A 129,403-nucleotide genomic window follows, 5' to 3' on the forward strand; every position below is an offset into this window, starting at 1 on the left:
TACCACTGATTACATGGCATACTCTGCTTTTGGTATTGGCTTATTAAACCTTGTCTTTTGTTTTGCCTTCTTTTGTTTCTATCGCAGAGGTCAGAATTTCGCATGTTGTAGAAGATGCCAACAACTAAAAAAGTAAAGTATCGTAAGTATTGTTTGTTGTTAGTATCGTATTAAAAGGTTTCTGCCCTAAGATAGTTCGACTGTGTTATAGTTCTGTTTTCTTATTTCAAAATATGCCTTTTTCTGAAGCAAAACCATAACATTAAACTTAATAAGTTATCTTTTTATTATCTTCAAAAGATTGTACATTGATATCTACAGAGGTGATTGTTCTTTTATCTTGAATATTGTATAAATTTGTACAATACGATTTGGAATTTATTTGTACACCAGGTACTGCTGGTAGCACCTTTAGTTGATCCTAAAACTCGTAAACGACTTATTTTTAATATATGCATGTGGGCAGTGCGGAATCAATGTTTATTCAAGGAATGCCGTTTCTTCTTCGAAATTTACTTGAGAGTCGTGTTAGTTTGTTTACATTAACAATCTTTTTGGTTTGGATTTTTCCATACAATCTTGTAACTTTAATTTAATATTGTTCTGTAAAATCATTCTTTGTAAATTTTACTTTGCTCACGTTGTTTTATTTGGACCAGTTGTGGTGTGTACGTTAGTTGAAATTTCAGAAAACCAAATCAAAAGTCGCACCTTTTCATGTTCTGGAAAATAGATCTTCCCGTGTTGTCACCCCTGTGGCGTGCTTTGCGCATGATCAGTAATTTTGACATTTTTGATGAATGATCGACAGCTATGCTTTAAGTCCTTTAAAAAACGGGTGTGCAAGATTTATTGTTCAGAATTGTAGTGATTGTGAGAGAGAATTGTAGTAGTCAGTTAGTAAACTGTTAAAATAAAAACAGGGTGAAGAAGAATAAGCTTATGGTTGATTGTTGAAGTTCGTAGAACCTAATCCCCCTAAATGTGCTTCAACAAAGTGGTGGTCGAACCTGGTTGATCTTTCGGTGGGGCGTTCCGTTGTGGACGACCGAAGCTTAGAAGTCACCCAAGACTCAGGTACCACGGAGAAAGGTATTCCTTTTCCACATCAAATTTGCTTTGTGAGCGTGGCCAAGTTCCGTATGTGGTTCTTGTCTTCCCATTACGTGGCCAAGTAACTTGCCGAGGACCAAAATGATGAGGACAAACTTGCCAAAGACCTGCGCAAGTGGTCGACACACATTGTAAATTTGAGTCCTTTAATTGTGTGCCAGTTCTTCCCTATTTTAAGTATTCCAAAGCCTGAAGCCTTTATCAGCGGACCCTGCGAATTACACCTTTTTCACTAGTTTAGTTTCTTCTTGGAAAGCAAAGACCCTGCCATTTGTTTATTTTTTTTAGCAAAAATAATGTTTAAAAACAAGTATGCAACTCACGCTTTAAAATTTCTAATTTGCATTTATCGTTAGGAAAGTCCATACACAGTTGACAGCTGGACAGAAGGTAAGAGCTTTTATTCCATCGCTATTGAAGATTACATTTTTGTTTTATTGGGAATTATTGTGTCTAATCCTTCACAGGGACCGCATGGTGTTACTTGGCCTTGAATTTTTAAGGGAACAGCTAACCATCAGGGACAAGTCCAGGATGGCCATGCTGGTAATTGTCAATCTCAGTCAGCAGCTGGTCAGCGGTAGGGGGATAGAAGACAGCGTGAGAAAATCACCAAAAAATAAGACGAGGCTTCCTTTTTCTTTCATTTTCATAAATAATGTATTATATAAAAATACATTCCATTTGTTTATCATTAGTGTTAACCTATTCCTTTGCTTTTTTTCCGTTGTGACTGCTCGTTAGCTTAGCTTTTGTGGTGTGCTTTTTTGTTTTTTACTCTTGCTGTATCTCTTTGTCTCTTCTGGGCATAGATTGTTGTTGTTGTTGTTTATTGAAATGTTTTGTTCTTTTTAACATATTCGAAACAGATTCAAGATAAGAAAGTGAAAAATAAAAGAAATGCTGAAAAGATAAAAAGGAAGTAAAGTAATGGACAGTGAAGAGTCCAGAGATGAACAAAGCACAAAAAAAGAAGGGAGCGTCAGTGAAGTGAAGTAGGCATTTCCCGTACAGTTCAAAAGTCGGTTTTAACACCCAAAGAAAGGAAAAACCGGGTTTACCCCAGGAAGCCGCCTCGACGGTCCTATTCCACGCGATTCAAGACTCCCTGTTGCAATTTTTGGAAAATGGCAACGCTGTGCCGGCTTATCTGGTTCTTTGGGCAAAGGGCGCCGCAAAAACTCAATTTATCAGAACATTGGTCGCGCAAAGTGTCCTGGCAATGCCGATCTTCGTTCGGAATCTGGAAGAATTAGACTGCCCCCCAACGCGAGTGCTCAGGCCAACTGAAGACCCGGCGACGGTCGACAAAGCAAAAATCTACGCCTGCTGGCTGATCACACACGACTGAGTTGAGAAGACTGACTAATATAAGAACTCTCACCATTGTAAATATCTACCTTTTAGGCTATCTTTCGTTCTTAAGTTGTTGTTTTTTTGTGTGTGTGTATTTGCAGTTAAAGAGTCGGAAGCATGTCTTTTCAAGCTCTCAAGAATTGTTATTTGATGTATTTAATATTTAATGTTGTACAGTTTTATTTTAATTGATTTTTAAAGTTTTTAACATTGTTATATTTCCATTATTGTTTTTTTTTTTCTCGTTTCCTTTTTAATACTTTTCTGAGGGCCGCATGTTCATCAGTTTTATTACTGTCAAGTGTTACCCTCATAAAAAGTCTCACTTAGTTACTTACTTAAATTTGGTAAGATTGGTATATTGGTCGCCAGGAAAAAATACAAGTACAAGGAAGACGAAGGGTGGTACCCGGCCGGGAAATCGAAGAAGATTGCACTGCCCCGTTGGTACAACCACCCTGGCAAGGCCTGCCACTGTAAACTAACGAACGCTGCCACAAGCGCCAAAAACGTAGGTGATGTGTATTTTATGTAATTATACCGAGGACTTAGAAAAAAATTTTGCATAGAAAACAAATTACGAATGAAAATACATGGCACTTGCTCTAAACTATTCAAATGGTAGAAAAGATTTAATTTAAAAAATACAAAAAAAGAAAGCGATAGCATAATTATTGTAATGTGGGCCCGTCAGAGAACGGAACAGCGCAGGATAAGATTCTCAACTAGAAGAATAGAGTAATTTTTTAAAACTTGGAACAAGGCGGGTTGTCGCCAGCATTTCTGCGTATAATCCCAGTAATGACTTTTGCTTCTATCACTTAAAATCAGAAGGGAATATTGTAGTTGATCTCAACAAAGTTATCATTGCATGTGACCTTGAACGTTTTTCAACGATACCAGCTGGGTATCACGATGACAGAAGTGGGCAGCCAGAGTGCCGCGTGGCGGTTCACTTTTTTCGGAGACCGTTTTTATAACTGTCACTAAATATTACAACGAGACAGTTATGAAAATGAAGATTAATTATAATCCATTCGCGGCAGGATTTAGAAAGAAAAGGTAAGTCACTTATTATTCAGTGAGGTTAACAGCTTGAACTAGTTATTAACTAGTTAACAGCTTAACTAGGTTTGCAAAGCCTTGTACTGTTAAAATCGTAGCAAATACAAGAGTTTAGATAGATCCAGAAATTAATATTTTGCAAAGTGGGTAAGGTGGACACGTAAATAAGATTTAAAAAAATAGTAGAATGTTAAAAATCAAACTAGCTCCCAGTTTGCATTAAGTGTTTATTTTTGCACTACTTCTCGCACATGTTTATCAGATCAAGAAGTTCAAATGCATGAAGATTGTAGAGAAGTATGAAGTAGTAAAAGAATGGGGATAATCTAATAGCCGTTGCAAGCAGAATTTCCAAAGCCATGCTTGAAAAAAAGCATGGCTAGGGTGTTAGTTAACTTGTAACTTATGATTTTAAAATTCGCCAGAGAAACACCAGCAGGTGCATGAACAATTGCAGAGTTTTCATGCCTTAGTTAGTAGTATTTTAATTCTTGTTCTAATTTTTAATCTTAGTTAGCGTACCGCATAGGTTTTATCTTTTTATTATATTTTAGATTTTAATGTATTTTAAGGTTTAACATTTATTTTCTCAGAGGACCCTCCTGAAAACCACCCCTAGGTGATTGGAGGCCTCCTTTTAAATTATTATTATTATTATTATTATTATTATTATCATTATCATTATCATTATCATTATCATTATCATTATCATTATCATTATTATTATTATTATTATTGTTATGTTCCTTACGTAATGTTTGCTTAAAGTCCTTAGTCTTAGTTTATTATTATTATTATTATTATTATTATTATTATTATTATTATTATTATTATTATTAGAGACCACCAAAATGGAACTATAAAAAATATAATGGAATCAGGCTTCCAATTTCAAAGCTTGGCAGATATAAACACAGATACAGAACATATCAAGATGGCTTTCAGTGACGATATACACTACGTGTTACGCACAATGTTAAAAACAGATATATATTAAACAGCAAATCTTTTACAGAACAGGGAGAACTGATCTTGTTATTGACATTTCCTCTGTTATCAAAAGAAGTACACTGAAGTGATAGATACAGAATGCTATGTAGTTTCAGCTGAACCCATTATCTGAATTATGTTCTCGTAAGCTTTGAAGGGAAATATGAACACCATCTTATTTATCATTTTATCTTGTGCACCTAATAGAGAACAAGGAGTTAATTTAAAACAATTAACAATATGCAACTTAAAAAAGATAGTTACTTTTAAAAAACTGGCTTACTCAAATACATTAATATGCTTACATAAGCAGCAAGAGGTATTAAATTATTTTGCAAGTAAAGACATTTTTTTTAGATGCTCCGTATCGTGTTAGTAGTGACATGCACAAATGTATTGTCAGAGTGAAAGAAAATCTGACCGTTAGATATGACACTAGCTATATATGCAAGACTGCTGAATTTTATAGCCAAGCAATGTGACGACTTGCAATTATATTTACATAAAAACTGCAACATGGCAGGAGGAAATGGAAATTGCCGAAACAATGAGATTCAAATAAAGCATTTGTTATTTTAAAGTAGCACACAAAAGACATTTAGAAAAACCGCCAGAGAGTTTGTCTGCAAAAATGTATTTTCTGCTTTTAACTTAAGTTTAAATTTATTGAATTTTTTTTTGTTCTTTTTTACAGATAGAACTTGAAAGGTAAAGACAAGAAAACGAAAAATTAAAAGAAAAGCTGAAAAACAGGAATAAAAGAAAAGTTAAGCAAGTAAAGAGATGGAGAGTGAAGAATCCTGAGATGAACAAAGCACAAAATAGAAGGGAGTGTCAAAATAGAAAAGAGAAGAAGAATGCTGAAAAGCAAGCAAGGGAGAGTATGGGGGAGCTCTTGAACGAATTTGTCTAAGATCTCTCTGCAAAGCAACCTCCAACAACACAGCAACTTCCAGCACAGCAATTGCTACATTACGCTTTAAATGTTCCGCACATCATTGTCAATTAGGTTTGCAAACGTCATCCCAATAATCTTTCTCACCCTCCTTATAACACTAGGGTCTACCAACTCAATTACATTTTGTTACAGCTTATTAAGCAGATTCCCTTTGCTACCTTTTGGTTTCACTTATTTGTCAATGAAATCTTGGCCCGTCATGGAGCTTCTCGCGTCTTACTGTCAGACAGAGGAACCGGTTTCCTCTCCAAGCTGATCGCATCGGTGTGTCACCTGGTTAACACAGAAAAAGTAAATACAACTGCTTTTCATCCACAATGCAACCACTTTTGATACACTGTTTCTCCCAAATGAGTCGCCCCAAGCAAATAATACTTTTACTTTTCAGACACAAGATCCACGGCATTCACGTTGACGAGCCTGGCCTACTGTATAGTCTCTGAAAGAAGGCCACCGTTAAAGCCATCAAGACCATAGCCTATAAAACACTCCCTGACATACCGTCAGTGTACAAGCGCTGGCCACGGATCCTCTTAGTAACTAAGGGTAGCGACAAAGTCCCCTTTTTTCAAACAACTTCTTCCCCAGGAAGGTTTCTTGGCCCACCGGACAGTACAAGACCTAGCTGACTATGAGTGTCCACCCGCCATAAAACTACTGGGGCAATGATGCCCACGACGTAACCGCAACGGCGTTCAGCTCATGGCTTTGGGGGCGATATAGGACATTCCTGACGCCTTGTCTGTTGCACCCCTTGCAATCTGCCCCTTCGTCTAACGCGACTGAAGAAGAGGAATCCTGGGACTAAGGAAGAGGACTCCTGAAACTTACGAAGAGGATTCGTGGACTTATATCCATTAGGATTGACCACTGGTATTTTCCAATTTATGTGTAGTTGTATTATTAATATCTGGGCAAGTAGGCTCCAGTGATACACCTTGGTCAGGGCTCGTATTAGCCACGCACGTCTACTTAGTTGATTTTTGCTGAGTAATGAACTAAGATTTTTACTGTGATTTCATCAAGTGAATTTTCTCGTACCGATTTCACCTATTATAAATTGTATGTGATTACTATATTTTAATTTTCTTGTGGTGTTAAACCAGGAGGTTTAAACTTAGGAGGGGAATGTCACAATGGAACTTTCCCAATGTGATATGTTTTACAAGATCTAATGGTTAATATTAAGATAATAAGAAGCTCTAAGTTGCACAATTTATTGTTGATTTAGCCTTGACTTTGCATGCAAGATTCATGATAACTTAATTTACCTTCCTTGTGGGAATTTGAAAATCAGTTCTGCTCATCTGCAATCTACTAGAAGTTGCAAACTAAGCAAAAAACTTAGCAATAAGCTCTGTTGTTTGCACAGCAAAGCACTAGAATATAGATTGAGCACATACTATAAGGAAAATCTTTCATAGGCCATTGTAAATGGACAATCATCAATAGTATTATACAAATTAGGATGAAAATGAACTTCTCATTGACCTTTAAAGCAGTTTTTGTTGTTTTTCGCTTAGTGTCAGACAGTTAATTATATTCAGACTTCTGTAAAATGCAAGGTTCGCATATTACAAGTAACACTGTTATTTACCTTTATCTTAAGCAATATCCTGAAACTTATTTTGAACGGAAGATGCAATTGATAAATTAGATGTACATTGTTTATTTTCAATTGTTGAAATCCTTATTTGAACTTGCAGTTCACCTGTAATTAATTGCACACTGTAAGCATTTAAAAGTAGCCCTGTTCTGTACAACATTTGAGTTATTTACAGCTGTCAAGAGTTGTTTAGTCCAGATGTAATAAAGAGACAAGAGAAGTTCCTAAACCTTTGAGTGTCTTACTGTTGCTGAAACGCTGTCTGATTGACAAGAAGGTAAAGACCCTGTACCTCTGGCATACATGTAGCAACGAGTGCTGTGTATCGAGCCTGTGCTCTACCTAGCTTCCCCCGCCGGGGGGGCGAAGAGAGTGTGAACAAGGAAGGGGAGAGGGAGGCAGCCGGGCGGGGGCCGCGGCCAGAGGGGACGGGCCCCACAGCAGGCCGGAGGACGAGGCGCCCACAACAGAAGGAACGGAAGACGACGACGAGAGCCTGCACGGCAGGGAGACAGAGCGCGCAGGACCGCACCGGCCGCGCCACGGAGGCGGAGGAGGAATGAAGGAGGAAAAGACTCGAGCTGTGAAATGTAAAGAAGTTTACTCTAAAATAAAGAGGGTTGCTGTGTTCTAGAAGAGGTTCAGTGCTTACTGCCATTTCCTCACTTTCTGGGACGTAAGAAACTAGACCCTGTACCTCTTATCCGGTGAGGAGCAGGCGTTTACCGAGCCCTGTCCGTGCTGTGCCGGCAGCAAGACTGGTTTCCTAAACAAATCCGTCTCGCACCCACGCAAAGTATTCAACCCGTCGAGTTTCAAAAACTTGGCAAGCTCGCTAATGCTGGTAAAGTGCCCTACAGCCCTTAATCGTATCGTTTAAGTTCTATTTTTAAAAAGTGTGTTTGACTGTAAGGGGACTTGGTATGGAGGAGGAAAGAAATGCAAGAAAACAAAATTAGAAGATCAGAGCACTTGAAGAAGAAAGAGTAAAAACTAAGAAGAAGAAGCAAATAGACAGAGGATTAGAAAATCTGACCATTAGATATGACACTAAATACGCAAGACGGCTAAATTTTATAGCCAAGCAATGTGAAGACTCGCAAAACTGCAACATGGCGGGAGGAAATGGAAATGGAATTTGCCAAAACAATGTAATTCAAAAAAATGACTGTTAATTGTTTTTTTTAGTAGGACACAAATGCTTCACCAAACTGTATAGCTTTTGGCAAACGTTTATTGGAAGTCTGGAAAAAGCTATACAGATTTGGTGAGAAAAAGCAAAAATTAAGCTATTAAATTTCTTGTGTTAACTTATTTCAACTTTTTGTTCTTTTTAACAGATAGAACTCGAACCTTCAAGACCAGAAAACGAAAAGTAAAAAGAAAAGTTGAAAAGAGGGAACAAAAGAAAAGTAAGGCAAGTAAAGAGATGGACAGCGAGGAATCCAGAGGTGAACAAAGCACAAAATAGAAGGGCGAGTGTAAAAATAGAAAAGAGAAAGAGAATGCTGAAAAGCAAGCAAGGGAGAGCATGAGGGGGCCGTTGAACGAATTTGTCTAAGACCTCCTGGCAGAGCAACCTCTAACAACACAGCAACTTCAAGCAAACAAAGCAATTGCTTCATTACGCTTACCTTTGCTATCTTAATTTTAAGATAGCTTTCCTGCAGAAACGAATATTACAAACAAACGAATTAGTTCTTTGATAGCTATCCAAACATATTTAAACATATTTATCCATATTCATACATATTTATTCATCACTCACGTGTGGCTACTAGTTAGTCTATTATTTTTATCGCTGTTTATCCATTTCGCTGTAACTTTCAATTTTATCATGTTATTCTCGGGTATTTATATTTTTCTCGGCAGAATCGTTCCGATTTATATTATTGCATTCGAAACTTGTGTTTACTACAATTGTTCATACATTGTATGAGGCCGCAGACAACACCACTTTTGCTCGCACTTACAAACCGTACAAGTACGGTTGTACAAGGTCAATAAAAATAATGAACATTTCCTTCGTTCTTAAAACTGCTTTTACAGATCAGGTAGGAAGTAGACATCATCCTTCAATGTTCAATCACTTGTATGTGGTGCTGGAGAAGGTTGCACTAGTCTGTGACATAGTGCAATATATAAACTGTTTGGAATTTACGACGTGAAATAATAATAATAATCTAATTTCTATAGCGAGGATATGAATTGAAGCTGCAGTTACCTCTCCACCTTAAATTGAAGAAAAATACGTTAACAGTGTTCTTGAAGATGTACATGGAAATACCAGTCGGTGCAACACCTGCAGACGCCCGTTGCTTACCTTTCCGATTCAGGATGCAGAACAAGGTGGGCAACAGGATGACCACGGCGTCGGTGAGTCACCTCACTAACATTTCTTCGTACTTTCAAGCTTTTGCCCACTCCCCCTATCGCTGGTGCCCACAATGTCGCCGTACACACAGCCTCACGACAATTTGCCTTCCACAGCCTTTCTTCAACAAGGACACCGTGACAATTATAATTTCACTCGCAAACGGCGACCTTACCTTCGCCTCTCAACCCGTGTCACACATGGATGTTTTATTTGTTATTACGTATTTTGTTTTCGACGAGGAGTATTCGTGGCCTTTTCTCTGGGCATCTCTTCGGTCTCTCGACCTGCCCGCTACGCTCAGAGAACTCCCAGACAACATGGACGCGGTTTTCATGTTGTCTTGGATGTTTGAACACGGGATGACCTACACCGCAGAACGTTTTATTACCTGGCTCAGTTCAACCACTCCCAGGCTCCAGGCTTTTACTTTCTCCGACATTCCGCTTTCATACCCCGCTTTCCGCGGTATGGTCAATGTCTTCAACTACTATTTCTCCAGACCTCTCGCCGACCCAACATAGGAAACGTCAAGTGGTCTGATGACGAACTTTAAACTTCCAGATAACCACTTCCACAACAAGGACTGATAACGATGGCTGAACACTACTTTTAGATCTATATTCATCTATTTACTTATAACTGTATTTTGACTTCTGTTGTAATTTGGTACCCTGCCTTTCTTGTTTTGATGGCCGCCGGGAGGCGCCATTCTAAAGGGGGGAATAATATGTTGTTCAATATTTTGGAAAATTTTAAAAGGTTTTATGGGAAAATATTAATATTATTAATGTTGATTCATACGACCGGATTTCGTAAACAGGAAATATTATTTTTAGTGCGATCTATTATGAAACTATAAATCAGGACAAACAACTAGAAACTTGGAAATAACTTCCTAAGCTGTATTTACGTTACTTCCATTCACTAGATTAAGAATATTTCCTAAGAGTAATCTCAGCTGTCATAGTTTCTGATGAGGCAATTTCTTGCAATGATAAGTTTGTTTTTCAGTGTAAAACGCTCGCACGTTTTGGTTCAGATTCACATAATAATGAGTTTCCTCACAACTCATTATTACCTAGTTTTCTGACTCACTCCTAAAACCTTAAGAATCCTTTGTTCCCTTCTCGAAGACAAAAGCTTAGTATTCCTATACTTTTGAGAACGGAAACTTAACTTTCTTTACGCGTACACTTAGTTCAGTGGAATAACTTTCCTCTTGTTCGATTACTATTCTCTTTTTAGCCGTTCTTGACATTAAGTTATTCCTTAAAATACACATTTTTGCTTGAGTAAACAAATCGGACTAGGTTTACGATCCGTTTGTTTTTGCCGGTCTGAACAAGTGAGGTTACTCAATTTATCCATAACAAAGAAGTTTGCTTTTGTCTTTTAATTGAGTTTATTGACTTTTAGCTTAAATAGAGCACGCATTACACAGTAGCTAGACTTCACTTGTAATTCTACGAGCACTCTAGAATTATTAAAACCGCTTTGCCGAGAAGCTCCGTCTCTCTTCATTGCTGTATCCAAATCTGCTTCGCAACATAGCCAAGCAATGTGATGACTTGCAATACTGCAACATGGCAGGAGGAAATCGAAATAAAATTTGCTGAAACAATGCAATTCAAAAAAGCGTCTGTTATTTTGAGGTAAGGACACCCCAAATGCTTCACCAAACTGCATAGTGACAAACTTTCATTTAAAGTATGGGAAAAGCTATACAGATATGATGAGAAAAAGCAGAAAGCTATTGAAATTCTAGTTGTTCTAACGTTCAAGACCAGAAAACGAAAAGTTAAAAAACAGCTGAAAAGAGGGAATCAAAGAAAAGAAAAGCAAGTAAAGAGATGGACAGTTAAGAATCCAGAGATGAACAAAGCACAAAATGAAGGGAGCGTCAAAATAGAAAATAGAAGAAGAATGCTGAGAGTATGAGGGAGCTCTTGAACGAATTTGTACAAGATCTCCCAGTAGAGCAACCTCCAACAACACAGCAACTTCCAGCACAGCAATTGCTTCATGATGCTTTTAATGTTCCGCACATCTCTATGAGGTTTGCAAACGTAATCCCAGTAATCTTTCTCACCCTTCTCATAACACTAGGGTCTACCAACTCAATTACATTTTGTTACACCTTATTAGGCAGATACCCTTTGCTACCTTTTGGTTTCACTGCCGGGTGAAAGCTTTGATGGCATGATAACCGCACTTGGTCTCTGCCCAGAGCACATTACAGTGTCTGTGCCTCTTGCCTCTGCCCTCTAATATCCGTTTTGTACCTTGGGCTTCCTTAACGGCTAACACCACAATGGCGTACTTTAATCATGTAACACTATCTGTTCCCTCACCAGCAGTTTTAAACCAATCAATTTTGGACAGTCTTGACGCGACCTTCAATGCATTGGATGGTCAGCTCACACAGTCCATACAAGACACCATGGGCAATGAATTGAATTGGCCACCACGACTACCACTGATTATGTGGCATACTCTGCTTTTGGAAAAGGCTTACTAAACCTTTTCTTTTGTTTTGCCTTCTTTTGTTTCTATCGCAGAGGTCAGAATATCACACGTTGTAGAAGATGCCAACGACCAATCACTGGGGTTCAGGTTCCGCTTGCAGGGGACGGCGAAGAACTGTGTGAGCTGTAAACCTACGTTCCACCTCGTCTCCATCTCTGGTTACTTTCTAGCATACGTTGACTCCCCTCATCGCTGGTGTCCTCACCACAAGTACTACCATAACTATCTTGGAATCTGTCTTCACTAGCCGCAGTTTTGTGTAAAGACCATTTCTATCATCTTGGGTGTGTAAAGACCATTTCTATCATCTTGGCCTTCACCGACGATGACTCGGATTTTGATTGGCCACTCCAAGACCCCCTGTAGGTCCTTTTTGTAACTGTTTACTTTCAATTCGACAAAACTTATGTCTGGCAGTATTTTAAACGTATGCTGCACGCTTTATTGGAACAGGAACACGTCCCCTACAGGACTTTCATCGAACTTCTCCACGAACTAATGAATTATTGCTGTCTAACACTCGCTAAGCATTATGTTATGTGGCTGCAGGCGACAATTTTTTCCCGTCGCCCATTACCATTCTTCACGGTTTTGGACAAAACACTACCTGAACTCGACGAACTTTTACTGAGTATTTAGAGGGGGGGGGGCTGACTAGTGACTTAAAGTGGGGGGGCTTAAGAGACTCTTCTCTTATTAATTCTTTATTTTTTCTGTAAGCCCAGGCCCCGGCTCCGCCGTCCCTGCTGATTATATATATTTTCTTTCAAGCCACAGGCAGGTGCGATCTATAAAATTTTAAAATTGTATATTCAATGATGTTGCAGGGAAAATTTAATCGCTGGAAACCAAGTCCCGAAGAGATCCAAGAGGCACGAAAAAGACATCTTCAGGAATACTGTATGACGCATTCATTTAACAAGAGACCAACAAAAGAAGATCGTCAGTACATTGCTGTTGATGATGAAAACAAGATTATTTATTGCGCACTTCAAAAGGTGGCCTCTAAGACGTGGATTGAGGTGTTGGAACGTCTTGGTGGAATGGAATTTAATCCTTGGCGCTGGGAAGTATTCCCACGATTTGGTGAATACTCAGAAAAAGAAAAGTCTTTGCGGCTTAAAACGTATTTTAAGTTTTTTTTTCGTTCGTGAGCCATTACAGCGCATACTTTCAGCCTACAAAGACAGAATTGTAAGACATTACAATGATTCTGGGAAACTATTCTCAAGAACCTGTACTCTATATAGGCGACTCTACTATCGAAATAACCAACTCGCTGAAGATTCTTGGTGTTCAAATTGACAATAAGTTGTCCTTTAAGGAACACATACATGTATCAGCTGTTTTAAAAAAGGTCTACGCTAGAATTGGAGCTCTTAGACGACTGAAGAAATTAGTCCCTGATTATGCTGCAGTTCTCCTCTACAAGGCGTACATCCTGCCCCACCTAGAAATGAGCAATTTGATTGGTTACTAAGTCACAGAAACCTTATACATTAGTCATTGTAAGTTATAGTGTGTTTTACAGTTCACCTAAAGGAAAGACTGAAAGTGTGTAAAGCTGATGACAAAAAATGGCATTTGTCGCTTTTTTGTTAGTCGCATGGACGGCTTGGGTGGATTACCAAGCTTTTTTTAAATTTCAATTTTCAAAATATTGGTGCTTTTATTTTGTTTTTTTTCTTAAAGAGAAATTCACCTTGGTTGTATGAGCAGTCAGTCTATATATCAATCAGTGAATTTGTCCCCCCACCCTTCTTTTTGACTGCTGCACATCTTTTGAAGCCGCATATATTGAATGTATATTGTCTTCTCTTTCACTGTTTCGTGCTTAGTTCTGAAATTTCTTTGTTTGCCGATTTTAGGCGTATGCTCCCCATCCCAGAATCATTCTGTATCACTAGTCTGAATCCAGAAGCAGTGGTACAGTTGTTCACTGGAGTTTTCTCCAGTGGACGCTACAAGAAGGTACACGTACAAGAAAGATGAAGGGTGGTTCCCGGCAGGGAAATCAAAGAAGATCGCACTGCCACGTTGGTAAAGCCACCCTGACAAAGCCTGCCTGGGGACTTATTTGCTGAAAAAGGCATTGCCTTTAGGCACTGTAAACTAAGGAACGCTGCCACAAGTGCCGAAAACGTAAGTAATGTGTATTTTATATATACCGAGTACTTAGAATTTTTTTGCATAGAAAACAAATTACGAATGAAAATACATGGCACTTGCTCTAAACTATTCAAAGGTAGAAGAGATTTAAATTAAAAAATACAAAGATTACGATGATAGCATAATTATTGTAATGTGGACCCGCCAGAGAACAGAACAGCGCAGGATAGGATTCTCAACTAAAAGATTAGAGTAATTTTTTAAAACTTGGAAAGTGGCCGGTTGTTGCCAGCATTTCTGCGTATAATCACAGTAATGACTTTTGCTTCTATCACTTAAAATCACAAGGGAATAATTGTAGTTGATCTCGACAAAATTATAAACGATTTTCAAAGATACCAGCTGGGTATAATTATAACGAAAGTGGGCAGCCAGAGTGCCGCGTGGCGGTTCACATTTCCAGAAACGCAGTTTGTAACTGTTACAAAATATTACAGCGAGACAGTTATTAAAATGAAGATTGATAATAACCCATTCGCGGCAGGGTTTAGAAAGAAAAGGTAAGTCACTTATTATTCAGTGAGGTTAACAGCTTAACTAGTAAACAGCTTGAACTAGTTATTAACTAGTTAACAGCTTAACTAGGTTCGCAAAGCCTTGTAGTGTTAAAATCGTAGCAAATACAATAGTTTAGACAGATCCAGAAATTAATGTTTTGCAAAGTGGGTACATCTGTCACCCGGCGAGTCTCCTTGTTGATCTGTAGGTATATATATTGGTTATTAATACCATTCTCTCTATTTGTGATAAACGCATTTTGGTTAAAATTGATTGACGGCTGCTGGTCGCGGCTGGGTTCGCGTATATTTGCAAAATGACAATATGTCGGCTGAAACGATTGTCCATCTTTACCGCTGATTTCCACGGTGTTGTTTAGCTCTGTATCGCCATTGTCTTCAGCAGTAAACACTATTTCAAAATAATTGGGACTTTTTCATTATAATTGGGACTAAAAGCTGTTATTGATTATTGGCTGTTATTGGCTATTAGAGCCAATCAGAAATGGCCAAATCCAAAGATGCAAGACTCCACTAATGTTATTCAGTATGAGGTCTGTTATAACCAATGAGATGCTTGTTATTCAATAACAGAATAACGAAAGATAACAGGGATCGTATCACTGACTAATGTTAGTCAAATAGACCAGTAATATTTCAGAGTCAAAAATAGCTAGGCTCATTTGATAGTTTAGATGTCAAATGTAACAAATACCCTTAAAGGCAAAACGTGATCTTTCTTGTAACAATTAGCATTTGTTCACGTCTCTTAGCGTTCTTGTTCGATCGCTCGCTGCATGCTCCAAATTCGCAATCAAAACGATAAAAGCTCTTGCTGATCCTGCAAAGAATACGTTGTTAATATTATTGAACAGTTCATTCTTCACTTACAGTTTTGACTCAAATCACTGAAACAGAACATTCATCGTTTCAGTTTCAAAGTATTAGATAAAACCGATTGGATTTCTTGCTCGAAAATGCTCTCAGTCGAGCTTTATGTTCTAAGTGGTTGATTCATAAAAATAAAAACGTCTAAAACGAAACATATAAGTTGTTTCATGTCAGTAGATACGTTAACATTTAGCTGGCCGAGTTCTGTTTTGGAATAAAAGGTCATTGTTAGTTGCGTGCAATGGAAGAGAAGCTTGACTTCAATGTCAAAAATTTTACGCAAGTTCATCCAATCTGCTTCATGTTACCGACTCGATAAAACATCAATGTCCACATATTCTCTTGCAACCTAATATAATTTCTAAACATAAGAATATATCGCATAGAAATGATGACAATTAATTTTGATTTGCAGTCGGTCGCTTTTGTCTTTATGTAGGCCATTTTGCAAAAGATGTCATGGCAATGTTCGCCGCCTGACAAAGTGATTGTTTCGCGGACCGGACGGCAGATAAGAAGGGAAATAGCTGCCTTTATCTAACGAAATTTTTCGAAAAAAGTTTCATGCAAGTGATTAAAGTACTGCCAAATTTAAAACATTATCCAAAGGCTAATTTCAAGAGCGGCAAGATTTTGGCAAGACCGACGGTTGATTCGGTTTTACCTTTTCTTTGTTATCGACAAATTGCCAAACATCCCTAAACACGCTTAAACTGTAACCGGCAATGTGTCAAAATATTACGACAAAAATGCATAAAGACCGACAGATCACGAATATATTTCATTCCTCCTGTAATCTTTCCAATTTCCCCACCGTATAAATAGTTCATTTAATGTAAGATATTCCGTGCCTGTCTTGGCTGGTTTGCACCCTTTGCGTTGGTTTAACGATATCCGATATGCACATCAGAATGTTCCCGCGCAAACGATGAATGCTCTAATATCCCGCCAAGCCATCTTTTCAACTCAAGTTTCTTGTCTTTCCAGTTCTGTCTTTTATTTCAGTTGGAACAATACAATATTTCACATTCGGCGTTCGTTTTCAAGCACTACATAAATTGCAGTTTAATCCAGTTTAATGACGGCACCGATTTTCTCTCTGTACACTGTTTATCAATAAGCATGTTAGTGTGTACTAACCTCTGCTATTTTCGCCGGCTACTTCGAATCCCTGAAATCCTGCCAGCATCGTACTGTTTTTTGGTAAGTTCCGCTCGTGTAAATTGTCACATTTTACAAACCACTCAAACCCTGCCTTCACCATCGAGAAAAGAATTGGACGACAGTCTCTCTTATAACAGTCGATTCACTGGCCATGGCCGTCCACATTGTTCGTGTCTATGTCCCAGATTCGGTCAACAGAAATTATTTGAAAACATTAATTAGCGTTTTCGAAGTATTGTTCTATATTCCTAGGCGGCAATATGTAGTAGTTCTTCTTTTCATGATAATCATGAAAGCTTCTCGTTTGACTCGACGCGCTGTCAGTGATCTTGGCATCCCCCAAATATAGAAGTTTACACGACATCGCAGGGGGTACTCCAGTGCACGTGTTAATGACGTTAATTTACAACTACTAATAATACTATATTTTCAGCGGAAGATCTGAAGTAGTAAAGAGGTCAGCTTCGAGCCAAGTTAAACTTTATTTGAAAACCTTTTAGTTGCGTCAACAGTTTGTTATGCACAAGCTCTTCAATGACCTTTTCAAACACAATTTGCTTGGAATGAAGCAAGTATTATGTAAAAAAAATTAAAGCACCATTTTAAAAGTTCTCTACAAGTAGTAAAATTTAGGCTTTCTTCATCAATTGGGGGTGTCAACTGCAACTCTAAGTTTGTCCTGGGAATCTGAAGATTTTGCCAGGAATCAGTAGAGTTGGGAAATTTTCTGGGAGGCACTAAGTAAGCTTAAATTTTGAAAAGTTTGAGATTTCTTGAAATTCGGGACGATATTCCAAATTTTCGGTAGGACCTTTATTTTCACATGGTTCTAGTCAAACAGCATTTGTTAGAGCTGTCATCCCCCCTTTCCTACATTAGGCTGTTGTTGATTTTCAACTGACTTTGGTGCTGTCGAATAAAACTTTTAATCGCTCATTTTGAATACCAATTATATTTGTTATGATAAAGGCATTTGATTGTTTTTCTTTTTTTCTTTTGACGAGGAGCTTTGGCGTTATTTGGCCGCTTTCTTTTGTCTCCAAATATCACCTGTCAATGAAAAAGAACAAACATTTTATAATTTTATAATTTATAAACTAGTAACATACGTGTTCCTCATTCATTTAATTCAGCTACACACTTTCGCGTCGTAATTATTCTTGTTCCATCCTTGGGGTCACACATTTCATTTTATTCAAAATTGCTCTACTTTATTCGGATGGGAATAATTCCTTTTGTAAACAAGACTGCATTCTAATAAAACCGTAACTGATACGATAATATGCCAGTTCCTTTGTTCTTCGGTTCCCTGGTATCGCATCAAAAATCTAAGTATTTGCCAAAGAAAAACGAATTAATACCACAGGAATTGCAAAATGGCATGATGTACTAAATCGGGCTGTGTAGTGTCTGTACTCTCAGAGGTTGGCATTTCATGGAGGTGGGGGACCCCGGGTAGGTGAGGTAACCCGCCCAGCCGTTGTCGAAAATAAGCTCGCGTTTAATACATGCAATCTTATCAGCCCGGGATGACCTTTTCTCGGGGTTAGCACGTAAACAGACAAAATGGCTTCGTTTATTTCTTTCTCTCATTCCTTTCAGTGGTTTCGTAGACTCAGTTACTGAACTTCGAAGCTAAATTCGTTTCTGCGAAAATCGAAGGTCGTACAATGACATTTTTTCGTAAAGTGCAAGCCAGGTCGGTCTCGAGATATTTATAAATTCCACTGAAAATGCATATCGCATTTCGTTTTGTAATCTTATTTGCCCAGACAAATATTTGAAATGTTGCAAGATGTCGAGAACAATGTTTGTCTCGAAACTTGTCCGAGACAATTTGAATCTTGGTTTTTAGGGTCGCACCTGGAGACACAAAATTTACCTGTCACTTCACTGTGTTAATTTCGCAGCAAAAATAATATTCAAAAGGGAGAGGAGAACGGGTCGCAGTGAATCAAATCAAAGCAAATTTTTCATTCTACCTTGTTCGAAACGATGTCGAAGCTCATAAAAGAAAGCGCGCCGCCGTTAGCGGGAAATTATGAGCAAATTGCTATATATCATGATTCGGACTGCGGCTACAGAACAGTTGCTCTGGCCTATGCCGATCTTTCCTTTCATTTGGATTATCATGGTGAGGGCTCTTTTCCCAAATAACGGAAATATTCAGTCGAAAACTGCTAGAATTCGTATTCATCAGACTGGACAGTGAAATGTGTAGCGAACAATTCTTAAGGATCACTGAACTGATTGACACCTTTATCACAAGAAAAACAATTTTTGTTTGTTGTTCGTAAAAAGTCCTGCTTTGAGGCAGGACGACGGCTCTTGTCTCCGTGGACAAGTTTTTGTCCGCGTAGGGACAAGAAGGTCTGAAAGGAAACTGACAATTTTTTTAGTTATCAAAATAAACTTGTCCCGATTTTGTCCCAAGTGCGGCCCGGGCCTTAAACAGGCCCTTAATGTTCGTGTGGGTTTTGCGTGAACCTTAGATTCTACAAGCTTCCTTTAAGCTGATTGGCGTGATCCCTTGTTACTAAGCCACCGTGATAGTCTTTCGGGCAGCATGAACCGACCATTTCATAGCCTGCGTTACGTTGCAGACGAACAAAGCCCCGGACTATACCAGAAGTACATCATGTACTTCCGACTATACCGGGGTTTGTTCGTCTCCAACGCAGGCTATCCTTTTCAAAGCCTTTCCCAAAAGGCTTTGAAATGTGGCAGCATTTAAGTTCTATTATTATACATTAGAATTACTTTGAAACATGTGATTGGTCGAGAGCATTCAGTCAATATACAGTAGCATGTGAACTTGACAAACTTTCAAAAATATGGCTGAGCGATTCAACTCCGTTTGCGAAGAGGAATTGAAAAAGTTTTCATCGAGAATAAAGATTCTTAAAACACCAAGAGAACAACAAGAACAAGTGTAAAAATTCTGAATGATTATTTGAGGGAGAAGAACCTGGAGAAACCACAAGATAAAACCGCTTTGGCCAATGTTCTGACAAAGTTTTATTCCGGCGCTAGAAAAAGTGATGGCAAATTGTTTGAAAACGTATAATAAAACAATTATTGAATTCGGTTTTCGCGTGATATCGTGAATAATCAAAACCTTGTGTCTGTGTAATCTGGCGAAGCCTTCGAAGCATCGGCTTCGGCAGATAACACAGACCTCGGTTTTGATAATTCACGATATCATGCTCAACCTCATCCAATAATTGCTTATTATAGAAACTCTGAAAATTTGTTTGGTCGTATTAAGAAAACATATTCATAAACGTGACTTTCGAGATGCTCCTGGTTTTGAATGGCACCGCGATGGGCACTACGCGTGGAACACACTTCGCTCCAACATTGTCAAAATTACCGTTGACAGTCCCACCCTTATTTTGCGTGAACAAACGCGCGAATTCCGCAAAAACAGGGTGCTCAGATATAAAAAGGTGCTTTTCGAAGCCACATCTTCGAGAACAACCATTAAGGATATAGAGTTCAATGTTATTATTAAATGCAACGTGTGCAAAAAAGTATGGAAAGAAAGTAAGAGATTAGAGGCAAATGACTACGATTCTGCAACAACATACTGAAATGTATTGTTGACAGGTTTTTCCGGAAGAGTTTTGACAGCTTATTACTCTACTTTCAAAGTGGACACGCAAAAAGCCTTCGACATTTGACAAACATGTAGGAAAATATCTGAGAAGCACTATCCTGACTGTTGTCAAATTCAAATCAGTTTTGTTACGATAACACGTGCAATGCATTAAACGCTATCGAAAGTAATCAGTTATGAACTGAACACGAAATCATGAAAGGCGAATCAACGACAGCTATAAAATTCCATTCAAAAGATAAGCTTTCTCTTACTCTCTTGGTTGCCTCATTTACAACGTGATTAGAGCTTGAACCCTTTCAGCAATGAATACAGAAGGAACAGCACAGCACAGTTCTCCGTCCAGTTTATTAGATCTTTTGCCAAATGCGTCATCATCTGCAGCACTGACTACATATAGCATCACATCAACCCCGCACGCCAATGCTCCTTTCGCTGTCTCGGGACGGTCAACTCACAATTCAGCCGATGCAATGGCCACCAGCAACCCCAATGAACTATCCTAGTGTTCAAATTCCTGAGTGCCATTTAACAGCCAGTTGGGATTTCCTCTTCAGTACATGTTTAATCCCTAAACCATGGTCCGGCTAAAAATACGTTCGATGTCGGCTCTGCCTTTCCTTGTGGGCCTGTTGTACAACAGCCTTATTCTGACTATTCTAGCCGATTTATACTTTTGGCGCCGAAACCAGTGGATATGCATGGTTTAGTACTATTAATCTGTAGTCCCCCAAAATAAATATATCACGCATATGTCATGTCTTAACCTGAATCGCGCCTTGCCACAAAAATTTAGCTTGTTGTTATACGGAAATACGTGAAATAACCTGTAACAGTACGGTTGACGCTATGTATAAATACAAGCTTGTAACTATCAATTCTAAAACTCCCTGAAGAAGTCCGTGACAGTCGGACAAAACGCGTCGGAGTATTACATGTAAAAGAAGTTTTACAACAAGTTCGCAGTGCTGCTCACTAGTTTAGCCTTTTAAAAATTCCAATTATAATCACATCTTATTTCTTTCAATCCTTTTTGCAGGACTACAACATAAAAACAGTTAAAAAGGACAACTGGTTTCAATTGGATTTGCTGTGGCGTATTCCGGCTGTGAAACCTTTTACATAGGACAAGTGGAGGTCAAAGGGCCAAATACTGTCAGTGTTAATTTTTTAATTAAAAAAAATGATTTTTATTACTGGCCACAAAGCTTGGACAGACAAGACGTTGAACTGAAATTTATAGTCTGCCCGAAAGTAAATGTACAATATTTAAAAAGAAAATACAAGGTCCAGGAAGAAGAAAAAAATTTCAAAGCTTTCACAGGATTTTCAAAAAAAAAAAAAAAAAAAAAAAAGTTTTAATTAACTTTTGAAGATTGACATTATGTTACATGTCTTTTGACCATTTTCTTTTCTGAACCTTGTAGACCTTGTAGAGATACTTCTCGGTCTACTTAGATCGCTTCAGCTAGAGATTACAAATCCAGCAACTAGTTAAGTATATTCGCCCAGATGGGAACACTTTTGGCGGGATATTGTATTATTATTGTATTATTAATGTACAAGCTAATTGTGTTTGAAAAGGTTAACCAACTTTTGATGCAACTAAAAGGTCTACTTCAGATCTTCCGCTGAAAATATAGTATTATTAGTAGTTGTAAATTAACGTCATTAACACGTGCACTGGAGTACCCCCTGCGATGTCGTGTAAACTTCTATATGAACTGGCGCGTCGAGTCAAACGAGAAGCTTTTAGTACCCAGCCCTGAGTCGACCAATTTCATGATTATCATGAAAAGAAGAACTACTACATATTGCCGCCTAGGAATATAGAACAATACTTCGAAAACGCTAATTAATGTTTTCAAATAATTTCTGTTGACCGAATCTGGGACATAGACACGAACAATGTGGACGGCCATGGCCAGTGAATCGACTGTTATAAGAGAGACTGTAGTCCAATTCTTTTCTCGATGGTGAAGGCAGGGTTTGAGTGGTTTGTAAAATGTGACAATTTACACGAGCGGAACTTACCAAAAAACAGTACGATGCTGGCAGGATTTCAGGGATTCGAAGTAGCCGGCGAAAATAGCAGAGGTTAGTACACACTAACATGCTTATTGATAAACAGTGTACAGAGAGAAAATCGGTGCCGTCATTAAACTGGATTAAACTGCAATTTATGTAGTGCTTGAAAACGAACGCCGAATGTGAAATATTGTATTGTTCCAACTGAAATAAAAGACAGAACTGGAAAGACAAGAAACTTGAGTTGAAAAGATGGCTTGGCGGGATATTAGAGCATTCATCGTTTGCGCGGGAACATTCTGATGTGCATATCGGATATCGTTAAACCAACGCAAAGGGTGCAAACCAGCCAAGACAGGCACGGAATATCTTACATTAAATGAACTATTTATACGGTGGGGAAATTGGAAAGATTACAGGAGGAATGAAATATATTCGTGATCTGTCGGTCTTTATGCATTTTTGTCGTAATATTTTGACACATTGCCGGTTACAGTTTAAGCGTGTTTAGGGATGTTTGGCAATTTGTCGATAACAAAGAAAAGGTAAAACCGAATCAACCGTCGGTCTTGCCAAAATCTTGCCGCTCTTGAAATTAGCCTTTGGATAATGTTTTAAATTTGGCAGTACTTTAATCTCTTGCATGAAACTTTTTTCGAAAAATTTCGTTAGATAAATGCAGCTATTTCCCTTCTTATCTGCCGTCCGGTCCGCGAAACAATCACTTTGTCAGGCGGCGAACATTGCCATGACATCTTTTGCAAAATGGCCTACATAAAGACAAAAGCGACCGACTGCAAATCAAAATTAATTGTCATCATTTCTATGCGATATATTCTTATGTTTAGAAATTATATTAGGTTGCAAGAGAATATGTGGACATTGATGTTTTATCGAGTCAGTAACATGAAGCAGATTGGATGAACTTGCGTAAAATTTTTGACATTGAGGTCAAGCTTCTCTTCCATTGCACGCAACTAACAATGACCTTTTATTCCAAAACAGAACTCGGCCAGCTAAATGTTAACGTATCTACTGACATGAAACAACTTATATGTTTCGTTTTAGACGTTTTTATTTTTATGAATCAACCACTTAGAACATAAAGCTCGACTGAGAGCATTTTCGAGCAAGAAATCCAATCGGTTTTATCTAATACTTTGAAACTGAAACGATGAATGTTCTGTTCCAGTGATTTGAGTCAAAACTGTAAGTGAAGAATGAACTGTTCAATAATATTAACAACGTATTCTTTGCAGGATCAGCAAGAGCTTTTATCGTTTTGATTGCGAATTTGGAGCATGCAGCGAGCGATCGAACAAGAACGCTAAGAGACGTGAACAAATGCTAATTGTCACAAGAAAGATCACGTTTTGCCTTTAAGGGTATTTGTTACATTTGACATCTAAACTATCAAATGAGCCTAGCTATTTTTGACTCTGAAATATTACTGGTCTATTTGACTAACATTAGTCAGTGATACGATCCCTGTTATCTTTCGTTATTCTGTTATTGAATAACAAGCATCTCATTGGTTATAACAGACCTCATACTGAATAACATTAGTGGAGTCTTGCATCTTTGGATTTGGCCATTTCTGATTGGCTCTAATAGCCAATAACAGCCAATAATCAATAACAGCTTTTAGTCCCAATTATAATGAAAAAGTCCCAATTATTTTGAAATAGTGTTAGTAGCAAATACAAGAGTTTAGATAGATCCAGAAATTAATGTTTTGCAAAGTGGGTAAATCTGTTTTTAGCATAAAAGAGTCATTGATTAACACTTGACTTTTGAAGAAAATGTGACCTAAATAATTATCATTGAAGGAAAAAGGGATTGAGATTTTCTCAGTTTAAGACATTTATGCAATCGAGTAAGTTGGTGTTTTCCTCTTTTTAGGTCAAGAAGGAAATTACGGCCAGTGTTGCGAAAAGCCGGCGAAGGGATAGATTCATTTCTGTAAGACATCACAAAAGAATATGGCACCGCCGCACATGAGCAGCAAGAAGAAGAAAGAAAAAAGGATGAAATATTGAACCACGTCCTTGACATGATGGAAGAATATTCAATGTGAACATGTCAGTAAGTACTTGTGCGTTATTTAACGGGATTTCGTTCAATATTGATATCCTGATTTATCATGACTTTTCTTTTTTTCTTCGGTATTTTTCTCGTTTTTATTCCTAATTTTAAATAGTTGTTTTTGAAAATTGTTTTCGTTTTTATTTGTAACTGGTAATAGTTTTCATTGAATTTTTTTCTCTTTTTTATTCTTTACTGTAAATAGTTTTTATCGAATTTTAAATCTCTTTTTTTTTCTCAACTGTTTTATTTCTTATCTAATCACCAGTCACACCTGCCCTGACTGCCACCGCCAGCAACCCCCAATTGTATTACAGATACAGAGGAGGAGGTGCAGAGTGCAGACATATAAACCAGCTTCTTTCCTGAAAAAGATTAGTTGCTACCTTGCAACTTTTTTTCAAGTAGACAAGAGACTCTGTTATTGCTCAAGAAGACCCACTCAAGAAGAACTTTGTGTTTCCAACCGGATGTGATGACCCCAAACCAACTTTTTACTCTCAAGGAACTCCTGGATGGCACCTTATCCTTTACATGGACTGACGACAAACACTTTATGGTACTTTCATTGTGTAGTTATTTTCGTTTAGATGAACAATAATTTATGTTTAAGGTGTCCCTTCAAATTGAAAACGCATTCTGTTACGTAGAATATCGTTATTTTTACTTTGTTTACTTAATGCACGATGCCAGCTTGCGTGCTTTATCCGGATTTTTTGGGGACTGGTTGGCATTCCTTTTTGCGTTGGCCGTACTAAGTAATCCTCGACTACCCATCATAACCATAAGTGATTCTTACGGGTTTTTTGTCATATGAACCAACATCACCTCTGCAGGTACCTGATTTATACATGATTTTTTACTTGAATATTCCTAAATTCATTTTTTTAAAGTTAAAAAATGAATTTTCATTTTCATTAGAGGAAATAAATATACATTTAATTATTAACTAAATTTGTCGCTTATGGTTAAGATATTGAAGTTGTTACACCCACTTAATACAACAATAAAAATTAAAGTTCAATAAATTACTTCACTTTCCTCGTGCAACTGACTGTTCCATTTTACCCAAATATGGCATGAAATCATAAGTTCTGATGAAATGTTACCGGTTATTGCTTATAATAGCTAGTTTACAGGAAATATCAGATTTAAACCTAGCACTCGAATCATTGGAAGAATTACATTGTGGCAAATACATATGGTTAAACGCATTTGTTTTCATGAAAAGTTCAGATCCTTCTTTCAAATTCATAGTTATGGCTCCACTTTCCGGATTCCACATCCCATGCAACAAAAGCTTTGATGGCATGATAACCGGACTTGGTCGCTGCCCAGAGCACATTACAGTGTCTGTGCCTCTTGCCTCTGCTTCTAAAATCCGTTTAGTACCTTGGGCTTCCTTAACGGCTAACACCACAATGGTGTACGTTAATCATGTAACACTATCTGTTCCCTCACCGGCGGTTTTAAACCAATCGATTTTGGACAGTCTCGAGGCGACCTTCAACACACTGAATGGTCAGCTCACATAGTCCATACAAGACACCATGGGCAATAAATTGAATTGGCCACCACGACTACCACTGATTACATGGCATACTCTGCTTTTGGTATTGGCGTATAAAACCTTGTCTTTTGTTTTGCCCTCTTTTGTTTCTATTGCAGAGGTCAGAATTTCAAACGTTGTAGAAGATGCCAACGACCAATCACTGGGGTTCAGGTTCCACTTGCAGGGGACGGTGGAGAACCGTGTGAGCTGTAAACCTACATCCCACCTTGTCTCTATCTCTGGTTACTTTCAAACGTACGTTGACTCCCCTCATCGCTGGTGTCCTCACCACAAGTACTACCTTAACTATCTCGGAATCTGTCTTCCCCAGCCGCAGTTTTGTGTTAATACCATTTCTATCATCTTGGCCAACGACGACCAAGGTTTTGATTGGCCACTCCAAGACCCCCTGGAGGTCCTTTTTGTTACTGTTTACTTTCAATTCGACGAAACTTATGTCTGGCAGTATTTCAAACGTATGCTGTACGCTTTATTGGAACAGGAACGCATCCCCTACAGGACTTTCATCGAACTTCTCCACGAACTAATGAATCATTGCTGTCTAACACTTGTTAAGCATTATGTTATGTGGCTGCCGGCGACAATTTTTTCCCGTCACCCGTTACCATTCTTCGCAGTTTTGGACAAAACACTACCTGAACTTGACGAACTTTTTACTGACAACCACACTTGTCACACCTACCCCGCGGCACCTGACGAACATGACATTATAAATACACTTAGAGACACTTCTATTTTTGACAATTTACTATTCACTTTCTTTTCTCTTATGTTGTAATTTCACAAACCAGTTTTCTTGTTTTGATGGCCGCTGGGAGGAGCCATGCATTCTATAGGGGGGAATGATATGTTGGGCAATATTTTGGGAAATTTTAAAGGTTTCATGGGGAAATTTTAATATTAACTATGTGTCGGTTTCTTCAATATTTTGGGGACATTTTATTAGCTTTGGGATATTTAAGATGAAACTTTTGGTAATTCTATATTAGGGTATTTTGGGAACTATTCATCTTAGGTAAACAACGGCAAACCGCGCAGCTAGCCGACACAAGCTATCAAAGAACTAATACTAAATTTTACGGCCAATCAATTGACTTAATACTCATCAACTTAAATTGCAAATCACATCTTTAGGCTTAACATCAAATGAGATCTGCCTTGGCAGTTTGTACTATGAGTTAGTGTGAAGTACCGTCAAAGTTTTTCCTACAATAAAGAAGATTTGCTGAGTTCCAAAGAAGTTTCATGGTTTCTCCTGTGTTGTTGTCCACTAAGATGGAGGAACAAGTTCTCTGTACCTCTGTTATATGTAACGAGTGCCGGCAGTCTAGCCAGTTGCTCCCAAGTTGTTCTCCCCATACTGCACCAAGATATATTAATAAATAACAGAGTCACTCTGTCATTCATCCGTCGAGAGTTTCCAAGTGCAAGCAAATAAGCACATGATAGCCATAAAACTTATTGCTACATGGCACTCCCACGACCATCACATTTGACACACTGTTTCTCCCAGATGAGCCGCCTATTATACTTTCCAGACACAAAACATCCACCTAATTCCTGTTGAAACATAACTTTACCGACCTGGATCAGCTGGACTGATGAACCAAGAATAGAAGATGATGATGATTACGTTGTGATGATGATTATGTTGTGAGTCAAGCAATGAAAGAGACATGTTTTCTTCAAGAGAAATTGATCTATGTGTAACTCGGGGAAATTTAATTCTGAGTCAAAAAAAAAAAAACGGAAAAGTGGACTAATTGTATTGGCATGTGATTTTTTTGTTAACCTTTGCTGTCATGCAGTGTAGAAAGGAGCCAATATTCCCATTAAATGTTTTTGTGTACAATAGTTTTTTGATGGAATTTGCTCCCATCAACATCATTTCCATGCCTCCGCTATCTGCTATGCGACATAACTATTATATCTTTTCGTACTTAATGTATATGCATTTAGCAATTTTACTTTATTTTTATTGATATTTAATTCATATTTTATGGACATACAAAAGGAGTTTAACTAAAAGATCTGTGCGACACTGCACAGGAAAGAAAGAAAAAAGATGAGATATTGAACGACGTCCTAGATATGATAGAAGAGTATTCAATGTGAGCATGTCAGTAAGTGAGTAAAAATCTAGAGAACATGCATGTTTTTTAAATAATTAAAATTAAACGATCGTTGTGAAGTGGAAATGAGCTACAGAAATTGGGCTAATGCCAGGAGAAAGGAATGGTTGCCCCGAAGAAGGTCCCTTTGTCATAATGAGGGAACTTCCTCTTGGAAAGCTGGCTGCTTTAAGCCATAGAAAAACTTTGAGTTAGAATGTCCCCTTCGGAATTCCAATGGTGGGAAAACTTTGCTAAAGAAGAGGAAGAGGGAGTAAAGCTATGGAGTTCTTATAGCCATGAGGATTATCGTGTTGCTGGGCGAACATTTGATCTTTTCGAGATAAAATATTCTGAACCCGACCAGGAGAAAGAAGAGGTCGGAGAGGAATATTGGAAACGGGAAAGGGAACTCGAACGTTTGATAGGGAAGAAAAATAATCATGTAAAGGTGAGCGGTCTTTTTTTCTTACAATAAAAACTTACTTTTGGACAAAACATTTAATTGTCGGAATGAATTCCGAGCAGGTAGAGATCTAAACGATGTTCTCACAATTAAGTATATACCTATCGTAACATTTTGCGTATCACGGTGGGCACAAAGTGACCCAAAAACGCTCACCTTCATTCATCTTTTTGTTTTTGATACTGGCTGCATGAAATTTTGCATAATTATAGAACTCATCATTCTGAAAAATTGCATGTTTTTGTTTTTCCAATTTCGAATTTTTGGGCGGGAAAATGACGTCACAAAGTTGATGCCAATTTTTTGTTAATTAATGTGGAACATTTTATGATAGTTTCTGAAAGAACCTGTCGCAAAGATCCTAAAATTGAAAAAAATCTTCATTATTTTACAGGCTCACTGAGCAAAAGAAAAGGAACAAAGAAAGGGAAAAGGACGGCAGGGACACCTCCTGATGGTATTTAGTGTATTCTTATTTGCATCACAAAATTATCTTCTTATAGTTTTGCTTATGCGTGAACTGTCAATATTTCATGTTATTATTCCACTATCGCGCCATTTTGCCATATAAGGGCAAAAGAACGTGCAAATATGCCACGTTATTGCACAGTTAAACAGGGCAAAAAGACGGTCGGACAAACTTGCGGAATACTGGCCCGCATACTCCAATTGCTGGTCATTTTTTTTTTTCTTTCTAACAGAAATTGACCTTGAAATGTCACAAGAGAACCCCAGCAGCCCTGGTACGTAAAGGAACTTTTAAGAATCACTAAATGTATATTACTAAACTATTATTTTGATATCGAGGTATACATTATTTCTCTTATTTTTACCTGTTTAAGATTATGAGCATGATATTTTTGTGGCATTGTGTAGTTTCATAAATTATCCATACCTCCTGCACGGAAGGGGTTTTTCCTAAGACCCACCACCCCCTCAGATCAATAACATTCACAAAAATTAAGAGACGTTTATGGCATAATGTATTCTGCAGGAACATTGATGCACTACAGATAGTCTCTGATGCATGCTTTGATGCATACTGAAAATGTCTATGTTAAGGCCAGTAATGTGAGTTTGAAATAATAAATCTTCCCACATGACACATAAAACAGAGCATACGCTCTGTGGGAGGCAGCGAAGTTTATTAAATAGCAAGTCCCCATTGAAATTCAAGCAATTACAAGAGCCAGACTCTTTGTTTCCATGACAGGGATGCTATTGCAAGTTAGTGTTCCTAACTAAAGCTGGCTGCTTATACAATGGACTGGAGCTGATCTGTAATTGATTTCTCACGCTCAAATACGCTGAGGTGACGTTACGATCATAGCTTGTGACTAGCGACTTCACAGAATAAATTGTGTTAATGAAAGACCTTTGGTACGTTTTCTGCGTCCAAAAACTGCCACGTCACATATATATACCTTTTTTTTTGAAGTAGTTGAATGTTAGCCTTGATAGAATTGACCTCCTCACGGATACATCTTAGCCAAAAACCTTTCTTTGTGAGTCAAGCAATGAAAGAGACATGTTTTCTTCAAGAGAAATTGATCTGTGTGTAACTCGGGGAAATTTAATTCTGAGTCAAAAAAAAAAACGGAAAAGTGGACTAATTGTATTGGCATGTGAATTTTTTTTTGTTAACCTTTGCTGTCATGCAGTGTAGAAAGGAGCCAATATTCACATTAAATGTTTTTGTGTACAATAGTTTTTTGATGGAATTTGCTCCCATCAACTTCGTTTTCATGCCTCCGCTATCTGCTATGCAACATAACTATTATATCTTTTCGTACTTAATGTATATGCATTTAGCAATTTTACTTTATTTTTATTGATATTTAATTCATATTTTATGGACATACAAAAGGAGTTTAACTAAAAGATCTGTGCGACACTGCACAGGAAGGAAAGAAAAAAGATGAGATATTGAACGACGTCCTAGATATGATAGAAGAGTATTCAATGTGAGCATGTCAGTAAGTGATTAAAAAACTAGAGAACATGCATGTTATTTAAATAATTAAAATTAAACGATTGTGGTGAAGTGGAAATGAGCTACAGAAATTGGGCTAACACCGGGAGAAAGGAATGGTTGCCCGAAGAAGGTCCCTTTGTCATAATGAGGGAACTTCCTCTTGGAAAGCTGGCTGCTTTAAAGCCTGATCTAAAAAAATGTCCAACCGTGGAAACTATCAAAGTAGCCATAGAAAAACTTTGAGTTAGAATGTCCCCTTCGGAATTCCAATGGTGGGAAAACTTTGCTAAAGAAGAGGAAGAGAGAGTGAAACTATGGAGTTCTTATAGCCATGAGGATTATCGTGTTGCTGGGAGAACATTCAATCTTTTCGAGATAAAATATTCTGAACCCGACCAGGAAAAAGAAGAGGTCGGAGAGGAATATAATGGAAATGGGAAAGGGAACTTGAACGTTTGATAGAGAAGAAAAATAATCATGTAAAGGTGAGCGGTCTTTTTTTCTTACAATAAAAACTTACTTTTGGACAAAACATTTAATTGTCGAAATGAATTCCGAGCATGTAGAGAGCTAAACGATGTTCTCACAATTAAGTATATACCTATCGTAACATTTTGCGTATCACGGTGGGCACAAAGTGACCCTAAAACGCTCACCTTCATTCATCTTTTTGTTTTTGATACTGGCTGCATGAAATTTTGCATAATTATAGAACTCGTCATTCTGAAAAATCGCATGTTTTTGTTTTTCCAATTTCGAATTTTTGGGCAGGTTGACTTCACAAAGTTGACACTAATTTTTTGTTAATTAATGTGGAACATTTTATGACAGTTTCTGAAAGAACTTGTCGCAAAGATCCTAAAATTGAAAAAAATTCTTCATTATTTTACAGGCTCACTGAGCAAAAGAAAAGAAACAAAGAAAGGGAAAAGGACAGCAGGGACACCTCCTGATGGTATTTAGTGTATTCTTATTTGCATCACAATCTTCTTATAGTTTTGCTTATGCGTGAACTGTCAATATTTCATGTTATTATTCCACTATTGCGCCATTTTGCCATATAAGGGCAAAAGAACGTGCAAATATGCCACGTTATTGCACAGTAAAACAGGGCAAAAGACGGTCGGACAAACTTGCGGAATACTGGCCCGCATACTCCAATTGCTGGTCATTTTTCTTTTTCTTTCTAACAGAAATTGACCTTGAAATGTCACAAGAGAACCCCAGCAGCCCTGGTACGTAAAGGAACTTTTAAGAATCACTAAATGTATATTACTTAACTATTATTTTGATATTGAGGTATACATTATTTCTCTTATTTTTACCTGTTTAAGATTATGAGCATGATATTTTTGTGGCATTGTGTAGTTTCATAAATTATCCATACCTCCTGCACGGAAGGGATTTTTCCTAAGACCCACCACCCCCTCAGATCAATAACATTCACAAAAATTAAGAGACGTTTATGGCATAATGTATTCTGCAGGAACAATGATGCACTACAGATAGTCTCTGATGCATGCTTTGATGCATACTGAAAATGTCTATGTTAAGGCCAGTAATGTGAGTTTGAAATAATAAATCTTCCCACATGACACATAAAACAGAGCATACGCTCTGTGGGAGGCAGCGAAGTTTATTAAATAGCAAGTCCCCATTGAAATTCAAGCAATTACAAGAGCCAGACTCTTTGTTTCCATGACAGGGATGCTATTGCAAGTTAGTGTTCCTAACTAAAGCTGGCTGCTTATACAATGGACTGGAGCTGATCTGTAATTGATTTCTCACGCTCAAATACGCTGAGGTGACGTTACGATCATAGCTTGTGACTAGCGACTTCACAGAATAAATTGTGTTAATGAAAGACCTTTGGTACGTTTTCTGCGTCCAAAAACTGCCACGTCACATATATATACCTTTTTTTTTGAAGTACTTGAATGTTAGCCTTGATAGAATTGACCTCCTCACGGATACATCTTAGCCAAAAACCTTTCTTTGTGAGTCAAGCAATGAAAGAGACATGTTTTCTTCAAGAGAAATTGATCTGTGTGTAACTCGGGGAAATTTAATTCTGAGTCAAAAAAAAAAAAACGGAAAAGTGGACTAATTGTATTGGCATGTGAATTTTTTTTTGTTAACCTTTGCTGTCATGCAGTGTAGAAAGGAGCCAATATTCACATTAAATGTTTTTGTGTACAATAGTTTTTTGATGGAATTTGCTCCCATCAACTTCGTTTTCATGCCTCCGCTATCTGCTATGCAACATAACTATTATATCTTTTCGTACTTAATGTATATGCATTTAGCAATTTTACTTTATTTTTATTGATATTTAATTCATATTTTATGGACATACAAAAGGAGTTTAACTAAAAGATCTGTGCGACACTGCACAGGAAGGAAAGAAAAAAGATGAGATATTGAACGACGTCCTAGATATGATAGAAGAGTATTCAATGTGAGCATGTCAGTAAGTGATTAAAAAACTAGAGAACATGCATGTTATTTAAATAATTAAAATTAAACGATTGTGGTGAAGTGGAAATGAGCTACAGAAATTGGGCTAACACCGGGAGAAAGGAATGGTTGCCCGAAGAAGGTCCCTTTGTCATAATGAGGGAACTTCCTCTTGGAAAGCTGGCTGCTTTAAAGCCTGATCTAAAAAAATGTCCAACCGTGGAAACTATCAAAGTAGCCATAGAAAAACTTTGAGTTAGAATGTCCCCTTCGGAATTCCAATGGTGGGAAAACTTTGCTAAAGAAGAGGAAGAGGGAGTGAAACTATGGAGTTCTTATAGCCATGAGGATTATCATGTTGCTGGGCGAACATTCAATCTTTTCGAGATAAAATATTCTGAACCCGACCAGGAGAAAGAAGAGGTCGGAGAGGAATATTGGAAACGGGAAAGGGAACTCGAACGTTTGATAGAGAAGAAAAATAATCATGTACATGTAAAGGTGAGCGGTCTTTTTTTCTTACAATAAAAACTTACTTTTGGACAAAACATTTAATTGTCGGAATGAATTCCGAATCGTAACATTTTGCGTATCACGGTGGGCACAAAGTGACCCAAAAACGCTCACCTTCATTCATCTTTTTGTTTTTGATACTGGCTGCATGAAATTTTGCATAATTATAGAACTCGTCATTCTGAAAAATCGCATGTTTTTGTTTTTCGAATTTCAAATTTTTGGGCAGGAAAATGACGTCACAAAGTTGACGCCAATTTTTTGTTTCTGAAAGAACTTGTCGCAAAGATCCTAAAATTGAAAAAAATTCTTCATTATTTTACAGGCTCACTGAGCAAAAGAAAAGGAACAAAGAAAGGGAAAAGGACAGCAGGGACACCTCCTGATGGTATTTAGTGTATTCTTATTTGCATCACAAAATTATCTTCTTATAGTTTTGCTTATGCGTGAACTGTCAATATTTCATGTTATTATTCCACTATTGCGCCATTTTGCCATATAAGGGCAAAAGAACGTGCAAATATGCCACGTTATTGCACAGTAAAACACGGCAAAAAGACGGTCGGACAAACTTGCGGAATACTGGCCCGCATACTCCAATTGCTGGTCATTTTTCTTTTTCTTTCTAACAGAAATTGACCTTGAAATGTCACAAGAGAACCCCAGCAGGTACGTAAAGGAACTTTTAAGAATCACTAAATGTATATTACTAAACTATTATTTTGATATCAAGGTATACATTATTTCTCTTATTTTTACCTGTTTAAGATTATGAGCATGATATTTTTGTGGCATTGTGTAGTTTCATAAATTATCCATACCTCCTGCATGAAAGGGATTCTTCCTAAGACCCACCACCCCCTCCGATCAATAACATTCACAAAAATTAAGAGACGTTTATGGCATAATGTATTCTGCAGGAACATTGATGCACTACAGATAGTCTCTGATGCATGCTTTGATGCACTCTGATTATACTGAAAATGTCTATGTTAAGGCCAGTAATGTGAGTTTGAAATAATAAATCTCCCCACATGACACATAAAAAAGAGCATACGCTCTGTGGGAGGCTGCGAAGTTTATTAAATAGCAAGTCCCCATTGCATTGAAATTCAAGCAATTACAAGAGCCAGACTCTTTGTTTCCATGACAGGGATGCTATTGCAACTTAGTGTTCCTAACTAAAGCTGGCTGCTTATACAATGGACTGGAGCTGTCCTGTAATTGATTTCTCACGCTCAAATACGCTAAGCTGACGTTACGATCATAGCTTGTGACTAGCGACTTCACAGAATAAATTGTGTTAATGAAAGACCTTTGGTACGTTTTCTGCTTCCAAAAACTGCCACGTCACATATATATACCTTATTTTTTTGAAGTACTTGAATGTTAGCCTTGATAGAATTGACCTCCTCACGGATACATCTTAGCCAAAAACCTTTCTTTGTGAGTCAAGCAATGAAAGAGACATGTTTCCTTCAAGAGAAATTGATCTGTGTGTAACTCGGGGAAATTTAATTCTGAGTCAAAAAAAAAAAACGGAAAAGTGGACTAATTGTATTGGCATGTGAATTTTTTTTTTGTTAACCTTTGCTGTCATGCAGTGTAGAAAGGAGCCAATATTCCCATTAAATGTTTTTGTGTACAATAGTTTTTTGATGGAATTTGCTCCCATCAACATCGTTTCCATGCCTCCGCTATCTGCTATGCGACATAACTATTATATCTTTTCGTACTTAATGTATATGCATTTAGCAATTTTACTTTATTTTTATTGATATTTAATTCATATTTTATGGACATACAAAAGGAGTTTAACTAAAAGATCTGTGTGACACTGCACAGGAAGGAAAGAAAAAAGATGAGATATTGAATGACGTCCTAGATATGATAGAAGAGTATTCAATGTGAGCATGTCAGTAAGTGAGTAAAAAACTACAGAACATGCATGTTATTTAAATATAAGCGTAATTTTCTCCTTTACTGTAAATAGTTCTATCTCTTGTTGCGGAAGAGCCCCCAAGTTTACTTCAGACATTGTTAATATTTGTGTGGGTTTACTGTGCAGATTGGTATCAAGTTTCTCTTACTGGTGGAATTTGCTTTGAAATTAAATATGTCATTGGTATAATTCAGCATAATTATCATTTATCACAATTATTTTTATCTGTAGGACCTTACTTAGATAGCTCTTTTAACCTTTATATCTGTTAAAATATTTTTAAACTACAACTTTTTTAATGTGTTTTTTATCTTGTTTTTAAGAAGGAGAAAGCCACTAAATATCAGTCTAGTATATTTGGCTAAAAAGTTATTATTTTGGATTTTATTTATGGTTCTATTTGCCCGAGATAAAATTTTCAGTTATAACATTGCTTGTTTTTTGTTTTGTTTTTGTTTTTTTCAGGCATAACAGTTTAGGCAGTTAAGCCTATGAAATAAAGCCCAACAATAATATTGCATTAAAACAACTTTTTGTCTTACTTACAACTGTATGTGATTTATCCTTATCCAGAGATGAGCAGAGAAAGCAACAGAGTAAAAAGCATAGACTGAGAGAAGTGAAGATGGTGGGATGCATGCTGTATGCGATGCAGTTTAGGCTTACAGCCTCAGGAATAATCAAGCACACATGTTTGATGTACACACATGTACAGAGGGTGCTGTCCACTCCCTTCTCATAACCTGTGGTCATGCTCTTTCGCTCAGTTTTGATGTTGACATACATCACCATAATCCTGGCCTAGCCAGAGAACCACCTGGATTTTTTAAAGACTTTACTGGACATGCTTGACCAACTAGCCTGTTGTCATCACTTACATGAATTTCTCGATTTCAATAATCTGTTGTACAGATTGTTACCCCCAACTTCAGAGTGGTCCTATAAACAACATGAAGGGCAACAGCAACAAGGAAATAAACCATTGCAGCTGCCAGAATACACCCATGTTCAATGGTATTCCATTAGTTTTACACTGGCTGCTCCAAGACAACAATTCTTTGCAACTCACTAAGCAACCAAAAACCTGCAATTCAATAATTGAAGACTGATAACAAGACAATTTTCGCCACATTAGTTGTACGCAAATTGTCATTGATAAGACTTTTTTTGATGGACTTTCACTGCATGCCAAATAACATTACACCTTGACCAAAACAAACCTTTCCGCATCATTCTTAAGCGTAAAAGTTATTTCTGCCTATTTCTTTTGTTAATACTCCAGTTAATTAAACCAAAATCATTGACTGACTTTGTATTTCAATGCTTAAGTGCAAACACAATTTGTGTTGATTGCATAAATAAAGGGGAACTCCAGTTTATAAGTAATTTATTCTTGCTTAGCTGATGGCTATAAATATTTTGTTCTTTCACAGCCATTTTGACTGTATTGATATATTGATTAATCCAGAAAAATAAAGTTAATGTATATTTTAAAGTTCAGTATTAATATTACTTTATAATGTTTTTACACAATAGCATTCTATTTTACAGAATATCATTATTTCTATTTTGTGTATTTAATGCATGATGCTAACTTTTATGCTTTATCTGGATTTTTTGCAGACTGGTTGGCCTTCCATTTTCCGTTTGCCGGACTAAGTAATCCTCGACTACCCATTATAACCATAAGCGATTCCTACGGGTTTTTTTGTCATATGCTCCAGCATCGTCGCTGCATGTACCTTAGAAGGGAACAAACTCTCCCATTTCTAAACACCCCTAATGAGCTCGCACACGACCTTTCTTTTCCAGCAGTCTCTTAATTTTGTTTTAATTCTTTTTTACCTTGTTTGTCGCCAGGAGACGACCCTTAAAAAAGAGGGGAATAATAACAAAAATACATTTTTTTTGTACTTAACCAATGAGAGGTGTACTTGCTCAAAACTACTTAAAAATCAACCTGATTTCTCTTTCTAACTGTTGATTGACCAATCACAATAGACTTTTAAGTGCCAAATAGTTCACTTGGGATGAACCCATCTTTTGGCCAATAGGAAAAAGATTAGTCATTTTCTATTTTTATAAACAAACAAGTTTATTGTCTTGATAGTATTGTTTTGTAAAGTCAATCATTACTTGACTTTACATGGCATTCCTACTTATTTTATTCTATATCGTTTTACTATTTCATTTCTGTTTCTTGTGATGTGTTTTGGAGAACCAGTTTGTACCCTGCAACAGTTCAAAACGAGCAGAATGTGTTCAAATGTTCTTTCTAAAGGATACATTGGTTCCCAGCAACGTGGCTATGCAAGTGGAGAGATGCCCATATTCGGTTAGGGGTAACATCTGCTGTACATGCACGCAAAGGTATGACAACTACGTCACAACGATTTATGGATGCCAAACTTTGGTTCGAAGAGTTGGTCACGAATCTTGCAAACAGGATGCCAGATGTTGATCGACTCGAGCTTCCTGCGTGCCTGACTATACGAAAATTCTCGCCATGTACCGTGAATCGCTCACAGACAAGGGAACCAGACCCCTATCAATTACCCATTTTCGACGGATGTGGAAGCGAGACTTTCGACGTGTTTTCATACCAAATGTAGTGTAGTTTATCGAGTTAGAATTTCGCTTACTTGAATTAAAGTAGTATGAGAATTGAAAATTGTTGCACGCTAAGAAACCGATCGCCTTGAATCCACCTGCAAAAAGTTCACTTCATTTCGTTACATTCCTTGCAGACTAACCGATTCAGTAAGTGTGGTGTGTGTCTACTGATAAATGAACATATACGGTCAACGCGAAATAAAGAAAAGAGATATATCTGGACCGAGAGGAAGCATGGACCAACAGGCGTATGTTGCATCTTGTTTGACAAAAAATTATGAGTAGTAATTTGTGAGCATGAGATGCAGTGGAAAACAACATCATTGACCTCCAATTAATAAGTTCTAACTTCTAATATATATTTCGACTCTATCTACAAAAACTTTACCGACCTGGATCAGCTGGACTGATGAACCAAGAATAGAAGGAACTGATGAACCAAGTATAGAAGATGATGATGATTATGTTGTGAGTCAAGCAATGAAAGAAACATGTTTTCTTCAAGAGAAATTGATCTGTGTGTAACTCGGGGAAATTTAATTCTGAGTCAAAAAAAAAAACCCGGAAAAGTGGACTAATTGTATTGGCATGTGAATTTTGTTTGTTAACCTTTGCTGTCATGCAGTGTAGAAAGGAGCCAATATTCACATTAAATGTTTTTGTGTACAATAGTTTTTTGATGGAATTTGCTCCCATCAACATCGTTTCCATGCCTCCGCTATCTGCTATGCGACATAACTTTTATATCTTTTCGTACTTAATGTATATGCATTTAGCAATTTTACTTTATTTTTATTCATATTTAATTCATATTTCATGGACATACAAAAGGAGTTTAACTAAAAGATCTGTGCGACACTGCACAGGAAGGAAAGAAAAAAGATGAGATATTGAACGACGTCCTAGATATGATAGAAGAGTATTCAATGTGAGCATGTCAGTAAGTGAGTAAAAATCTAGAGAACATGCATGTTATTAAAATAATTAAAATTAAACGATCGTGGTGAAGTGGAAATGAGCTACAGACATTGGGCTAACGCCAGGAGAAAGGAATGGTTGCCCGAAGAAGGTCCCTTTGTCATAATGAGGGAACTTCCTCTTGGAAAGCCGGCTGCTTTAAAGCCTGATCTAAAAAAATGTCCAACCGTGGAAACTATCAAAGTAGCCATAGAAAAACTTTGAGTTAGAATGTCCCCTTCGGAATTCGAATGGTGGGAAAACTTTGCTAAAGAAGAGGAAGAGGGAGTGAAACTATGGAGTTCTTATAGCCATGAGGATTATCGTGTTGCTGGGCGAACATTTGATCTTTTCGAGATAAAATATTCTGAACCCGACCAGGAGAAAGAAGAGGTCGGAGAGGAATATTGGAAACGGGAAAGGGAACTTGAACGTTTGATAGAGAAGAAAAATAATCATGTACATGTTAAGGTGAGCGGTCTTTTTTTTCTTACAATAAAAACTTACTTTTGGACAAAACATTTAATTGTCGGAATGAATTCCGAATCGTAACATTTTGCGTATCACGGTGGGCACAAAGTGACCCAAAAACGCTCACCTATATTCATCTTTTTGTTTTTGATACTGGCTGCATGAAATTTTGCATAATTATAGAACTCGTCATTCTGAAAAATCGCATGTTTTTGTTTTTCGAATTTCGAATTTTTGGGCGAGAAAATGACGTCACAAAGTTGACGCCAATTTTTTGTTAATTAATGTGGAACATTTTATGACAGTTTCTGAAAGAACTTGTCGCAAAGATCCTAAAATTGAAAAAAATTCTTCATTATTTTACAGGCTCACTGAGCAAAAGAAAAGGAACAAAGAAAGGGAAAAGGACGGCAGGGACACCTCCTGATGGTATTTAGTGTATTCTTATTTGCATCACAAAATTATCTTCTTATAGTTTTGCTTATGCGTGAACTGTCAATATTTCATGTTATTATTCCACTATTGCGCCATTTTGCCATATAAGGGCAAAAGAACGTGCAAATATGCCACGTTATTGCACAGTAAAACACGGCAAAAAGACGGTCGGACAAACTTGCGGAATACTGGCCCGCATACTCCAATTGCTGGTCATTTTTCTTTTTCTTTCTAACAGAAATTGACCTTGAAATGTCACAAGAGAACCCCAGCAGCCCTGGTACGTAAAGGAACTTTTAAGAATCACTAAATGTATATTTCTAAACTATTATTTTGATATCGAGGTATACATTATTTCTCTTATTTTTACCTGTTTAAGATTATGAGCATGATATTTTTGTGGCATTGTGTAGTTTCATAAATTATCCATACCTCCTGCATGGAAGGGATTTTTCCTAAGACCCACCACCCCCTCAGATCAATAACATTCACAAAAATTAAGAGACGTTTATGGCATAATGTATTCTGCAGGAACATTGATGCACTACAGATAGTCTCTGATGCATGCTTTGATGCATACTGAAAATGTCTATGTTAAGGCCAGTAATGTGAGTTTGAAATAACAAATCTCCCCACATGACACAAAAAAAAGAGCATACGCTCTGTGGGAGGCAGCGAAGTTTATTAAATAGCAAGTCCCCATTGCACTGAAATTCAAGCAATTACAAGAGCCAGACTCTTTGTTTCCATGACAGGGATGCTATTGCAACTTAGTGTTCCTAACACTGGCTGCTTATACAATGGACTGGAGCTGTTCTGTAATTGATTTCTCACGCTCAAATACGCTAAGCTGACGTTACGATCATAGCTTGTGACTAGCGACTTCACAGAATAAATTGTGTTAATAAAAGACCTTTGGTACGTTTTCTGCTTCCAAAAACTGCCACGTCACATATATATACCTTATTTTTTTGAAGTACTTGAATGTTAGCCTTGATAGAATTGACCTCCTCACGGATACATCGTAGCCAAAAACCTTTCTTTGTGAGTCAAGCAATGAAAGAGACATGTTTTCTTCAAGAGAAATTGATCTGTGTGTAACTCGGGGAAATTTAATTCTGAGTCAAAAAAAAAACGGAAAAGTGGACTAATTGTATTGGCATGTGAATTTTTTTTTTTGTTAACCTTTGCTGTCATGCAGTGTAGAAAGGAGCCAATATTCACATTAAATGTTTTTGTGTACAATAGTTTTTTGATGGAATTTGATCCCATCAACATCGTTTCCATGCCTCCGCCATCTGCTATGCGACATAACTATTATATCTTTTTGTACTTAATGTATATGCATTTAGCAATTTTACTTTATTTTTATTCATATTTAATTCATATTTTATGGACATACAAAAGGAGTTTAACTAAAAGATCTGTGCGACACTGCACAGGAAGGAAAAGAAAAAAAGATGAGATATTGAACGACGTCCTAGATATGATAGAAGAGTATTCAATGTGAGCATGTCAGTAAGTGAGTAAAAATCTAGAGAACATGCATGTTTTTTAAATAATTAAAATTAAACGATCATTGTGAAGTGGAAATGAGATACAGAAATTGGGCTAATGCCAGGAGAAAGGAATGGTTGCCTGAAGAAGGTCCCTTTGTCATAATGAGGGAACTTCCTCTTGGAAAGCCGGCTGCTTTAAAGCCTGATCTAAAAAATGTCCAACCGTGGAAACTATCAAAGTAGCCATAGAAAAACTTTGAGTTAGAATGTCCCCTTCGGAATTCCAATGGTGGGAAAACTTTGCTAAAGAAGAGGAAGAGAGAGTGAAACTATGGAGTTCTTATAGCCATGAGGATTATCGTGTTGCTGGGAGAACATTCAATCTTTTCGAGATAAAATATTCTGAACCCGACCAGGAAAAAGAAGAGGTCGGAGAGGAATATTGGAAATGGGAAAGGGAACTTGAACGTTTGATAGAGAAGAAAAATAATCATGTAAAGGTGAGCGGTCTTTTTTTCTTACAATAAAAACTTACTTTTGGACAAAACATTTAATTGTCAAAATGAATTCCGAGCATGTAGAGAGCTAAACGATGTTCTCACAATTAAGTATATACCTATCGTAACATTTTGCGTATCACGGTGGGCACAAAGTGACCCAAAAACGCTCACCTTCATTCATCTGTTTGTTTTTGATACTGGCTGCATGAAATTTTGCATAATTATAGAACTCGTCATTCTGAAAAATCGCATGTTTTTGTTTTTCCAATTTCGAATTTTTGGGCAGGTTGACTTCACAAAGTTGACACTAATTTTTTGTTAATTAATGTGGAACATTTTATGACAGTTTCTGAAAGAACTTGTCGCAAAAATCCTAAAATTGAAAAAAATTCTTCATTATTTTACAGGCTCACTGAGCAAAAGAAAAGAAACAAAGAAAGGGAAAAGGACAGCAGGGACACCTCCTGATGGTATTTAGTGTATTCTTATTTGCATCACAAAATTATCTTCTTATAGTTTTGCTTATGCGTGAACTGTCAATATTTCATGTTATTATTCCACTATTGCGCCATTTTGCCATATAAGGGCAAAAGAACGTGCAAATATGCCACGTTATTGCACAGTAAAACACGGCAAAAAGACGGTCGGACAAACTTGCGGAATACTGGCCCGCATACTCCAATTGCTGGTCATTTTTCTTTTTCTTTCTAACAGAAATTGACCTTGAAATGTCACAAGAGAACCCCAGCAGCCCTGGTACGTAAAGGAACTTTTAAGAATCACTAAATGTATATTTCTAAACTATTATTTTGATATCGAGGTATACATTATTTCTCTTATTTTTACCTGTTTAAGATTATGAGCATGATATTTTTGTGGCATTGTGTAGTTTCATAAATTATCCATACCTCCTGCATGGAAGGGATTTTTCCTAAGACCCACCACCCCCTCAGATCAATAACATTCACAAAAATTAAGAGACGTTTATGGCATAATGTATTCTGCAGGAACATTGATGCACTACAGATAGTCTCTGATGCATGCTTTGATGCATACTGAAAATGTCTATGTTAAGGCCAGTAATGTGAGTTTGAAATAACAAATCTCCCCACATGACACAAAAAAAAGAGCATACGCTCTGTGGGAGGCAGCGAAGTTTATTAAATAGCAAGTCCCCATTGCACTGAAATTCAAGCAATTACAAGAGCCAGACTCTTTGTTTCCATGACAGGGATGCTATTGCAACTTAGTGTTCCTAACACTGGCTGCTTATACAATGGACTGGAGCTGTTCTGTAATTGATTTCTCACGCTCAAATACGCTAAGCTGACGTTACGATCATAGCTTGTGACTAGCGACTTCACAGAATAAATTGTGTTAATAAAAGACCTTTGGTACGTTTTCTGCTTCCAAAAACTGCCACGTCACATATATATACCTTATTTTTTTGAAGTACTTGAATGTTAGCCTTGATAGAATTGACCTCCTCACGGATACATCGTAGCCAAAAACCTTTCTTTGTGAGTCAAGCAATGAAAGAGACATGTTTTCTTCAAGAGAAATTGATCTGTGTGTAACTCGGGGAAATTTAATTCTGAGTCAAAAAAAAAACGGAAAAGTGGACTAATTGTATTGGCATGTGAATTTTTTTTTTTTGTTAACCTTTGCTGTCATGCAGTGTAGAAAGGAGCCAATATTCACATTAAATGTTTTTGTGTACAATAGTTTTTTGATGGAATTTGATCCCATCAACATCGTTTCCATGCCTCCGCCATCTGCTATGCGACATAACTATTATATCTTTTTGTACTTAATGTATATGCATTTAGCAATTTTACTTTATTTTTATTCATATTTAATTCATATTTTATGGACATACAAAAGGAGTTTAACTAAAAGATCTGTGCGACACTGCACAGGAAGGAAAGAAAAAAGATGAGATATTGAACGACGTCCTAGATATGATAGAAGAGTATTCAATGTGAGCATGTCAGTAAGTGAGTAAAAATCTAGAGAACATGCATGTTTTTTAAATAATTAAAATTAAACGATCATTGTGAAGTGGAAATGAGATACAGAAATTGGGCTAATGCCAGGAGAAAGGAATGGTTGCCTGAAGAAGGTCCCTTTGTCATAATGAGGGAACTTCCTCTTGGAAAGCCGGCTGCTTTAAAGCCTGATCTAAAAAATGTCCAACCGTGGAAACTATCAAAGTAGCCATAGAAAAACTTTGAGTTAGAATGTCCCCTTCGGAATTCCAATGGTGGGAAAACTTTGCTAAAGAAGAGGAAGAGAGAGTGAAACTATGGAGTTCTTATAGCCATGAGGATTATCGTGTTGCTGGGAGAACATTCAATCTTTTTCGAGATAAAATATTCTGAACCCGACCAGGAAAAAGAAGAGGTCGGAGAGGAATATTGGAAATGGGAAAGGGAACTTGAACGTTTGATAGAGAAGAAAAATAATCATGTAAAGGTGAGCGGTCTTTTTTTCTTACAATAAAAACTTACTTTTGGACAAAACATTTAATTGTCAAAATGAATTCCGAGCATGTAGAGAGCTAAACGATGTTCTCACAATTAAGTATATACCTATCGTAACATTTTGCGTATCACGGTGGGCACAAAGTGACCCAAAAACGCTCACCTTCATTCATCTGTTTGTTTTTGATACTGGCTGCATGAAATTTTGCATAATTATAGAACTCGTCATTCTGAAAAATCGCATGTTTTTGTTTTTCCAATTTCGAATTTTTGGGCAGGTTGACTTCACAAAGTTGACACTAATTTTTTGTTAATTAATGTGGAACATTTTATGACAGTTTCTGAAAGAACTTGTCGCAAAAATCCTAAAATTGAAAAAAATTCTTCATTATTTTACAGGCTCACTGAGCAAAAGAAAAGAAACAAAGAAAGGGAAAAGGACAGCAGGGACACCTCCTGATGGTATTTAGTGTATTCTTATTTGCATCACAAAATTATCTTCTTATAGTTTTGCTTATGCGTGAACTGTCAATATTTCATGTTATTATTCCACTATTGCGCCATTTTGCCATATAAGGGCAAAAGAACGTGCAAATATGCCACGTTATTGCACAGTAAAACAGGGCAAAAAGACGGTCGGACAAACTTGCGGAATACTGGCCCGCATACTCCAATTGCTGGTCATTTTTCTTTTTCTTTCTAACAGAAATTGACCTTGAAATGTCACAAGAGAACCCCAGCAGCCCTGGTACGTAAAGGAACTTTTAAGAATCACTAAATGTATATTACTTAACTATTATTTTGATATTGAGGTATACATTATTTCTCTTATTTTTACCTGTTTAAGATTATGAGCATGATATTTTTGTGGCATTGTGTAGTTTCATAAATTATCCATACCTCCTGCACGGAAGGGATTTTTCCTAAGACCCACCACCCCCTCAGATCAATAACATTCACAAAAATTAAGAGACGTTTATGGCATAATGTATTCTGCAGGAACAATGATGCACTACAGATAGTCTCTGATGCATGCTTTGATGCATACTGAAAATGTCTATGTTAAGGCCAGTAATGTGAGTTTGAAATAATAAATCTCCCCACATGACACATAAAAAAGAGCATACGCTCTGTGGGAGGCAGCGAAGTTTATTAAATAGCAAGTCCCCATTGCATTGAAATTCAAGCAATTACAAGAGCCAGACTCTTTGTTTCCATGACAGGGATGCTATTGCAACTTAGTGTTCCTAACTCAAGCTGGCTGCTTATACAATGGACTGGAGCTGATCTGTAATTGATTTCTCACGCTCAAATACGCTAAGCTGACGTTACGATCATACTGTAGCTTGTGACTAGCGACTTCACAGAATAAATTGTGTTAACTGAAGACCTTTGGTATGTTTTCTGCTTTCAAAAACTGCCACGTCACATAAACCTTATTTTTTTGAAGTACTTGAATGTTAGCCTTGATAGAATTGACCTCCTCACGGATACATCGTAGCCAAAAACCTTTCTTTGTGAGTCAAGCAATGAAAGAGACATGTTTTCTTCAAGAGAAATTGATCTGTGTGTAACTCGGGGAAATTTAATTCTGAGTCAAAAAAAAAAACGGAAAAGTGGACTAATTGTATTGGCATGTGAATTTATTTTCTGTTAACCTTTGCTGTCATGCAGTGTAGAAAGGAGCCAATATTCACATTAAATGTTTTTGTGTACAATAGTTTTTTGATGGAATTTGCTCCCATCAACATCGTTTCCATGCCTCCGCCATCTGCTATGCGACATAACTATTATATCTTTTTGTACTTAATGTATATACATTTAGCAATTTTACTTTATTTTTATTCATATTTAATTCATATTTTATAGACATACAAAAGTAGTTTAACTAAAAGATCTGTGCGACACTGCACAGGAAGAAAAATAAAAAAGATGAGATATTGAACGACGTCCTAGATATGATAGAAGAGTATTCAATGTGAGCATGTCAGTAAGTGAGTAAAAAACTAGAGAACATGCATGTTATTAAAATAATTAAATTAAACGATTGTGGTGAAGTGGAAATGAGCTACAGACATTGGGCTAACGCCAGGAGAAAGGAGTGGTTGCCCGAAGAAGGTCCCTTTGTCATAATGAGGGAACTTCCTCTTGGAAAGCCGACTGCTTTAAAGCCTGATCTAAAAAAATGTCCAACCGTGGAAACTATCAAAGTAGCCATAGAAAAACTTTGAGTTAGAATGTCCCCTTCGGAATTCGAATGGTGGGAAAACTTTGCTAAAGAAGAGGAAGAGGGAGTGAAACTATGGAGTTCTTATAGCCATGAGGATTATCATGTTGCTGGGCGAACATTCAATCTTTTCGAGATAAAATATTCTGAACCCGACCAGGAGAAAGAAGAGGTTGGAGAGGAATATTGGAAACGGGAAAGGGAACTCGAACGTTTGATAGAGAAGAAAAATAATCATGTACATGTAAAGGTGAGTGGTCTTTTTTTTCTTACAATAAAAACTTACTTTTGGACAAAACATTTAATTGTCGGAATGAATTCCGAATCGTATCATTTTGCGTATCACGGTGGGCACAAAGTGACCCAAAAACGCTCACCTTCATTCATCTTTTTGTTTTTGATACTGGCTGCATGAAATTTTGCATAATTATAGAACTCGTCATTCTAAAAAATCGCATGTTTTTGTTTTTCGAATTTCGAATTTTTGGGCGGGAAAATGACGTCACAAAGTTGACGCCAATTTTTTGTTAATTAATGTGGAACATTTTATGACAGTTTCTGAAAGAACTTGTCGCAAAGATCCTAAAATTGAAAAAAAAATTCTTCATTATTTTACAGGCTCACTGAGCAAAAGAAAAGGAACAAAGAAGGGACACCTCCTGATGGTATTTAGTGTATTCTTATTTGCATCACAAAATTATCTTCTTATAGTTTTGCTTATGCGTGAACTGTCAATATTTCATGTTATTATTCCACTATTGCGCCATTTTGCCATATAAGGGCAAAAGAACGTGCAAATATGCCACGTTATTGCACAGTAAAACAGGGCAAAAAGACGGTCGGACAAACTTGCGGAATACTGGCCCGCATATTCCAATTGCTGGTCATTTTTCTTTTTCTTTCTAACAGAAATTGACCTTGAAATGTCACAAGAGAACCCCAGCAGCCCTGGTACGTAAAGGAACTTTTAAGAATCACTAAATGTATATTACTAAACTATTATTTTGATATTGAGGTATACATTATTTCTCTTATTTTTACCTGTTTAAGATTATGAGCATGATATTTTTTTTTGGCATTGTGTAGTTTCATAAATTATCCATACCTCCTGCACGGAAGGGATTTTTCCTAAGACCCACCACCCCCTCAGATCAATAACATTCACAAAAATTAAGAGACGTTTATGGCATAATGTATTCTGCAGGAACAATGATGCACTACAGATAGTCTCTGATGCATACTGAAAGTGTCTATGTTAAGGCCAGTAATGTGAGTTTGAAATAATAAATCTCCCCACATGACACATAAAAAAGAGCATACGCTCTGTGGGAGGCTGCGAAGTTTATTAAATAGCAAGTCCCCATTGCATTGAAATACAAGCAATTACAAGAGCCAGACTCTTTGTTTCCATGACAGGGATGCTATTGCAAGTTAGTGTTCCAAACTAAAGCTGGCTGCTTATACAATGGACTAGAGCTGTTCTGTAATTGATTTCTCACGCTCAAATACACTAAGCTGACGTTACGATCATAGCTTGTGACTAGCAACTTCACAGAATAAATTGTGTTAACTGAAGACCTTTGGTACGTTTTCTGCTTCCAAAAACTGCCACTTCACATATACCTTATTTTTTTGAAGTACTTGAATGTTAGCCTTGATAGAATTGACCTCTTCACGGATACATCTTAGCCAAAAACCTTTCTTTTAAGTCAAACCATCAATGTATGTTTTTTAATTTAAGTGATTTTGAGGCAACCTGTTTTCAAGTGGAGGTTAATTTTTTACAAAAAAAGGACAAATAAGTTGGTGAATGCAAAATTTAGGTACCTCTAAGTCCTCCAGTATTTTAATTTTTCCAGTTAAAATGATCAAAGTTAACAAAGTTATTTTTAGCCTTTTGTTGTAATTGTCTATTGTTTGTATGTACATATTTTTAGCACATTTACTACATTTTCACATGAATTTTTTCAGCACCTAACTTGAAAATGACCATTGAATGGTTGAAATGTTGTTCTCTACTACCGTTAACATTTATAGCAAAATTAAACTGATTTATTATACTGAAAACAGGTAAATTGACAAGTATGTTTTTACGTATTTCAAAATATTCTACATTTAATTGCCAAACTCAACTCATAAGAAATTGGATCAAAAGTGGATTGTGCATTCTAGAATAAGTAGCTTAACAATTTTGATATTTGCATCTCAGAAATTTGTTTTCATATTTGATAAAAGGGAATTGCATAGCAATAACTTAACAATCTACTTATTTTCAAATGCAAAACACAGCTTTTGTTGGGCCTTTTTGTAGCCAAAATGTCACAAAAGAAAACACTAGTTTATTAATTTAAACCACGATTTAATTTTTTAAATCGAAAGCCATGAAGTTAACTGCGAAAAAAAACCCTTGGAACTCTTAACAAAACCAGGAAATGTCGTGCAGTCAGGCAATTTGCTCAAATGCCATTCCCCCAAACCCTCCCATATGCAAGTCAAATGTCCAGTGTGTACACAGGGTGGGGGATGTCAAAGTTTTGATTGAATGGTACATTACTGACCAACATGTTGCGTGGCCTCACCCTTCAAACCAATTATGTCAAAAAAATTTGGCAACAAAATATGAAAACTTTACACAGGATTTGTGCAAATATAACTACTCTAAAAATTAAATTTTTGAAAACTCAATCTGAATTGTCTAAATAATTGTTTTTAATCTTAGGTCAACAGAGTTTACGTTTCAGTAAAAAGTTATTTATGCAGATTTGTCTCTATTTGCTTTTATAATGCTTCTTTTGTTGGCGCCTTATTCTTTCACAAGAAACACGAGTTGCTTTCAGCCAAATCATTTTATACGTTTTGATCTCCCGAAGCAAAAGAACAAGTTCCCATCAAAGTCATAAAACAGGCAGTTAAAACATAAACCTCAAACTCACCATGATTTCCTCGAATTGAATTTTCCATCCAAGCACTTTGTGTGTGAAAATCCAGTTCCTGGGAAGCAGATACCGGGAGCGGATATACATCTTAGCTGTTGTAAAACCGAAAAAGAAGACAACATGAAGTCAAGCCAACAAGATTTAAATATTCATGTAGCATTCAGACCTTACACAAATTGAATTTGCGAGTAACATCACAAGCTGAAAGAAAGCGTGCAAAGTACCTAAGTATCAGTAACGCAATTATATGAACCTTTTTATCAAAAAGAAACCAACCTTACCTCATCACAACCAAGTTAGTGGATAAACAGCCGTCTAAACACCAATTTGAACTTATATCTGGCCGGGTAAGCTTCTATTTTGTGGTCGTTTGCTTTCGCGCGCAGAGCCGTGTTCATTTATTCGCGAAGCATCGTTTCTTTCAGAAATTTTGACGCTTGAGGCAAGCCTACGATGAAAACAAAACGAAACATTTACATCCAAAACCAAGAAATAAGTACAGAAAGAAGAAAAGATTCTTTTTTTAGAAGAATTTACAGCGAAAGCTTACCTTTTCCAGAGCACAGCAAGCGACCAAATGACCAAACGAAAGTGACGCGCCGAGTGCTTTGTGTAACACAACACAAAGAAGGCCGCCAATTAAAATTTTCATCCAATCAGAAGGCGTCCTCTGAAACAGCGCGGAAATGAAATCAGCAAAAAGGTAAACAATGCGAATTCTTCAAACGAAATCGTGGGATAAAAATGCGATATTCCTAATAACCAGAATTGTCAGAATTAAGATCTTTGAAAAGGATAATAGATCCGAATTTCTGAGCTGTCCCAAATAAATGGATGTTGTTTAAGGTTTTTGTTATTTGTTTTGCTTAGTTTCGAAATTATTTCAGCTGCCTTTGGTATGGGCTTTTGAAACAAAAGAAAAAAGAAAGAACTACGGATGTATTTGCACAGTTATTTGAACGTTACATCTGTTACTTTTCTTCTTTCCTGCCTGAAATTACGGAACTACTTTTCAAAATCTTTATAATTCCTCTTGCAAATCGCGCGCACGAAATACAACGCGGTGTCCAAAGAGGTAGTTTCTTTTGCATTCCCAGCGGTTATCGCGAATAGGATGTGCATGCAATGGCGTAGAAATCTAGGCTAAATTGAGGTGGAAAAATGGAAGGGGGGGTAATGGTTTTGAATTCATTACCTCTGTTTGACCAACTGCAAGATTCAAAGATAAATCAGTCATAACTTCCGGGCTGAAGGTCGAGCGTCAACCGGCGTCAAGGGTTAATTTAGAGGGTCGAGGTCACTATGTCGAGAGTTCTGGTTAAAACGACGAAGGACTCTTATTTTTTCCAAGAACTGCAGTATTTTTAACTTCTAGAGAAGACAAGAACTATTTATCTTGAGCCTGTTCAAAGTTTTTTTGTTGTCTTTATTAGGCGGCCATGTTTAATAAGCGGTAGCTTTTGACACCATTGTTTCTCTTCAGGGCAAGAATCTGACGAATCTGTTCTTTTCGATGGTGAATTTGCCGCAAAGGTTCCGCTCATTTTTCGGCTTGCCTTTATACATTGACTTGTGCGTTTCTGCACTGAAATGCCGGATTATTTCCAGTACAGTCAGTTTGTTAAAGTAAACTTGGAAAGTTAACAAAAGACCCTTGTCTTCGAATTCCATGGTTTCTGTTTATACAGTACACATGGTTTTGCGTGGCAAAGCGCGATATACGAGGAACGAGATGCAAGCGCAGGGCCGAGAACGGGTAACATGGCCAAACGGTAATCAAAAAATAGAATTGTTTTTGACAACTTGATAGTTTAGCGAGCCTCCCTTATTCCACATAAATGAAGCAGTTTCCCGCGCGTTTTATTCATGACCCACATTTGCCAACCAATCAGCGCATGGTCGCCTACCTGTCAAGTGGACCAGTCAACAAGCCGAACACGCCTACTAATCGTGTCCTCGGCGGCTTTTTCTCCATGGCTAGAGCTCGCCCCGGGGGGGCTACTCAAAAAAGTTTTATACGGGGAGGCTCCGCCCCAAGTTCTAACCCCTTACCCTTTTATATACCATTTTTCACAGAAATTGTACCCCTTTCGTATATGAAAGGTACCCCTTTCATATACCTAAGAGACATGGCGTGGACTTGAAATAGGACGTTTTCTTGTCATTTTTATGTAGCGCTTAATAAATTAAAATAATACAACCATAAATTGCGTCCGTTCGAAATATTTTAATTAAAGGCCCTTTTAAATAGCCAAATGACAGATTTACATACCCTTTCGAAAACTTAACCTCGTGAAATCCCTACCCTTTTATATACCTGAAGCCTGAAAAAGGTACCCCTTTCGGGCGGAGACTCCCCGTATAGGCCATTATAGGGAGTACCCTCCCCGGGGAGCTCGCCAGAGAGGTAAACCGGCATTTTCTCGTAAACAAGTATCGTGACCTATCATTTTTCTCTTGGTTTGAATTGAACAATTAAATAAAGACGGGATGCCAGTGTAGAATACAAAAAAAATCGTTGGAAACGTAAATTAAGGTTATTCGGCTCAAAAATGGTTCTCAACGCAGATTTTTTATCAAATTTTGTTGTTTAAAGGGGGATCCCCATATTCGTTTAGGAGCAGGGCTCATAATTCCTTTAAGTTATCAGCTTTCAGTGTATTTTTCTAACATATAAATTGATCTCACGAGCATTCTGCGTGTTTTGGAGATGGTAAATTTAGGATGAGTGGGAGGCCAGTGCAGTAAGGAAAGAATTTCATCGCTGCACTCGAAATACAACACAAAAAACTGATAGTTCACCGTACTCGTTTACGAGAAAACTACGATTTATCTTTTTCGTCAGCTTAGCCGCATAGAGAAGAAGCGGTCATTCGTCCCAACGAGGTTGGCACAATTAATTAATGCTAAGCAATGACCTTAAGCAAGCAATCATCAAGGTGCTGCTATATATACTTCTAAACGAGTATGCGCTCGAAGACTATAGACAAGGTGCAGGTACTATTTGAGAAGAATGTCCTAAACCAGTACCGTATTTATTCGATTACGCGCCCTGTACGCTTATTAAATTAATTTATTTTATTTACGCTTATTATTTGAGTTGGGCGCTTATTCGAGGCTGGGCACTTAATCGAATAAATACGGTACTTGACTTGTACTAAAACAGGACGACAATGCTGGTACACTTCTTCTCACAACTGCACGCGCATTTAGGAGGGTGACGGTGGTAAAGGGTATTTTCGTGATCTGTGATCGGCATCTTTTTTTCCCGTGAATCGTGATTTCTATAGTAGCTGTGAACCGTGATTTTCCAAAATTATTTTTCGCAAAATGAGAAATAGATGTTTATTTCGCCGTGAACCGTGATTATGTTTTTTTGCTATTTTCGACATCCGTTGTTACGTAATGGAAACAAAAATAAAATTGCGTGATGTGACAGGAGAGTGGATTTTGAGAGCACCGCTCTCGAATCAGCGAAAACGAATGACGCAGTGGTCAGCCTTTTACTTTACACACACGATATCGTAATCATGTGCCCTCATGCAACACAAATTAATCATCTTCAAGATTTTCCAAGAATGTTGCAACAAAGCCTCCCTTTCATGACTTCAGCCGACCAAGATATGATGAGAAACTGGGAGAGCGTTAGAGAACGCACCATCCAATAACAAACCACCAAGTATAAAGCTGGAACTCTTCCTAATTATGTATCAGACTGCTACCCATCAAGGATAACGGTTAGAATTCGAAGAACAACGAGGGCGAGAGAAGAAAAGGCGCGTCTACATCGAGGGACCCAGGAGACAATCAGCAATACGATGACGATGACGACTCATCCGACAGCGATTCTGTTGATTTTGTAGTAAAGGAAGATGGTGCTGTTTATCATACATAGAACTCAGAACTTGGTTTCCTTTTTGAAGCGCACAGAATGCGAGGCAGACAAATAGACAAATAGTAAAAATCTCAAATAAGGCAAAATGTAACGGTATACTACCTTTTTTTTCGTGAAGCGTGAATGCCATTATTATTTTTCGTGAATTGTGAAAGGGCCTATACTCCCCCCCCCCCTCCCTTCACCACCCTCATTAAGCTCCAATGGGCTAAAAGTAATTTTAAAATAGAGGGAATGCCAGACGTCACGGTGTTTTCCAATCATTTATTTTTCTCAGACAGAAGTAAACGTGGTTGTGCATCACTATCTTTAACTTTCTTGCATATTAGCCATTTTTCCTTCTTTTTTTGGTTGATGATTTAAACGAAAAAAAAAAGAGAAAAGGAAGAACTTCTGAAATAGTAGTTATTGCAAGCGATAAATTTCCATACAAATACTTATATTCAGTTAGTTTTGCTCTCTAGTATATCCCTTTTGCGAGCCTAATCACGTATACATGCTCCAAATAAAAACTCAGAGAAATAATTTGTTCTGATTCTGGAAGGAAATGTCCTTCTTCGCTTTGACTAAGTAATTAATACAACACAAGTTCAATGCATTCACTAAATGTTACGGCAGACGTTGAATTATAGAGATTCCTCAGCCAACTACCGCCTGTTAAACGTTCTTCAATATTACGAAACTGAAAAATAACACAAACAGAGAAACTAGGTGAGTAATTTTAGTTACCATAGGGTTGAGAAAATATTCCTAAGTAAATAGGGCAGCAAAAAACCGAACCCGAAATCAACAGCGAATATGCAACAAGGTGTAGCCGAATTGACAATCGCTCATAGACTTTCATAGAAAACGATGGTGAGTATTATATTTGTTTTATAAAGTATACCAAAAATTTGTATATTTAAAGCCAAAAGTAATGAATAGTTTTCTTTTTTAAAAGCAACGTACGAGCAATAGTGTCAGCCAATAGAGAACAATTCGAGAAGCGATCAGTTTTAAGGATTTCCAATAGAACACAGGCGACAGTCTACTAACACGATTAAAAAATAACAAAAATAACTATCGAATGAAATTAAGTTGAACATTTTTGTGGAAGTGCCAAAGTTCCAAGCTCAAGTCAAGGCACAATGTGCTGTCGTTCAACTAACTTCCTTTCATCTTGCAGATATAGTTAAATTTCGTATCGCACGGGAAGTCATTCCAGTATCCAGTTATAGCACTATACATGGCGCACTTCTCAGGCCGATTTCCATTGCCGCCATTGTTGGGTTCACCGCGGGACCAGTTGACATATTCAACGTTGCTCCTGTTGGGATTAGAAGATGGGCGATCATTTAATCATTACACAGAATAAACACCTGGGCCCGGTTACTCAAAGCAAGATCTATAATTCAGTAGCGAGAATCTTGATTACAGTTTTAATTTATAACTTTTCAGTGACTTTTCAGTGAGGTATTTCCTAAAAATAACACGCAAACTGTGGTGATGAACATTACGGACACAGGCATTTTTAGAAAAAATAGACCTTTTACTTGACGTTTCGTATGTGTCAAAAGTTGATTTCTAGCTTCTGAAGATGTATTTTGAAACATGCGAAACGTCAAGTAAAAGGTCTATTTTTTTCTAACAGTGCGTTTGTCCGTAATGTTCATCACCGCCGTTTGCGTGTTATTTTTAGTAAAACTACGATGGCCAAAGAAAAAGAGTATTGAGGTATTTCCTGTCCTTACGTTTGGACGTCGACTAATCTCAAAATTCACAAAATAATCACAAACACTTTTACACAAGAGAAATTTAAACTTTTATAAACTTTTAGTGTTATCAGTTTTTTTAAAACGCGGCCTAGACGTCCACTCTCCAAGCACTTTTTCATCTGGGATTCCTAAGTTGGCGGGAACCGGGAGTAAACGAGCAAAATTTCCCAACATTTCGTTATATTTCGCAATAGACATAGAGAGCGCGCAACCTCGCGCAACATAAACAAAGTGGGACGGTCTGAAAGGGGTTTAACTGATGGCTGAAAATGGACTGAAAGTTACCATAGATGCGTCTAGATTCTCTGAGATTCCATTTGCTGTTTGCTTAGAAAAATTGTGATAAATACGTTAGGTTAAGAATGATACACTTTCAAATTTCCCAGACAAAGGGAGGCCGCTTTCTACCCCCCTACATCTGCCCTATAGTTTTCTATATCCTACCCGTCTGTCCACTGCCAGTCTTGTTTCTTCTCGAGCCCAATCCACACCGAGTTGCCTCCTGAAATACTTCTGATAAAATTGTGCTCCTCTGCACTGTTAATACTGACAAGATTTGATTCCTCTTCCTTGCATAATTCCTGCGCTTCCGCCCACGTCACGCGTTTTTTGGCGACAAGAAAATAACAGTATGGAACTCGGTTTACAAAGAACGACCGCCAGTTTGGATAGCAGCCAGTGATTGGGGCTGAAAGAATAACAAGTGTAGAAAGCATTATATTAACAAGTAGGTAAGCAAGCAAGCAAGAGAGCAGACAGACAGGTAGGTAGGTAGGCAAGCAGGTACACAGTAGGTAGGCAGGCAGACAGGCAGGCAGGTAGGTACTGATAGAAAAAGTAGGTATACAGGCTCCCAACACTTTTGTCTCGAATGACAGGCAGGTAGGTAGGTAGGTAGGTAGGTAGGTAGGTAGGTAGGTAGGTAGGTAGGTAGGTAGGTAGGTAGGTAGGTAGGTAGGCAGACAGGCAGGTAGGTAGGTAGGTAGGTATGTAGCTAGGTAGACAGTCAGGCAGGCAGGCAGGCAGGTAGGTAGGTAGATAGGTAGGTAGGCAGGCAAGTAGGTAGGCAGGCGGGCGGGAAGGTAGATAGGTAGGCATCTAGGTCAGGCGGGCAGGTAGGTAGGTAGGTAAGCAGGCAGGCAGGCAGGCAGGCAGGCAGGCAGGTAGGTAGGTAGGTAGGTAGGTAGGTAGGTGGGTAGGTAGGTAGGTAGGTAAGTAGGCAGCGTAACAGATAAAACAACAAACGCAAAAAGCAGAAATTTAACTTACACCGTGTTGGTTTTGGGTACTCGCTGGCACATAGGTAGTTATTCTGCCAGAGGTTGCGACGGCCGAAAGCGTTGTTTTGCCATCGTAAACATTGCAAATCTTTAATGGGTCCGTTTGTCGACCATTTAAAGCTGTAAAACAAATAGCAGAAACAAAAGGAATCACAAATTTCTTGCAAGTGTGGTTTGTGCTTTCTCCATAGTTGCGCCCATGATACATAGTGCCTTTAAATACAATTAACTGCGATATAGTTGCGCACAAGATGTGTAAGAGGCGAAACAACTGTTCTACCCCAGAAACTGAATCAAAAGCTACCTTGCTCTCAAAACATCAACTTATCGGGCAACTGATCAACGCATATTTGGGCAGCGTCTATGTTGAATGAATTAACCGATCACCAACTGAAAATTGCGCTAAAACATAAGAAAATGCCCCAAATAATTCTTTCAAATAGTTGGGGATTTTTCTTTGCTGTTTTCAACCAAATTGATACCGTGAAGGGAAGAGGAAGCGGTTTTCTCGGTAAAAAAAACTTATCATCCAATTTTGACAACTACCTTATTACATGAAATTTTTGCGACACGTTAATTTCGCGATTTTGAGGTGCGCCTATTTCGCGACACTTAAATTTCGCGATTTTGCGAAAATTTTGTATTTTGAATCACTTAAATTTCGCGTTTTTGAGAAAGACACAATTTACATTTCCTTGCATGGCAATATTATTTAACATTTCGTTGAATTAAACGCAAACGCAACGGGGACTAAATGTCAACAGCAACAACAGAGCAGTTCTCACAACGTCCACAAGCAGTTCATGCTTGCTGACGTGAATTATTGTTCTTGAGTCAATTGACCACAACATCCATTTACATTGAAAATTAAATTCCTTCCTTCAGTGGTACTTAACTAATTCTTCTTGATTATTGACATAATGTGTGTAACTTAATTTTCGCACCATGTTATTTTCGCGACACTAATTGTTCGCGTCACTTCAATTTCGCGATTTTTTTTTTGAATCGCGAAATTCGCAAAATTAACGTGTCGCGAAAATTTCATGTAATAAGGTAATTAAAGTAGAGTAGTGTTGCTGCTGGTGTCCTCGAACACGACGTTATCCCTTGCCCCAGGTTCTCTCCCAGTCCTGGTATTTCCTGCTCTTCCCAGTATATACTTACACGTAAGGCGCGTTTTGGACACACAAGTAATTGTCATTCCAGCCACTCGGTTGATACCGTCCGCTTTGCTGCGTGATCTTTGTGCAGCGCATGCCAGGGATGAGCCCACGGTCAGACCAACGGATATTTATATCCCTCTTGTTACTTGGCCAGCAGAGACGCGCGCGGGCCCACGACCTGTACTGGTACCTCTCGTATATCAAGATGCACTGTTGTCGTATGGGAGTAAAACTTATGAACATAAACTTGAAATCGTAGGGCCATGATGGAAATTCTGGGAAATTAAAGTACAAAAGTGACGGTTAAGAAAGATGCAGCGGCCACTGTGTCGTAATTATGCGCTCGTTTTTCGATTTGGAAACGTAACTTGAGGTGATTTAAGGAGCAGTGTGTTTTTTAAAAGGCATGTTTATTGGCAGTTGAACAGAGAACAAAAGGGCTAAATTAATACATAGGCACGTAATGCGTACAAAGGAGACAGCGTAAATGTGCCACCAAAAACTAAGTGGGCTCCTTGTATAAGCATGTGATAGATAAATTATTGAATTGTAAGTATTTATGTAATATATTAAGAACTTCTCTATTAAGAACTTCTATATTAAGAAAATCTGTACAAAGAAATGTATGTCAAGAGAATTGATATTGAGTTGAAGGTTGACGAAGCAACTTCTATGTACCCTAACTGGACTTCATGCAACGAAGGCTAATAAAAAAGTAAAAAGGTTGAGGGTCTGGATTATTGAAGAGGATAAGCTGGCCTACGTGACGTACACTAACTTTACCTGTAAGGTAATTATAAAAAGTAAGGTAAATTCAACATCACTAAGAATTTGCGTGACACCTAAATAACCCCTGCTGTAAATTAACGTAACTTTCACCAAAAAGAGACGATCGTTACCTGGACAACGCTTTGTGTTACACGTCTCAGATTCGTAATAGTTCCCCTTGCATCCAGCACCGCCATATTTGGGCACAGGATCGTCACATGATCGCGTCCGAATTCGATGTCCCCCTCCACACTTCTGGGAACATGCAGCCCATGAGGACCAACTGGACCAGCCGCCATCTAAAGTGACAGAAACGGACAACAACAAAGTCAGTAACTTCCACTTGGCGCTAAAATGAGCAACGATACCGTAGAATTCCGGTTATAAGCCCTGGGCTTATACAACCTCGTAAGGGGTTTTGGGTGGGCTTATAAGCGGAGGGGCTTATATTCGGGAGGGCTTATAACGGGAATGAAAAAAACGTTTCGAACAGAGCCACGGGAGTGCTGATCGAAATACGTTTTTAAGTTAAAAACGCATAATAAAGCAACATTTAGCCTTGTTCAGTTCTGTCATCTGGCAGAGGGGGGATTACATCCGGGAGAGCTTATAATCGGATGTATTTTTTTGTTTCCAGGTAGATGGGCCTATAACCGGTAGGGCTTATAAGCGGGGGGGGGGGGGACTTATAACCGGAATTTTACGGTATGTCAGTGCGGAAACCAGTTACCCTTCCAAGAACGTGCCAACGTATAAACGTAAACTTTTAAAACGGATCACTTGAAACAATCATTGGACCAGTAGTGAACGTAGCAGCTCTCGTAAGCATGTAGTTCTACTACTGGTCCTCTAGTGTAACAGTTGCTATTGGTTTTGAGACTTGGGATATTTTGCTTCTGTTGTTTTTTCTATTGTTCTTTCGATAGACTGTTCATATCCCTCTATTGTTTCGTATTTTATCGATCGATGAGCGCGGGGGAAAGAACAGCGAGAGAACTGGACGCCAGCGTAAAACAGGAGATGCGAGGGGGTGGGGGTCGCTTGCTCGCTTGTGGCTCTCTTAAATGTACTAAAAGTTAAAAATCTACTATAAACAATAATCCTATATAAAATCTACTTAAAACCTAATTAAAAATCGAAGTGTAAGTTAAAAATTTTAAAGCTTAGCTACAATGTTATTCCAAAAATTACTACTAATTTTTACCTATCTTTTCGTACTTCGATGTTCCGCACAGGAAATACCCTCTGGTGTTCCTTCGTGTTTTCCTTATTTCCAAACATTGTTTTCCATGTAACTGCCCCGATACCGACCAACTCAGTTTAAGCAAACTATCACGTGGTACACAAAGGTAACTATTTTTCCAGAGCGCGGCAGTGCTTTCATAAGGCATGCGGGTATTTGTGCAATTCTGTCCAATGATTGGCCCGTTGCGTGACCACGTGATGGTCAGCTTCTTCAATGCAGGCTCGTAGCATAGGTATTTTGTTCCCCACTCTGAGTCACGTGGCTGGTCTATGGTAACACAGCTAAGAGTTGCAGACGAGGTGGGTCTCAGAGAAAAGTGATCTGGAAAAACTGGAATTTCTGCAAAGACAAAATGATAGGGTTCTTAAGTCCTTCAATTCTAAGCTTTTGTCACGCAGAAGTGCGTTCGTCACGCATTCTTATGGGAAGGTAAGATAAAAATCTCATTTCTCCTTAGTTGTCAATGTCACTTTAAGTATCATGGTCAGGAGAAATCCATCGTAAAAAAAAATATGGCAGCTGTACATTTTTACCACAATAACTTGTAAACCTAACACAGCTAATAGGAACATAAAAAGGCCATATTTTCCCGAAATATGCAACTGAATGGTATTCAGAGCGCATAGTAAGATGGCATATGGGTTTATAACCTGATCATGAACGAGACCAGCGTTGAATCAGAAAACCAATCTCTGAAGATTGTATTCATTTTACATCAATATAGTGATTGCTTTAGACATCTTCAGAACATGTTACAAACTCAGAGCAAAATAGAAAAATGGATTTTGAATGATCCGGTTGGTTATGGAGTCATCGCCTATTGACCGTGAGCGTCGTGCAATTTCGTACCTGGACACGAGTACATGAGATTCATCTAAAAAGAAAAAAAGAAAAAAAACACTGTCAGAAAACATACTATAAACAAGAGAACTATTTTCGCTAGTCAAGGGTGTCCCTTTTGCCTTTTAAAAGTTACTTTTATGATTCACTAACAGGCACTTTTACCAGTTGGCGCCAACTTACATAAGTGACCTTATATCAGTCAGGCAGCCGACCAAATATGGCCTTCGATCTCAAAAAAGCGTGGTGTTGGACTACCCCGGGGACAAATTGCTAAAAACATTGGGTGACTGATCATTTAGTGCGGCAGCACCAAAAGTTATGGAACAAACTACATCCTGACATCAGAAACATTAACAGCATTACGTCATTCAAATGAGCAATCAAGACCCTTAGCTTCTCTTTAAACAGTCTTTTTAGAGCAGTTTTCAATTGAGTGTCGTAAAACCAAAACCAAAGTAATTACTCTGGCCAATCACAAAGGACACAGACAATCCAGTGAACCAATCAAAAGTCGAAGAAATTACATGTAGCCGGCACGAAGCGCGGGAAAACGTGCGCGAGCGAGTCACGATTGGTTTTGGTTTTAGTTCTGATTGGCTGAGAAAATGGCGGAAATTTTTAATCCAATCAGTAAGCGTAGCAATGCAAAACCAAAGCAAACGCAAATTAACTTTCGACACTCAAGTGAAAACCGCTCTAATTTCAACATTTTAATCACATGATACATTAACACCATCACGTCATTCAAACGAGCAACAAAGACCCTTCTCTTTAAACAGTCTTTTAATTAACTAACTATTTATAGTGTATACGTTTTGACACTGGTATTTTGGAATGTGTCCTTGTAAATTGACTGATATTACAAGGTAGAATTAGATAGATTTTTTTATATTTTTGCATTTTTTGTTTTTCGTATACTTGTAATGCGCGATTGAAAACCTTGTTTTAAACTAGTTGATAATAGCGCAATATAAGTCATTAAATTATTATTTTAAATTATAATGAAATTGAAAAGCGGCAAAAATATCGATAAAGTAAAAAATATTCAAAGTCTTCAAATTACGAGCTTGTTTCAAAAACAATAACAATTAATGTCTGCAAAGCCAAATTGGAGAAACCAATGGGCTCCTGGAGTCTTCAGTCTGGTACCAACAGATCTTTGTTAACTGCTTATTTCTGTTTACAAATGGCAGGCGCGTTGGCCTAATTGCTAATGCTTGGATTTCTTCACTCTCATGGTGCCTTTTTCCATACATAGTTCTTTTCTCTCAAAGATTAAACAACGGTGTCCATCGGATAAATTGCTGTCCTGTGGGTTAATGTTATCAAAACTAATTGCCCCCATCCACTGGACATTCAATTATTTATTTTGGGTCAGATGTGAAGATAGATACCCATTGCGAAAACCTTGCCTAGTTCCTTTGTAACTTTCTCCCAGACGTATGCGACCACGTTGTATTACCTATAAAACGAATTGACCGTGCGAAGTATGGAAGCCTAAAACTAAGTTAGCGAAAAACCTGCACAAACGAGACAAACCTGTTTTATGTCTGACTCGCTCGGTTTAAGGCTACCAAACCACTTAATCTTGGGGTCACGTGACACTATGGTGGGTTTTCCATTTTTGGAGAAATGGTAGCGTCCATAATGCATAAGGGACTTGTAGTCGTACGGTATACCAAAACTGTGAAAGGCCCAGTGGCTTTGCTTCTTGAATATTCTATGATTAGCTGTGAAGTAAACAGAATAATGACATTAGGTCTCTTAATAATTAAGCAGGCAAGTTTATTACGCATAGCTTCTCCCATCACGGCTCAAAAAAAGCTAGCGAAAAAGAGACAACCTCTTTCCCAGGGAACGCCCTGGGAACGAGCTTGAAATACAGGCTACAAACCGCTACATATGACGTAACATTAGTAAATCGACATAATTCTTTCTCTTTCTTAAGCAATCAAAGCGATTGCCGATTTGAAGAAAGCATACCACTGATTTAACGTGAGGTTTCCAGGAAAGCAAGATGAAGTAGACCTTTGTTTTTCACAACTCGATATCAATTTAAGATTTGCAGTTTATTTCCATTGTTTTAAATAATGTTTACGTCACTTGACACTCTCCGCAGCATGCATCGCACGATCCTGTTAGTCCAGTCCCTGAAATCTCTCTTCCTCGCATCTTTTATAGGAGCTGAACCCAAGCGCGCGAAGAGAGAGTCCAGGATAACTTGCATGCGCATGCGCCAGTTCCCCCCCCCCCCCCAAAAAAAAAAAAAAAAATTGGGGGAAAAACCATATTTGGCAGCCCTTTTGAAAACGCGCGCGCACAAATGCGACCGGAATAACTTTAAAAAGCCTAACTTTGCAGTCCGTGTCTGCTAAAAGCTAACGGCCAAAACAAAAAAAAATCGCTATCCGTCAACTATTCCAGTATTTTGTAATCGTTTATTGAATTGGTTTTGGATGCAATTGAGCACATTTTTTTCTTGCATTTATTCACGCGCTCGGTCGCGTAGTTGAATTCGTCATTTGAGCGAGCCAATTTTAACCTAGCGCGACCCAAGCAAGTGAGGCCACACTCCTCGCTTCTGATTGGTTCGTTCTGAGCACGCGCATGCAAGTTATCCTCGACTCTCTCTTCGCACGCCTGGGTTCAACCCCTACATAAGGCCGGTGGATGAGAGAGTTCAGGGACTGGACTAACGATCCTGTTAGATACAAGACCTACCATCTTAATGTTGTGGAAAGTGGAACCTGGGGAGAGGGAGCTCGGGTACGCTTCGACCACCTGCCCCCACCCCACCCCACTGGTACATTGGTACATAAAGATCGAAACAACATCAACCATAAGTGAAAGAGAGTCAGGTTGACAGTATAAACGTTACCATAGTTACCTGAATCAACGTTTTGCCACAAGATGTCGACGTATTGATCTCTGTCTGGTCTGTTCTGCTCGTGTCCAAATCCCAGGAGATGGCCGAGCTCGTGCGTTGCTATAGAAACATGGCCACAGTTAATACCAAGAGAAAGTTGCGAGGGCCTGTGCCACAATGCACCAATGTTGGAATTACAGCTGTGAAGAGAATGAAGAGTGAGATTTGTAATTCTTATGCTACGAACAAAAAACATTGATATCAGAAGAGCATAACGCGACAAAAACTTTACAACAAATAAATTAGAACGCAAACTAAAAGCTAGAGAAATGCAGGTAGCACTAACTGCAGGAATAGCCATGAAACCTAACTTGTGAGGCGCGGTGGCCTAATGGTTAGCGCACTCGCCCCCGAGTCGAACGGCCCGGGTTCGAGGCCTGGCCGGGGCGCTGCGTTGTGTTCTTGGGCAAGACACTTTACTCTCACAGTGCCTCTCTTGACCCAGGTGTATAAATGGGTACCGGCGAATTTACTGCTGGGGGTAACCCTGTGATGGACTAGCATCCCATCCAGGGGGAGTAGCAATACTCCTAGTCGCTGCTACGGAAACCGAGATAAGCTCCGGCCTGTATGGGACACTAGGCTCGAAGCAGACATTACATTACCATTACCTAACTTGTGATATTTAAGACAGTCATTGTTTAAACCTAATTGGCCAACAGTATCACAACTTAAATTTGATTGGTCAGAGAGGGCTCTAGCTCTACTCATCTTTAAACAAATCATAGAGCTCATGAAGTGCATGCTAAGCCCAAAAACATAAAGTTGATTTTCGCTGGTTCATTCAAGTATATTTGAGCGAAGCCTTACCAACCAGAAGGCCCAACCAACGAGGAAAAAAAAAATAAATAAAAGGATTTTAATAAAGTCTACTCGCCACCGTGTTATATCCTTTATCTATCTTCTTCTGATAAAAGGTCCTTGCTGTAGAGCTTGTTTTGTATTTGATCGTAACATTATGTCCAGAGATTTTTGAAGTTCATTTTGACGAGATAAAACTATCTAACCGTGATAACAAAATTAAGCTAACAATAGTAACCTTAAGGTATGTTGGGAGTTTAATACACTCACCCACTGGCACCATGATAGATGATCGCATAACGAAACTCAGTTGTCCGTTTCACGAACTTCACGCACGTATTGGTTTCCCAGATTTCCATCGCCTCGCGTAGCGCCGCGATGTGTTTTGTGCGGTTGACTGTAGAAAAGAAAATTGAAAGTATTAACCCTTTGAACATAAACTTCTTAACTTTGTTTCTAAATCCTAAGATCTTAAGATAAGAACCTAGCTCATTGCATTGTCTAGCAATCCATTTATCCTAAAAAAATTAACTGATGCAAAGTTAGCCATGTTATTTTGGGCCCCGTTGTTTGACCTGTTTACATGATTCCGGAATGACTTTCATTCTGGAACGAAACTCGTTCCGGAATGAAGTTCGTTCTGTATTTACATGACAGAGTGTCGCAGAGTCGACCGGTTCAACCAAAGGTATTTTCACGTGCGCGGTGTTCGCGCGAGATCAAAACAAGGTGGCGCATGTTTCGCGCGAGATCAAAACAAGATGGCGCATGATTCGCGCAAACATGTTTTTGTGCCCATTAATGGCCGTATAAGCAATTTTAACGAGTAATTTGACCGTAGAGTTGTTTCTTTGGGCTAAACAGTAAATGCTATTACGTTTTTTCGCTCTGGATTCAAACTGTGGAGTCCGTATGCGGTTTCATGATTTGCGATTTCATCTCGGAACGAATTTCGTTCTGTGTTTATGTTGTGGTTTAAATTTATCTTTGGTTTAAATTTTTTAAAACCAGTTTGATATTATTTTCCATTGTCTCGTGTTCACTGTCATAAGCTGAAACAAAGGGAAATAAAAATCAAACTGGTTTGAAAAATTTTAAACCAAAGATAAATTTAAACCACAACATTTACATGACACCAGATCTTGGCTAGAATTAAATGTCATTCCAGAACGAAACTTTAATTCCGGAATGAAAACCGGAATGAACTCACTCCGGAATGACTTGACTTTTGTCTCGGTATCATAATCATGTAAACAGATACAGAGAAATGTATGGGGATGGAATGAACTCGTTCCGGAATGAAAGTCATTCCGGAATCATGTAAACAGGCCATAAGATTATATCCAGGATTAACGTGAATTTTGATGTCAGTTTCATATCTTTTCTGGGAGGTTTTCTGTTTATATTTTCTGTCCTCCAGTTTTGACGCATCGTCGGACACCCAGGGGCAGTTAGTGGGGGCGACGGGCAGCTTATCGGGACGACGGGATTTTCGGGCGAAAAGCTGCCCGTCGCCCCCACTAACTGCCCCTGGGTCTCCGAGGATGGTTTTGACGTCGACGTTGACTAATCTCAGACTCCATAAAACATCATTTTCTCTTGAAAACATGTAATGAAAAACACCTTTGCTTTGGTTTTGTATTTCTGCGCTAAGTGATTGGCTCAAAATCTCGCGCCACTTTCTCATCCGATCAGAGGTAAAATTAAATGAATTAAAACTAATCGTGGCCCGCTCGCACACGTTTCCCACTCTTTGTGCTGGCTTCATGTATTTGCTACGTTGTACGAGCTATGATTGGTTCACTGGGTTTTCTGTAATTTTATTATGAAGTTTACTGATATACATGCCTATACTGTCATGAAGAACATATGGCACAACTCCTCCAGGCCACAGCCTGTTCTTCAAACGCAGGGCATTGGAGAATTCACCGCTGGCCGCATTGGACTGTAGAGGTGGAAGACGAATGTCGCTTTCAATAATGGCGACGTCTTCAGCATTTGGATCTGACGAGATAATAATATTAAAAAATAATAAAAAGAAACTTGCAGTGGCACTTCCACCGAGTGGCTCTTCGTCCACTGTTCCCGATCGAATTGGAATTTAGCAGTGTTGGTTTTTGTGGAGGGAGGAAAACCGGAGAACCCGGAGAAAAACCCTCGGAGCAAGGACGAGAACCAAACTCAACCAACATATCACGCCCGGAAGAGAACGAGAAAGATTTAATCGACAGTTCATGCATTTCTATGATATTTGGCCTAAGAAATAATAGAAAAAGAACACAACAAGAGAATATACCAGGGGCCGAAATCAAGTGATTCACGATGGAGTGTTCTTCAAATGTTTTTATTCAACTGCATCTGCGAATGAACAACAAGTTTTCCTTACCAAATTTTCTGTGGTACGTTTTATTCGATCGTGTTAAAAAAAATCCTTTCGTCAGGTTTTCTTTGAAGCTGCAATATTCTTTGTCCAGCTAAATATCCCAAAAGCATGCTAGAAGATGTTTTGCTACTTGGCAAGTTTTCTAAAGAAATCCCACGGCTCGAAAACTAATACAACGAGGTTTTTTTTACCTACTCGCGTGTGTAATTAGCTAGAGCTGTCGGAAATTTCATTGGCTCTGGCATATGTACAGGCCCGCAAATGATCCCGGCCCGCAAATGATCCCGGAACCGCAAATGATCCCAAATCGGACCGCAAATGATCCCAGTACCGGAAATGATACGTGTAAATGATACAACAAAATATTTGGAATGGCATGGACTTTATGAATAGTCTATGGATGTATATTTATAAAAGATAAGCACCTCATGCAAAAACGCAACGATAAAAAGCGGTGAAAATACCACGCGAAATAACAAAATTAACAAGTGACTATCTAAGTTTTTCGTTTAGAAAACACACCTCAAAAATAAACATGTATCTTCGAAGATGCCTCTGCTGTCTAATTAACCACTTGGAATTTTTTTCCTGTAAAATGCTGCCTAGGTAGACACGAGTTTCCTTGTCCTTGGAAGCGAACACAATTTCTACATGCTAATTATGACACATTTGTAGTTTATTTAAAACCATTATTTTAAACACATTTTACTTTCATAATTCGCTCTTGCAAATATGAAATGAAATACAGTAAACGATTAGGTATTACCACTGGGTAGATTTATTTGCATACCGCACGCGTAGAGCTGTCACTTCTGCACGTGCAAATTTCTTACCGTCAATCCTCTCCGCCTCTGTACTGAAAGCTACGCGAAAAAGTAGTCACTTTTTTAGAGAATTTTCAGTCGCCTTATCCAGAACATTGTGAAAATTCTGTGTCAGAATTTTTTTTTCTGTGACCTGATAAAGACATTCAAAGAAAAAAAATAAGCCACAGATTTCGAAAGAGAGTAGCTCGAGAAAAAGAGGTGGAAATGTTTGAAATCAGCAACAAAACTCAACCTCACGCTTCTAGACTTTTCGTCTAGACATTGTCGCTATGAACGCTGCGTGACTGCGTGTGAATGAATGGCTATCAGCTAAACGCATTTCGCCGTAAACAAATCATCCCTTGATTGGAGAGAGTTCATATTTCTGTTGGTTGGATTGTTAAACTTTATGTCGCGTTTTTATAGATTAGTTTATATCATTGCATATTTAGCAGCTATATCGATATTTTTAAAGTTATGGTTTTGAATTTAAATCGTTCAAATACGGTACATTCTCTTGCGGTAATTGTTTTTGTTATTGTTGTATTATAAAGAAAAAATGGATTTTAAAAAAATTAAATCCCCTGTCCAAATTCTTTAGTCCACGCATATTCGGTCATTTACGGTCAGGCGACTGTTTCCGGTCCGGGGATCATTTCCGGTACAATCTGGGGATCATTTCCAGTCCTGGGATCATTTGCGGTCCAATTTGGGGATCATTTGCGGTCCCGGGATCATTTGCGGGCCGGGATCATTTGCGGGCCTGTACACATAGATACCCATGTGTGCGCCTCAGACTCTCCTCACAGGGTTCTATCTAGGATTTATTAGAAGTCCCGCTGAAGGCCCGAGCTTTTTAGCGGTGTCCGGGGATATGCCCCCCCCTCCCGAAATTTTTTTGAAAAGAATAATTATGCGTTGAGATGTAATCTGGTGCATTTTGAGACACAACTAGTGTCCTTAATAATAATAATTCTCAAGATAAAAATACATATCTTAAGTTACATTAAAAACAGATATTAAAAATATAAGAAAGATTAGAAAATTAGCCTATTTACAAATACATTCTTAAATCTATCCGAATTTATTTCCGGGCGATTGGGTGTTCTTTCAAGATTTTCTTTTCCTTCTTCTTTGGAATTTTTTACTTAGCGGGCAATCGGTTTCGACTGAGCTTACCTCGGAGAGCATTCTATCTGCCTTTTCTAAAAGGTCTCAAATGTCCATTCTCTTCCCTTAGATAAGGAATACTTACTTCATGCGCACTGTTCTCGTCGCGTCTGGATGAATTTTCCGATATAGTTACTCTTTACTGCAATGATAAGAATATTTTTTGGGCGAAACTGGGCATTTTGGTTGGGGGGAAGCTTTTACCCCTCAAATATCCTGTAAATAGATCCCTGCCCCAAGTGCTTAGTGAAATTCCCTCTGTTGTTACAGGTGGTTTCTGTCAACATTAATTAAAGAGAGAAGAAAATACGTGTTGTGGCCAGCGGGCAATGTAATTCATCTCAACCAAGAGCACCCAAAGATGTAAACCATAGCTTAATCTTTCCTTTTAAGGTTACTGTAGACCTTTACGGGTCAAATATTGCAAAAATTATACATTTACGCTTTTGATGGAAACCTGGTCCGGACTACTGAAGATCCTAAAGATATCAAACCCTGCTGAAACACGTATCTGATATTTTCTTTGATTGTGTATGACAGAACAGCCAAAAATAATATGCTTATCTATGACATCGAATTGAAGTGTATGTATAAAGTGTAGTAGTTTCAGGTGCGGGGTGGAGGGGGTAGATTAGAGGTAGCCCCGTCCACTTTGGATTTGAACTGTGCCCCCCCTTTTTCCCCCCCCCCTCCTTCGCTCTCTCTATAAATTTTCCTGTATGTGTCATGTTTTGCCAAAATTAATCTTTTAATCGGTTTTGTTGATATTTTCTTGATCTTAGTCTTACACTAGTGCTAAAAGACATGCCTTCCTTTCATAGCCGTAGTATAGTACTATTAGGCAAGTTGCTTTTGTCTGCACAGGAAAGAGTCCGCAAACAGAGGACGCATTTCCTCAAGTCTATCTTTTATACATGAGTATTAAACATGCCAAGTGTTTTGGCATGTAACATGCCAAGTGTCATGAAACACTTTAATAATTGAAGTTAAGCCTGTATGTTGTAATAATATTCAACTTTTGCGGCAGTTGCACCCCCCAACCCCCCCCCCCCCTAACCTGAGATCATGTCCTCCCTCCCTAATTATCTCTCTTTCTTTAGAAAAAAAGAGAACGCCTGATCGCAGGTTACATCCCTCCCCTCCCTTACCTTCCACTCTCCCTGGCCCGCTGGCTACGACTACGACATACCTTTTGAGCAATCGAAGGTTAAATAATTAGAATAACTGATTTATTATAGTTCAGTTTGCGAGCAGAACTTTCTTTTGTTTCCCTGCGAATTGTTTGAAAAGGTATTGTTCGTACGGTACTCTATAACCTACGTACACGACAATTAAAACAAGATGACGGCCCGTTACGAAAACAACCTCAAAATGTAATGTCCTACGAACTCAGTTTAGAGACGTTTCGCAATTTGGACAGAATCATTGACTCGACCCGTCTGCATGCAAGTCTTAACTCCTGTTAGTCGGTCTAAACTCTCTGCAAAACAGAGAACTTAAAAAATAGTTACATATGGCAGACCCACCAGCGTTCCTGTTGATTTGTTCTATCTGATCCATTGCGACAATAGCGTCGTCACTGCTTTTGACAATTGCTGCATTGAATGCCAAAAGAATAACTCCTATGTAAAGGCGATGGCAGGACAAGGGACTTGTGTAGGTGCTTCTCATTTCGGACCAGCACTGAGAGCTCTTACACTTGTGGTTTTCTCAAAATAAAACACAGTAACTGCTTAAACGGGATTTATACAAGCGTGCTAAACGTTTTTAACCGGAAACAATTGATCTAATTCCAAGGCATTATCAAATTAACACTGATGACAAGATTACATTCACACAAGAAAGGATGAAATTGGATCGGGCGGCCTCGCTTAGGCCCATTCATTTACAGAGAAATCCCAATCCCCAGACCTTCAAGATAAAAACTAATGAATCTTTCTCTGATTGCAAGAAAGCGGGGACTCAAAGTGGCATTAAGATTGCAGAGAAAGGTTTACAGGGAAAGGCATGCAATTCTAACCAAACACATTTTGAACCAATTCCACGTCGCTGCCAGCAGCTAGCAGCTGCTGCCAGCGTGGGTTTAGCTCTTCAGGGAAGATAGCCAACAGAGATGTGAAAAAATAAAAACGTGCAAAGAACATGCTACGTGACAAAATAGTGTTTCAGTTTATCAAGTGATCGCATTAAACGTGGAAGAGTAACGCACCCAACTATCTGGGATATTTGCTTCCACCTACTTACTGTAAAAAGGCCGACACATCATTCTGTTAACTAAAAACTGTGCTACAGTTGTCTAAAGTTTAGCATCGCGACAACAGCGCTTAATTTGTAACTTCTCCTTTACGATTTCATAAAAAGTTCAAAATTAAAAGATGATTATGAGAGTCAACAATTTAATCATAATTACAAGAAAAACATCTTAATAAAAACCGAATTCTGTCAAAGCAGGTATAATAAAATAAGAAAAAATTCCCCAGACTTGATTAAAGGTTTGTGTATTTTTTATTCTAATTGGAAAACTGACGGAGTAACCCCGTTATAAAAGGTTTTACTTATCTACTATCCAGTCCACAAAGTCCAATTCCAATATTTCCAGCTTGGCACGCGCCAAAGCGTTCCACAAATTCCCGGCAATTTACACTGATTACAATCAGCTTAGGGGCAGGAGTGGGCACGCATATCGTATTAATTTACGTCTGCCCTGTTTGATTTTATCGATCAACGCTGTGTGAGTGAAGAAGGGCATTAATTCAAGCAGGCGTCAATTTCCTATTCACCTTTTTTCCCTTGCCCACTCCTTGGGACACCTATTTGGCTGGCACTTTCCTATACGGCTTTCCCTGATTCTCTAGGCTCCCATGGCCTGGTTTACAAAAACGACACAAGTATTAGAATTAGCGCAAGGATAAGCACATAAATGTGTGTAACAAATAAGCTTAGATCTGGGCGACGCATGGAAAAGCGCAAGCATAAACGCAAGCACAAGAAAAAGAAGTCTTTCCTTTTCAGTTGTGCTTGCGTCGTTGCATCCGGCCCTCCTTGCACGTAATATAGAACACAAACAGTGAGCCCAGTTTTGGTCAAAATTTAAAGTCCCTGTGCATGTTGCCATGTCTTATGCTTATTGTTCGTGTACTTTTGAATACCCTTGTAGGGCCTTACGCGGCGCCTAAGGGGTATAAAGCTTATGCTTCTGTAGAAGGTGTCAACCAGTCTTATCTTCCTCGTGCCCTGTGAGTATAACCTTTTATAGGAAATAACTTGTGGGAAACACGCAACAGAAAGATCCTTTTTTACGCTAACTTCTTTCCCCATTCAATGTTTCCTGAATTTTAGAGAGAGGAAGGGTGGAGAATACTCTCAGCCTTAGCCTGCGAGCGGCTCGTCTTTGAGTCACATGCATGATCACACGTATGAACGGCGACTACTTAGCTTCGCTGCTCGTTCTTGCGGCTTCGCTGCTCGTAGGCTTGTCCCGATTGTGCTCGTGTACACTCAGCAACCTCTGAGCAACTTTTCATCTTTTGAGTAACTTTTTGCAATTTCTGGATCGAAGAATTCCGAAGATTGTCCGAGTAATGTTCGAAGGCCATACGCACGTTTCCGAGCATTTTTCCAATTTAATTTTCCGAAGGTTAGCGAAATTTACCGAAGATTTCCGAGAAAGTTCAGAAGATGCTTCAACTAAATGATCATCGGCTTTTTGGCATTCTAGTGAGCAACCTTCCAGCATTTTAAGAGCGCAATCGGGACAGGCCTCGCTGCTGCTATGCAAACCCTGGTACTTTGTACAAATTTCCAACCCTTCCCAAAAATGAATTTAAATCCATAAAAGAACAAGGATAACGACCTGGAGTTGCAAATATATCCTTGAGTTGAAAACATCCAAAATATATCAACACGGTTAATTTACCATCAACTAAACTCACGTGCGCGATTGGTCTATTACGTCACGTGACGTAGCCAAATAAAGGCCGATTAGATGTCCTAGGGATCTGAACGTAGAAAAAGAAGAGGACAGCCAAAGTCCAATTACAGGTGTATAGTAAAAAAAAAGGAACAAAATGGCGGGGGGGGGGGGGGGGGTATTTTGGTCCGAGGTTTGAAAAGCAGCAGCAGCAGTTTTTTTAAGGACAGTAGGTGGTTTTAGTAGTTTCAATTATTGTATATTTTATATTTTAGATCTGTGACATTTGTACTTCCTTTTAGATTTCAATACTTTTTTATTTTCCATTTTTAACATTAGTTAGTAGTATTTTAATCCTTGTCCTAGTTTTTAATCTTAGTTAGCATACCACATAGGTTTTGTCTTTTTATTGTATTTTAGATTTTAATGTATTTTAAGGTTTAACATTTATTTTCTCAGAGGACCCTCCTGAAAACCACCCCCTAGGTGATTGGAGGCCTCCTCTTAAAATATTATTTATTATTATTATTTATTATTATTAGGATTGGAGACACTCTGTACACGCAGTCCTTATTTACACCTAGTCACAAAAGAGATAGGTTCAGGTACAGACGATATAACTTTGTTGCACTGGGCAAGCTTTTAATACGACAAGCATTGTCAGTTTAGTGTAAATCAAATCTACAACACGTCGTGCACGACACCAATCAATGTTTTTGAAAAGTTGTATGCGATTTTTGAATGACGCAAGCGGCATGTCATGCAACAAAGTTGTACCAGTTGACGTCTAATTCAAATGGTCTAAATCTACCCTAAGGATCTCCAACCTCATCGCAAGGGCGCTTTTTTTTTATAGAAAGTACCCAGGATAGGCCTTTCCAGATTGTGCTCCCAAAAAGCTAAAAAAGTGCTCCCAAAAATTCCCAAAAGATGCTTAAAAAGTGCTCCAAAACCAAAATAGTACTCAAAAGTTGCTCCAAAAATTAAAAAAGTGCTACCGAATATTTTTAATTATTTGAAAGAAAAGATGCTTTCCAATTTAGATTTGCAACTAAAAGGCAAGTTTCCATTGAATACAAGTCAATAATTGCACAAATAACGAATAAAATAGAATAAATAAATAAAAACATGAAATCGAGGCTGTCACGTGATTTTTCTGCATTTTTAATGAGTTTGCATACATTATGAGGGGTTGATGACTTAGGTACGGGGCCCTGAGGGCCGCCGCACATGTCCCACTTGTAGTTACCGACGTACCACAGCCCACAGGAATGGATACCCAATCAAATGTCGAAATCACCAGTTTTAGCCTAGTTGAGATATGGTCAAGGGAACTTGAAATTGCTATATAAAACAAAAACTCCAGTAATTTGCTTCAAATAAGCTAGAAATTGGCTTGTTTACCAAAAAAGTTGTCAGAAGATGCTCATTGGCCAAAGAAGTGCTCTCTGATCAAAATAGTGCTCCCAAAGCCAAATTGCGCTAAAAAAGTGCCGAGCACAATCTGGAAAGGCCTAGCCCAGGAGACTAGGTTGAATTATGTCAAAAACGATATATTCCTCTTACTCTAACTCTCATCGTCTCTCTCTAATCCGCCCAACAGAACTTATATTAGATGAGTTGTCTTATGACGCTTCCCTTCCCACGAAAGGAAAAAAACTGTTTTAAGAGCGCCTGTCTGTGAAAATCAGAATAGGAAAAGTAAAATAAACTGACTTCTTTATGATTTCCTTTTATTTTTATTTGCGGGGAATAAGAGAAAATAATTTATGCTACAGAGGTCTATAGAGAGAGCGATACATCTTTCCTGGCTAAGTAAGTAAGTAAGTAAGTAATAAGGCTTCTAATGTTGCATGTAGAGCTGAGCTTGGTCGATTTCCTCTCCTTATCACCATTAATCAAAGAATCCTCAACTATTTGATATATCTCCAAGAAAAGCAACCGGATTCTTTTGTTAGACAGTCTTTTTTAATTTCATTAGAACTTCACACCGCTGGTAAAAATAGTTTTTACTCTAATCTTATGAAGATATCCGAATATTTTAATTTTGGTAATTTTAATCCTGATTTAGTAGACACCGCAAAAGTGACAATGTTTCTGCAGTCAATGAAACAGAAATATATTTCGTATTGGCAGCATACTCTACAGCATTCTCAAAAACTAGAATTTTATAGATCTTTTAAGAACGAATATGCTACCTCCAATTATCTAGAGTTAACTAGGAGAGTTTCTGGTAGGAGAACATTAGCTAAATTACGTATAAGTAATCATAAGTTAATGATCGAACTAGGCAGATATAACAATACGCCCAGACATAATAGGCTCTGCCCGGTCTGTGATTGTAATAAAACCGAAGATGAAATTCATTTTCTCTTTTATTGTTCCAAATATACAACAATAAGAGATAACATTTACAAGAAAATACAGCCTATCATCTTAAATGTCAGCCGGCTAACAGTGCCTGACTTGGTTTAAGAATTAATGAATTCTTCCGATTATTTTGTGACCATGCAATTGATTAAATTTATATCATCTTATTTTGATTTACGTAACAAAATACTATCAATGTAATTAATTTTATATGTAATCATTTTGTTTTGTTTTTTTACTATGTTTTTATTTTATTATTTTTATTATTATTATTACTTAATAAGTTTACGCTTTTGCAATATTGTAACAAATTTACAGTCATGCAAATAAAGCTTGTTGTTGTTGTTGGCTAAGAAACGGAAAAAAAGAAAATAATTTCAGCAGAGAAATTGAGGTTCCAGAGATATCATTGCTCGCTTCCTTCGGTATAGTAGTCCAGTCCCTGAACTCTCCCCATCCCCGCCCTACATAGGGGCTGAATCAGGAAAAGAGGGAGAGACTCTCTTCTCCTGCCTGGAGTTCAGGGACTGGAATATCGGTATAGCGACTCGACTGGCACTCGAGTTTCAAAGATGGGGACTGGGTATTTATTTTTTTTACCTTTTAATTTTTATTTTTTGAGGGATATTTTTGAAATCGTTTTTAAATTTAATCTTTTTAAAATTTTGCTTGAATTTTGCAATGGAACAGCATTGCAGAAATCATGAACATGAGAAAAACAAGACTAACAAACAAAAAAAATATCCCTGTTGATGAAAGGGAAAGAAATCAAATGGACAACCGAGGTTGGGCCCAAAACAATCTGGAAGAAATGACTGGGTTGGATTGCTCGCTAAAACGTCAGTTAGCCTCTTTATTATTTTGCCTTCTACAACAACATCACAAGGAAAGCACCGCTTCTCGTCCGACCACTTAAGTAGTATTTAAGGATTCTCACATTCTTTTTTTCTTTATTTTCCATGACGGCATCATTGTTTTCCATGGCCTTCAATTTCGTTTCTGAAACCTTCTTCGACGTCCCTTTCACTGTATCATGCGGCCTGAGAGAGGTTATGATGGATTCCGCTGAAAGTTCGAGCAATGAGTGCAAAAATTAAGTACCAAAAATCTACCTACATTTCGGTAACATTTTACTAGATATCTTAGTTAATGAAATAATATGTAATTAAATTTAAGAAGCTTTTGCAATAATACCAAATTCCTATATAGTCATGCAAATTAAGCTTGTTGTTGTTGTTGTAGATTGGCCCGATTTATACTAGAGACGGATGATCCGTCTGGACGAACTTGCATTTTAATTAGGCGAGCATTTTTTAGTTCGTGCGATAATTCGTCTGTGTATTAATACGGGCAAACAGACGAATTATTTATACACAGACGAATTATCGCACGAACTAAAAAATGCTCGCCTAATTAAAATGCAAGTTCGTCCAGACGGATCATCCGTCTCTTGTATAAATCGGGCCATTAAATTTCATTCTTTGAACAAGAGATCCGGCAGCAGACAAGCAGACAAGAATTTGAACAAGAGATCCGGCAGCAGACAAGCCAAGCAGATTTTTTCTTCGTTGCGTAGTCCCCTGCATCCAAACTGTTTTCCTGGTTATAAGCCCTGGGCTTATACAACTTCGTAACGGGTTTTGTGTGGGCTAATAAGCGGAGGGGCTTATATCCGGGAGGGCTTATAAGAGTAATAAAAAAAGAGTTTCGAAACGAGCCACGCGAGTGTTGGTCGAAACATGATAAAACAACATTTAGCCGTGTTCAGTACTGTCTTCCGGACCCTTCAGACAGAGGGGGGCTTATATCCTGATGTATTTTTTTTGTTGTTTCCAGGAAGATGAGCCTATAACTGGAATTTTGCGGTAGTCGCCAAAAGCGAAGTCAGAACAGCTGTAAATATTTAGCACGTCTTTGTCTCGGTAAATATTGGCCAATGTTCACTTTGTATTGCATTAGCTTGCATCAAGAGAAACCTTATTTTCTCTTGCTTGCATTGTATGATTGCAACCAAGAAGAACTGGTGATTGGTCACTGCCGAGTTAGCAGCGCCATGTAAAAGGGGAATAATTTTTTTGTTTTCTGCAATAGAGGTATACATTTTTGTACCTGTTTCCTATGTGTTTAATTTATGTTTCATTCAACTAGAATCGTGAAAATGATAAAACACAAGAAAAAAAAAACTTACTAAAAAGGATATCCCTGACAACAAACCGGGTGTTTGTGGAAATGCCTATTTTGAAATCAAAATCTGAGTTTTGATTCGAGTCGCCATTTGAACATTGAAATGACATTCACTTCAAGAATGGAATATTGAAGCGAAGAACGAAAATTTTATTCATTTCCGAGTTTACCCTTTGCCTCTGTTTCAAAACGAGTCTACGTGCGAAATCATTCAAATAAAAAGAGATGGACCTGTAGGTGAAACTCAGTTTTGCAAATAGACTCGTTTTGAAGCAGAGGCAAATAACTCGGAAATGGCCTGTTCATTAATTCACCCTTGGGAGAAATACTTGAATTGTTTAGGGCCTGATTACATGAGCCGGGCTGGCCCGGTTAGCCGGGCTGGCTCGGTTTGCCGAGATGACTTTCAGCCCGGTATTACATGAGCCCGGTTAGCCGGGCTGGCCCGGTTTGCCGAGATGACTTTCAGCCCGGTTTTAACATGAATGATCAGAGCACGAGTGATCTTAATCACCTTTTTTCGGCAATTTGGTGGTTAATTTTTTGCACTTTTGCAGCTGGATGGGTTACGTTACCTCTACATCCTATTTAGAAGGAGTAGCATTGATTTTTTCGTCGGATATTGTGCTCGGAAGAGAAATTTAATGCTGGCCCGCTTAGCCGGGCTGGCCCGGTCAACGCGATTACATGGAAAATTTTCAGCCCGGCTAGCCGAGATCCCGGCATCGCGATACCGAGATCTCGGCTAACCGGGCTGGCCCGGTTGTCATTTAATCGCGAAGTTGATTTTTGTTGCGTTTAACAGACGTGCCGAGATCTCGGCAAACCGAGCCAGCCCGGCTCATGTAATCAGGCCCTTAGGCTGAATCTAGGGCTTTCCACAAGTTGCTCGGCAACTTTTTGGCAACTTTTCCTATTTCGAGCACTTTTTTCCCTTTAAGCAACTTATTTCCTTTTGAGCAACTTGTTGCATTTGAGCAATTTCTAGACCGAAGATCTCCGAAGATTTTCCGAGTGATTTCCGAAGGCCATACGAACGTTTCCGAAGATAAACAAAGTGTGTCAAAGATTTTTGTGGAACATTCGAAGACGTTTAGACTTCCGACTCATTTCCCATAAAACATTACAAAATTACTCAGCAAACATGACGTCATCTATATCTCCACGCATTTTCTCAGTAAACGAAATCCGAGTAATTCAACAAATGTTTGCCTTAAAATGTTGCAGTGAAATTTCATATAACTGCTTAGAAATCTTACCTTCAAAGGGAAATTAGTATATATTTGGCGAAATTTTCTTGATAAATAGCAGCGTTTTATTTTTTGGGGGGCAAGCATCTTTTTTTGATTTTTGGAGTAACTATCGAGCACCTTTTTCAAAACTTTCGAGCAACTTTTTGAATAATTTCGAGCAACTGGTAGAAAGCCCTAGCTGTAACACAACTTCCCTTTGCCTCGAGTCTCCGTATTTCCCCAATTTTGCAACGCAACTCGACGTCACGTTTTCTCGTGTCCCCCCTCAGGAGCTCACCCAGCCTGGGACAATATCCGAACGTTTAATTTTTACCATACGAGCCGAGAATAAGAGCCTTCCCTCGTGTTCATTCGAGAGCTCTATCTGGTGAGCCACTGTGAAACCTGTGTGTCAATAACTTAGCTGTTTTTTTAAAAAACAATAAAGTGACATTTCAAAAATGCTTTGAAGTAAATGACTTCACAGGGGAGGGAGAAATATTTCTTCAAGGGAGGGTGGGGTGTTTATTCGAGGGGGAATTATAAGAGATACGCTTTAAAAAGGCGTCAAGATTATACGTGCTAAAGCTAAGCAAATGTATTTTAATCTGCCTCAGAAGTTTTCTGTCTTAGTAATCAGATACAATAAGCCTGACTTGTTAATTGACTGAGGTCTTCATCACGTTAAACTAGCAGAAAAGGTCAACTTTTCCATAACGCAGGATCCGGTGTAAAAAAACACTGCACGCATCTTCCACGCGATCATGGCCATAAAGGGGCTCCTGCTTAGCAAGAAAAACGTTTGGGGCTTAAAAGTGACCAAACGTTGTACTAGCACGTTATTTGTCCTTTGTTAAAAGCTGAACATTAAAAAATCCAGTTTTTAAACCTTCTTCAACGCGGTAATGGATCCTCACTGTTACAGTCATTACCAAACAACCAATCAGGGTTTAGCTTTGATCCGTGCCCATCCCCCCTCCCAGAGTCCCCACGCCCACCCTACCAGGATCGTTTTGTGCGTTCTTTCCCGCTCGACTCAGTTTGTTGAAGGTTGTCTTAATCCCGCCATAGCCAAAATTATGAGGGATTGACGTTTTATTTTGCTTCGATGTGCTTTTTCTATATATTAATTTGTTAAAAATATGGGTCTTTAGAAAGGTTCCGCAAATGTAAGGCAAGAGATGGGAGGGTAGGGGAAAATTTTTTCCAAGGTTATCAAGATCAAGCGGGGCACTTGCAGAAGTATCATCTTCGCTATTTTGAACGGAAATCGAAAAAGAATACGAGTTAAATAGAAAATATCCACTATTTTTTTTTTTTCAAAAAATAAATTTCTTTTATTGAACCTTTTTAAAACAAGAGTGTTTTAACGTGAGAAATAGTCTCGCGAAATGCCCTTCTTTTCGCGCACCGCTCCCCAGGCCCCCAGGCACAAAGAGAGATGATTGACAGTTGCTATCGATTTTCAGAACACTTGCCGCTCGTAGTCCGAAGTCCAAATCAAAACATTTTACGGGGTCAATGGCTTTGCACTTGGCCGAAATTCTCAAAGAAAAAAACGTGTATTTTTCCATGGATTCGAAACTAAAACTGGCATTTCAACCCAATAACTCTTGCTCGAGACTGTTTCTTGATTTCATGTTTGCGCGTGGAAAATCCATTCGGATCTTAAAGCGAATAGGGGAAAGCCGCATTGCTGTGTTTCATTTCCGGCCCGGAGGTCTCTCGCATGCGGTGGGTAAATAAGCAAACAGTGGACATCGGAAGTCCCATATCCAGTTTCATTTCGTAGGTTACAGTGGGCGTTTGTTTCTAATGCGGGCATTCGCCGATGGACAGCGAGATTTACGCTAAATTTACTGTCAAATGCAAGCAGTGGGCAGTTCCTCTCCGTTGCAACATTTAAAAAGTTACGTATAAACGGAACCCCCCAGGGAGAGCGCATATCCCATTATCCAACGCGGCTAAAATTAGTGACTGGACAAGCCGGCTAAACTGGCTCGGGGAAAACCAGTGCCACACAACCAGGGCAACTCGCTACAGATGACCAATATCCGCTATTATTTCCACGGTTGCGGCAAGCCGGCCTTTGCAGGACTTCAAGGCGGCCAAACAAGGTTTGGATTTTGATTATTTTATTTTGGGTTCCACGGGTTTATTAGCTCAGATAACGATCGAATTGGGCAATGAGGTCTTGAAAATTTAAGAAATTAATACGTGGCTAGAGTTAGTTCACCAAACTATTCGGAAGTGATACTTATGAAGCTCGAAGGAAACATGCGGATAATTTAGAACTGAAAAAAAAATCCAGGTCTTCGCTTATTCAGTGTATTTTTGCTGTTCGTTTTATGGGCGCAAAATACACGCGTAAAACCTTGCATAATATATCGCTTGGTCGCTAGCTAGCTATTAGAGCGGGGCTGTACCGTTCATGTTGCCTAAAAATTTTTTGGAAACTTGACCCTTGGGTCAGTCTGACTTGAGTTGTGTGCAGACAATTTTTTTTTGACATTTTTAATCTGACAACCTTCGTCTTTGCCACTATCTGCGGTTTTAAATCCTCGAAAATGCAAAACAATCCGTGGAGAAGTCAGCGGGTCTTTATACATCGTGTCAGGCATGATATTTTGTAGCCGAACTGATATGAAAGGTTATAGCCTTCCCGGGCGGTGGCATGTTCTTCCCCAATTCAAAGCGGTCGCATATCACATAGAACCGGTATATTATCATGACCGCTTTAGATTTTGGAAAGGCGGGTGAACGGAAATCTTTTGATTTCTTTTCTATGGGCGGCGAAAGCTGTGGAAATTTTTTTAATCCACTCGCGGGGCAATAAAACAGTTATCACTCAGACCGGGTATAATTTCATAGATAGATGAACCTGCCGACCTGCATAGAAGTAATACCTTATTTACATCGCTGTTGAATGCAGTTATACGCTTTCGTTTACAAAACATGTCAAAAGAATAATTCATGATCTTGAAATGTTTTCAAAATGACCGGATTTCATTGTTTAAACAAGCTACAAATGCATGCCACAAAATTCTTTGGTTTTAAAATCGTATTAACCCCTCGAGCAAATTGAAATGTTTACTAGTCTCGAATTCTTTGTAATCAGGAAAATCAAGTATAGTCTGCTTGTATGCGGCAAACAGATTTCATTTTCGACACTGACAAATAATTTTATTGCACAATTTTCACTTTTTTTGCCTGGAGATAATCTACACGAAGCAGAACAAAGCCTCTCTTGAAAAATTTTGTTCACCCACTGCGTCGTCTGGTAGAGAGAATTTTTGATTACATCATATAATTGATAGGCTGATCGTGCGAAATTCTCCCAATTGGTGCTGTCTTGGTTACGGCGACTTCGTGCAGACTAAACTTCGCTTCGCTTGATTCGAGACAGAAACCTTCTTGCAATCGCTCACAGACAAACACGGGTAAGACAATGTTATTCCTTTATTTAATGCCTTAAAAATAATTGATCTCTCCCGCAATGTGAAGTTTCGAGCTTATTAACCGACCATGCAACAACGAGAGGCGTTGCGGTGGTAATATAATCGAGATATCGAGTCCGGGCAAACCCCGCTCGATGTCACGCAGGGTAAACCCTTCTCAATATTTTTTCTTTGTGACGCTAGCGTTAGAATGCCACAAAAATGCAGACTGTGAATGATCTTCTTAGAAAGGGGGAAGTTTTAGCGTTGTTGGGAGGCTGCAAGATTTGGCGTGTAATACAGCATTGTCGTGTCGAAACTTTTGATCGAAAGAAATTTACCAGAATGGATTATAAGCGATTTGTAATATTTTTTGTTGTGGCTTCGCGCTATAACTCTGTCAACTCGTGAGACAAATTCGTCGTTTTTACAGCTTTGTTCGATTAGTTGGAAGGATTTTCGAAGTGATCGAACGAAATGGAACACCTCGCTTGTAGATGACCTCAGTATTTCTGATTTCTTATCGCGATTGTTATCAAATGTAGTTGTGTTGGATGTGTTTAATTCCTGCCGTCAAGTCTTATTTTAACCTTAAATCGGGGAAACAGTAAGAAACATCTTTAAATAGCAACATTATAAACAAAAACTTGTGCGTCCAGTTATCGGTGATGTGTTGCTCAGTTGCGCTTCAGTTGCCGATCTGACTCAGGAAGGAAATTTGGCGAGGAGGGGGTGTTCCCATTTGAGATCCGTCTCCGGCCTTGTATGCGGCTTTCCCTGTTTTAAAACAATTGTTTTCTCTCGTCTTTAATATTTGAAACGATTGCCGTGTCCTTAAAAGTTACCTGTGACATAACTGGTTAATACAGCGACGCTGAATGTACAAATTGTACAACATTATGTCATGACATGATATATCACAGGCGCAGGGGTGATATTTTTAGTTTTGTTCTGGTTTGAGTGGGTGTTGCAAAACAATTACTGTATTGCGGACTGCCTAACTAGACCGTGGTTTATTTCATTGGAAAGCCTCGATTGAACATAAAATAAACATCAACAATAGAACTTATCCTGTATTCAAAGGCTAAGCATTGATTATGGTGCACATGCTAGTGTTGTCAAGGGAGTGAAAGGGGGAAGGTCTCGGGAGTGACCTGCAGTTAGCAAAGACCCCCTACAGTAGTTTATTTCTGTGCACTGAAAGCAAAAGAACAATTCTGATTGGTTAAGAGCATGGCTCGATTTCCGCTCTTTTCTTCTGGTGTTCGGTCACCGCTGAGATCTGAGAGCTTCCAGAAGGAACAGACCGGCGATATCGCGCAATACTGTCACGCCAGTGTCACGTTCGATAACGCGTGACGAAAGAAATATCCCGCCCGCGAAAAACTGTTTTCCCGGGAAACTTTTTTATTTTCTCTTCACAAACATCAAACTTTAGTGCGCCAGCTTTGTCGTTTTTACTGACTTTTAATTGCCTGTAATGTCTTAAAAAGTACAGTGTTCGGAGTGTTACATGTAGAAGCAGATTCTTTGCCGGAAAAACCGATCAATAGAGTAATAAATAAATTTACCATCGGAAAAAAAATCATGGCGGATGTTCCGCCAGTTACGCAGAGTAGGCAACGGCTAACAAAATAATTGTGGACCTAATTTTCTGGGGCGCAAAGGTGTCTTTGGTTCGCACGCACCGCACTCAAAAGTACGTGCCCGGCACTATTTCCCGCTCCAGTTATACAAGCAATTACCGGTATTTGTGATGACCGCTTCCAAGTAAATGTCAGCATAAAAAGTTGCTCTGGACATTTTCAGATTAACGGCTGGCAAATTATTTCACCAATTTTGCGGGACGTGACTTCTTGCGCGTAGAAGGAGCTGTGTTTGTGTAACTGAAGTGGAGCTTTAAGAGGATTGGGGATATATTTCAGTATTTTGACCAAAATAACACCATGCCTTGTTTACACTTGCCAACAAGCCAACTGAAAGCGCTTCGGTTTAGATCGCCCCTAATATTCTTCTTTCCTAACGTTAAGTTGTTCATAGACATGCATCCTAAACTTTTTCTAAACTGATCTTAATGCAAAGTGTACGAATGTGCACCAGTTAAAATTTTCAGGATTTTCAACCTTGGCCTTTTAATTAACGTTTCCTATTGGCATATTGTAGTTAAATAATCAAGTTAGAGTTTCAGTTGGGGATTTGATCACACGATGACAGAGGTACGGAAACGGTACTCTCTCACTTGCATAGCGTGATGTTGAATTAGTTCTGCTCAGGGATAAAATTTTAAAATCTTTTTATCTTTATTCACTTTTTTGCGCTTGGAAAAGACTTTCATAAATGTCACACCACAAGTTAAGAAGAATGCAGATCCTCTTCTACGAAAAAAAATTGTTCAAATATCGACAACAACAAGTCATCAAGTTGTTTTTCACTTTAATTCTCCCAACGTGACTCTGCCTGAGAAGTTTTCTCCTAAGCGAAACCTGACCCAACTCGACCGTGATAAGTTCCTAGATAGTCACTGTAAATAAAACGCCTTAGGCTAAATGTTGTTTTTGATTTTATGGGCCTGTTTCAAACGTCACACCTCTCATATGTGTCATGTTGGGGCAAACAATTATCCTTTTCATGTGCATAGTTTTGGCATATCTAAAATAAAATTGTACTGACATTGGGCTAGAGGTCGTCGTTGCTTTAAGCGGAAAATCCAAATTATTATATGTAAGAATTCAAAAATTGTGGTAAATATGCCCGTGAGCAGAGCTTATGCTTTTTATTTCGTCAGTAGCATTTTGCTCTCTTCCTTTACCTTTCCAATGTGTTTTGTTTATCGTTGTCGCACAAGCTCGCGCGTGGTTCCGATTTGGATCCGGTAACCTTGTTTTCATTTGTTTTTATTTTATTCACCATTTCAGCACAGAACTTCGGCTCTGATAAGAACAAAAACTCCCATATAGACCTCACATGGGAAAGCATCGCGCTCAAATGGAATTTCCAGGGATCATTTTTTCGAGAGTTTTTTATGAAGGGCGTTTAGGCATGCAGATACTTCGTTCTCAGACTTTCGTGCAAACCTTTATTATTATTATTTTAACTTCTAGTTGAGATTTCCTCAATTTCTATAAAGCAGGAAAGATTTGTTTGTGGAACTGCGCGGCTAATGGAAACCACGTTGGTATAGTTCAAACCACAAGGGCAATGTATCGATCGGATATCAATCGAATCCAAACATAAAATTATCTACGGATGAATTTTTCCATATCTAACACCGATTCTTTCTAGTGAGGTACAGTTTCAAAATTTTAAAAGGGGAAAACTTGAAGCATTCTTTTAGCTAGTCCAGTCCCTGAACTCTCTCTTCCGCGCGCCCAATGAAAGAGAGAGTTCCTGGACTGGACTATCTTTTAGCTTGCTTTGTCGATTGACTTTAACATCTTTTTTTGCTCTAAGTCCAAAGTTTTCGACAAAACAACTGATAGGAATCTATTTGCCAGTGAAATAGATTATTGCTTTTGATTGGAATCGGAAATTGATCACTCAAGTCGGTTGTAGGTCGCATGGATGAATGCAAAATATTCCGCTTAGAATTAAAACCCCTTTTCCTTGTCACGGAACTTTTAGTTCATACAGGAAGATCCTGTTTGTAATTGTCGTGATTCAGGTTTTTCTGAGAAAAAGAAGCACACTCCAAAGAGATTATGAATAAACAGGTGACAATTTTGTCGCGTGACACCTCAGCTGAAGATATGGCTTGTGAAAAGAAACAGTAACAATTTTTGAAGTAAATATCGGACTGAAAATGCAGCAATAACACATCACCAAAGAGAGAAACGACGTTTTTAGTTACAGACCGTTCAGTGTTAAAATGATAAGAGACAGTAAGGAAACGAATTGATTACGATCTATCAATACTTTGTGTGATATGATATCATACTTTAGCGCTTAGACCACCACGAAGTTTTCTATCGATCGACGCCATTTTGCAGTTAATTTTATAGATCCTGCGCGGTTACCAAGCACTCTATAGAAGAATCGCCGGATTCTCCTTTGCGGCATGATTTTTGGGCAATCTATCATATTCACAGTTTTGTCGGCCGTCAGAATTAAACTTATCCGAGGTATATGCAAAATTTTGTCGATATACCTTTCCCTATTTTTTTGTTAAAAATCAGCTTTAATGTTATCAATAGCGTGACATGAAATTTCCCTGAAAGCGCACTGGAGACCTATTTTTAGATCAGACTTTAGACTTCTGCCTTCAGCGAGCTGTAACATTTGGAACAAATATTCCGTCAAACCAGAAATCTATAAATATTTACTGACTTCGGGTCAAACGTTAAATATCTCTGTGGTGGCATGGTGCTTTGTTTTAATTTTATGGCTTATGAATGAGCTAGCTAAGTGCCTTCTGGCCATGCTAAGTTAGCCTACCAAAGGAAAGGGCGAGGAGAGAGATAAATTAGCAAAAACCTCCTAGTTGCTTCCTAGCGTTCGTGATACAAAAAACAAGAAGGAAAGTGCCTGCTGAAGCTTATGAAGCTTAATGTCTAGACTTCCTACCGAAAACTTTTTGCCCTGGACTGAAAATTGCCGACCATGAAGTTAATATGATCGGAAGCTCTCTTTATGATTTTAAGTCACGGATGCTACATACTATATTGCCGGAAAAATTAGCCTGAATTCTGCATTGGTAACTCCATCTCAATGTTCCTCAATTTTAAGCATCCTTGTTCCTTATTGGATTATTTTTTGCTTAATTAAGTTTTTCAAAAGTTTTTTTTATTATTGAAAGATATTTTTGTGCACTTCTGCGTTCAACATTCGGTGAATAAAGTATCTTGATTCACTTCGTTCAAACTCAATTGGGGCAGAGGGAAAAAGATCGGCGAGAGAAGCGAGCCCGGCCGGAGAGCTTGTCCACAGGCTAAACTTTACCATGCTCATTGCACACCAGAATTCCTTGCATACCAGACTAAATGCCGTTTGACGACAGCGTCGAGGTGGCATTTGCCCCGGCCGTCCTTTCTGGCGGCTTTACTGCATGCTCGTCAAATCGGCAGTTTTAAAGAAAAGGTGGGATTTGTGGGCTCACGACTACTATTACTTTACTGAAAAGACTGCGATTGAAAATTAACAATCAAGTACTGTCCGATTCCATGCGAGAATGGTTTAAAAACGAAAGAGTAAAACGTCGAGAATCTCCGAGGCGAGTTAAGTTGTCGTCTCCAAAACTCGTTAACTTTATGTCAGTAATACAAAATCTTCAAAAACTGCCATCTTTTTTTATTCAAAGTTAACCCTTAAACTCCTAAAAATGCCAAAGTAAAAATTTGATAAATTTTGTAGAAAATTTACTTAGAAAGATTTCGGAAAAGCAAAAAACGTTACAGGAATGTATTGCTAAGCGGATTCGACTTGAGTTGTGATACACTACAGTCTTTAAAGTTAGAACCGTGGTAGCTTGTACGACAGTATCGAGACAGTACCACATGCTTAATTGCGTTCAGAAATTTGAAATTCGAGCAAACGTTATATAAACAAGTTGTAACTTTGAGGTGGACCACTCTTTGAGACGTACCATCAGCAGTACGATTTTATGAGTTCAGCAGTTCCATATTAATTTCCCTAGCCTTTTCTTCTCTTTGAAGTGCACAGACAAGGGAATGGCGTAAACGTTTAAAAAAAGGAGGAAATAGACTACCGGGCACAAATTGCAAAACAAAAAAATGTCACCGTCAGTCAACCCGTCAAAATCTCCCTTTTGCACGCTTTAAGAAAGTAAAGTGCTAACATTTTTCGTTGACTCTAAGTTTTTGTTATTTTATGCAGTTTGGTTCCCAGAGTGGAGGAGATCTGAGAACTAGGCGTAGTTTGGAAAGAAGCTAGAAGTTTATACCACCTTTTGACAGGTAAATCAATTATATTGTTTGCTATATCATTTCATTTTTTTAACTTTAAAAGCACACTAATCAATTGAGTAAGGCCCCAACTTATAAACCGAAAACGCACAACAGAACATTGGCATGTGAAATAACTTAATCTAAGATACATACACAACTTTAAGGCAAACCCTGTAAACGTTTAGCACTTTGGTGATGGTTTTCCTAAGACATTTGCAAGACTGATTTTAGCTAGTTTAATAAAACAACAGCTTTCTTGAACACTATCAAAAACCCTACTCTCTTTTCCAATCATCAGGCTGCAAAAAAAATTCAAACAAAACATGATGCACAAAGGAAGTTTTAGAGTGCCTGGGACCCTTGACGGAGGCCTGAGTTGGTTTGCTGTTCTCGGCTCGTTCATGACTCAGTTCGTTGTCATGGGGATCCACAATGTATTTGGCCTGCTGTACCTTGATCTGTTGACAGAGTTTGGAGAAAGCAAGGCCACTACAGGTAAACTTCCATTGAAGGTTTTTAACCCCCTCTCTTCCGCGCTAGCTTTGATTCTTAAAAACCGAATTACAGTCAACTCCCTCTTAACGGACACCTCTATAAGACGGACACCTAAGACGGACACCTGGTGTTGGTTCCGTCCCTGTTGTTTTTCAGTCATTTTACTGTAACTAAACTCCCCTATAAAACGGTCACGTCTCTAAAACGGACAGTTAAGGCCGGTTTTGACCGTGTCCGTTTAATTAAGAGAGTTGAGTGTGATATAATATAGAGGTTTCGTCTGATAACATTCAGAGCGACGACTATAATTTCTAAGAAAAAAATGTCATGATTTTCTAAGGACTGTTCTCTCTTACTCTAACTCTCTCTGCCTCTCTCTCTTAAAATGGCCTTTTCCCTGGTACCTCTTACAGATGCGACCACAGCTCAAACGAATTAATATAAAATGTGATATGCAATACAGTTAATATTTTACAATCGGTTGAAGGTTTAATAAATTGAGATATTAAACTGCCCCTTTTTCTGGACACCGTGTTTCCAGTTTTATTGAAAACAAGTATTCTAGCGTTAGTCAGTTGAATTATGCTTGTAATTTTAGTCTAATTCAAAACATAAATGATCCCCTGTATAGAATTTATTTACTAATTATTCACAATTTCTTCTTTTCCACAGCGTGGGTAGCCTCGATATCATTTGGCCTCACTTTCGTTTTCTCGCCTCTGAGCAGCTTTCTGTGTAAAAGGTTTGGTTGCAAGGCGGTTACCACACTCGGTGGAATATTAGTCGGAATTGGTCTTCTACTATCGTCCTTCGTCGACAGCATTTTCCGGATGTACGTCACGTACTCATTCCTATTCGGCCTGGGCTCCAGCATGTGTTACGTGTCCTCGGTTCTAGTGCTCAGCGGCTACTTCTCAAAGAACCTAGTAGTTGCCAATGGAATTGGCCTGGCTGGAGCTGGAGTGGGAACGATATCACTTGCGCCCGCACTCAGTCTTCTGCTCGACAACTACTACTGGCGCGACGCACTCCGCATTCTCAGTGCGACCTCGTTACTTCTCGTGATCAGCGGTTTAATCTACTATTTGGTGCCTGCGCCGATGGATTTTAGTGATCCCGATGATTATCAAGAGGAAACTAAACGGTTTGATTTCTCGCTTTTCAAGAACAAGGCTTACATTGTGTGGATTGCTGTCGTTGGACTAGTGCTGTTTGGATTTTACATACCATATGTGCATTTGGTAGGTGAACTTAGAAGCCCAGGGGGATGGGGTACTTGGGATTTCAAATGACGGGGATGATCAAATGGAGGCAAAAATCAAGACCCAGACTTCCAACAAAACCCGAAATATTCACTGTATCAAAAATTAAATCCCTAAGCCGAATTTCTGACCTTAAACTTCCAGAAAGAGGGATAGATATGACACAAAGAAAAACATTACAAATACACGTTTGTTTGTACCTTATTCGCAGAACGACGTAGCCAAGGCACTACCACGAATCTTGAGATTATTTTTAATCTAAATCTTTATTTAATTTTCTTTAATCAAGCCCTGAGTACTTCCCTGGGCTGGGCTCAGAAGAGAAGCTCTATACAAAGGGCTCTTCCAGCTTTTTAAACAGAAGTTACTTTACTATAGACACAATGGAAATAAATTATGTAACAACTTAACACGAACTATTTTTTTGTTTAGTCCTTAAGTTAACTTTTGCAATAAGCCAAAGCTTACTACAAGTCAATTAGAACTCGATGGAGAACGCGCAACCGGCAACAAGCAAGTAAAAGCACGTGGCCAGTCGCAAGGGCGGGAAAAATAGGCTACCAAAATCGTAGAACACGTCATTGACAAGCGCGGTAAAACATGCAACAAGTGGCAAGCGCGGGAAACGGGCAACCGATAGAAAGCGCGGGAAAAGTAACATACAATCGGCGTGAAGCATAAGTATGACATCTTATTGGCTGACAAATTTAATTGTCCTATTTCTGAAACTTTCACCTCTCATCTTAAGAAATTACAATTATTTACTGTTTTCCGGGATCTTTTCCGAGGTTAAGAATATTTAAAATTCGACGTTTCGATCAGTTTCACTGATCTTCTTCAGGTTGTTGTTAAAATGATATCAGAATATGTGTACCGATCGACTGATATAAATTCCGAGAAAACGTCTGCCACATGGGGTATTCCAACTCTGCGTGTGCGGTGACAATACCTCCTTACTTCTTCTAACCCTCTCTATTTTTATTCTCCTTCCAATGTTTTACAGGTGCGGCACGGACAAGACCTTGGTATACAAAAACAAGACAGCGCAGTGCTGGTCGGCTACATGGCAATGTCCCAGACAGTCGGCAAGATTGTGTTCGGTCGAATAGCCGACCATCCGCGCGTCAATCGCGTGTACCTCTATCAAATGTGCTTGCTTGTCTGTAGCGTTCTAACCACTCTCCTCCCTCTCTTCACTACATACAAAGCTCTGCTGTCGTATTGTATCGTGTTTGGCTTTCATGAAGGCTGTTTTGTTGTCCTTATTGCTGTTCTTACCGGAGATATAGCTGGAAGGAAAATGATGGCGACAGCCTATGGAGTCATGTACTTCTTCACCGGTATTCCAATGATGTTAGGACCTCCGGTAGCCGGTAAGTGTTTGCTTAATCTCCTTCGCAAACAGGGACAACTGGGAGGCGCGGTGGCCTAGTGGTTATAATTAGCGCGCTGGACTCCCGATCGAGCGGTCTGGGTTCAAGCCCCGGCCAGGATCACTTGTGTTGTGTTCTTGCGCAAGACACTTTACTCTCATAGTGCCTCTCTCCACCCAGGTGTGTGAATGGGTACTGGTGAAATAATGCTGTGGGGTAACCCTACGTAGACTAGCATCCCCCATACCATCTAAGGGGCAGTAGAAATAATCCTAGTCGTTTAATGCTAGAGAAAGCTGAATAAACTCCGGCGGTATGAGCTACAAGGCTTTAGTAATAGGTATTGTTTTAATATTTAATGTAATGAACTTTTATAATGTATAATAGATTATTGTAAGTAATTAATATAAATAAGGGGCCTGTATTTTACCGTGTTTAGATAAAGATACTACTACCAATGCAGACTTAACCTTTTTTAGTCAATGAGCAAAACCATTAGTTTCGAAACGAATTGTTGTGCTGCGTCGGTGTTGATAAAAGTAAATAAACGGTAAAGTGACGAATTTGGAAATTTTGAGCGTTAGCCTTACGTTCGGGGTTTTGGGTTTAGCTACATTTTAAATTATGGAAAGATACCTAGAAAATCAGTTTAACTAGTAACATAACAACTGGTTGAGACTTCCTTTTTCCTTCGACAGGTTGGATGTACGCCATTACCAAAAACTACGAGCCTGCGTTTTACATGGCCGGCGCTTTCACGACAGTTGGAGTTTGCCTATTATTCCTGATTCCTTTCCTACTTCCGCCGGAAGTGGTGGAAGAGTGGCGCATGCGTACAAATGGCTTCCGTATGCGTATCCAATCATCCACTTCAAGTGAGGCCACAAGATCTTGGACTTTGGACTCTGGATCGTATTATTCTGATTCTGAAAGGGAATCATTGCAAGATTACGGAAAGAAAGACTTGACTGTATCTTTAGTAGAAAATGTCTTGGAATCTACCATTGCCAAAACACAATCTGATGACTCAGGACTTGGATTTATACTCGAAAAGTACTTTTCTATGCCAAAGCTCGTAAATCAACAAGACTGTTGTCCGGGAAATTTTAGTGACTATTCATCAAGCGATGTCTGGGTCCATTTACTGGACCCAAACAGAGAGACCATCGTTTAACTCTACTAAATTAAATAACCTATTTATCACAGTTAAAAAAAATGTTTATAAGTGAGGAGATTGTGGCGAGGCCTTATCAGAAGATCGCACAAAAAAAAGGACATGAAAGTAACAGAGGAGAATCACAAAGGGCAATAGTTTAATTCCAAGGGTCGATGTTTTTAAGGGATCCAGTGAATTAACTGTAAGCAGCAACATCTGTTTTTAGAAGCGTTTTAGCTTTACATCGTTTTTGTTTCGTTTAACTTTTTTCCTTTTGATTTATTCAATTTTATTTTTTGTTATTATTTTCGATTATCAGAACAGTTTGATCGTAGACACATCGCCCTTGTAGAGCGAGAGAGACAATGTTTAACACTGTCGATGAATCTTTGATATCAAAATTATTATTTATTGTCTTTAAGGAAGTTCGTCGACGACAAAGCCCTCGAATCACAGACATTGCAAGTGTCTGGAAGTCACTCTGAGAAAACGATGGGAATTGTACAGAATTGTATATGAAAGCCTTGGGCATTAGATGTTCTCCACCTCAGTGCTTTGGTAGAGAATTAGAACGTTTCAGACAACTTTACCAATGTCATTCGAGCTAGTAATTAACTGAAGAACTATTTTGGAATTTAATTTTAGAATTAAAAACGCGTGACGCCACTCTGCATAGCACCACCACTGGCGCAAAAAACCGATCATCGCGGGCTCAGTAAAATTCGAACAAACGTAACAGAATTTATATGACGATTGTAACAACTATAGTTGAATATTTAGCATTTTCCTATCAACAAGATTTAAACTTATCGATAACAAACGTGTAGTTTGGTAAAGTTGTCCTAGAACTGTTCATTTCCTCGGCACTCTTGAATGGGTTATGTCACAGAATATTAAGACTGGCGAAAACTGTTTTTTTTTTTTCATTATTGAATTGTAAGCTCATGACTGTTTGAAATAAATGATTGTGTTTTAGCTAAAACCTTAAGATCATTTTTATCCAATCATTTTAGTTGTGCGGAGTTTTTTTTTTTTTTTTTGGCTTTTTCAATCCTATTTGTTTTACTTCTTATACAGCAACTAACACTGATTTCATTTTTACTACTCAAGAAATTTTTTTTGTGCGGTGCACGCAAGGGGGGGGGGGAGGGGAATGGGATGGGTGGGTGAAGATCCTTATACTCAACGACATTTTTTTGCGCTGATAATTGCCTGAAATATTGTGACATAGCTCTATTTAAAAAGTTGAGAACATTTGATACTCAAGGCAAACTACTGGAAGATACTGTCCAGTATGTAGTATTGCTCTTGTTATAAAGGGCTTAATGACTGGTTCAACGTTGAACTTTTTATGTGCAAAGTGCTGCCTCACTAAGATACAGCATATGGCACATGTGAGCTTTACAGAAAACGAGAAACAGAATTATTGATTTACATATTTAAGAAAAAAAGGTGAATCAAACAAGTTAGGAACGGCCAATGCCTTGCAAATATACGTTTGGTTAATATCTTCAAAAGGTTCAATTCGTCAGAAACGATCAGAAAACCTTACAATGTCTGACTCGTCCCCAGTCGTCTCTTATGCGAAAATTGCAAGACGCGAAGGATGGTTCCCTCCGTGTTCAGCAGTCAACTCAAGACGGACTCAAAAGACGACTGGGGACGAGTCAGTTACAATGTTTGCGAGTGTGTGAAACGGGGGTCACAATTAAAATTATTTATATTAATTTAATTTGAGTGGTAATGGAGAATAAGTAATAAGAGTTAGTAAAGAAGAAAAAGTAAAAAGGGCTTTTCGACTTGGTGGAAAAGCTGGAATACAAAAGTGCATTGTATGAGTTCTGGCAGAGAGCCGAGAGCGATTCCATATAAGGGCAAAAAAAAAAATCCGAGATCCTGATTGGTCAGCTGGGAGCTCTGATAATCCCCAGCATTGTCCCAAGGTCATTAAAGGGAAGTGACATGCTCTAGGTGATATGCTTCTGGTTCTGGGCAATGCCATGAACCGCCTGTACCTTGAAGAGCTGAGAGATAAGTCTACTTACACTACAGGGGTGTGTAGTCTCCTTCGCAGCCGTTGTTTGGCCTGTCACGCGACGCTTCCTCCCCCAACAAGTTAGTGGGGAGAAGTGTTGCCAAAAAAACTGTCGCGAAGGATAATACAGCCGAGACAACGGGGGTGTGAGGATCTTTCCCCACCCACTCCCACCTCGTAGGGTACGTTTTAGTCCGTGGCTTCACACAACTACGAGCTGTTCGATGATGTCACGATATTTCTTAAGAGTACGCTCGGTTGAATTGGGCGTGGAATGCAACGAAATCAGGCTCCAGGAAAATGTTTTTACAGGAAAATAAAAAAATGGAAGGTAGTTTTTAAAGCAGAAAATTATGTATGTTGCTCCTGATGTTGTTTTTAAAAAAATAAGGAATTTGGGTCGAAAGGCAAGTAAAACACAAAAGCAGGAGACTAAAATTATAAGCAACTTGATAAAAAACAGATGTTTCGAACTTAAACCAACACTGGGTACCAGGGGTACTTTCTTGAACGCCGTGGGATTCTTCGAACTACATGCAGGCTAACCTTTCTCCGTCCGAGCAAAAAACAAGCAAACAAACAAACAAGCAGCGAAAAACTTTGTGTTTACTAGTTTGCACAATTTGTTTTGTGCGAACTGTTATTTCATTGTATTTTATTTTATTATTATTATTTCTTTTTATCATCTGTTTTTCGTCATCTGTCAATCCTTTTTTCTTAATTTAAATTTAGTTGTACTTTCATTTTAACGGTTACTTCCAGCTTCTGAAGATGTACGTGTATATGTTGAGGCATACGAAACGTCAAGTAAAAGGTCTATTTTTTTCTAACAATCACCGCAGTTTGCGTGTTATTTTTAGTTAAACTACGATGACCAAAGAAGAAGAGTATTTACGAAACAAAAAATGCTTGGGCGAAGGGCTTACAGTTTAAATGTCAGCTACGGTGGTTAATTCCAAGTTAACTCGTCAGTCCTTTAATCAACAGTTTTCTCTTCGGAAAGCTCATTCCCCCTCCCCCATCCCCGGCCCATCTCTCCTTCTAGTCTACGGGGATAGGACTGAAGAGAAAACCTCCCTGGGGACGATTGTTTCTGGATGTTTCTCCGTCCAGAAACGTTTTACCTCTAGGCCTCTGCTTTTTACTGCACTTTGGGATTCTTTTTTAGCCTGCGTGCTTTCCTGTTTGACGGCTGCACCAGACTGATCGATCTCTTTTCCAGAGCCCACGTCCCCTTGACCAGCGGCTGGAAACGCGAACCGCGGGAACTGGGCCACAACACAAACAGACATGCGCAGAAGATTAGAAAATGGCGCGTATTGTGAATTTCGCTGCAGAGCGTTTGATTTAGAACATTTCATCGGAATTATGCAACGATAACAGTTTGTTAGAAGACAGTGAAGTCTGATGGCTTCTATTCTACACGAAGAGGTAGTAGAAGTTCAAGAAATTGCTCAAGAAATTGTGATAGATACAGACAGGGATGCAGGCAGCAATGTTGTGGATTTGACGAGGGGTATCCGAGAAGACGAAAATGCTGAACAAGAAATGGAAATCGACACTGGCGGAGATGGCGCTGAAAGTGAAGACATACAACCACCAAATAATGAAAATAATGCCCCAGAAGATACAGAAATGCAGTCGTCGATTCAGAATGTTACCCCAGTGGTTGCAAGAAGTGTACAAGTTCTGGGTGTTTCAGCGGTGAATTCTCCAGACGAGTTTCAAAACAAGGCCTCAAAACCGTCCTCTAAAAACACTTCTAAAGTTAAGAGTGCTAAATCACCGATCAAATCACCCGAGAAAGAGGACGATGTAAGTGTCGCCCATGAGCGGTTATTTCTTTCTTTTTTTTTGCCATTTGCTGAGTTGCTGTCTAGCTTTGACACAGGAGCAAACATGGTAACAGTGGTGTGAATAGCCAGTGGTGTTATGTAACATTGTATTACAAAATAATACCAGTGTATCACTGTGTCAGTATACAGTATATCACCTTATTAGACATTTTATTTTGTAGTATTGCTGTATAATTTTTGAGTCTTGTATTATTTAAGCGAGCCTGAAAGGGGAGTCGAAATACAAATGATGAGTGAAAATGTATGTAGCGATACTTCATACTAAAATTTCTAATAAGAGTTTATTATCCAACGTTTTTTTCCTAAAACGATACCTTTCCGCTGTTTTTCAGCCATTTACATGGTCAAGAAGAATACAGAACCTGTTAGACAAGACTTGTATAGTACAAATATCTGGGGTCAAGCTTTTTTCACCCCCAAAAGAGACCATTTTTCATGTCTGGTTGGTTTAGACCACCAATACCAAATTTACCATCTTTATTATTTACTATGGTATAATGTTGTTTTTTCTTCCCATGCAACACTTAACAAGAACTGGATGGCTCAAATATTGGCGTTTTGAATTAACATACTTGTTAGTTTTGCAGGGTTAATTTTTTACTAGTCCAAGGTTGAAATTGTACAGATAAGTTGCTGATGCTTGTTTCTCTGTTATCTTACAGTCACAGTGTTGTCCAATTTGTTTTGAGCCATGGTCAAACTCAGGCTCTCACAGGCTTTCATCTCTCAGCTGCGGCCATCTATTTGGAAGAAGGTTAGTAACCTTTGTACATTGCCTTGACACTTCCACTTTGTCCTTTGTACTTGCCTTGGTACATGTACATTTCTGGTAATAACTGAAAGTAACAATACTTGCACCCTGAACAGGTTCTGTATTCAGTGCACACATTGGCTTGGCTTCATTCTATATGTAGGTTACTCTGAAGATCTAACTTTGGTATGGATTCCAAGAGTGAACTGCTTACTGGCATATAATCATAGTCTTAGGAGATTAATGGCTCGTTTTAGTCCATGTCAGCTGACTTTCGTCTTGAAATGGCATAGAATGTTGAGATCCTTGGTGTGTCTTTGGCATGCGACATACATATACATGAAATCAAATGTACCATCTCAAAGGGTTGCGACCACACAAAAATCTTTTAAGATCTTTGGCAGGTCTTAAAAGATTGTTAAAAATCATGTAAGGTTTTTCACCAGGGGAACACATGACATTTGTATGTTGTCAACAGCCCTTATACATGTAAGTAAGTGATCGGTGACATGGGGTATAAAATAATTATAGGTCATTGAAACCCTTGATTGAGTTTATTATGTTTTATCTTCTTGAAGCTGTATTGAACGATGGTTAAAGGCCAAAGGGGGAAATGACAAGTGTCCTCAGTGCAATGCACCAGCAAGAAAGAAAGACATTAGAAACATCTACACCAAAGCACTCAAGGCTATTGATACAACCGAACGTGACAGAGCACTGGCAGATCTGGAGAAAGAGAAAGAGGCTCGGCAGAAAGCAGAAGAGCGAGAGGCTAGAGCTCTGTTACAATACCAGCTGGCTAAAGCTGAGTGTGAGAGGATTGTTGCACAGCTTAAACAGCAAGAAGAACTAGTTTTTAGTATACAGAGAGAAAGGTACAGTAATGCACCTGTCAATGATTTGCCCCAGGCCAGGATGGGGGGGGGGGGCAATCCCAGGGGAATTTGACATTTTCAGGTTTTCAAATGCCAATTTCCCCACCCTTGGGTCTCCGTTGAGAGTCAAATTCCCACCTTTGGCCAGGTTCTCTCCACTTTCCAAGATGGGTACTGAGTAAAATTTTTCACCAAGAGGACTGTTGTGGATGTCAAAATCCCTACCCAGGAAGGGCTATGCTAAGTCAAATTCCTGTGGGTTGCCCCCCCCCCCCCATCCTGGGGCAAACCATTGATAGGTGCATAAACACTCATTTAACACAGAAAAATCCATAGTTTTCTTTTATTGCTACAGTATTTCTGAAAGTTTGATAGTTCACCAACATCTCATATCATGTCTGCTTGATAAGGTGTTAATAGTGTAAGGAGAAATGAGATGCTAATCTCTACTGTGCAACGTATGTAAGAATGGAGCTAAATCATGTGCTTGTGTGCAGTAGGTCAAGCTTATGCTGTAGATGCAACTCAGGATCTGAGGGTCCATCAACTGGCATAAGAACCTATGGACAGAGCACTTCCAGTCAGAGTTCAACACCAAGGAAATCTTATGTCCTTCAAACATCTTTTCAAGTTTCACAGGTACAGTATCAACTTGATACTTGTATAATATTCAGTTCTAATACGGCTGCTATACTAATACTGGTATTAGCAGTTCTGACGTTAGTCAAAAGTCTTGGGATGCATGTGTTAGCCAAGTTTGGTTGTAATTGGTAAATTTTATTCCAGTTGATAAGCATCTCAGTTACATGTAAATTAATTTGGACAAATTATGATGGTTAAAAGTCTTAGGGCACTTCCAACTTTTTACTTATTAAATAAATGACCTTTGTCTAGAAACCTCTCCCCTCACTACCCAATACAATATTGTTGTGTTTTCCATTCAACCCAGTACAGTGTACCTTTTCTGGTGTGCATTGATTTTATACACCAGGCCCTGGTTGTTCAAAGGGTTAGGGTGGATAACAATATCCACCAGATAAATCACTATCTGGTGGATAGCGAAATAGTTTTTGTATGACAGTTATCCACTGGATAGCCATTTATCCAGTGGATAGTGTTATCCGCCATTTTAACATCTCGGCTCAGTGGAGAGAAAGTAATATCATCTTAAAGAAATTAATTTGAGGATGATGGTAACCTTAAGTCCAAAATGATAATCACATGTATTGACTGTCATAATTATAACCCTGGCAGGGCTCGAGACTAACGGTAGCCAACTAGCCAAAGACTAGTAGAAATGCAGTTTTGGCTAGTAGGTTTTGGACTTTCACTAGACAAAATGGCCAGTGAAAATTTCAGGCATAAGTGCAAAGATACTGCACAACAACAACAACTTACAACAAAAAAAGAAAAATACTCCGGATAAAGATGAATACTTGGTGAAGTCGTGTCTAGATGGTTTGAGATTTTATTGGTGTGAGTTTAAGTTAAAATATGTTCTCTACCTCATGGTGAAAGAAAAATATATATACTTGAAAAATATGGCTACAGAAAATCAGTTTTGGCTAGTGGAATCAAAGCTGTCACTAGCCACTTGGCTAGTTAGCAAAAGTTAGTCTCCAGCCCTGCCCTGAGCCCAGTTGCTCAAAGGATGGATAACGCTGACCAGTGGATACATCGCTATCCTGACCAGTGGATAGCGTACCAGTAGTTTGTTTTGCCAACACTTAACCGCTGGATATTGATTTATCGGATGGATAGTGCTATCCACCCTTCGAACAACTGGGGCCAGGTCTAACATTTACAGTGTGTGTTTCTTTAAATATATCAAGAGTGGTGCCAGAGTGGTTGCATTTGATCAGCACCATGCTGTGTTAGTAGTGTCCAAGCCATCTCCTAACCAGCTCTTTCCTGGCTTTGGTGTTGTGAAGGTTAGTGCAAAATGTACATGTACGCATTTACATCTATATCTAATGCAATTATTGTGTTTTCCAATTATCCAGTCAGAGTTCTTTTTGATCTTGAAGATCAAAGGGAATTCTGCTCACAGGGTAGTTTTTACGTTTATTAGGGGTTTCAACATTTGTTGGTAAAAATCTTCATCCATGACAAAAATTAACATACACTGTAGTAAATGTAATTACATTGTATAAATTTTTATGGTATGATAGATTGCTGTTGTAACCTAGAGAGTCACTGAAATGCATCAATTTTGGAACAAAAAAAATCAATATGGAACACCACTACCGTGTGTTCACCTAAATGTACATGTTGTAGTCTGGTGCAAAAACTTTGTGAGTTGGAGGCTTCCGGTACATTAAAAAGTGGTAGTTTTCAGTAAATTTCTCACATATAACATGAGTGTTTGAGAGAGAGTGTTTGTCTCCCACCAATGTCGCCCGGGTTTGATACCTGGACCCGGCATCACATCATTGTGGGTTGAGTTTGTTGTTGGTTCTCTTCCTCACTCTGAGGGTTTTTTCTCCGGGTTCTCCGGTTTTCCTCCCACCGCAAATATCAACACTGCTAAATTCCAATTTGATCGAAACAGTGGATGAAGAGCCACCTTGTGGGAGTGCCACTGCAAATTCCCATTTTTATTTTTTATTTTATTTATAAGTAGTATTTTTGTTGAGTATTGATGACATGGAAAGACTCAAATTTACAAGTGTCACCACATGAAATACATTTACTATAGGTGGTATTAGCATTATAATTGGGAATATCATTTTGATGTCAACTTTTAGGTGAGCTCTCTGGATTCCAAGCATTGTGAGTATGTTCGGATCCACCAGAAGGCAGTCCGCGATGTGGCTTTCAACTGTAGGGGTGATGGTTTGTTGTTGACAGCAAGCATGGACAAGACAGTCAGAGTCACTAGTATGCTCAGCAATACTGTTGTACAAACGTAAGTTGATAAATATCATGAATTATAAATTTTTGTCCCATTTCTCATGGGTAATATATGTATTGTATGCAGTGATAGTTTTCTGGCATAAGGAACCTTTGATAAATGAACAGTAAACCATTTTGTGCAATTTTCCACATGTACATGTGCAATTTTCACATGCCGTAAAACGTTTTCTTTTAGTAAGTGTAATTATTTCACATTTAAACCAGTGAAATTGATTATGGGGTAATACAGTGGGACCTCGCTATAATGAAGGGCCAAGGGACTGGCAAAATATGTTTGCTATAACAAGGTTCCGTTATGTGGAGGTTCTTTTCCATATAATTTATTTTACTATTACCGGTACTTGGGGAATGATATTGTTCGTTATATTGAGGACTTCCCTATATAGAGGTTTGTTTAATTGAGGTTCCACTGTATGTAGTACATTGTGTTACATGCACTCTTTAAATCTTTTGTGTGTGTTTTTTTGTTTCTTATAGACATTGACTAGTAGATACATTTGTATTGTTTCACTGGTGAGATAAAATCACCATATTGCAGAAGTTATTTTTTGAAGCAGATCAGCAATGAGTAAACTTAAATAGCAGGATCTGGTCATTTTACGTTGTTATGCATACATACACATACATACATACTTTATTGACTTTCCCCCTAGAGGCTTTTCAAAGACAATGAAATAAATACAATAATAATTTAAAACTACTTAAAACTCTAAGATGATATTCATACTTAAAATTAATTAACTAGGATTAAGAATCTATAAAATCTTTGATAAGTTTACGTTTAAGATAAAACTTAAAAGCAGATACTTTCTCGAGATCAAATTATGCGATCAAATGATCAATATTATATCACACTTGTAGGCTTTAGAAGAATATCAGCACTATAAGTTTTGTTTCCTGATTTTAGTTACAGTACACCAGTCCCTGCCTGGTCTTGTGCCTGGAACGATCATGACACTAATTACATCTACTGTGGCCTTCAAAATGGCACTTGTCTGATATTTGACGTCAGAAACACTGATACTTATCTCAAGAGTATCCAGAGTGCGACAGGAGGATCCTGTCCTGTTATCTCTGTCGCTCATGTGTCACCAGATCCACACAGTGCTTTGAGGTGAGTTGTGCATGCACAAAATAGGCAGATGCATTGGACAGTGAACTAAAAATAATCTGAGAAGAAAGTGTGTGATTTTATGGAATTGTAGTTTAAAATGAATTTTAGGTCAAAATGATTAACAATGAAAATACATGTAGTTTGATTTGTATTTTTCTTTGTTTAAGGATTATGATAATACATGTAAACCTGGAATAAAGGCAAATTAAAATTGAATAGTTTGAAATCATTTAGACCTGAAAACATTATTTAACAGATACATGTACACTGTTGCACCTGTCTTTTTATAGAAATTTAGCTGAGAAAAGTAATGCAAACATAATTAATTACAGTAAGAGTTTTGAATTATGGTATATTAACACCAAATAGAAAGCTACTTGGAAACATACACTCATGTACACTGTACATTTGTTCTGTTTCAGACCTGGAGGTATTCTTGCGTGTAAACTGGAAGGAGCATCTTTCTGGGAAAAAACACCTGGAGCAGACTATCTACCACATCATTTTACCTTGCCTGAAGGTACAGAGGGAGATGACTTATTTCTGTCTTTTCTTATGTAATTGTCTTGTCTTGAGATATTCTGTACCGTAAATGATCTAATAAACGCCCGGGGCGTCTATTAAATTTTTGGGGTCCTAGGGGAGGCATTAAATAGATATGAGGCGTTTATTAGAGAGAGGCGTTTATTTCAATTTAACAGTAGCAACGTCAACACAACTTATAGGATGGGTAGTTTTCTACTGGAGTAAGATACATAACAGAGTTTGTGAGTAGGAGACTAATCTAATCTGCGCTAATGCAAAGCCTTGAGATGCCGTTCATAGTTTGATTTCGACGTTTTTTATCGTCATCGGGTTTAACCATGTTGGCGTTGTTGGCCTCTTCTATGTCCAAGTCAAGCAAAAAACTAACTTTATTGTGTGAAATTACTCTATGGAGCATTTCCTTGGTTTTTGAGATGATTCCTGGAGGGGGGCGTCTATTAGACACGGGGCGTTTATTAGAGAGGGGCGTCTAATACGAACTTAACACCTCAGAGGGGGCGTTTATTAGATAAGAGGCGTTTTTTTGAGAGAGGGCATTTATTAGATCATTTACGGTAAATGACTTGCAACTGTCAACTGTAATGACTGTACTGTAATCCTTTTTCTGGCTGACACCGTAATAAAATATCTCACAGCTGTAACCTTATGTAAAAGTAGACTTTTCACAGCCCTCTATTTCCTTGCATATTTTTTGTTTGTTGAACATGAAAAACTGGACACCATGTGAACTGGACACCAGTGCAAAACAGAAAGCTCTTTGCTCGCAGCCGCACCAGCCCCCACTGCCTTGTGCTTTACAATTGCTTTACTCATTTTTTTGTCCACATTCATAAATTGCATAATTGAAAAATAGAAAGGCTGTGAAGAGTCTAATGTCCGTAATTAGTTTTCTTCTATGGGGTCCTGAAATTGTGAGCTGTTCTTTGCAGAACTTCATTATGCACATATTTAAATTAAAAATATTAATTTGCATCCTTGATAATTTTGACATAAACTTTTACATTATTGAGTCATTGTAATATTGTTTCATTTGTCTCTTGTTGTTTAGGGTCCTGCACCAGTTTATCATTTGAGCCATCAACTCGGCACTGTATGTTCTCACTTCGCCCTTCTAAGAAATTTCCTCAAACAAGACATTTGGTAGGATTGCCTTAAATTATGATTGAACATTACACATTTTCTAAATGCTACGGCATTGTGCTAAACATTTAGCCAAAAATATTTTTTAGTACATTAATATCTGCTGTATTTCTTCTTGCTTTTTGGCAGGTTTGTCAGTTGCAAGGGAATGGTATCGGAGTGTCAACAGCTCGCGCTCAAGCAGAAAGAGCAGTAGATGTGGAGGGTAGTGATCAAGGTATGTTTTGTGCATCATTTGCAGCAAAACTGGTTAGCTGATGGCTGCATTTTAATTCAATTTTAATTGTCTTTTGAGATCACAAAAATATGAGAACCTCCCTAGAAACCATTGAATGTGACAGGAGCTTCCTCTGTAGAGATTTCTATCATCATCATCATCATCATCATTTTGTCAATATTAAATTTAACGTGTCAGAGATACTATTGGAACCAGATGGATGTATTCCTTTACTCACATTGGCATCAGGCTGACTGACTGACCTTTATATGGTGTATACATGTACATGTAAATGTACATGTAAATTCTCAATCCTGCGTGATTGTATCTAGGTTTCTTTTGCTCCTGGGTCTCTTTGGATGGGAATTAATGGGTGTATGAAGGCAGCCATGCTATGAAATTCACAAAATAATTGCTTGACCCTCAGTGTGCATCTCCGCTCTGCTAGAAGACAATGTACTGATAATACATGTACATGTATAAATTCCCTTCTGTGCTTTTATTTTGACAGAAGCCAGTCTGTGCACCTGTCAAGCCATCAATCAGTGTGTTGGCGGCCCGACACAGAAACTTCTCAGCAAATCCAGGCTATTCACGTGTCCTGATGATCGTAATACCCTTATGGTGGCAGCTGGTGATGAGAGCTCCTCATCAGTAAGTTCTATCTGGCTACCACTTGTTAGAAAAATTAGACAAGATTTGATTTTTTGCAGAACGTTACATCATCATCTGTCATTTTAGTGCTAGGCAACACATAAGCCCTCAGAAAGTGACACTGTTAGTAGCAAAATGTTTGAAGAGTTTCTGGATGTATAAAGTTAAGGTCATTGCCCTGTATTGCATTGCGCATCCTTGCTGCGCAGAATTTTACGCGTAATAAGCGCGCGCACATAAACAAAATGGCGGCTTTTTTCTATGTGGCTTAGTCCGCGAGAGAAGTAAATTGTCGCTTTCTCGTAAACGAGTCTGGTGACCTATCGATTTTTTCTCATATTTTGGGTGTAGCGATCAAGTTCTTTCTGTAAAATGAAAACAGATCAATTCTTGTGTTTAAAAAATAAATTATCGCTAAAAACGTGTACTTTGCTAGTACTCGCAGAGGAATTTTAAAGGCATTATATGGAAGATACAAGGTCTTCCTGCTCCTAAACGAATCTGGTGACCCCCCTTTTTTATTTCAAAATTTAAGTTTCCTTAAAGTAATAAACCAATAGGCGAAGTTTGGTTAAAAAATTGTGTTCAGTTCTATTTCAGGGCAATGACCGTAAGAGTTTAAAGTTTTGAGTAAGCAATCTTCTGAATTCTGTGACGTGTTTGGTAATTAAGAAAATCCCAGGCAGGTATCAGGACTATCTGCAAGAAGATCAGCAATATTTTAACTACAGTCAACAATCCAACAAAAAGCCAGGGCTTATGCATAATAATGAGACCAAAATCCGTAATTTACACCTCTAGGCTAAGTGAGACAATTAACATGCCCCTCCAATTTATATGGGAATCCCCACCCCCAGCGTAACTGTACCTACAATTTGCGCTACGATTAAATTTTTCATTACATCAGTATTGCTGTGTCCATGCCCTGCCCCCCCCCCCCCCAACAATTGCTGTTCATCCCCCAAACCAACATACAGAGGCAAGGAAACATGGCAGCTATCTTATCAACTGTGTCTAGAATTGTACCTCTATCACTGGTATAACGTTAAGATGACCCTTGTTATCAGCAAGTTTTTTTTAAATTGTTTGTTGCTTGTTATTTCACATAGACTTTAATATGGAATGGCAGCAATGGAAAGCAGCTACAGAAATTATCAAACCAAGGAAAGGAGATATTAGATGTTCTTCCCTTTGCTGCTAATGGCAGTGACTTTATGGCCTCAATTGATGAACAGAAATTAACCATTTACAAATGGCTGTAAAAATAGTGGTACATTTTGAAGACAAAGTCAGACAGTTTCTGTGATCACTTTGAACACACCCTGGGGTACAGACTGTATCTGCTGTGTCCTTTGTCCAGTGTTAATTACCGGTACTTCAAGGCAATGGACAGAACTGTACATGTACATGTATGGTACCTTAATGTGGTGGACAGAAGCCTGAAACAGAAATCAATTTTTTAGTGCTGCATGAAACTACTGGAGAAGACAGAAGACCAAAGACGTGTTTGCAGGCTAAGAGGTCACAAGGGGAAGTCAGGATTCTTGTTCACAATGTTCTTGAGAGGCACCTATGCTTTTTTACTTCAATTTGACCATGTGCCTAAGCTTGAAAAGCTCAGAAAGAGTTCAAAATGTGAGTCACTACACAGTCCTCACTGAAGGTCTGACAGCTATTTTTCCCTTCTTCCAAATAATTACACAAAACATTATATTCTTCCAAAATGCATCAGAGATTTGAAGCAGAAGCCAGGGCGGGTTGCAAGTGTTACAACAATTTTATTGAGCAACAGAACAATGCTAAAATAGATGTTACAATTTAAATTTAATATGTAAAGTTATATTTTACTCTTATTATATTTTTAAAATAAATTTGACTCAAGAAACTGTTCATATCTGCATCATTCTTGTAGAGTTATTAAATAATGAGTTGATTTCTCCAGCAGTATGCCAGTTCATAAGGCAAAAATTATAATCACTCTTTTATAGCATGAAAAAGAGATTCCTCTACCATCACACCCTTATTCAACCTCTTGCAGTAGAGATGTGAGATTTGTTTTTACCAAATATTTCCATAATTAATGAACTATTTTGACAGAGATCCTAATCAAGCATGATTGGTTGTTTATTGGCTATAACTTTCCATATATCAAAGAACCAATCAGATACACTTCACAGATCTGATCATAATCAAAGATCTCTTCGAGATATCGACTTTTTTTGCATGCAGTTAGTACGAGTAGAAGGTTTATGCTGGGCATTGTTGTTCGAACATATCATGGAAGAATTCAAACGTCTTTCAGTTCAAGCATTTTTTTTATTTTCGCGGAGGAAATGCTGTATTTGTCAGTCGCTACGGCTGGGTGCTTTGCGACTCATATACTTTGGCTTGGTTAAAAAGCCGTAGGGAAGGCTCAGGGAAGGCTCATTTTCCCGTTGAGCGAGAAAAATAACGCCTGATCGCAGGTTAGGTTACGCACGACAGAGTTACCTTTTGAAAGTGATAAATGATCATCGCAGTGAATTTCCAATTTAAGCAATTGGAATAAAGAAGCCTGAAAAAAATTCAGGGCTTCAACGGGATTAACCCCACATTGAGAAGTAAATTTTCGTTTGAATATTACCAAAAGCCGCTTCTCCTCGCGTTATTCTTTACCTTACGGCTACACATGCCATTTCTAACGACTACATTTCCAGTAAAACCGTTGCTGTTTATTTTTCTAATGGCGATGCATTAACTTCTGAACAGAAGAAACGTTTAGCGTTTAGGGACGGCCATTATTTTTTTGGAGGGGGGGGGGGGGATGAAAAATATTGAAAAAAAATTGTTTGCAGGGACTGGAAAGACAAAATAAATTGTTTGCAAAAACGATATGAATAATAAAAAATAGTAAGAATTTCGAAAAAAAATGTTTGCAGAGGTGCATAAACTAAAATAAAAAGTTTGCAGACGAACATTTTTCATCCCCCCTCCCAAGAAAATAATGGTCCGTCCCTTACTGCTTCCACTGGAAGTAATTTCACATCAGGCTACAAAAACACTTGTAAATATCACTTAACACATTTAATAATCAATTGTCACGAAATGAGTTCCCTTTGGTTAACTATTAGCAACGTTTTAGTGTGTGAAAGACTTGTACGAGTACAAATTTGCGTTGTTAATCGTTTTAGGTTAAATTAATATTAGCGCCTAAAGACTTGTACCATGACAAATTGCGTTCTTAATCGTTTTAAACTTTGCTGCCTTCGAGCGCTGAACCCCTTACATTCTTAATTGGTTATGTGACGTAAGATTTGGGCTACTCACGTTTTTGATTGTTATCATATAACGTTTGTAAATTTGACAAGTCACGTTTTTTCAACAAGAACGGAAGTGCTGAAGCACAACTATAGAGTGACACTTTACAAGTCACGCGCTTTGATCACCCACAGCGGAAAGTATTCCCTTGAGAAATTAAAACAGTCCCTTGAGAGTTAACAAGAATGCGATCCCTTCCGGTTCAGATTTTACCCAACGTAAACGCTATTCTCCTACTTTTTGCTTGTAAACAAGCAAAAAAAGTCGAAAAAATTATCGGTAATGCGACATTATCACTCAGTTTAGAATTTGTTGGCTGAAATCTCAAACACCTTCAGTGCATGTGGGAGATATGTCTCCTTCCCTGGCTATAAACACCCTTGGGGCACATGTTTGCACTTTACACAATGCAATCTTCAAATATCAAAAAAATGGTTTACAAATGACAGCTGAAAAAGCATATACCAGTATGCTGAAAGAAACACTGGATGGCTAATATTAAGATGAGCAAGATGCACCATGTTACATTTACATTTTAGCGTCTGTATAGCCAAGTTTGAAGGTCCTTCCAGTAATACAATTAAAATGGACACTGATGAACCAACACCTAACATTGTTAGTCCTTATTGCAACATGTGGCCAAATGTTGGATTTTGTTTAACTGACGTCTGAATTGAATTAAACTTGTTCCAACAGGATGGTCAAATTGTTCCAACGTTCTTAATGACTGGTCCAGTATCCTGAGGGAAACAGTTAATTTTGTTTCCCAAGAATCTCAATTCAGCTCGGGAAACATTGTTATCAGAGGAAACAAAATTAACTGGTTTCCCTAGGGATCAGTCATTAAGTGTTTTGTTTTATAGCACAACGGGAGCTTGTTGGTCATCATTACCAGGCAACATTGCAATGTGACCCTCTGACGTCATAGATTTTGCAATGTTGGCTGCTCGCAGACTTGGCGTGAAACAGTTTTTATTGTTAGGTGTCATATGACCTTGAATAAGCCAATAAGAGTGCATACTGATGGGGAAAAATTACTAGCTATACAATGGAAATCTCTGTTGCAACCTTTTGAGCAGGGCAAAGTGTTATTTACCATTTCAAGAGAACATGTGTTGACTGGAAAGAAGTTATTACAAGAATGGCTGTTCTTAAAATGTAGAAACTTTGTGGAGATATGTTGCTGTCTATAAAAATGTATGATCAAACAGACACTTAAATTACAAAAATAAATAATTGTACCAATCATTACCTAATGAACTGAAAGAATTATGACATTTTATATGTAGATTAACATACATTGTAAAAAAAAAATTATTATTTCAAGTTACTTTTTTATCAATATATTTAAATGTTACTATGTTTGCTTAGCATAACACGAACTGCATTAAGATGGACACCGGATAGTGGAAGAAGGAAGAAAGGACGTCCACGGGAGACTTGGAGGAGGACGATCGAGGCAGAAATGAAAACAGCAGGGAAGATGTGGAAAGAACTTGAGAAGGCAGCCATGGAAAGGAGCAATGGAAATCTCTGGTCTCAGCCTCATGTGCCTCCTAGGCGCGAAGAGGATTATGTTATGTTATGTTATGTTATGTTTGCTTAAAGTTCTATATACCGATAATCTAAAGAAAGTGTTCTTATTTATTTTCATGGATTTTTAAATATTTGATTTAAAAAAATAGTATAACCACTTTAATGGAAAAAGAAAAATTGAAAGGTACCGGTAAATTAACAAAAGTAAACCATGCCCCCAGTTGGGTCTTGATCCTTTGTTTATGTTGGAACTGCCTGTAGAATCTTCATTCCAGCTTCGATGGATCAATCATGTGCCTGCTGACATTTCTTGCACCAATCAATAAACAGCCACAGAACAAAGAAGCCAGTTCAAGAGCAACAAAAACAGCTCCCCAGTCATAGGACTTGCTGATTGTCGTCAGAGGAATTCCTGCAAGGGTCGCTCCAACTGGGTACAAAAAAAAATAAGAAGAAGCCATCAATATGCTCATATCAATATGTTATTCCCCACACGTTTTTCAACATGCTGTTTGAAATGAGCCAATCAAAATCGATGCATACTGGTGTTGGTTTCATTAAAAAAGAGCCCACAAGTTCAGAATGTCATGCTAGTGGGTTGTGATTGGCGAATTTCAATCCATCTCATTTGTCTAGCACATCGAAAGATGGATGTCGATAGAAAGCCACTTTGCACGTAACACTGAAAGCCGGTGATAATTGAGTTTTTAGAGGTTGTAAAATCATATTTATCACAACCTTAAAATATTTGAGGGAAATATTACATTTGTGGTAAATTTTTACACTTTACACTAGTGGCTTCTACAATTACCGGGTATTATCTAACTTGCTTTTACAATTCCCCAACCTTTGCCTTCCCTTTTTCCAGTGAATCAACCCTGGTGATCTGCCTTGCCTTATATAAAGTAACTAGTGGTAACTATTTAACAGAATAAGATCTCACCATTTGCTGCAAGGGCAACAATCGCATGCGATGTTCCAGACAGTCCTGGGGGACCATTCTCCATGGCTAAGACTCCATACAAGTTAATGGCTGTGTAAAGTGAAAATCCTATGCCGAATATCAATGCTGAGATAAACCACTGCAATGGAACAAAAGGCATCTAAGTACTGAAAACCTCCAATGTTGTAACAACAGGGCTTTTTTTTTTTTAAAGTAAAACCAGTGAGCAGCACGTCTGCGAACTACTTGAGTTGTAAAACTTTTTTATTTTCTCCTACGCGTTTCGTGTGACTAGTGCACACTTCTTCAGGGAGTTTAACAATACAATCAAGTATACCTGTATATATACCTAGATACAATTCTGCATTTCGCAAAAAAACACCTACGGATATGCGTATACAAACCGCTAAGTAATCTTAAACTGTGGGCCCCAAATAGTTATGTCACACTCAAAGTATGTCACACCTTTAATATTTTTCCGCCTGTTTCCTAGACGCATTACTTAGCGGTTTGTATACGCATATCCGTAGGTGTTTTTTTGCGAAATGCAGAATTGTATCTAGGTATATATACAGGTATACTTGATTGTATTGTTAAACTCCCTGAAGAAGTGTGCACTAGTCACACGAAACGCGTAGGAGAAAATAAAAAAGTTTTACAACTCAAGTAGTTCGCAGACGTGCTGCTCACTGGTTTTACTTTAAAAAATTCCAACTTTGCTTTTTGGACAAGTTCCCTTGCCCATCAGGCAAGTGAAAATGAAAAAGAAACTTGCTGGGCAGAAAAATCCATTTGTCCTGGATGACCAGCAGCACATTTTCCGAGCACTGAACAAAGGCTTGGGAAATTATCAGGATATTGGCAAAATGCACATAACATTGTTTCCTACTTTTACTCTTTGCAATTTGATTTAACTTTTACAAATCAATTTATATGTATAAATAAAAGGAAAACATTCCATACCAATGATGTAGTTGATGTCACAGCTGTATGTAAGAGGTACAAGCATGCTAGCTGAATAAATGCAAAGTAAATCATGGGAGAAATTCTGGGGCTGGACACTGTTGACATTCCATACTATGAAAAAAATACAAGCTATGTTAAAGTAATTTTGTTGACAACATGTTGCTAATTAATACATATAAAAACATGCAAGCATAGCCCAAAAAATGTAGGGCACAGGCCTTCCTGACCTTCCACACAATCTACTCTGGTAACTCCAAAAAAATGCATATTTCAATGCATATAGTGATTAGTTTATACAAATTCTGTTCAAACTAGAATGTAATAAGAAAATATAAACGACGATTACATATTCTTTACATAGATGGTAAGATAGAGTCTACTGATTGTCGCATTGGCTCAACTTTAACTAAGCCTAAAGAAGTATAATGGCATGCCCCCTTCCTCCCATCCCCCTCCCCCCAAAACAACCACCAAGCCTTCCCCTCAGGCTCATAAAAAAGTTAATGGTCCTGAAATAATTTTGTGTCCTACCTTTCGCACCAGTTTGTCAGTTACATAACCAGATGCTACACTGCCAAAGAGTCCACCAATTTCTAAAAAGCTTATAGCAATACTACCTGAGGAAAACAAAAAACAATCAGTGAGTTACACTGCTACATGACAAAATAATGGGGCCTGTAGAATTTTGGATTCTAAAAACTGAGGTCAAAGGTTGAAAAAGTTCAAATAATAGGTAAAGTCTGCATTGAGCCAAGTGGCCATACCACTGAAGCTAAGCTTAGCCCAGTTTCCAAAGCATGAAGTGACTAGGAGTATTTCTACTCCCCCTGGATGGGTGCTAGTCCAATGCAGGGTTACCCCTCTCCCCAGCATTAGTTTGCCTGTAAGGCCATAGGGAGGTGCAGTGGCCTAATGGTTGGTGCACTGGACTCCAGATCAAGTGGTCTGGGTTTGAGCCCTAGCCAGGGTCATTGTGTTGTGTTCTTGGGCAAAACACCCAGGTGTATAAATGGGTACCAGGGATTTTAATGCTGGAGGTCAACACAGGTCATAGACTTGCTCCAAGTCGCTCGTTAGATTCGCAGGAGACCGCTGGATACAGAAACGGAGGGCGCGCGCGGGTATGAGAAACAAAATGGCGGAGGATCGTTGCGGAACGAGCGACTTGTCTCACCTGCAGCGCACCAATTCTGAAATATGGCGTCACCGGTGGATTTTTCCACCGGTGACGCCATCGAGATTATGTCAATCATATTGTATTGCGCGCGAACTTACTGAGCGCGCTGTGCCCGCCAACTTAGCGCGCGCTGCTCGCGAGACAGGCTTGCGTTTAACTTTTCACCTCTTGAGCAGACTTGTTTCCTTCTCACATCGGCTGTTAAACCGTTTTAGAACAAACAACACAAATGTCTTTTTTGTACATGTCCCTTTTAAATCTTATAGAAATGAGAGAGCCATCAAGGGCCTTGAGTATGATTTCCCACAAAAAAGGGAAGAAAAGCGCAATTTTAACACACGCCACAGCGCGCGTCAGCTGCACACGGCGTACGAAACTGACGTCAATACGATAAAAGAAACCAATTCAGTGCACACAAGCATGATGCAATTTTTCGCGGCAATAAACGTCAGCCAGAATCGATTTCCTGCAAGTGACACAAGTCGCTCGTTCCGAGCTTTTCCTAACTGTTTGTTTTCCTTCGGGCGCGCGTTCACAGAAATGAATCCCGCGTGATCTCTCGCACGCGATTTAAAAGGTGATTAAACTCAAGTGGTCTTTCTCGCTTGATTTCAAAGCGATTTTATTTAAGTAACTATAGATGCAAAGAAAAAAACGAGCGACTTGGGGCAAGTCTACACAGGTCACTGCGATGGACTAGCATCTCATCCAAGGGGGCAGTAGAAATACTCCTAGTCACTTCATTCTATGGAAAACCGGGAAAAGCTTTGGCCTGATGGGCCACTAGGCTCCTATTACCCATTTACACTCACTATCATATTGTGATTTTCCTATTGTCTGCATCAAGAAGAGCTGTGACCACTCGCCGACTCCTGTTTTCACAAACAGTGTCATAAGATACCCAGCACTTAAAATCCACAAAAACGGACTCAGTAACATTGCTTTAATCTGTTCTCTCTTATTTTTCACTGTCTTTTGTTCTGTTCTTGACATCATTGTAGTTCTTTGGTTAAATTCATCCAGCCCTATCTCTGATGGAGAGTCACAAATAACACAATAAACTAAGACAGACATTACAGCTGTGCTGATACCAGGAGTGATGAACGCTGCCGACCAGCCATAGTTTGTAGTTAGAAATGCTGTTAATATTGGTGATAAGCTTGTTGCTAGGTTACATCCAGCCGTGAGAAGGCTCCAAAGTGTACCAAACTGAAATAAAGGGGGCATACACTCTTTCAGTTCCAATTAAAAAAACATTAATTGAAACCATGACTAGGTGTAAAAGAAATGAGTGTAAATAACAGCAGCTTCCCCTTAGAGTAGAATGTCCTTTATTTCCTAATCCATATACCGTAAAAACTCTATTAAAACCCCTCTTATTTGGGAGGTGCTTATTTCAAACCATATATCAGTAAGGGTACCAATAAAAAGTAAAGTGGACTTTTTGATGTTTAATTGCTGTTTAGTAACATTTTCACAAAATAGTAAACATGTAATTGTAAAATTTTGTAAAATGTAATTTATTTACCCACATCACACAGAAGAGCTCTCAGGAGCTTGTTGGGACGAGCTCTATAGGCTTAAAAGTGAATGTAGTGGATAAGCAACTTTACTACACATTTCAATTACATACAAACTCTGAAGTTTAAAACCCAACTAACAAAATTATTGTGTCTTTTGGCTGTTGTCAAACAAAGTTATCTCAACAGCCAATGAACCTTGAAAACAGAAACAAACAAAATGGATCGCAAACTACCAATCAAAACCAACAGACATGACCTTTAAAACCGCTGAATGGAAATTCTGCTTCCTGAGAGGTCCGTTTAGATGATTGACTGCAGCGAAAAACGTAACTGTTGACTTGAGCTGAGTTCGCGTGTCATTGAAAGGCACAGGAAAAGTGTAATATCATGTTTTCTTGTTCAACACCTGTTATGATTTACCATTTATGGCAGGGTTGGGTGGGGGGGGGGGCTTATTTAAAAGATCCAACTTCCAGAGGGGGCTTATCATAAAGGGGGCTTATTAACAAAGCCTCTTTGTTAATAAGCCCCCCTCTGGAAGTTAAATAATTTTCCCTGGGATTCCCAGTGACCTACCCCTGGGGAAACAGGTGATTATCTAAAAAAATTCCCTCCATAATAAATGTTAAACTTACACATATATATTGACTATTCTACCCCACAAAAAAGTAAAAGGTTACCTCGTAGGGGGAAAACCATTCTCGGAGCAACTTGGTACATGGCGGCCAACCACAACCTTGTGCTAATCCATTGACGCTCCAAAGAAATGTCAACAACCATACGTTACCAGTAAAACCGATTATAATGTTTATAATACCAGTTAATAACATTCCCGCTGTAAACATCGTCCTAGGACTCAAGGAATCAGACAAAAGTCCGCCGGTAAATTTACCGACTCCGTACATCGCCGCAAAGCCACTCGTTATCACTCCAAGCTCGTTCTTTTTTAATTTTAGATCCCGTATTAAAGCCGGTATAGCAAATGTGTATGATTTTCTGGAGAAGTAATAAGAGGAATAACCTAGAAACAGCGAAATATAAACCGTCCATCGTATTCTTTGATAACGATGAAAATTTGAGTCCTTCGGAGCCGCCATGTTTGTGTTTGTATCACGTGACCAGGCGTAAAAATTTACTTTCCCTCTCCTCTCTACTCATTTGCGCACAAACCGACTTCTGTTCGTTGCAAGCGCGATGTGATATGAATAATTTTTAACATAAAAATAAATGTTTCAAATATTAAAAAAATAACGAGAACCTCATAAACAGTTTTTTATATTTCTGTTTAGTTTTCAGAATTGTCCTTTTTTATAAAAGAGAAACTGCAAAAAGAGGTTGTATCGTTTTCAATACTTCAAAGACAGTTGAATGAGAAGTCATATCTCGATATTAAATGTGACCGGAATCTAATAGGAAAACAAGAGATTGCTATTTCGGTGCCTTCAGTGTGGCTTCTGAGCTGTTTTCTAAGCTAAGAAATAACTTCAACATGCGCTAAATTTATGAGCGCATGTTGAAGTTATTTCCTTATCACGTTGATAAACCTTTGCCTTTTAGGTTTGCATCCCTTTTTGGCCTGTTTACACAATGTACGAAATAATCCACTAAAAAGATACTAATAAATTGACGGCAATTGTTCAAATGCAACAGAAAATCAGTATAAATGGCCGGACCAGAAGAAAATAGACACAGCTGTCCGCACTCATTTTTTTTTCGGATTTGTGCGATACTTGTGAGGTTGTCATCAAGGGGTCAAAAAAAAAGTGACTGAAAAAAAAAAAAGATAATAAAAGTGTAAAAAAAGATAAAACGAGAATCAGACAAGATTTCTCAATGTCACTCATTGAGTAAGATTCTCCTGCGTATGGCCAAACGAAATTGAATCCCACTTTGGCCGCACACATGAGTGAAAAGGACGGAATCGAATGCCTACAAGTGTCATTTATACTGATAACTTTCAATAAGAAGGAATGATCACTTTAGCAAAATTGGTCTGTCTTTTAATTTTTTTTCTCAGTAAAGTTTCAAATGCTGTTTTAACGTGTTTACGAGTGTTTCATTGATTTGAACAGTTTGAAAAGAGCCTGGCCTTATGCGTCAGAACTGTAAGAGTGAGACGAGCCTCGAGTTTTCGGTATATTTTACTGCTGTCGTTAATTATATATTTTCATATATTAGCAGTTAGTATACCAATAATGACACAGCTTGCTAGCATCGTTTCTTTTGGCAAATAGACTTAAAGTTATTGCTCGGAAACGTGATAGATTTATTTTCAAAGTTGAGCAATACTTTTTTGGATCGAGTGGGCGCAGTTCTAAGACTTCTAACGTGTGGGAGCACTTACGTAAAATTTCTAGTCAAGGTATAAAAGGCGCTGATTCGTGGGTTGAAGCTAAGCGAAGGAAGATGGTATTAGTCTTTTTATTCAGTCAAATATATATGCCCAATAATAAATTCTCGCCTTTATCCGAGGATGCCAATTCAATTATATATTTTCTTGACGCAATGATTGGCTTTTTCGTTTTCCTTTTCACTTTTTGTGACAAAAAACAGAACATTTATACAGCTGCAACCTCGGGTTTCTATATGAAATGATTCGAATTGATTTTTAGTTTAGGATAAACACAAAAGCCTTCCATTGATGAAAACAATTATTAACAAGGCTGTCATTTTTCACAAAAGATGTTTGCTTAAGTCAAAATCTCAACGTTTAGCGCAATAACACATACAGAAGCTGTAGTACCTTCCTTGTTTCAAATACATGGACGAGAATAAACTCATTCGAATTCCTTTTAAATTGAATCTGAGTTATTAAACTCCCGCGCACCGGCAATACGTGAAGGCGGGGGAAACAGGCCAATCACTTAAACAAACAAGTTGCAAAAGCTTTTCTATTGTTATATTCAAGAAAAATCACAGAAACATGTATAATTAGAATGCGGGTAAACACAGAAATATAATGATCCGTAATTGAAAACGCGGCCTTTGAAAATGGAAAAGATATCGTTTTCTTTTACGATCTTTAAAGTGATCTCTTTACATGACTTCCTGGTACGTCGATAAAAGCGAAGCAAGCTGGTAGACTTGAGCGTAGAAACAAAGGATTTATAACAATTCGTAGCACCAATCAATAATCGTTTAATTTGTATTTATCCTGGATAGAAGTTGTTCAGAAAGAAGCTACACAACATTTCCTAAATGAATTCAACAGACAACCAAACTGATTCTACGCCGGCCAAGTTATTATGCGAAAACTTCGCCGAACTTATCTCGATGGCAACTATACAGTTCTTGTCATTCTTGGCTAATCTCGTGGCAGCAATAGCGATTTGGAAGCTCCCTGGCTTGGAAGAAAACAGATGTCATCTTGTGGTTCGGACACTAGTCGTTAGCGATTTGCTAATTCCTTTATCAACGCTGCCATTTTCTATCATCTCGTATGCAAACTGTGCCTGGACGGGAGGCAAAATTCTGTGCTCCATTACAGCATTCATCTCTACTACGTTTTTGAGCTGGTCGTTTCTCATCGTGTTTGTTATGTGCCTGCTTCGTTTTCTAGCCGTAACAAGACCTTTGTACTACAGAAACCAAATTACATGTGCGATGGTTCAGAAGGCACTAGTTCTTGGCCTAATTTGGCCGTGTTTACATTTAATCTTGCCTGCAACGGGCTTTGGAAGGTTTCGTTTATACGAGAAGGGATTATACTGCGCTCTCGACCTCACGTCAGAAGAGCCCAGAGGAAAAAGTTTGCTTTATGCCACAGTAGTTGAAGGAGGTCTCGTCACCGTGGCATTGCTGTATTTTTGCACGACTATTTTGTGTTCTATTAAGAAGAAGCGAAGAGTGAATAGTCTACTGTCCGAGCAACAGCAGAGAGGGGCAGGCATTCACAAGGTTAACAAACAACAAGGAGGCTTCGCTCGGCTGACGTTTGTGATTGTTGTGTTGTTTTGCGCTTGCTACGTTCCTTTCTTGGTAAGTATTGCAGCGCATGCAGCTAATTAGAACAGTCAATTATAAATGGTAAACAAGTGGCTGTGAGTAGTGACATTATAGGTTTTCCAAGTAAAAAAGTAAAAACTCGAAGGGAAGAAATAGTCGCATCACCCAAGTGTCCATATAACAAGGGCAAAATTAAGTTGAATCTGAACTCTTTAAGACCCTATCAATAAACTGTCCGTAAAAGCGAAACGTCTTTATTATAAATTTTATAATACGAATTTTTACTCAGAACCTTCCATGAAAAAGAGAACTGTCCAAAATATTTTAAGACGAAGTATCTCCATTACAGAGGCAAATTTTGGTAAATTTTGGTATGAGTTCGAAGTCAGTTCATATAAGGGTGCCCGCTGCCTGCAAAGGAAATTTACCGAGACTGTTCAAAGCTCTCGTAGGAAAAAACAAAGAGTGGACTGGGAGAGAGAGAGGACTGGAGGCAAAGAGGGGCAGGTCGTCGAGTGCTTAGTAGCCCTGCGTGACCAGCGTTCAAAAGGAAGGATGGAGGAGGGGAGTCTGAGCGCGAGTAGAACGCAAAGCGCGATTGGGGGCAGGAGGGGGGGGGGGGGGCAGAACTCTCCATCTCCCTCCCATTTAAACGCCGGCCACGCAGGCTAAGTGCATAGAAGCGCGTGAAAGCTTGGATGGGTGACAGGGGAAAGAAAATGGTTCCCTCCTCTTCCCCTCTTAAAAATTTTGTTTGCTCGCTTTTCCACTCGCATGTCGCGCTCTTGTAAAAGAAAACGATTGCTACAAATGGAAACAAGCTTGTTTCAAGATTCTATTTTCAAACTTTTCTGTCAGTTCGATAATTCAGTAAGTCTAATGTCTCTTCACCTTGCTTTGACAATTTCAATTACCCAAACAAGCAAACAAACTAACAAAGAACAAACAAATCAGAAAAACAGCCATCTCGACTTTTTAAAAACCAAATTCTCCAAGTAGTTTCGTAAAATGTTAAGGAGAATCTTGATTCTGATATTGTTCTGTTTGCGTTTTGTTTCAGTCTTACCGTGTTTTCATATTAATACGAGGTCCTTCCTCGTACAGCGACACCACTTACTTCTACTCGGAGCTGCTGGCTCATGTAAACCCTCTGTTAAATCCTCTGGTTTATGTTCTGTGCAACAAACAGTATCGAGCTTCAATCAAGGATCTCTTTAAGAACTTCTGCTGTAAGAACAGATGCTGTCGCTTTGGTGAGAAATTTTACTTAACAGGTAAGTAAAATTGTATAAAAGAGGAAGGAACTCTTGCGCGGTAATTATACTGAATGCAAAGGACAAATAAGGTGGAAAGTGATATTAAAATTAAAAGTGACTTCCGCTGTAACAAAATTGACACAAAAACGAAGCAACTTTTTGGCGATACTCGGCCTCCGAAAATTGACCGAACAAGGGCGTAGCTAGGGGAGAGGGGTCCTGGGGTGCCCGTAACTCCCGGTTTGTGAGCTAATGTTTTTTTTAAAAGGGCTACGTCACGGGGATTTCGCAGATTTTTGGTCTAAACTGCTCTGAAACTAGTGGTTGGCAACTTTACCCATGAAAAATATTATCTTTGAACATCTAAAGGAAGATATAACCTTAATTTGCCGATAGAAATCAAGTTACGGCTATTAATATCGATTTTTTGAAGACGCGCGAAAGCAGCTTGAAAAGTTAAGCCTTAATATTTCAAAGTGCAATCCATTTCCATCCTAGCCATCCGAAACCAAAGACGCTTGTTAACAGTTTTAGTGCTCTAATATAGCATTTTTTTTTAAAAAAAAAATGAAACATTATTTTTAGGTTTCCTTCGAAACAATATAAATTTTGGCTGTTTAAAAATCTGGGAAAATACGTAAAAAGCCCCTTTAAGTCAACAAAATACAAACCTTATGATTTAGGTGGCGAAAACTTGCGAATCCGAAGAATCAACATGGTTCAAATCTTTCTTTACCAGTGCTAGAAACTCCATTAATGCAGCTATTTTGTAGGCTTGTCCCTCCCCAACGCTTACTGCTCATCTGCAAAAATGTCACTTTTAGTAAAAGACAGCGTGGTTGTCGACATGGCTGACATGGCAAACTGTCAAGTACCCTGGGTGTGACACAATGTTGTTACTACGAGCCTTCGACGAGTTGTGTCCATGCCATTGATATATACAGTGGAACCCCGATAAAACGATCCTCGATATAACGATGAATATTCTATGTCCTGGCAAAAGTTACAGTAAAATGTATGGAACAGAATGCCGATATAACGATCGTCGATATAACGATATTCCCGATATAACGATGAATATTCTCTGTCCTGGCAAAAGTTACAGTAAAATGTATGGAACAGAACGCCGATATAACGATCGTCGATATAACGATATTCCCGATATAACGATGAGAATTGAGCGAACCGAGCGTAATATCTTCCCCGATATAACGATATTATCGGTACACAGTCACAATTTAAGCATAATGATATTGAATTTTATCCAATAACATAACAGTAATCGAGTAATCTCTAACGTTTCTGACAACAACTTTGTACGATGATATACGAAAATGATACTCTGTTCTAAGCCTCTTTGTCCAGTTAAAAAGTATATGTTAGGTTTACTCCAATATAACGATATTTTCGATTATTTTACGGCCATATCGTTATATCGGGAGTTTCGATACAACGATTCCTCGATATAACGATATATTTTATTGCTCCCTTGGCATATCGTTATATCGGCGACGGGGTTCCACTGGATCCTGACAATGCTTAAAAGCATGCATTGGCAGGATCCATAATTCTTTCACATGTTCTTTCTTCAATTCCTTCGAAGTGGCCTCGTTATTTATTTTTATAGCAGAACGGAGTCATGCATCGACACAATTTGTTGCAAACAGCCAGATCGCGCTATGTAATGTCCTTTGTCATTTGTACCTTTTTATTTTTATTTATTGGGATATGTTCATTATTTTTTTCAGATGTGTATGGTCGAAGCATTGAGTTGCGGAAGATGTCTGCATTTTCGACGAGAACACAGAGCATATTTTTGGAGTAACTGGTTCCAAACACTGAAATGCAGAATCTCGCCTCTAGATCCACAGAGAAATGCAGCCTCGAACAGCCTTACAGTTTTTATTTGTACAGAGTAAAGAGAATTGAATAAACTGTCACAAAGAGCCCCGGCTTTCAGTAGCGATGGAGTCGGAGTCCGTAAGTCGTAAGAGCGCTTACAACTTAGCGTAAATCAAAAACTAGAGGTGTAAGTGAAGTTTTCATTTTCTTCCAATTCCGCTTCTTTTGACTCCGTACAGTGAAAACCAGATTGTCAGAATCGCAGGCAGAAACGGAAGAACAAACCAATCACAATGCTAGTTCTCTCCGAGTACTTCCTTTCTGCTTGCGACTTTGACAATCTAATTTTCAGCGGAATAGAAAACTCTGCTCACGACTCCCTCGATCGTAACTGGATCGTAACGCTCTGCGCTTCTGACTACCGCTATAGTGAAAAAAGTGTTTAGTTTATATAATAAAAAAATCGGCTTCACTTGGTGACATGCTGGTGTCCATGATTCGTCCTGCTTAAGGTCGCGCAGGACCCTTGTATGCATTAGTATGTATTTATTTAAAGAGTATGCACGAACTGCCGGACGACTAAAGCCGACAACAAACGAAATATTCATGAGAATGTTTGTTTGTAAACTCTTTTGTACAAGTAATTTCTAGTAATTGTTTTCAGCTTTGTGCCACGTGCGCTGGAACATAGGGAATTATCATAATTAGATTCACAGCTTTGAATATATCACACGTTGTTGTAAACATTGACTCGGAAGATCTTCGGAAGCCTCAAAACCTGCAATTTTGTGTCCAAGTTTTCTCCGCCGATATAGAATTTCAATAGTTGATTCGCGAGGAACATAAACTTGGTGTACTCTATTGTGCTATGACTAGAGTGAATTTTTAAATTTCCTTCTCAAAATGAAGATAGCACGTTTCAAAGTTAAGATTTCACATTTTTGCTCTCTTAGGAGCCATTAACTTGGAGCAGTGTTTGAAATCGAAAATTTCGTTCTAGCCATAGCACAAAAGAGGTTAAGATTTATCACTAAGCTATATAATCATTTAATTTGGTGCGCTGTACTAGCTGAAAACTTGGACACAAAATCGCATTATCTGCAGTTAAACTTTAAGGGCTTGTAACATCACAGACAAAGGTCATCTCTCAGTAAAAGGACAATCATGGTGTAATTCCATCATCCCCGAATATCCTTGTTAAATTTTATAGGAATCGATGTTCAAAATGTAGTGAATTAAAACTTTACAAGATAGCACTCCGTCAAGAAATTTGGCTAATGAATATATTAATGAGCAAGGGTCCCGCGCGACCTTAAATAAAAATTCATACCGGCATCAGTTTTTTTTAACTGAATATGCAAACAAGTCTGCTGTATACATGGACACTTTTGTACCAAAATGTGTATCTTATAATATCAAGATCTGACGAGCGCATGTGAACATTCCTGTTGCTTGTAGCAGCTCTCGTAAGCTTCTTATTCTATTGGCCCTTAAGTGTAGCAGTTGCTATTGTTTTAGGGGCTAGGCGCATTGTTCCTGTTGTTTGTTCTATTGTTCTCTCGCAAGGTAGCGAGCCATTCATGTGGAAGAGCTGCTATCAAACCTTCTGGTTACCCAAATGTTGATAATAATGTACAGTATCTTTCGCAAATATAAAGATTCGCAAAAACAAGTCGTATCGTCCATAGGCAATAATGCTGCTTGAAGTGCAGGTTGGCAGAAAGTGACTTATGTTGATACATAAGGAAAATATCAAAGAGATAAATTGTATTACGCTGTTAGAAGTATAAATATTAAATTTTAAGAAACTGAGTATTGTATTGTAAGTAGTGTGTTGTAAACAATTTAATTGTTATGTAGGTAGTGTAAGCAGTGTATTGCAATTGTACTGTAAGTAGAGTAAGCTTTGTATAGTAAGTAATAAGTAAGGCTTTGTATAGTAAGTAATTAGTAAAGTATTGTGTAGTAAGTAATCAGTAGTGAACATGTCACCTTGTAAGAACGTTCTGTGTGTGTTTTGCAATAAAAAAAAATAAAAAAAATATCAATAAAAAATATTGACATATTTTTACCTTGTTTGGTAATCTGATTGCGTGTAAATGTAATTTTTGTCTCACCAAAGGCGCGTATGCCTGGGTATAAGCAGCCACCGACCTCTGTTCAAGTTTTCCGTCTATTTTGTCGCATCCTACTTGGCTCATGATATCAATTCAACCTGTATCTTTTTTTTCTGTGGTATCGAGGCCCGAGTTGTTAACAAGTCTGGAACAGTTGTTCGTTGCTGTACAAACTCAAAACTAACCAACTCCCCTGTCAGTTCCCAAATGCCAGTGGCTACATGAATATTTGCCATTTCAGCAAGTCTTTATTTTGGGGTTTCTTCCAATCTTGCTAATAAGAAGCTGATGAAAAAAATTAATTTCACCTTGCTTTATGTCCGTTATTTTATTTATACAAATAAGTTGCACAATAATTCTCTTCCCTTCACAGATTTATGTAAGTAGAATTTTAACTAAGTACATACTAGAAAATTTAGATTAAAAACTGTACACGTATCCATACTCCTTCTCAGGTCACTTTTACATCGCCATTGTTATCTACTATTTTTTATTACTATTACTTTTTCTATCGTACCATAAGTGTATAACCTTTAAATCCGTCAAATTGTAACTGTTTGGTTTATTGCATTGTAATGTAATGGGAACCTGCATATGTGTGTTTATCAATAAAAAAAAGTCTTAGAGCGATTTTCGATTGAGTATCGTAAAACCACAACCAAATTAATCACTCTGGCCAATCACAAAGGACACAGACAGTCCAATGAACCAATCAAAACTCGAAGCAAATACATGTAGCCGGCACGAAGAGCTGGAAATCGCGTTTTAGTGAGTCACGATTGGTTTTAGTTTTACTTCCGATTGGTTGAGAAAGTGGCGCGAGTTTTTAAAACCAATCACTGAGCGTAGCAATGCAAAACCAAAGGAAACGCGAATTACTTTCGACAGTGCAAGTGACAATGACTCTTATAAAATATATTTCTAAAGAAACCCCTCGCGCACGCTATATACCGCGCGCGCATTCTTTCGCTCGCGCTTATTGCCACAAACCATTGTGATGCGCAAGCTGCCCATTCAGACGTCAGGTTTTTTTTAACTCGAGTGGCATTTTCCTTGTGACATTAGAGCACAGAGAGGAGAGATTTCTTGACTGGAGTGACAATACGCGATACAAATGCGCCTCGTTTTTCTTTGGAGCGGGCTTTTATGCCTTTCGTTGCTTGCCGTTTTTCCTGGCGAAGGACCAGGTAAGCTACTCGCGTGTTGTTTAATACTTAAAACAAAAATAAGCGCAGCGCGCAGCGCTACATAAGCTTACAGCTCCAAGAAGATCTTCGTTTTAGAAATGACACTGATAAAAAATATTTTCTTGCACTCATTTGGAAAATTGTGTTTGTCTAATTTGTTTCTCTGCGATACTGCCATGTAAACCACTGTTCCGTGTGTAACTGGCTAGTTATGTTTTCTAGCCTCTCTTTTAACATGTTTTGGTTTTTTTTTATCTCAAGGAATTCAAGAACACCCCCAGGGATTTAAGGGAGTGATCATCGATCGACTTCAATACTCTTGGATGACTGTAGTAAGTGTTTTGTTTAATCAGTGAGGGCGGCAAACATACTTTTTTGTAAATTTCCACCGCAAGGGTTTGTTAGAGCTGTTGCTTAGCGACATCAGTCTTCCGAACCAAGCGCGCGTGACAACCCTTGAAGTGCTCGCGCTATTTCTCGCGCCTTTTTGCTTCTCACGCATTCCTCCCCACGTGCGCGACTCGACGCTTAAAAGCGTGATTCGTGGCGCGTAATAAGCGACTGCATGCGTATAAGGTTACTTCTGATTGGACACGCAGAAAAGAATCTTCTTTCCTAGCGAAGGTTTACTAAAAACTGTTCTTGCCTAAATTGCTGATAATTGGCTTGATTTCTATGGGCCATGGGATCAGGATTATAGTGGTGGAATTTTAAAACTAAATGGGGTTAATTCATACACGGTTAGAATGGATTGCCTACTCGTTCAACTCTTGTTTTCAAACGAACGAGTTTTTTTGGCATAAAAACTCGTCGAAACAAGTTAAACGTGCACAAAACTTAAACTGAATTACGATAACGGATGATCTAAAGTTGGTATATTTTTGTCATTCCAATCAGAAAACCGCGTACTCCTGGTACTCGTGGTACATCGAAGAACACAGTGATGAGATTTACGATATGATCGACTGGAGTTTGGATTTCATTTTTGAGGAGAAAATCAGAGAACAAGGTTTGTAGCGCACTTTCGCCTTTCCATTTCTAATTAACCGACGTCGCTCCCCTTTCACTTTTGCTCACGAAGGGTGGGGGAGGCGAGGGGGGAGAGTGGCTTGCGTGAGCGTCGAGGATTTGCATAGCCTGCGCAGCAAGCGATCCTGGAATTTAGAAGGGAAATTGAGGCGAGGCTAAAAGGATGAAAGGAGGGGGGGGGGGGGGAGAAGAAGGAACTCTCTTTTCTCCTTTCCTGACCCCCTCGTCTTCCTTTTTTGCCCGCGCCCAAATTTTCGCGTGGCCAAAATGTGGATAACTCTGCTGGAACGCTTATTACGCAAGCAACGATTTTTGACCAGTCCCGAGTAGGAGTAAAGAAATTATAAAAACATTTTAGAATCAGGCTAAGGCGAGAGAAGAAAAAAAGCGTTTCTCTCCTTTGTGCATTGTTTTCGTTTTAGTTTGAAGTATTTCCTCTTGATCCGGCTTGATCCACGGGGGTGAGGAAAGTAGCTCTAATTGTTCTACAAACAGGAGTGCTGCGCGCAATTGAAGTCGTTTTTTGTCCACTTCTGATTAAGGTATCAATCCCAACATTCTTGAGGAGCTGCGTCAGAAGCGATTGAACAAGTTTGGCGAGTTCTTGGTGATCCTCATAATGTCAGGAGTATGTCTAAAGATGATTCGAAACGCAATCAAGAGGAGCTTTTACGAGTAAGTTCTACAATAGTGAACTACGAAATATGCTAGGGTTATGGTGTATTTCTTTTTATTCCTTATTCAAGAGTTGCTCACAGGTTTGTCGCTTAAGTTTACTCAAAAACGTCTATACCATTTACCAATCTATTTCCAGGGAGCTGAAATTCCGGCAAAAAGAAAGGCAACGAAGAGATTTCCTTAGAGGTCGGGAGAGGAGTTTACAGGATATCTGGAACATCACCATAGCAACCAACGTCAATAAAGGTGTCGGGCTTCGCGGGATGCAACGACACCATTAACGTTCATTTCAGCCGAAAACTTTTTGTATTATTTTGTCTGGTAAAGGTGAATCAATTTTTAAATTTCTTGTAACTACAATATAAATTCGGTGTAAGCAACGGTTGTTAAATATCCGCGTTTCTTGTGGAAAAGTGATAATAAAGATTGTGATACTAAACTATCTTGTGTTTTTTTTTCTGTCACAAATGTTAGTACCCCAACCAAGACTACAAGTCGCAGATAATTAACTGATTTAGTGAGCACTTGTGAGTTGGATTCAAATTATCGTCCTGATAAACTTGTGATTTTTCTCACCCTAAATAAGTCAGATCGCAACCTCATTCCCAGGGTATCTCTCTAACTGCCCCCCAGAGCGGGGAGAGAGAGAGAGACCATGGGAACGAGGTTGGTCAGATCGTTAATTTCTATAGATGTTGACGATATAATTTATAAACGATAACCGAAAATCCTAGTGACACGCCCTCCCCCCATTAATTCGAATTCAGTTTTGATTGGCTGTTTGGAACAAAGAATTCCTAAACGGAAGTCGAAAACGTAACAACTCTCTCATACATTCTTTTGAAACGTCATGACTGCATACATGAAGACCGGAAGTCCTAGAATCTAGGACTGGAAATCCTGTGTCCCCAGAGTCCTTTGTTTCCTCGTGCCAAGGCCCAGCCGGCTAAGAGAAACAAAAGGGCTATGGGGACGAGAATGATCGTGGCTACGTTGAAAAGCATATTTAAAACTTTCGCCTCCTTCCAACAAAACGTTCTTGTCTGATTACTCCAAGTATGACTGCTAATATAAAAAGAACACTTAACCACAATCGCTTCTTTGGTTCTTTATTACAGTGTTTATTTAATTGATTATTGGGGAAGGATCTACTTGCTTATTATCCTGAATAATTCACAAAATCTGTTCGCGGTATTGACTATGTACAAAAAAGGTGTTGTGCTACTGAAAATATACTTCATTATGTATTCTTAAAAACACGTTTACACATACAGTATCTTTCTTTCTAATTTATGATGATTATTCTGGCAGCTCTTACATCTGTCTCGGAGATGTTCACGTCAACCTTGTTATAAAGCGGTATCTTATGTTTGGGAGTCAGTGCAGGCCCACAATCAGATGCCATCGCACGGGTCCTAACCAGTTGGTCCCTTTTGTCATTCCAATTGCTAACCTGATCAAGGGACATGAGTTAATCTCAGTGCACAACACGTGTATTTGAATCTCCTCTGACCACGGGCTTTGTTTTCTTCGAGACTAAATCCTTGTAAGAATTCTCTTCTATCGCAGTGAACTTCAGGCTGCTCACTTAGCCAGTCATTTCTATCCACCCAACTTGTGTAACGAGGCAGACAGACCAGCCCCGCAAAGTCCCCCGGGGGTCCTGCGTCGCCTTTTGCCCCAGGGGGGCCTACACTGCCCTTGCTTCCTCTTGAGCCTTTATTCCCTCGGGGCCCCGATGGCCCTTGTGTACCGCGTTTTCCAGTTTCTCCTTTAGCTCCCTTGAGGCCCTGTTTGCCGGGTAGACAAAAGACCGGAGGGGTTGTGTTGTTCGATGGTGTCACACAGTTCCCTGGTAATCCGGGAAGCCCTTGTAATCCGGATAATCCTCGAGGTCCCTAGAGGAAACGAAGCCGGCTTTAGTTAATTGCACTGTGGCCACATAGGAAAGTAGGACTTGCAGGGCACAGTATACAGTGATTGTATGGGGAAGTTATGTCAAATAATTTTCTAAGTATCTAAACTACAAAAAGTTTGCAATTATCCAAAGTTTTCAAAATAGCCAAAGCATTCAAACTAAAGATATCTGAAAAAACAGCTTAACCCATCGAATTTAAAGATGTAGTCACATTTTTCTGTAAACTTTTCCAATTAATTTGCGCGCAGAATTGACCCAGCAACTAAAGACCACAAAGGATGATTTCAAAGGAAAGTTTCCTCTTCCTTGACTGAGGTGTTAGTCGTGTCCGGCCCTCAAGCTGTATGTGGGAGACGTCCGACATTTCAGGCTATCCGCTTCCGTCAATTTTATTTTAGTCTAAATCCGCGAAAGTAATTGCTCGCGTCCGTTTTCGAGCTGTCTGCCTACGGGTTTTGCCACACACAAAGTTTAGAGATACCATAATGATCCTGTATTTAAATTTAATGCCAACAAAATTCAAGGAAGTATTTTATACTTGTTCTCCTTTTGGACCCTTCACTCCTGGTACTCCAGGGCGGCCTTGTAATCCTGGCTTTCCTATTGGTCCAGTCTTAAAGAAAATAATAAAATACAATGAATAAAAATATGGTATAGCTAGGCAACAAAAAACGGGCAAACGTTTCTGTGACTGACTAGTCAGTGGCCCAAAACGAACTTCAGCTGTTCCTAAAGAAGGTTTGAATGCAAAGTTAATAAACACATTTATTTAGTGCTTCAACGTACCGCTCCCTTGGCCCCTGGTATTCCATTCAGACCGTCTCGTCCGTCGTCTCCCTGTAGTGAAGAAAATATGGGGTTTTATTTCATAACTACGACTGAAATGGCCATTAACTAAAATCAGCTTTACGGCTTGGCTCAATTTTTGTCGCATACCATATTATCAATAATAATCTTAGTATCCATGTTTAAGTTTTTACAGTTCTTTTCAATCATAACGTCATGCAATAATCTCTAATTAACCAACATTGTTCGAGATCTTACTGGGAGATCCGTGCTTGGTTTAAAGGAGAAGTTCACTCCAGAATGGCCATTTATTTTCTTTACGCCAATAAAAAGTTTATACAAAGATATGTTATTCCCCAAAATTTCAGCCTCCAACGTCGCTATAACCCTACGAAATCTTCCCAAAACTCGACACTGAACACCGCCATCTTGGAGCTGATAATGTATGCGTGACGTCAAAGAGCTCAGCCTGAAGTTTGGAGGGAAGATTGAAATCCGAAACTCCTTGTTTCTTCCTAGTGGCTTTTTTTTGTCAAAATGCATGTTTGTGCAGCTCCATTTTGCTCAAACAGAGCTCCAAGAAATACAAAAAACAAGGACTTTTGACTATTAAAATTTTCCCGCCAAACTTCAGGCTGAGCTCTTTGACGTCACGCATACGTTATCAGCTCCAAGATGGCGGCGTTCAGTTGTCGAGTTTTGGGAAAGATTTCGTAGGGTTATAGCGAACGTTGGAGGCTGAAATTTTGGTGAATATCATATCTTCGTGTAAACTTTTTATTGGCGTAAAGAAAATAAATTGCCATTCTGGAGCGAACTTCTCCTTTAAATATATTTTTTGACGAAAGTAGTCCTATTTGCAGCCTGCAAACACAGACGTCCGCGTTGCCGGCTGTCCGCCGACCGCGGAGAGAAGCGACAGCCGGAAATACGTCTACCGTTCGCAGGCTGCCCTATTCGCGAAGTGAAACCAAGCTATGTATTTTCATGGAGTTAGTTTTGAAGATGTATTTACAAATGAGATCGATACCAATTTGCCAGTAGACACATAACATATATCCAAAGTTTCCCTTCTATTAAAGGAATATTATCATGGAGATTCTGCTGTATTTTTGGTCAAATTTGAAAAATTATGGTTAAGTA

At 38.5% G+C, this 129,403-nt stretch overlaps 8 protein-coding genes and 1 long non-coding RNA gene across 11 annotated transcripts in view; 5 read left to right on the forward strand and 4 right to left on the reverse strand.

Annotated features, from left to right (window-relative positions):
* Positions 1 to 12,912: 12,912 nt before the first annotated feature.
* LOC144652693 (uncharacterized) lies at positions 12,913 to 50,029 on the reverse strand. Its single transcript, XR_013570605.1, has 3 exons — positions 49,884 to 50,029; positions 49,600 to 49,694; positions 12,913 to 13,441 (listed from the first exon to the last, which is right to left on the reverse strand). It is a non-coding gene; the product is annotated as an uncharacterized LOC144652693 (long non-coding RNA).
* On the forward strand, positions 28,346 to 42,720 carry LOC144647941 (uncharacterized). The gene is made up of 7 exons (XM_078507611.1): positions 28,346 to 28,547; positions 28,989 to 29,051; positions 31,462 to 31,524; positions 33,865 to 33,927; positions 39,889 to 39,951; positions 42,364 to 42,426; positions 42,671 to 42,720. Exons 1-7 carry the CDS (start codon positions 28,346 to 28,348, stop codon positions 42,718 to 42,720), a joined length of 567 nt encoding a protein of 188 aa, XP_078363737.1.
* A 3,718-nt stretch (positions 50,030 to 53,747) lies between the features above and the next one.
* LOC144652532 (uncharacterized) lies at positions 53,748 to 70,436 on the reverse strand. 2 transcript variants are annotated; one of them, XM_078512577.1, is made up of 13 exons: positions 70,164 to 70,436; positions 66,127 to 66,282; positions 64,549 to 64,675; positions 63,439 to 63,617; positions 62,091 to 62,281; positions 60,558 to 60,582; positions 59,667 to 60,047; positions 58,594 to 58,761; positions 57,696 to 57,969; positions 56,521 to 56,651; positions 55,696 to 55,939; positions 54,646 to 54,803; positions 53,748 to 54,179 (listed from the first exon to the last, which is right to left on the reverse strand). In XM_078512577.1, exons 1-13 carry the CDS (start codon positions 70,306 to 70,308, stop codon positions 54,172 to 54,174), a joined length of 2,187 nt encoding a protein of 728 aa, XP_078368703.1. In that variant the 5' UTR covers positions 70,309 to 70,436; the 3' UTR covers positions 53,748 to 54,171. The 2 variants fall into 2 exon arrangements, with proteins under 2 accessions (XP_078368703.1, XP_078368704.1); XM_078512578.1 differs by having other exon boundaries at positions 53,748 to 54,803.
* Positions 70,437 to 80,157: 9,721 nt separating this feature from the next.
* LOC144650324 (monocarboxylate transporter 10-like) lies at positions 80,158 to 93,884 on the forward strand. Its single transcript, XM_078509975.1, has 6 exons — positions 80,158 to 80,450; positions 87,600 to 87,679; positions 87,969 to 88,165; positions 88,838 to 89,406; positions 90,431 to 90,800; positions 91,499 to 93,884. Exons 3-6 carry the CDS (start codon positions 87,994 to 87,996, stop codon positions 91,972 to 91,974), a joined length of 1,587 nt encoding a protein of 528 aa, XP_078366101.1. The 5' UTR covers positions 80,158 to 80,450; positions 87,600 to 87,679; positions 87,969 to 87,993; the 3' UTR covers positions 91,975 to 93,884.
* A 1,406-nt stretch (positions 93,885 to 95,290) lies between these two features.
* On the forward strand, positions 95,291 to 105,987 carry LOC144650325 (E3 ubiquitin-protein ligase rfwd3.S-like). 2 transcript variants are annotated; one of them, XM_078509976.1, is made up of 12 exons: positions 95,291 to 95,806; positions 96,510 to 96,601; positions 97,177 to 97,473; positions 97,971 to 98,112; positions 99,306 to 99,404; positions 100,221 to 100,381; positions 101,297 to 101,503; positions 101,926 to 102,023; positions 103,098 to 103,189; positions 103,319 to 103,406; positions 103,918 to 104,060; positions 105,170 to 105,987. In XM_078509976.1, exons 1-12 carry the CDS (start codon positions 95,399 to 95,401, stop codon positions 105,320 to 105,322), a joined length of 1,980 nt encoding a protein of 659 aa, XP_078366102.1. In that variant the 5' UTR covers positions 95,291 to 95,398; the 3' UTR covers positions 105,323 to 105,987. The 2 variants fall into 2 exon arrangements, with proteins under 2 accessions (XP_078366102.1, XP_078366103.1); XM_078509977.1 differs by having other exon boundaries at positions 97,974 to 98,112.
* A 2,996-nt stretch (positions 105,988 to 108,983) lies between these two features.
* On the reverse strand, positions 108,984 to 114,611 carry LOC144652579 (glucose-6-phosphate exchanger SLC37A4-like). Its single transcript, XM_078512634.1, has 6 exons — positions 114,183 to 114,611; positions 112,792 to 113,188; positions 111,334 to 111,419; positions 110,800 to 110,913; positions 109,837 to 109,975; positions 108,984 to 109,323 (listed from the first exon to the last, which is right to left on the reverse strand). Exons 1-6 carry the CDS (start codon positions 114,597 to 114,599, stop codon positions 109,160 to 109,162), a joined length of 1,317 nt encoding a protein of 438 aa, XP_078368760.1. The 5' UTR covers positions 114,600 to 114,611; the 3' UTR covers positions 108,984 to 109,159.
* A 1,851-nt stretch (positions 114,612 to 116,462) lies between these two features.
* LOC144648772 (histamine H2 receptor-like) lies at positions 116,463 to 120,851 on the forward strand. The gene is made up of 3 exons (XM_078508236.1): positions 116,463 to 117,480; positions 118,508 to 118,721; positions 120,452 to 120,851. Exons 1-3 carry the CDS (start codon positions 116,701 to 116,703, stop codon positions 120,526 to 120,528), a joined length of 1,071 nt encoding a protein of 356 aa, XP_078364362.1. The 5' UTR covers positions 116,463 to 116,700; the 3' UTR covers positions 120,529 to 120,851.
* Positions 120,852 to 123,684: 2,833 nt separating this feature from the next.
* Positions 123,685 to 125,995, forward strand: LOC144648773 (uncharacterized). The gene is made up of 5 exons (XM_078508238.1): positions 123,685 to 123,849; positions 124,111 to 124,181; positions 124,747 to 124,858; positions 125,421 to 125,553; positions 125,693 to 125,995. The coding sequence occupies exons 1-5, from the start codon at positions 123,777 to 123,779 to the stop codon at positions 125,835 to 125,837; spliced, it is 534 nt and encodes a 177-aa protein (XP_078364364.1). The 5' UTR covers positions 123,685 to 123,776; the 3' UTR covers positions 125,838 to 125,995.
* Positions 125,996 to 126,651: 656 nt separating this feature from the next.
* Positions 126,652 to 129,403, reverse strand: part of LOC144650326 (uncharacterized) — a 9,638-nt gene continuing 6,886 nt past the window's right edge. The window contains exons 4-6 of the mRNA XM_078509978.1: positions 128,261 to 128,311; positions 128,013 to 128,087; positions 126,652 to 127,454 (exon numbers count right to left, since the gene is read on the reverse strand). Of these exons, the coding sequence (XP_078366104.1) occupies positions 127,014 to 127,454; positions 128,013 to 128,087; positions 128,261 to 128,311 (567 nt within the window). The 3' untranslated portion in view covers positions 126,652 to 127,013. The remainder of the gene's footprint in view (positions 127,455 to 128,012; positions 128,088 to 128,260; positions 128,312 to 129,403) is intronic.

Source organism: Oculina patagonica, chromosome 4, assembly GCF_052425735.1.
Source record: "Oculina patagonica isolate OP01 chromosome 4, crgOcupat, whole genome shotgun sequence".
NCBI classification, from domain to species: domain Eukaryota; kingdom Metazoa; phylum Cnidaria; class Anthozoa; order Scleractinia; family Oculinidae; genus Oculina; species Oculina patagonica.

Coding starts and splice junctions, on each gene's coding strand:
- LOC144648773 (XM_078508238.1), top strand. CDS start 123,777: ATGCGCCTCGTTTTTCTTTGGAGCGGGCTTTTATGCCTTTCGTTGCTT. Junction 124,182..124,746: donor AATACTCTTGGATGACTGTA/GTAAGTGTTTTG, acceptor CATTCCAATCAG/AAAACCGCGTACTCCTGGTA. Junction 124,859..125,420: donor GGAGAAAATCAGAGAACAAG/GTTTGTAGCGCA, acceptor CTTCTGATTAAG/GTATCAATCCCAACATTCTT.
- LOC144652532 (XM_078512577.1), bottom strand. CDS start 70,308: ATGAGAAGCACCTACACAAGTCCCTTGTCCTGCCATCGCCTTTACATA. Junction 66,283..70,163: donor ACAAATCAACAGGAACGCTG/GTGGGTCTGCCA, acceptor TTATCTCGTCAG/ATCCAAATGCTGAAGACGTC. Junction 55,940..56,520: donor GTACCCAAAACCAACACGGT/GTAAGTTAAATT, acceptor TTATTCTTTCAG/CCCCAATCACTGGCTGCTAT.
- LOC144652579 (XM_078512634.1), bottom strand. CDS start 114,599: ATGGCGGCTCCGAAGGACTCAAATTTTCATCGTTATCAAAGAATACGA. Junction 113,189..114,182: donor AATGGTTTTCCCCCTACGAG/GTAACCTTTTAC, acceptor CCTTTATTTCAG/TTTGGTACACTTTGGAGCCT. Junction 109,976..110,799: donor TGACATCAACTACATCATTG/GTATGGAATGTT, acceptor GTTCCATTGCAG/TGGTTTATCTCAGCATTGAT.
- LOC144648772 (XM_078508236.1), top strand. CDS start 116,701: ATGAATTCAACAGACAACCAAACTGATTCTACGCCGGCCAAGTTATTA. Junction 117,481..118,507: donor CTTGCTACGTTCCTTTCTTG/GTAAGTATTGCA, acceptor GTTTTGTTTCAG/TCTTACCGTGTTTTCATATT. Junction 118,722..120,451: donor TGAGAAATTTTACTTAACAG/GTAAGTAAAATT, acceptor TATTTTTTTCAG/ATGTGTATGGTCGAAGCATT.
- LOC144647941 (XM_078507611.1), top strand. CDS start 28,346: ATGTCCCCTTCGGAATTCCAATGGTGGGAAAACTTTGCTAAAGAAGAG. Junction 28,548..28,988: donor ACGGGAAAGGGAACTCGAAC/GTTTGATAGGGA, acceptor ATTATTTTACAG/GCTCACTGAGCAAAAGAAAA. Junction 42,427..42,670: donor AGCAGGGACACCTCCTGATG/GTATTTAGTGTA, acceptor TCTTTCTAACAG/AAATTGACCTTGAAATGTCA.
- LOC144650324 (XM_078509975.1), top strand. CDS start 87,994: ATGATGCACAAAGGAAGTTTTAGAGTGCCTGGGACCCTTGACGGAGGC. Junction 88,166..88,837: donor AGAAAGCAAGGCCACTACAG/GTAAACTTCCAT, acceptor TCTTTTCCACAG/CGTGGGTAGCCTCGATATCA. Junction 90,801..91,498: donor GTTAGGACCTCCGGTAGCCG/GTAAGTGTTTGC, acceptor TTCCTTCGACAG/GTTGGATGTACGCCATTACC.
- LOC144650325 (XM_078509976.1), top strand. CDS start 95,399: ATGGCTTCTATTCTACACGAAGAGGTAGTAGAAGTTCAAGAAATTGCT. Junction 98,113..99,305: donor CATCTTTTCAAGTTTCACAG/GTACAGTATCAA, acceptor AAATATATCAAG/AGTGGTGCCAGAGTGGTTGC. Junction 101,504..101,925: donor GATCCACACAGTGCTTTGAG/GTGAGTTGTGCA, acceptor GTTCTGTTTCAG/ACCTGGAGGTATTCTTGCGT.